General features: G+C 38.1%; 4 protein-coding genes across 4 annotated transcripts; all 4 read right to left on the reverse strand.

Moving 5' to 3' along the window:
* Positions 1–1,361: 1,361 nt before the first annotated feature.
* LOC146164008 (cytochrome P450 26A1-like) lies at positions 1,362–21,746 on the reverse strand. Its single transcript, XM_083380652.1, has 9 exons — positions 21,636–21,746; positions 9,919–10,320; positions 7,071–7,178; positions 6,460–6,651; positions 5,203–5,403; positions 4,956–5,131; positions 4,174–4,600; positions 2,348–2,481; positions 1,362–1,911 (listed from the first exon to the last, which is right to left on the reverse strand). Exons 2-9 carry the CDS (start codon positions 10,099–10,101, stop codon positions 1,698–1,700), a joined length of 1,635 nt encoding a protein of 544 aa, XP_083236778.1. The 5' UTR covers positions 10,102–10,320; positions 21,636–21,746; the 3' UTR covers positions 1,362–1,697.
* A 7,600-nt stretch (positions 21,747–29,346) lies between these two features.
* Positions 29,347–55,216, reverse strand: LOC146164009 (uncharacterized). The gene is made up of 26 exons (XM_083380653.1): positions 54,585–55,216; positions 54,006–54,042; positions 53,771–53,943; positions 53,525–53,615; positions 53,196–53,381; positions 52,377–52,508; positions 51,665–51,787; positions 51,277–51,465; positions 50,629–50,703; positions 50,082–50,299; positions 49,769–49,847; positions 49,559–49,595; positions 49,250–49,323; positions 48,896–48,947; positions 48,454–48,665; positions 47,518–47,699; positions 46,388–46,485; positions 45,916–45,978; positions 45,152–45,412; positions 44,054–44,237; positions 42,976–43,327; positions 42,062–42,495; positions 39,077–39,132; positions 30,456–30,600; positions 29,974–30,016; positions 29,347–29,424 (listed from the first exon to the last, which is right to left on the reverse strand). The coding sequence occupies exons 1-26, from the start codon at positions 54,716–54,718 to the stop codon at positions 29,347–29,349; spliced, it is 3,708 nt and encodes a 1,235-aa protein (XP_083236779.1). The 5' UTR covers positions 54,719–55,216.
* Positions 55,217–74,134: 18,918 nt separating this feature from the next.
* On the reverse strand, positions 74,135–99,049 carry LOC146164010 (exocyst complex component 6-like). Its single transcript, XM_083380654.1, has 21 exons — positions 98,690–99,049; positions 96,313–96,368; positions 95,061–95,268; positions 94,647–94,827; positions 90,530–90,695; positions 88,908–89,092; positions 88,595–88,799; positions 87,391–87,915; positions 85,789–86,793; positions 84,667–84,866; positions 84,110–84,230; positions 83,903–83,974; positions 83,473–83,659; positions 82,740–82,866; positions 81,379–81,490; positions 80,821–80,982; positions 80,312–80,464; positions 79,821–79,962; positions 79,223–79,409; positions 78,439–78,551; positions 74,135–74,713 (listed from the first exon to the last, which is right to left on the reverse strand). Exons 1-21 carry the CDS (start codon positions 98,919–98,921, stop codon positions 74,649–74,651), a joined length of 4,404 nt encoding a protein of 1,467 aa, XP_083236780.1. The 5' UTR covers positions 98,922–99,049; the 3' UTR covers positions 74,135–74,648.
* Positions 99,050–101,943: 2,894 nt separating this feature from the next.
* Positions 101,944–107,662, reverse strand: LOC146164011 (cytochrome P450 2C4-like). Its single transcript, XM_083382594.1, has 9 exons — positions 107,347–107,662; positions 107,053–107,201; positions 106,761–106,845; positions 106,529–106,632; positions 106,263–106,378; positions 105,777–105,889; positions 103,936–104,080; positions 103,083–103,240; positions 101,944–102,652 (listed from the first exon to the last, which is right to left on the reverse strand). Exons 1-9 carry the CDS (start codon positions 107,635–107,637, stop codon positions 102,341–102,343), a joined length of 1,473 nt encoding a protein of 490 aa, XP_083238720.1. The 5' UTR covers positions 107,638–107,662; the 3' UTR covers positions 101,944–102,340.
* Positions 107,663–108,402: the final 740 nt, after the last annotated feature.

Consider the following 108,402-nt stretch of genomic DNA (forward strand, 5'->3'; position numbering starts at 1 on the left):
GTATAAAAGGTTTTACGTCATACATCAAAAATTTAAAATTAACTATAAAGTCCCGACTCAGGCAACGTCCCATCTAGGGCAACCTTCTCCTAAGAAAGATAAAGTTCAGTTAAAATGTTATCGAATGCATTTCAAAACGACATCTTTAACTGTAGCCTACGACGATTTTTGATAATGCCCACTACAGTTGTTATTGCATAGTTATTTATATTTCCCTCGTAGGCCCTAACAATAATTAAGTTAAAAAATTTCGACAAATTGTATTTATCCGACCCGCGATTGCAAATCCCAACAGTTATCCGGTCCGCGATGGACACTCCTTTCAGTTATTCGGCCTAAAACAAAATCAAACAAAGCAAACATCTCAAAAAAGCACGTTTCTATAATATAAGCAAATTAGTTTTTTTAAGACGCTGTACTCAAAAATGAGCACAAACCGTAGAAATAGGCAATAAATGGTAACCCTGCCTATAAAGGACCAAGGTTTTTCCTTAAAGTATCGTTTTCCAACGTGGGCGGTACCACCCCCATGTGGACGTTAAAGAGTTTTTTCCAACTATGTTTTTTTTACTTTTTATGCCGCCTCGCAATCCAGCATCTTAAATCGATCCCCGGGTTTGCTGTAACGGGCGATCAAAGAATCTGTCGAGCTAAACGAGGGCTAGTACAAAAAAGGTTGTGAAACACTGCCATAAAGAGAGCGGGAACCTACGGACACGGTGTTAGCGTATGACCAGGGACGGGTCCAGTAGTTTAGGGGGAAGGACGTCATGTCAAAACATGACGTCTCTAAGTGAGGTCAAAACGAGGCGCAAAAACTTCCTTGACCTAGTTCAAATTGGCCAAAATAAGTTCTTTGGGTCTTGTATTTTACAGACTACACTGTTCCTGATAACGCTTTTACCACAGTAAACGGTTTGAAATAAATCCCCTAGGAGGGAAACTTCTATATTTAAATATTTCACAAATTGTTTCCAGTAAGCTCGCAAATGACCTTTTTTAACCATCCAAATGCCCTTTAAGAACAAAAACATTTAATATTGTTAACCTGTTAGCCGTTTAAAGATAGTTATTTTGTTTAAAAAAAACAGTAACAATTAAATCCAAGTCCAAAACCAACTTTTTGTTAGTGCGGCTTTTATTATCTACAAACAACACATTTAAACAAGAGCAGAAAACTTACAAAATAACGGAACAAAATACGACACACCTTTGCGCATTGGAAGGGACTTAAACGTATAGGTAGACTTTAAAAAGGCAAAAATGCCAACAATCGACGGGTGATAGTTTTATGAAGCTGCAGCAGTTCGTCAAAACTGACGAATGGCTTCCATTGATGTATACCCATGAGTACGATAAATACTTGCCGGTAGTTTCACGTTGTTTCGTTATTTTTTCTATGCACTGACGAGCATTTCAAAAGCAACAGTAGAAAAGTATTGGCAAGAAGGGGCAAATGTTGCGTAGATCTCTTTGCAAGGAGAATGGTAGTGGGACTGGAAGAATGCCAAAAAGTTGACACAAACGGGATAAACGATAGTCCAAACATGCGTGAGGAAATGAGTTAACGAGTAAGAATGGTGGTCACTTGGCGCAAGCTTGCGGTTACTAAAGCATCGTCAGCTCTTCCGTTAGGTGGCGTCGCGGAACTGGCTTTCTGAAGGATTATAGTTGGAACATGCGCGAGAGACAATGATTTACAAAACCCCAGGCACTTCACGCGCGTCGAGTCGGGCCGGAAGACCGTCGGATGGCCGTATCGTTGGAATCACGCTCATTTTTGGTGGGTTGGCGCCGGTGAGTTGGCAGCGTCGGAAGTGCCGGACGAACTCGATCAGGCTGAGTTTGATGACGAGTCGCGCAAACTCCTGGCCGAGGCAGACGCGCGGACCGCAGCCGAACGGAAGAAACCTGAGACGAAAATGGAGGCATGGTCAGATTTCTGGTTTGTATGATTTTAGAAACTGACCGAGTTTCCGAAGAGCAGCTCCTATACCATTTCTTTGGAGCATAATGGCTGGAGTTTGTAGTAAGACGTAATAAATATATCAAATCCCATACAGAAGTAGGTATCATTTTGAACGTTTCGAATAACTCTTTATTTATTTTCAACGTCGATGATTTTGTTATACCATTTCAGTGTTTCTAATTTTTGTTGAGCTTTTTTCTTCACATATAAACTCATTTCATCCCCGTTCCAAGATATTTCAATATTACCATTTGAATATAACACTAGCAAACATCGAAACAAATGAGTTCACCAGATGAATTCCAACGACCTCAAATGTCAGTACAAAGAATGACGTCACTTGCGGTTTGAGAACAATGATTGCAAAAAGCGTCGTACCTGTATTTGGTTTGCTTTCCGTCTGCTGTGCTGGCAAATCGGTCTGGGTCGAATTGGTTCATGTCGCCGTCCTCACATTCATGTGTGTCGAGAATGTTGTACAGCACCTTCCATCCTTTCGGAATGCGGTATTCCTGTAAAAATTAAAAAATATTTAACATTTGGGTTTGTGTTGGAAAATTTGTAAGTTAAAGGTCTATAATCGTGCGATAAAAACACTTGAGAAATGAAGAAGGTTTATCTTTAGATGAGGCAGTCCAATAAGCAGTTAATGTTCTTATAGTGATGTTTAACATAACGTTACAGCATCTTAATAAGCTCGAAATAACAAATAGTGTGCGGTGAAACCAGATCGAAGCCGACACGCAGTGATTTGAAAAGGGTTTTATCTGCCAGATTGATTGCGACAAATCGCATCCTCTTCCGCGCAATCACCATATTTCAATCGCAGCGTCGCGTTGGTGTTACGCGCGACAACCATCGACGCAAAAGAACTTCCTATTCCAGATTCTAACCTGACGAACCCTTAAGGCTGACGTGTTTGAATGTTTGTTTCAAGTCAACGAAAAGCGATGTTTTTGTTTTTTTAACACTAAGAAGACTATTTCTAGGTCATCCTTAACAAAAAACTTCATGTTTCAATGCTTTTTGACTTTTAACTCTTATATCAAACTTTATTCATACCATTGGCCATCGACGCTTAAGGCCTTATAAACGCATGTTAACCGCATCGGTTATCTTGTAAAGCGCCGAAAGCGAAGCAGGAACTGTTTCGATAAGATCTAAATAGGATTTTCTAGCAGCGTTTCGAACTTCAATCATAAACACATTTCGCATTCGTCTTGCCGTCGAAGAACAGCGAGCGCGTGGCAAGACGGTCTGCAAAACTTCTCGGTATGTCGCTTGCAGCGGGAGCGTGTCGCGCAGCTTCGGGCGCTTGGCAGCGACACGCGATCGCAAATAAGCGACAAGCGGATTACACCCGGCTCAATTCGCGGCGAACTATATAAAGCGCCCAGTTCCGATGCCGCACGTGTACCATTCGCTACCGCAAAACCTTACAAGGCGACAGCCGTTGTTGAAAGCGTATTAATTGATCGCGCAACTACGCACAACGAATGGCGCCAAACAAAAATGGCAAGGTCTTGGCCGCTTTGATTCAGTTAAAGGCAGACGTTCACAAGGTCATGCAATCAGTGTGTGGCAGAAGTTTACGTCGGTATAGGTATTAAGCGCTGCCACCATTTCCGGTTTTCTTCCGAAAATACCAAGTTCGAATTAACTTACTTGGGCACATTTTCAAATACATAACATTTTGCTAAAAATTCCAGCAAAATTCTAGACTATCAGTCAAGCTAAAGGGAAATCCGAGTAAGACGTTGACGAATAACAGTTACTGTATCACTGACACCCGCAATGTGACCTCAACCGAGTCCTCGCCCGGGTGCTTCGTCACTTTGGGCCGACCACACGAAGGCAACTTTAGCGTTGATCCAGTTGCGAAATTCAGGTTGCGGCCTCGTGTGTGATTTACATGTTGTTGCCAACAAAACGTTTTCGCCCCGGGTGAGATGTGAGCCCGTCACGACTTTTCACCGGAAAGTGTGGGTTGCGCGCAGCGGATTAGCACCGCTGATGGTGACAGAAATGCTTGTTTCCGGGCGGATAATAGTTTTGACGGAAGCGCCTGCGTTCTTTATCGCATAGGTTTAAAGTGTTTTTTTTTCGCTAAATAATAAACCAAGAGGCATAAAGTGTTGCTGTCACAACTTCATAGACTTCAAATTTAATAACTTCATAAAATTAAAATGAAGTATTTCTCTTACCCCGAGTTGAAAAGTTTTCTTTGCTCTTCTGTAGCCTCCAAGTACGGCCGGGCGTTTTCTCAGGGTCTCTTTGAGTACTTGGTCGAGGTAGGTGAGTTGGTGGATTTCGGAAAGTTCTAATTCTTCCTCGCTTGTAATGTCTTTGCTCGGCGAGTCGGACAAGAGTCCGTGCCGGAGCATTTCTTCCTCCATATTGCGGAACACTTCCGGGTGGTTGGAGACCTCCATGATGGCGGAGGTGAGGACACTTGAGGTGGTGGCGTGACCGGCGAACATCAGCTCCAGCACCATCTCCTTCATCGCGAGATCGTTAGACGCGGCCTGATAAAGAGCCTCCTCCGACACCGAACGCTTCGTCTCCTCCATATTGTTTTTATTTAAGTTATTGTTGTTATTGTTCATGTTGGAATTCGTCTCTTCTCCGAGTCTGTTAAAAAAGTATAGAAGTTTTACTTTTCACCGTTCTCTGTAATGAGGATTTAGTTTTGTTTGTTGCGTGTAAACTCGGACGCAGCGAAGGTAAGTCATGCTATGAACGCCGGATTAGTGGCAACGCCAGCAAGTTTAGCTTGCACTGAAAAAGGTGGTTAGCCACTTCGGAGGCTGAGATCTTGCTACAAGGTTGTTTACAGAATGGAGATCGTTCGACGAAACATGCAGGCGCACGTAAACATAACGGGGATTGGGAGCAAGTTTGTCGAGCGCATCCCGCGGTTGCTCGTCCATCAGCCTTACAACGAGTCACATCAAACAACCATGAGGTAGGTTAGTGTCGTGTTTACCTCGCCTGGCGCCTCCACACGTCGACGTGGATGTTGCTGAACGCATCTCGGATCTTTTCCGTCGTGCTTTCCTCGACCCCTTCTTTTTCTTGCCTCCACTGATGGGATAGCTGGGTACGCTTCTCAACCAGCAGTTCCTGGAGTATTTTGAAGAGCCTTTCGCGGCCCTTTAGCGCCTGCGAAAATACACAATTATTAATTGGTATAAATTTTAAACAAATCGCAAAATTTTGAAATTCAATTGTACCTTATTGAGTCCCAGACCGGGAATGTTAAAGGGAAGACTCAGCAAATTGTTGGTGATGGCAAGGAAGGCTTCGCGCAGTTCATTCCTCTTCTGAGTGTCACCCATTTGAAGACCCACGAGGACGCTGAGCGCGATGTTGAACGTCATCTTCTCAACGTGCTTTAGAATCTTCGGCTCCTCGCATTGCTTCAGGCCCTCCATCTGCGGATAGAAATCAGTTAAGAGAAAGTGCATCGTTCCGGAATACAGGTTATAATTATACAAAAAACTGTCGCATACATTTAAAGTGATTGGTTAATAAGTGTCTTGCAACACAAGTGTCGCATAAGTAGGAAAAATAGTTCGAAAGAAATACATTTAACTAAATAAGGGAAATTCTCCTACAAAGGTTTCACGAATTGTCACAGCGCTTTGTAATGTCAACTATAAATAAAACTATCATATCATATCGTAGTGGCAAACCGGTTGCCCAAGATAATGAACCGTATTTATAATAACGCCCCTTGGTTTGTATTCATAAAGTACACCTCTGTTTGTCTTAATTTACAAATGCATCACATAAGCCAAGTTTCCCACGATTTTCAAGGACGAGACGACTTTAAATCGTCGTGTGACCCAAACTGTCAATTGGGCGTATTACAAATTTACCGATAAACATTTAAATCTTGCGATGCTGATGCGTAGACGGAGTTCAACGATATACATATACACATCGTATGCACAAATCCTAGTTAGGCGATTTATGTTAGTTATTTAGAATTGCTGTTTATCTAATTTTAACCAATCACGCTGCTGTCGTAAAAATGTTTGAGGCCGATGTTTCTTGTCAATACGGCTTTAGTAATATAACGGCTTGGCGTATAGAGCGGCGGGACAAGTTTTCGCCATTAAAGACACGTTGGCGAAATTTATATCATTTTTTTCTAAAATAGAAATTACATTAATTTCCTATATTTGGCGGTCAACTACGTTAGAGAAAAAACGACTGAAAACTTCGACATACACCGCATCCGTCACTCTGCGTTTTTAGAGGCTGTTAAGTTTTAATTGTCGCTTAATGGTAATGTGGTAATTTTCAGAAATGTTTTTTTTAACATTTACCGAGGCTTTTAAAAGTGACTTAATGGCGTTTAATCCTATCTGAAGCAAGAAAAGTGAATGTTGCCCGGTTTTACTTGTTAATCAAAATGGCCACGGTAGCGGGTAAGGAATAAATCCACAGCCAAGTTTCTTTCAGCACACCCCTCACAAGCTCACCATGTTCTGACATTCCTTGCGTATGACGGGCGCGTAGTTGTTGAGCGCCTCCCGCGTGAACGCTTTCGTGGCAATCTTGCGTCTGTGGTAGTGCATCTGACCAGTGCTGTTCGCCACCGTAAGCTCGCCGAGACTTTTCCGAATCGTGTAAGGCCAGTCGGTGGTCACCTTGTCATGTTCGCTGCTCAGCACCTATGGCAAAACATGAGGTTGTTTGTCTTGCAGGAGACATTGTAAAACGGTTCGAGGAAAACAAATGGATTGCTAATAAAGTGTCTCCATTTACTTCACTCCATCTTGTATGCCTTACAATGTATATATTGATAACTTAAAATTAGTAAATACGATTGGGGACAAGTTTATAGTATAGGTATACATCTAAATATTTAGGTTGTGTATTTTGCAGCGTTTTCCTCAAAACCAAACGAGTTTACATCTCTAACGACTCCGAAAAATAAATAAAGGCTTACAGAAGCCTATACAAAGCGTAATAAATTTGAAAACCGTCGATATTACGGGGCCGCCCAGGCGCTCTGTGGGGCGGGGGCATTCGGGTTTGCAACAACAAAATATGTTAGTCATGTAATCTGGGATTTTCCGAGGCGAATTACCTCCTTGACGAAGTCGTGTCCCGAAACTTTCACCATTGGATCAAAAAGAACGTTGGTCTTGAACACTTTCCCGTACTTCTTGCGACGGTTGGAGTTAAATGCAGTGCCCTGAAAGGAATGTCAGGCGTTTAAAGGCTTACTTATAAATCAGACGTCACAAAACCGGTAAATTAAAATTTCTTTGTACCACTTGAAGTATAGGCAGTCGGTAAGGATGCATGCCTGACAAACCATCGCTAATAAAAACAAACAGAGCCAGGCGGCGCCACAGCATGACCCTTAACCTTGCAATTACACTGATAAGTGGGAAAGGAACAAAGGACCGTAAAAGTTTAACGAGGGTCGCCGCAAAGGACACCAGCAGCAAAAGAAGCAGGAGCGTCGCTGTAACGCGCAGTTAAGGGAGTCGTTAAAAGGAGCAGCTTTGTTTTGCTAATTTGGTCCCGACCAGATTCGAAGACAGTTTCCATTGTGACGTAATCATGACGCATCGCGATCGCAAGTAGGGGGATGTGCGCGGTGAAACATGGATCGGTGTCGAGGGGACTCGTAAAGACCGGCGCAAGGTCGCGCTCGCGAGGTTGACCCCGACGACGAGGTCACGGAAGCAAGGGGCGCGAGCGAGCAAACAAAAACAATCGGCGCTGCAGTCGCAGGTGCTGGGGCGAATAGATTGGACAAAACAACCGCAGCAGAGGTGAAGTGGGAACGTAACCGATAATGATGACGCAGCACTACGGACAGAAACCTCCATTGTGCGTGCTTACGTCAACAGCAGAGGGGTCACAAGTTTAACGAGGGCAAGGCGAAACGTCTTAAATTTAAGCAGACAAATATATTTTTTAATTGTTGTAATTCAGAAATCGTTTTGTAAAAGGCAAGCCGTATTAAAATGTCAACTCATTTTGATCAGACAGTTTCGTGTAGCACTTATAGCCGTGGTGGGAAATTCCTACAAACGCTTGAAACACTATGTAATCAGCAATCACGTCAAAACCGAAAATTCCCTTCAGCTAAAACGGACGCAGTTTGTCGCAGCCCGATTTGTCGATGACAATCAAGTCACGCAGCAAAGAGGCTAGGGTTGGGCTTAAAACGTTGCCTGTGCAGCCGCAGACCTCTAGAGAAACGTTTGACTATGACAACTGCAATAGTCGATCCCTCCCACGGGCGCAACGTGCAAACTCCCCCATCCAACGCTTCGATCGCCGAAATGTCGCCGTTCCGCCTTTCGAGGAGCGCGGGCTTCGAAGGCGCGCAGGACAAAACAAAGGGCGAGAACGGAAATATCATGCACATAATCCCATTCCATTTCCGCGTTGAGTAAATAGTAACTATGGGGTCAGGCGCCGGTCAAACAGGTGCCCGCGAAAGAGCGCGCGGCGCCGCCGAATTCTGCTGGCGGCCGACGAATGAATCGATCATGATTTTCGCGTCCCGTGTTGTAACCCGGGCTGTAGTCGCTGTTCAACGCGCAGTGTGTGGAAGTTCGCGACGGGGTTAGAGCGAGACACTTGATTTGCATTAAACGGATGAGTGTAAATCGCAATGAGGCCTTTTCGGAGTCTTGGCCGGTCAATGAACTCTATCGGATGAGTTAGAAGCGCCCTTTAAATTTACTGCTATTAAATCGCTACCCGACAGTGCGCCTTTAAATCGCTCACGTGGTAGATAATAATTAATTGTTTATAATAGTTTAAATAAGTTTTAATTTGTTCAATCTGCAACGGGGAGAGTGCCAACTTTTGTGAAATGACCGTTTAGACAAAACCTAAGGCGAGGTTTCGAACCGGCAGAAAAATTCCGATCGGGTGAGAACGCGACCGCCGCTATCGCCACGTTTCTTTGTACGAGAGTGGACCGGAGCTGCCTTATGATGGGTTGGCTTTGTTCTGCGTCGAGTTGCGCCGCCGCAGAGACCTGCAATTAGCCGACCGTTCGGGTCACGACTCTGTACTTTTACCGCCGCGAGTCGCACTTGCTCGAAAGCTTACCGAGAAACGGTGGCCTAATCCGCTCACACTTACACACTGACCCGTTCAACCACCGAATCAGATACAGGTCACGGGCATTCATATAAAAATCATTTTCTCCTGACGTACTATCCTAAATACGTCGTTTGTTTCATATTTTTGCCTCGCTAATCGAGTTTCTTTAAACGCTGACGTAGCTTTTTCTGGGTTTAGGTGGGCCAAATTTAGAACAAATATGCAAAGTGGTCAATGCTTGAAATACTTAAGAGTCCAACCAAAAAAGGAGAATATCTACTAACGAATACAGGAGAATATCTGCTTACGAATATAGCGAATATTTGCTAATATGCGCAGTTCTGTCTCCAAAAGCAGCTACAATCTTAGAGTTACCGAGCGATATTTTACATAACACGGCCCATGAAAAGGAAACTGATTTACGTCAAAATCGCTCTTGGCTCTGAGGACCCGTTGTACATGTGCAACTGACGTCATTTGCGCCATGGAATACACGGGCGTGAAAGGCGCGCAACAATTGAAAGGTCTTTCAAACCGAGCGGTATGCTAATTCCGCCATGCCGATAGACAATGGTAATGACACTTGAGATTCCGACTACGCGCGTCACCGGTCCCATGCATCACACTCTCGCTTCCACTGCCGGGAAATCGGCGCCGGGCGTCGTACACAGAACGTAGGACTAATTACGTTTCGTTGGCTCGTTCATCTCGATTAAAGTGAAACTATTTAACTGGCGGTTTACGGCCAAAATCGATTGCTGTGATTTAAATACAACTGGCATTTCATAACAAAGCGCCCTCTAAGAGGATTGTATAAAACATTTTTTCAACCGAAAAGTATATTTGTTATCCACGCTTACCTCCATAAACCAAGCCCAGGTTTCGCCAAACATTGGGTATCCAAGATCTCCAGGAGGAAGGGGAAGATGCGCCAGGGGTGATGACGGGTCCTCCGCCGAGCGCAAAATACGACGTCGCCACCAGATGCAGAGGAGTTGCCAGAGAATGGTCAAAATCAGGACACCGGTGAGGCTCCACAACATCACAGAGAAGAACCAAGAAGCGGCCGCTTCGAGGAAGGAGGAGTCCTCCGGAAGATTTACCGATCCCCCATTGACACCCAGTGGCGTCGAGTTGAGTAGAGCGTCAGAGGATGAGTCAGATGATGCCGTAATCTCCTGTTGCTGCTTCGAGATGATCACCGACTTTTCAGTGGCTCCACTCGCCGACAGAAGATGCCATTCTTTGGAGTCGTTTTTCTCCTACAAAAACATTCGGTTTAGCATTTTGGGATTAATTTAATTCTGCCTTCTACTATTTCTTTAAGCTATTTTAAGGTGGATACTTAAGAGCCTTTAGTGTACACGCAATAAACGTGGTAAATGCTTCAAGCAGCAAACTGCTAAACAACGTTTCAAGACAAAAGTTTTTTAAAAAATAGCTAGACATTTCCTTCACACAATAACTCATTGTTCCAGCACAATTGCTAATCAATAATCTCTCAAAAAACGCTTGAAGACGCCACATCAAACACATTTCTTTTCGAGCCATGGGCAAAAGTAACCACCAAATCAAGAGCTTGGTCACCCCATCACTCGAGATCAACCGGGAGGCACATTCACACGTCAAATCAACGACTCGGCGGGTATGATAATTACAAAAGAGAAACTGCTTTTGGCCGTACCAAGTAGGCTTGTGAGGAGCCGGACCACATCGATGATTGCGCTGTTACGCTCATGGGCACTTCGGCTGAAACATTCACTCCTGTATCAACTTGTATGTCGAAGTAGGAAGACGCAAGCTTGGGCACAGCTGAAGCGACGCTCTGTAAATCCGAATTGACTTGCGGATACATCTGTATGTTTCGCTGCTACTGGCTGTTAATAGTTGAAAGCAACCCGAACGGAGGCTTTTTATTGGCTCTAATCACGAGCGCTTTTTTTCTTTTTACTTCGCTGCACCTTTGACCCTGTTTCGTTCTGTTGCTGAGTCGCGATCGTTAAAGACCTCGTTTCTGACCGCCGAGAGAGGTGAAGCTAACGCTGTGAGAAACAACTGAGGTGCGACGATGAGAAAACTGCAGCACGTTTAATATTTCGCGATTAAGAATACGGCGGCGAAAAAGCCTTCGCACTTTTCTTTTTCCCAGGACTACAGCGAGGTGCGTCTTCACAGGCAACTGGCGAATTTAATCTGCGCGAGAGAGCCCGCGGGTCCTATTATAATGACGCAAGAAAAAATCGCTGCACGGCGTTGTCCGAACCGACGAGGCTTGGCACACGTGCGTTTTCATTGCTAGAACGGCGAGAGAGAGAGGGTTGCACTTTTTCCTTCGCGAATCTGCTCATTAACCGCTTTTGTTTCGCTCGATTTGTAGCCGTTATTGCTCACAACTGTTTCATTGCGCTCGGTCACAACCTTTCGGTGAACCCGCGCTCGCGCCCTGCTCGCCAGAAAATCGCCCTTTTGTGGCCAACAAAAACAAAGGGCGCTTAGGCACGGTAGTGGTCAGCCTTTGATCTCCTGCGGAAAGCAACTGACCGATGGCGACGATTTGGCGTACGGCGCGAAGTTCGTAACAAACGTAAATCGCGACCTTGCCTGTCCTGTCTTTTGTCGTAAATCACTTGGCTTTGAATGGTATTAACAAGCGACCGCTGGTCGGCAAGCCATAAATTCTCGCGACAGTCACAGGGGCTCGTAACAGCAGCTGTATACGTTAGCGTTTGACACGGTGAAGCGCGCTCTTTAACAAATATTTGATTTCGGTCATCTTGAACCCTGATTCACCCCGCCACCGGAACTGTACGCAATGTAATGTCAAACAATGTCGAAAAGCAAATAATTGATATCGGTAACAAGTCGTTTAACCCAATATGAACTCTCGAAGATTAAAATACGAATGCGCTTTGTTTGCTTTGAAAAAGTTACACTGTACTGGCGCTATCACAACTCGCTTGCTGGGATGGCTGGCGTGGCCTTTCTGTGACCTCGATTGCTGGTTTTTGCGCAAGGGACGCGCCCCACCTGACGGCGTCACGTGATCACAGATAAGGGTGGAGACAAGGCGCACTCGGCCTTCGTGTTATCAAAATGTACACAAACAGATTCCGCTGGATGTTCTGAAGGGAAAACAAATAGCAGAAAAAGTATGGACAAAAACACGAAACAAGGCTGAATGGCAATGGACACCAAGACTATATTGAGAAAAGAGAGAAGTGTAACCCAGCTGCTGTAACAAAATGAAGAAGCATCGTTATCAGGCGCGCCTCGGCCAACATCAGGTTCTAATCGGGATCGATCACCCGCAGAAAGCCGCGATTGGGGAATCTATCATCAATGCGAGCAAAGGTCGTCGGGCGACTAGTCGGGGCACGGCCTCACGCTGACCCCACCTTTGGCCGACGCGTTTATTTAGTTTTCACTAAGCATCGCAAAGAATAATATTTAATAACTGGCTCGTGAAAATGTTTGCATTGCTGTTGTCGACGTCGGCGTTTTTTCGCAAATGCGCTATCGTCGACAAGAAGGAAACACGCATTAAGTTTCCCCTGCCGCCGCTGCGGTCGTTCGAGCTTCACTAGTAAACAAGCGGCTTTTTAACGGTAGGCAATGAACCATCGTTAACCCTGGATTGACCGCCGATGCTCGCGTTTTGTGATTGCGGTTTTGTTCGGTGCCAGAAAGTAAGATGGCGGAAGAAGCGAGAGCGTCGCGTTATTTTTGTGGCATTTCGCGGCGATCGAATGCGAGCGCGACCTGACCGGGTGAGATCGACGCAGCGAAAGACGAGCTGCGAAAGCAACGAGGCAAAGTGGGGTGAAGGCGCGGTCAGCGGCTGAGAACCTTCATCCACGATCGACCGGAACATGAGAGCGGACGCCGCTTTCGATTCTTATCGTCGCCGGGCCCGACAATCACTTGCGACCTCGGCCATTTCCCATCGAACACCTTATGGGTTTATCGGCAGCCTCGCAAAATGTAGACGCGACGACGGAAGAAATTGAACCACAGGGTTTAAAAGGACGCGCGAAACAACTCCCGTCGTATTGCCCGACCTTCTTTTTCCCAAAGATTAGGCGCAACAAATCTAGGAACGCATTTGATGAGAGTGTGGAGTAGGCTCGGAATACACGGTGGTTACGGAGCACTCGATGCAATACATTACAATTGTTTTTTATACAAATAAAATATTAAAGAAACTTTATTTTCTTAACTATGTAATCCTTATATATTTGATCAAGCGCTTTCTTTAATTACAGTAACAGGTTTACAGAAACAACAAGACTTATCAAATGAAAAGTTTTAAATGCAGTCCAACCGTATCGCAAAGGTTTAAGCCATTAAGAGCTTGATCAGGGGTACCATGTACGGTACATACTCGAAAACATGTCAGGTCAGGTTTCAAAATGCAAGCAAACCATACAAAGGCATTGTATTCGCATCGCAGAACGGTCTCGCAACTGTGGGAGTATGTCTGGAACCGGTCGTCAGCACAATGCATATCAGGTTCGGCGTCGGATTATCGAAATGGTTGGCGTGAGACAGCAATTACGCCGATTCATGCTGTTTCAGGGACCTCGTCCTTTTCTGACGTCACGTAATCCGATCATCACTTAAAAAACTGAAATAATGAGGCGTTTGAAAAACAAGAGGTCGGTGATCAAACGTGGTTATAGATCGCACCAAAAATGTGCTGCAGTAAGGTGTGGTGGGGAGAAGCGATTTCGCTTCAAGAGTCAAACCGGCACTTCAGTTCTACAATCCGAGCGTATTTTGCTGACATGTCAACAAGCGCAGTTCCACTGCCTCAGCTCGTCTTCTGTGCCGAAGTAAATAGTTCTGTGAATTATGTTTTCGTGGGTTGTGAACTTTTGGACTGCGCGAGGTCGCTGAACGTGTACGTACACGATTTCCAGTTCAAACAAAACGCGTGGCAGCTTTAACGTCAAAATTTCCTCGCTCTTAACCGAAAGCGTCCAAGTTAAAATATTTCAAATTGTTTTTTTACGCATTAGTTAGTGCCGAAGTTTTCCGTTAACGCACAACGCGTCTTGTGTGAACCAGGATTAAGAGAATAAGATACTTGGACCGCAGCACACATATTCCAGCTTTACGGGTTATTCGATCTATTTTTCTGTTATGTTTAATGTATTTTGTTTTCTAGTTTTTTTCGCGTAAAGCTACGGCTTTCCAGTTCTTCTATAATTCCGATGCCGCGGGAGCTTGTATACGTTTTCAGCAACAGCGAATACGTTGGAAACTTGAGAGCGCCAACATTAGTAAGCACATTCCTGGGGCAAGAAGTTATGCTCTCGACCTGGGAGAGTTTATCCAGCTCGGTTTGTTTACTGAGCTTCGCGTGTGCACGGAGTCACATACACGTCACGTGACGTATCCAAGTTCTACAAGGCAAACTTTGCATGACCCGGTGGCTTCTCCGCGCCCACAAGCTTTACACGGGTTTCGAGTCCAAAGATGTTATCCCCACCACATCACTGACCGCAATCTCTTTGGCCGTTGCGTAATCCACGCCAGCGCGAACTTTATAGCTCTGTCACGAGAGCGATTAAGTTGGAACTTTTTCGATTGCGCAAAGTGGGGATGAGATGCGATTTGGGAATAATAAAACTTTCCTATAAGCCGACGAGACGCAGTATAGCATAACGGGGTTACATTAGTTTGAGGAATTAGGATCAACGTAAGGTCACGGAAAGTTTGGAGTTCATTTCCTAAGCAATCAACATATGAAGATGGATTTGTTTGGACGGCGATTTTGGCGTTTTCCCGAAAGATGAAAACACTTGGCCTTTCGGTTACACTAATTTCCGTCTTTTAAATGGTAATCAAAAAAATATTGAAAACACAAATAGTTCTTACGTCAACCAACTAACGACAAAAGTGCACAGAAGGGGCCGATAAAACTACATTGGTATAGGATGGATTACGCTATTTACTCTGTGGCGCGTTCCACTAGAAATAAAGATAAGTGCAGACCAATCGTCCCCCGAAATAACTTCCGGTGAGGTGAAAAGTTTAATCGCGATTTTGCGGCCTTTCGTCGCTGCCATAAGCATCTCTCGCGTTAAGATTGAAATTCGATAATAGGTCGCCACCGCGTTTCGCGCTTCGCCTGACAATTTCCGAGAAATATTTTGCGAAAGTCGGAGAGAGACGATATTCCGACCGTGTCACAGCTGTGTTGGTAATTAAATAACTTCTGGCATGTGGACAAACAAGCCAAACCTTCTATAGGTGCAATGGCGGATGGGAGCGGCATTGATTAACGTTCGCTGTTTCTGCTGCGCCGAAGGTTTATTATCATTCACCTAGGCCTCGGCTGTCTACTGGGTTGCTAATCGTTTTCGGCGAGCGCTTTTTGCAAACTCCGTCGGGGGCAAATTCTGTTGAACTTTAGGTGGCCCGATGCAGCTTGCTGAAAATTGTTTACATTAGCAAGCAGACAGTCGAGCGGCCGGGGCAAAAAAGGTGGAGACTGCAAGTTTACACAATATTCAATCTAATGCACGCTTGGCCACGAGTGCAGACCTTGGTTGTTTTGCAGCACTCGATCGATACGTGGGGGTAATTGGCGGATTTTATAGAGATTTTGGTTTTAAAACCTACAACGTCCCTGTATTTACTGATGAACAAAACAGCGAATATCAGAATGTGTTAGAAATAGTTTCAATTTGCCCGTGTCCACCAAACTTTACTATTCAACCAAAAAAATCACACAATCTAGGCCTAATATTAAGTGTCTTTTGGGAAGAGCGCTAAACATAGCTCAAAATTCGTCATCATAATTAACTCAAACAACAACAATAGTCAAGGCATGCGCAAAAACCTGCAGTTGACGGTCGCAAAAAAACGGCTGTTGCGACGAGCCGTGTTTCAACTCAATCGCAGAGAAAATACTTGAATCTGAGCCGTAGAATAAGACAAATCTACCACTCACAGACTTTCGCTGAGTGAAAACCTAATTTCTGTATTTTTTTTGTTAACTAGCTAACATTACCGCATTGGATCAATTGAAAAATATAACAAACCAACAAAAGGCCACCTCATGTGAACTGTTATTTGCAAATATATACAGAGTATAAACAGAAAATCCCAGTCGCGGTATCAACAAGATGTAGATAAGATTACTACTCGACCTTCAAAAAGACTTAAGGAGTGGAGGCCCAAAATAACTTTGCGTTAGTTGTTAATATATCTTAACGTTATAAGCAGATTTACGCAGTCTGATTAAGGCTTGTCAGGTAGCTACTTTACATATACATAACAGATCAAAATAGTGACCATTTGGCCTACACAAGAATGCAGGTGGTGTGACTAACCTATAAACAAATATTGTTATCATCGAACGCGCGCCCGTAACAAATTGCATTTAAGATTGTGAAATATAAACAAATGTCGTAGGCCTAGTAAAAGACCGAGTATATTTAAAATACAAAATTATATAAAATAATAATACTAATTTGTACGCGAAAACAAATAATAGACTATAGCCAGAGGACACCAAATTAAATTTTAAAAGTGAATTTACAAGGAATTTTATTTTGTTAAAAATTCACTTACAGTATAATATATAATTAGCATACTAAGTAGATTTAATATGCTTTTGAATGGCCAGGTGCGCCAATATAACCACACTAAGCGATGTTTTTGAAAGTAAAATTGTTCCTTAGGAACCAACTGTATATGGCCTCCAATAATGCGGTGACCGTTATTTCAAAAAAACAAAATTACACACTAGTTAGTTTTCAGGCGCTTTAAAAAAAACAATAAATGAGGTTTGGCTGATTGGGCTGTTTTATTGCGCATGTCTGGTGGTCTTATACCGCCGCAAAATGGCACTTTCATATAAGTTCACGCGGCCTCTAGATCAGGTGGCCGTCCAGCATACGTGCCAGACAACATACCGAGCAAGACGGATGTCGGTCTGAGTCTTTCCGGGAAAACAGCTTCAAGAAAGCGTCGCACCAAAGCCGGTATAGGCGCTTCGATCGGCCCAAGCGCGTGAAATTAACTCATTAGCTTGAGCTAATGGGCGCGAAATTGCAGGTTCCGCGGAATCGCTCGCAAAAGGCGGCACGCGCCTATGAGTTCGCCGCGACCGGGTCAATTCGTTTTTATCTGCTTACAATTCCAAACACGCGCTGCGAGGCGAATCCAGGGTCAATGTTGGAATTAGTTTTCTCCCGTGTCAGGAGCCGCAAACGCTTTTCGATAACATCGCCGCGTCTTCTTAAGTACAAGGTTCAACCCAGGGTTAAAGGATGAGCCAGTGTGGTGGTACGCTTAACATCGTCATCTGTTTTTACCTCGTAACCGACCTCAGAACGTGTGTTTAAGATCGAGTTATGCAAATAAAATTCAAATATAGCGATTCTTCTGCCAATTTTAAATTCTGTGTTTTAAGACAAATAAAGTAAAAAGTGGCCAGGAACGCCTGACTTAACCACCTGTACCATTATGCAAATCCAAACTTGAATTAAAAACGCAAGCGTTTGCAAAAAGTTACATTAGGTGTTGTACTTTTAATTCTAAAGCATCCTGGAATATTTCCGACACTAGTGATTTGCAACCACAAGATGACGTGCGGGAGCAAGCCAGATATCCAGTGACTGTGCGACTTAGTCGCGTCTCGAAAAACCGTCACGTAATTGTGAAAATACAATAGGCTCCGTTGGCCTATAAGTGAAGGCAGTGGAAAGGCTATCTGCAGCGTAACCGTGACCTCAGCACAACAGCACTGCAATGCACGTCACTACAGGGCACAACAAATGTGCATGCGACAGGTTTCCTAAAACTTTTCATTGACTGACCGCAAGCAAGACTGGTCAGCGACCCGACGACGAAAGTTCAACGCACTAGACTCGTGATCTGTAGAGGTCAGCCAAAGGAAAGACTGAACCGGCGATATTTTTGTTGCCAACCGCAGATATTAGCGGCGACGAGAGCCAAAACGTGTTCGATTTAAAGCAGTTGCGCTAATTGGTTCCACTTAAAATCGACTGCAGTACGATTAAAATCCCCAGCGTCAATTTGAAGACAATCTGTCAATTTATTATTCATATGACTGTTTGACCCGAAAAAAGGGTCATGACCTTCTGTATATCCTAAAACGAATTAACACCCTTCTATATAAACGACATCCCACTGTTACCCTTAATATATTTTTAAAAAAATGTTTTAAAGCTCTTAAAATCCTAACAAATATTGGCAGTAGGTGGTTCTATATATCGCTTATCAGCTTTAATCGATCGAAAGTATAACGGCTACCAAACTTGTTCAGTCTAACCTGTTAACTTGAAAACGGAAGCATTCAATCAATATTATATGAAATCGATTCTAAAATCGATTACAAAACCTCGTGGCAATGTTTTATCGCTTAACTATCGATCAAACGACAAAGCGAACACACAAAGGCGGAACGGGAATGCCTGGCATCAATGGATAAAGGTAAATTTAATGCTGAAGCAATATTTAATTTCTTAAAATGTTTGTTGCTTGCTTGGATGTGTCACTTATTTTGATGCAATCATACGATAATTAAACAAACAATTAATGTATAGTGCTACTTGTAAATATATATAGGATGTATTTTTCATTTTTATGTTAGTGTTTTAAATTATTAAAAACACAATAAAACATTGCACGATGCCAATAAAATATAGTATCAGAACCGAAAACAGATACGAAGTTTTGCCTAAAATTACCACTCCGTCGTATAGTAGAAATTTAGCAATGTCATATAGTAAGCATTTCAATTTATATTTTAAAGTCACCGTAAGTGAAACCGTCCCGTGTTTTTTATGATTTATCAAATAATATTAATTAAGGTCAACTTAATAATGTAAGTTTTTGTATCGGATTAAGGTGATAAATTTTACCAAGTTATCGGATTTTAATATCGGAATAAAAATAACTACTGGATGTCCTTTCCGACAACAGCTGTGCAGCCCACTATACGTATCCGGTTAATCATCCAAAATAATTAAAACATTATTTTAAAATATAAACAAAGGTTATTAAGTATATAATTGCGCCGTTTTAAAAGAATAAAAATATGCAGATACATTTTAGTATTAGCAGCTAGAGAGTTTACAAGGCATTTGCTCGAAGTTCGACATAACAACCTTTGTTCAGCCGCATTTAGACACGACATATTACTGCTCGAAACAGCGCTTCACCATGTTTAACGAGGCCACACTTTTCGAGCCAAGCAAGGACAAATCGACCGGCGCTCACCTGGTTAAACAAGAATTCCATTACTCGAGTTTCACGTTAAACGCGCCTGCTGAAGACCGTGCTTGCTTTCACGGGCAATACACATCCACTTGTGCGGTGTCGATACCATAAGCTCTAGCGATGAGACCGGTACAGCGTTTACGGCGTATACTACGAAAAGGGCGCGACAAGGCCTGCGCTGACGAGCGAGGTTTCAGAGAAAATCGGAAGGAATTCGTTCGCAGGGGGGATGCATATATCGTCGCAAGCCCAGCTAATACGGGAAGCCTGGGTTAACGCAGAGTGCAGGCGGCGGCGTTGACAGTGCGCGGTCGGGGATAATATACGTCCAATGTGCCGAGGCCACGGTTGTTATCGAATAATCGATGGGAGACGACGGTGCGCTTCATCACGGCAGGATGCTCAATTGTTTCGCGTCGCGTGGTTGCCACCGCGCGCGCGCGGATGCGACAAGACCCTCTGTGAAACTCGCGTCAATAACCAAGTAAAACTGAGCGGCTTGTTAGAGTAAGAGACGCTTGTGACAAACTCGAAGTCTCGCAAGTCAGCGGAGCCTTTGTTGCGTGCTTTAGCTATACGCCACTCGACTTGCTAGTTTATATACCGTTGTGTATGTGATATCAAAGCGTCTGCAACGCATCTGCTGGACGGCCACCTGAAATCGATTAAACCCAAAGATTTCCGTTGAAAAACTTTTGTTTGGTCTTTGTAATATGGTACAAGATTACATCCAACTTAAACGCCTGGTGCAAAATATATAATAGGGTTATGCAAAGATTCGGGATATAGCGGATCAGTTAAGTGCTAAACCACACTGGTTTTGTGAATCGTGGGACACTTGAGCATGTAAGCCTCAACTTCTTGGCGCGCGCAAGTCGGCGGGGCAGCGAAGCGCAGAGGGTGAATTTGCTTGTTCAGCGATGACGCACTGGACACGATTGATTACGACAGCGGACGCGAGCTCCTGGTTGGTTTGAACAAAGCGAAATCCGAAGATGCCGTGTCAAGTTTTGTTGGGAAAGGGGCGTGCGGCTTGTCAATGGTATTCGGCTGGTTGAGTAGCACGTGAGAGATTGCTCGTTGACTGCCGGCCTTTTATTAGGAAGGAAATGAACACAGCGATCCCCCGTAACGGTATCTGGTTGCGAGGTATAGGTGAGATGTTGTGTGTACTTTAAGCGTTCACCGATATATAATGCGGACCGTGACAAAATACCACCGAAACACAAAAGGACCCGCCGAAAGAGCGCGCAACCACAAGAGAGCACTTTTCCGGATTAATGTCAGGCGGGCGATTTATTTGGACCGGCTTATGTCGGTTTCGTTACGACGAGCCGCAAATATCACAAAACGAACGTAGGAAGCAAAGCTATCCGGCGGTTAACGCGCGAACAAAGTATAAAACCCCAATGAATGGCGCATTAAGACATATTGCCGGGCAGCGCGTCTGCACACTCCATCGTAAATTCGCGAATGAGACACGCGTGACATCCCTGGCCTTTATCTGACCTACAACATCGGATTATGTTCTTTATTAACATTCTTTTAGTGAAAATATCCAAAGCGATTGACTTTTGACAGATTTATTGTCGCAGTACAGTAAAAAACAGCCACACCCCCTTGCTTTACAAGTCCACAAAAACCTTTCCAAAATATAACAGTTGGAACAGGAACAGAAACACATTACACTTTTAGTAAGGGACAATAAATTTGAGAAAAGGACAGCTTTCACGCACCATCAAGAAACAATGATGTCACAAACCTTCATGTTTACCCAATGCCACAGGGCGCATCCGCCATGAAAAGTCTAATAGGAAACGCTGGTTGTGGGTAAGGTGTCCTTTGGGTGAACCTTTCAGCAATGTATCGGGTCGTCGGTTATTGAGAAAACTTTACACAGGATTTAGGTCAAAGGGGCTTCGCGCTCCCAACCAAGAGAGGATGGAGGGTGTGCCCTTTCTTTGTAATAGAGAGAAGCTTCCCAATTTACCGTACTCTCGGCTTGCGTGCGAAGGGGGTGCGACTGTTGTACGACAACCCACTGCTTTCGGTATTACCTTTCGACCCCCTATTCGCAAAAGAGCACTTTAGCGACCCAAAACGTAGGGAGACAAAATGCTGAAAAAACAAAACAGTCAACCTCTGCGGCGTGCCAATGGTCTGACAACGACGGCTAACTGGTCCGTAAAAAGTGGTTTGCCAAAATAACAGGGTGTTGCTGCTTTTTGCACCTTCAGCAAGCAAGTAACGGAAACTCAACACAGTCTCACCGGTGTTATTACAGTAACCAGCCTTTGTTGCCCACAAATCGGTTCCATACCTTGTTGCAGCTGAAGCAGGAAACGGCTTCTTTTCTTTTTAGGCGGCGGGCACACGGACCAAAAAGTCATATAAAGGCAATCGCAATATGTTTAATTAAATAACGATCTTGGCCTGAAAAATAACGGTTTTCGCTTATCAACTTTTTTTTTGTAGCTTTTTGAGTTTGTAGCTGTTTAAGGCTGTATGTTTAAAACAATGCAACATTCTTTTGAAGCCCACACAGTGTGCACACAGACAGAATGACAGGCCTGATAAAAATATTTGTTAAACGAGGTTACCGCTCAACACAAAATTGTGCCTGTAACAAGAGCATTTTTGAACAACACCTACCTACGCTGTATTGTAGCTTTTGAACCTAATATTTACTTTCAACATCCTAATAGATTCTTAGCTTTTATAATTATTTCCAGTCTTATGTGACCTCTTTTTTTGAAATCTGAAATTTTGCTCTCTGGCCACATTGCTATTATCACTGGCTATAATAGGGACTAGGATCTTGTACGCTTTATTCTTGATTTGGTTCTCGCGTTAGTTCAGCTTCGAAAACTCGAATGAGCGACAGGTTCGAAATGTCACGAACCCACTCCACACGGCTCCCAACCTCTAAAAACCCTTACTGCGAAACCGCAACTACATAAATTGCCAGATGGATAAAGGAAGTAGATTTGTTATGCCAGACGCAAGTGTTAAAAACGGATTGCTTTTCGCCCTCGAACAAGCTAACGTCTCTGCGCAATGCCACCATGTATTAAAGGTCGTAGCCCACAAAACGCACGAGGTCAGCGTCCAATGGATTATGAACAAGTACTTCCGAGTTTTGTGCCTCGGCATCGAGACTGTACGACGCCGAGTTGCAAATTGAACTCGTAGAAGATGTAAGGTCGGGCCGTAAGTTCAACATCACGTATATTTGTGCACTCACAGAGCCAGGAATGGTGTCCGTCTGTTGACCGATTGAAAATTACCTACGTTACATGTAGGTAAATAGTAGCCGGGGAGTTTAACCGCTCCTTCTACACCTGTGTCTTAAAGTGACAAACTACCGACAACTGCAATTTAAAAACCCAGGGCCGAACGAATCTAGAATTTGTTTTAAAAATGGAGTTTCACAATTTGTTTACCAATTTTACTAATGTTATGGCGCAATTTTGTGTTTGATCTCTTTCGTTGCAATAACATTTAACAACATTATAACACAACGCCCAAATATTTGCAGTACTTTCCCTCGTTAAAATGATAGATTATCTAGTATATTTACGGAATAGTGCCGTCATTTATAATAATATCTAATCACATATATATAAAAATATACGTGTCGTGATAATAATCAGCGACAGTTGTAGGCAAAATACGCCGTGGAAATGACGCACATTGCTTTGCACGCGGCTACTTTTTTTCTAACAGCCAATAAATCGAACCAATCGGAAATCATGTAATGTATCACTAAATAGTCGTAGACAGCTTGGCATTAATTTTTCATTATCTTCATCCGTTGGTCGCTGCTGCAAGAATATAAAGGCGTGAACGACCTATCTTTTATTTAATCCACTCGTAATCTAAAATTTAAATAAAGGGCTACCCAGGATCCCAGTAACAACATTTTATAGAGCATAGGTCTGACTTTCCCCATAGGTACACAGAATATTATCGATTTACCACTAGAACCTAAGATATTGTCTTTCTTTTGTATAAAGCTGACATGCTCTCGTTCTAATTTTCAAATCAAAAAATCGTTTTCCTGTCAACTAAAACGTTATAGGTTACAATGCAGTAAAATACTACCAAATGATATCATTGCGAACACTAATGGGACTATTTACGTGCCACCTTTAGTAAGTATTTAACGTGTTTTCACCGACCGATTAATGTTTACCAAAAACAACCGCACAAATAACTGCAAAGTCGGAATGTAGGGGTGGTTCAGATAAGCATCAGGAAAGCAGCCATTAAAGTCAACAAAGGATTCGCTGAGGCCTAACCTCGTCGATCAATTGCCGACTAGTTCAAAGCTCACCGACACCCGTCTTTGTACACAACCAGCGCAAAATAGAAGGGTTATAACGTGAAAATGCTTTCTGAAATCACAGCACTGCTTTTGAAATCATTTAGCAGATGGTGTTGGAGATAAAGTGATTTAAATTTTGTTTTTTAAGCGAAGGCGATTTGAGTGTGGTCCAGCGTAACGTCGTTGACTTGTAACACGTGACCAGCGAGCGCTAACAATGACAGATGGACGGACCCCAAACACCCGACGGCTCAAGGCGCGACGGGAAAATGGCCGCCCACCGTCGGCTGTGGCGATTTCGTTGGAGGCGGCACAAAACAACCGGCACGAAGCGCCCGTAATTGTTGCTTGGTGGAATTTTTCTTTATCGGCTGATGCTACTGGTTGACAATACGGTAACAGACAAAAACATGTAGTGGTAAACGACGAATTACTCGATAAATCATTGAGTACTATAGCATTGAAGGTCAACTTATGTATATTTATCAATTTTACCGCCATTTTTCGACGTCCTTTAATGATCTTAGACTAGATATGTTTAAAACATCTTAAATATCCTAAAATCATTTGGAACGTCCACTAGCCAAGTTGCTGTCAGCGCAAATTTATGTCCGTATAGGCAGTACGTTACAAATATAAGTTTAAAAAAAAAACCCTAGTTGTCAACATTACAAAAACATTTAAACTTTTGAAATACAACTAATAAACAATCCTGTTAGCAATTTAAATCAATCGCCTAAAAAATCGCTTTTTTCATAATTTTGCATCTTTTAATAGAGTTTTAGCACAATTCGAACAAACTTAGTATATATTAAAGAAGTGGTTTAAACGAACAAACTAAAACAACATTTCATAGCTCAGATTATTGACCCCTTCAAAATTAAAGCTGTTATAATGCATTCTTGCCATCAGCAAAGGCTGCGAGTTTTCGACTAGCACCTGACAAGGGCCATTGGCGGTTGAAGGGCCAGGACAAGTGTGTCCGGAACGGTCAAGTGTGATGTCACCCCTGTGCCAACATTGTTGGCCGCAGGCCACGAGGGCTCAACCATGGTCGGGACAAGTGATAGAAAGGGGTTTTCAGAGGAGCGAAACAAAAAGGGTTATCCTTAATCACAGGCGGCGACACGCATATGTCAAATTTGTTTCATAGGGCATTTTGTTGTACCTAGAATTAATTTCGTTTATCTTGATACCGTCTGCTTAGTTAGTGAATTAAAAATGCTACATCTTTTGCAATGAACTTCCTCTCTCTAAATTTACCACAGAAAGTTAAAGGCACGCATTTACCACAAAAAGTCGTACGCCGTACGCAGTTGTATTCCAAGCCGATGGTGAGAAAACGCACGGTAGTCTTTCGGTTGTTTTAGTGCGCCTTTGATGTAGAAGCTAATCCGCTATTAACCTGATCGCTTTGAATGAATGAACCAGACCACGTTCTCTTTTGCAAAAGCCGCAAGCGACAAAGACTTTTAGCTGTCTAACTCATCGAGACCCGAGATGTGGCATACAACGGCAACACCACGGGTGGCCCTGTTAGTACATCCAAATATCTCGAAAAAACTCCTTACAAAATCGCTTGGCATCCCTATGATTCGTTATATTTCGTCCCCAAATTTTGGCAAACGTTTCAAAGTCTCTCCAGAAGTAACTTTCAACATTGGTATTTTGACTTGATGCTGCGATCAATGACCGATGCGGCTTTCGGGCCAAACAGCTCTTAAATCTGCTTTGATAGATGTAAATGCACAACTGACCTCTCTTGAACCGCAAGTCATGTCTACAGAAGAGCAAGGCGTTCGTTAGTTTTCTCGGAAGGAGTGCATTAAAAACAAATCAAAGCGTGTTTGAGGACTCCAAAGAGGAATGCTTAGCTTGCTGTACGCGTTCAGGCAAAAAGTACATGTAGCGCGTCTATTAAATATACTTCAGAACATAGCACAAGCGAACCTGGGTAAGTTAAAGATTCTAACTGCTGTTTTGTATTGCCTTTACTAAATTGAACAAATGTTGGAATTACTTCAACTAAATTTGAATAAATGTTGGATCTACTGTAATTCAAAACTTATGAGTTATGATATTTTAAATAATCCAAAAAATGTAGTGTCAAAGTAACAAAAACATGGCACATAAAAGCTATATATAAGGTTTTTGAACTATTTTTAATTTATCAGTAAAAAAAGCAGTGTACATATATATCCCGTACAACCAAAGTGGTGTTCGTACACATGTTGATAAATTATTGAGTAGAAAAATAATTTTCGTCTTATAGTACTGCGATTGCAAATTAAATCGCAACAACTTCCTGTACCTAAATATTCTTTTTCTAACGGCGGCATTAAAAATCGTGAGATTTTTTGTTACTATTTCTATATCACATCTTGATTTGGTAACTTTCACCTGGCTAATGTTAAAAGCAAGTGTGAATCGTTGTTAATGGAATTTGTGTTAAACGCATGGGAGCCCAAGTGTTTCGAGAAATGTCTGCAGAACATTGAGTCATTATCGCATTCAGTGATTGACGCCAAAGAAAAGTAAATACAGGCCACATATAACACGCCATTATATTGCGATTTGATATGCGGTATTACGAGAAAGCCAGCAGTTTATTTATTTATAGTTGGAATAAAATGGAAATTGCAGAAATTTTTTAGCGTAACAAAACGTGGACTAATTACCGATTATAAAACCGTACACTTTCGTACACTTGCTGACAGAATATTATTTTCAAGTTGAAACCAGAAAAAAAATTGTATAAGCCGGGTTTAATCGGGCGTACATTAAGTTTTTTAGAAGAATATTAACATTTACCGTAACCAAATATATATAACCAAACACTGTTTATGCGTTACTATAGACAAATTTTGTCATTGACCTCAAATAAAAATAGATTTTGCTGACGTTTAATGACAAAAATTAAATACTTCAGTAGCTTAAAATTGATAGCTTATCTGTGTGTAGCTGTGAACTAATTCAACCCCTCACCAGAACAATATGCTATTTTTATTTCTTTAAAAACTAACTGCTATATATGCAAAAAGTATTTAAAACAATGATGTTGAACATTTCCTCTGGCCGAACGTATTAATTGTTGCGGTTCATGTTTTAAACTGTTTATTTAGTTTTTTTGACGAATAATTTCTCAATTTGAAGTATTTTTTAACACGAAAAAAATATTGCAAACAGTATAGTTAAACACTCGTTGACATCGTGACAGCGGATTTTGCAAAACGTGACTTTTTTATTTGCCAAACGCAATCGGTGCGTAATTAGCTTTACTTTACCATATACGGCATATATAAAAAGCTGATAAATAACTCTAATACAACACAAATAAAAACTATAATTAGAAGTTTACTGTTTTTAATATAAAAGAAAAAACAGTTTGGGCAAATAGTACGCGGTTTCTAAATCTTAAAATCGACATAGCAAATCTATATTATTTTGTCGTCGATATTGGAATGACGTTGTATGCTTAAGCATTTTAATACTCTTTGCACAAAATTGTTTTAACCCCGCTTAAGTCTTTTCAGGCGGTAGCACTCCTATTTTTTAATTTCGTTGATCGTTTTAATTTTGCTGTGTTTCTGAATGTAATGATTCTGCTTGGCAGCAATCCACCTAATTTGAAGTGTCATCAACGCGCAGTCAAACAAATATAATACGAACTCAAATTAAAACCAGAAGAATTCAGTTTCGATTGTAGTTTAATTGTCACATACATTTAACTTATAAACACAATTTGTCCTTACGTTTACTTGGCATATGTCACTCCCCAATTGTTGGCGATTGGTGCAAACTTGTTGATTGAAAAGCATCGTCCGCCACATTTTACCTGAAAATAAAATTAATTAAATCTTTAAATATGGTTGGTCACCGATAAAGATCGCGGACGAACAATGCAAATTTGTGAGCAAAAAATTTCTTAGGCCGATTTAAAAGAGTTTTGCAATAAATCTATCCACCAAATAAAAGCGTTAAAATGAGATTGAAAAAACTTTTTCCTATTTTTATTCTCCAGCGGTTTATAAATATACAATTTAGGTAATTAACTATAAAATAAAAAATCATAGTTAACATATTGTTACCCAATAGGTCGCAATTTAACGTGCGTCCACGATTCGACAAATACATGACCGATACCTAGTTTGCATTTTAGGGAAAAAAATTAAATCACTTGCTGTGATATTTTTAGTAAATCATTATTTGGCATAAAAAAAGTATTTGCTTTACATTATCTTGCAAAATATAAACTTTTAAAAATAATATCATTACATAAGTAAAATGATATTTCACAAAACTATGGACAAAAAAATGCTTTTTACGAATTCATTCCTTAAAGAACACTAAAATGTTTAATAACTCACTTTATTGTGCTATCTATACCGTGATAATTCTTGATTTGTTGTTCTATCTTCGTTGCGCTTCCGACAGCGAATGATCAATTCCTCCGTCAGATCGTCTCTTATGTACGCTGAACCGTGGTAGGCAGTCACGAAAGCAGCATTGTTCGACTACTAACCTCCAACTGACCCTAAGCTAACTCCAAAGCGCTGCGGATCAAAAGTACCTAATTGTTGTTCGACGAAACTGCAGAGATACCAACTCCGAATTTTCGGGATGCCCCAAATGCTCGGGGTTAGTTTTGCGGTTTTGTTCATTTTTACGCGCAAGGTTTTCCGTCTGGCCCGCGGAGATTTGCATTGTCGGGCGCATATCCTACGTGGACCGACAAAGCACGCGGACACCGGGCAAGCGTTAAGTTGCCGCAATCCGATTAAGCCGCCGTCGTTACCGCTACCGCGTTTGCTCTTATAATCCTTTTGGTGGCTTTTCGGCGCGACCACCAACACGACAAATACCGGCTTAACATCAATGCAACAAGTTTTTGTTGTTGTCAAGTTGCGTCGCCGGTTGTTTAGTAGCTACATACCGCAGCAACGTCGCGGCGGGACCATCGGTTTAGTGCAACTCGCAGACTATGACCTACCCATTGCTGTCACAGTTGTCGGGCGATGATTTAGCGACATATACGTCCAGTCGTCCATTGCTGTGACGCCGTTGGTTTGCTCGCAACGACCCGCCTTCGAAGCTAATTTTACAAGGCTATCCAAATCGTGTCAAATAGCCACGCAGGCTGAACGATCACACAGCGGCTTAACTCCACTGGTGCTGATCAGCATGTGAAACAGGAAAGATTTTTGTTAAACATGATAAATTCTGCTACAACAAAACTGTATGCCGGTCCCAAAAGGCGACGCCACATCGTTGTTGCATGAATATATGCGGAAGGTTGCCGATGTTTTGCTGTGTTAGAATACATATCTTTATCGCGCAGAACGAACGGTAAACAAATACCAGTGTCAACATTAGTCACTCAGCATAGCGGGCATGAACCTGCAAGGCAACATTTGCACTCTAAATGACACTCTTCAAAACGTAGGATTAAGAAATAAGCCGTAAAACCTAAAGGGTGTGCTTATAGGACACCCATACTTGGAGGGTGGGACATTTATTCCTGGACTGTTATACAAAATAGTCACTGTTATCGTCCGATTACTCAACTGTTTAAAATTTTGTTAAAAAAGTCAGTTGGTGTGCCGGCAATCGATGCGCTGTTACAGTCGGTGGGCAAATTTCGCCGGTTCAGGTTCATTTGTGAGATCATGAAACGCATTTCCGACATGTGGCAAATTTAAATGGCTTAAAGAGTCACCTGGATGACCGCGAGACGTGCCAGGGAGAAAGTGGTGGTGACACCCAACACGCCGCCAAACACGACCTGCAAATGACGAACCAAAAAACTTTTTAACGACTTCAAAGCCGTGGGGGGCATCCTCGGGATTGTTGAGACAAGAATCTGGGGTCTGTGGCGTGGGAACAGGGAGATAATCCGCTTTAGGCACCCCTTGATCGCCGATACCCAGTGTACAGCCGGATAAATACGACGCTGTAATGGCGCTGCGCCTTTTCAGCTATACACTAAACGGCAACGCGGCTCTTGAATCAATCCGATTTAGGGGATTGAAATTTTAGTTTCCTTGTTTTGGCGATGCGGCGGGTGGTCCTTCCCCTTCTTTTATATTAAGCTCAATTATGGGCGCGATGTTGCGCAATTTGCGCCTGTAATGTAGTTAGCGATCGTAGGCGCGAACAAGAAGTCGTACAACTATTGCTGTCGAAGCTCAAAATGCAGTGCACAGTTGCCGATTCTCGGGGCACATTAGACACGCTACGGTGGACAGCTTGATTGCGCGCGCCCATACCACTGAACGAAAGGCAACAGATGCGCGGGAGATAATTATTGTAATCGGCTCGGTGCACTTTTTACCCCAAAGTTGTTTTCGTCGAAGTTCGGGCGGCCCCCGACTGATCTGTTGGAAAACAACACAAAAAAGGCAACCGGCCGCGTAAGCCAGCCTATTCTTCAAAACAGCACCTCTCCAGTGCGGGATGCCTGGAAGGGTCGGGAACCCTAATGAATCCGAAAGGGTAAGTTTAGTCGTACTAAAAAAACAAACGCAAAAAAAGATTGCTGGAAACAGCAGAAAAAGCAAAGGCGCTTGACTGGGGCGGCACTCACGCTCGGCGTTGATACATCAATAGACTTCGGCGACCCGCGGCAGCGACAAAGGCGGCAAGCTGAGCAAAGGCGCGACCAGGGGTGGCCCGGCACCGACACCGCTAATTTTACGCTCATCGGATGACAGTCGGACGAGCGTCGGCCAACGCTAATGAGCGTTTGATTGACGCGTCGCTTGACGAGTGCGCGCAGTTCGCAAGGGCGAGGAAAAGTCCGGCCGTTAAACAAACCCGACCGACACGTACGCAACCTGGCTTGGCCGCGAGCGAACAGCCACTGATCGGCGACTTTTACGACCACCGATGGTTTGTCCATTGATCTCATTTACAGAAATTCTTGAAAGGACCGGAAAGCGAATTATGCTGCCAGGAAACCCTAAAATAATTATGAACATATATACTTACGTTTAGATTGTTTGAGGATACGCTTACTTAATTTTTTTTTCCGAAATGCTTCTGCTGTTTCGTTGCTCGATTAGTTGATAGTATAAATTACAAACAAGGCCCCAAAAAGCCGCAAGGCAGTTAATAGGACGGTGCCCCTTGGATACCGCATTCATAAAAAAAATTATCAACCCTGAATTACAACCAAATGAACAACATGTTTAACAAGGCTCAGTTCGCGGGTGTGTGGTGAAATTGCAATAAGTCTGCCGCGGTTTAAATTTAATCCGAAATATATTTTCAACAAAAAAAACTTTTTGTTTTGATTTCAAAAGGCACCAGCTTAAAAAGGTAATATTCAAAACCGTCAAGATGCCGATTTTAAAAATTGAACCTTTTTACGTAAAATAAATTATTTCACGTAAAGTTTAGGTAAAATGGAGTATTTTTCCCAAAATTAATAAACCTATGACAAATAAAATGAGAACAAGTTGTAGCCCATTGCCGACATTGAGTGTAGCGAAGCACAAAAGGAAAATTAGTTTATAATTTGTTTTAATATAATGTTGCGTCATTATACCATTTGGTAAAAATAGCTTCCGGAATGAATGGACAACTAAATAAAAATTTATATAGTTTTGCCAATAGCCTAAGCGTACTAGTTTAAGCGTACTAGTTAAATCATCTAAAAAAATTCTTTGTTTAATCAATATATAATTGTTAGTGAAAGAAAAAACAGGTTTAAGAATTGAGAGCGGCGGACAGAAATAACAATCCTCGAAAGCATATTATTTATATAGTTATAAATGAAAAATTACAAAGCCTAAATCTCGCTAATTGAAAATCCATGAAGACAGAGGCAAAACGGTAACTGGGTCAAACATTTGTCTTTGTCAATTAAAAAGCTGCTGGCGCCAAATTTACCGCGCTGGCAGGTTGACCGCAGGCCGCAAAGTGACAACGGCGGCCTTGCTTTGCTTGTTGCCACTCCAATTAAGTTTTTTCGTTGGGCTTTATACAAACCCATAAAGCCGAAAACATGAGTTCGGTGGTATTTCTTAATTTTAAATTCGCTCACGACTGTATAACCTAAAAACACAGCTATGGTTAGCATTATCCAGAAACCAATATCTTTTAAGTTAGTAACGGCTTTTAAGTTAGTAACGACCCATAAAAAAATATATATAGGAATAAATTTAACTTCGATCGTTCAAATATGGTTGCACTCTTTCGGTCGGTTGCATTTCTTAAAAAATTAGTTATTACTATGAAAATGGCGTTTGCAAATTTTGGCTATAACAGTTCTTTAATCCGTGATTTTAATATTGGAAAATAATTTCCTTTTAAAACCAGTAGCAAGTTTGCAGCTGCAATCCTTCCAAAATAATACCATTAAACGAGCCAAAGCATCAAGAGCACTTTCGGACATACCATGCCCTGTCAATAGGGTTTGATGGCGAAATAAAATCGCGCTGTTGAGAGCTGCGGGGATTAACCCGGGGTCCCAGGGACAGGGTGACGATTGAAGCTCCTGGGGTGGTTTACTGGGGTCAGGGCTCGGCCACGACCCTGAAGCGGAATTCACAGCCTGGTAAACGCAATTTCGCCCCGTCAACAGCCGCTCAGCATTAAAGGGCGCGATTTCGTGCTAAGAAGCAGGTTGGGACGTTGTACGGTGGTAAATTTGATTTTTTATTTCAGTTTTTAATATAAACCAAACTAAAAACGTTTCTATCTTCCGACTTATTTAATCTGAAATTTACGATTACCATGTTTTGATCGCAACTTAATTTTTAGTCTATACCATTGGGTTCATAAAAAAAATTACCGCACAACTTACTTGAAAATTAAAATAATCGCAAATTTCTATTCGCTCTGATTGGGTTCGGGTACAGGTCTGCTGAATGTTTACCGTGGCTAGGAAAACATCGTCAGCACATTTTGGCAAGTAATTTTCGCCTGTAAAGTGGCCCTCACCTGCAAAGTGGCAACGCGTGGTTTGCGATGTTACAAAAATATCCATAAAAAACAGATGCCGCAACGACCCCTGTACTTAAGACTTCGTTCAAGCGTAAAAAGGTGAACGACGGGTTATGGCCTGGATTGCGCAAAGTAGGCTAGAGGCTCGATTTCGCAGCGGTCGCGACTTCAACAAAGCAAATTTGCCCAGCAATACGCTTGGATGGCTTTGGCTGCCACAAAATGGAGTTATTTTATTAAACTGGAGCACCACAGCTGCTGCGAACTTCGCCTGACCCTCGTCGGTTGAGACGATATGTGAGGGGATAAAAGCAGGAAGAATGCGCACAATTGCCGTTGCCTTAGCAGTGGGCGACGACACCGTGCTTCCCAGAACTTTGGCGATGGGGACAGCAACACAAACAAGCCCGACATGAATGCTGACGATTCTATGTGCGATGAACTTTCGTCGAACTTTGCGGCAAGGACGGAAAACCATATCCGCGCGGTTAAGCGCGAGTTCACGTGCTTACCTGCCTTAAGCCGTCGGGTCATCAAAAGGTCAGCGCCAGTAATTGGACTCGAAGTCGGCGTTGGATGCAAATTTCGACTTTTGTAGGCAAAACACGCTGCACACGATTCTACATAAAATCATAGGTAACTTTAGGAATTCTTTAAACTCTAAAAACGTGAAACTTTAGGCCGCCCATTGTAAAGAGAAGCCACTTAAAAATCGTTGCAATTCCTAGTTTTTGAGTGAACAATATTATTAATTTCCAAAACACCTGAGTCTTTTTCATGCGTTGTTTCGACCTTATTTACCATTGATTTCTAACTTTTCGCATCTGATTTTACTTGGACCACCCAACCGGCTACTTAGTTTATTCCTTATTCTTTGCTTGAATGTGTACGTTTGGCACCTGCACCATTTTTTTTTCGCCCGCAGTGTTGGAAAAGATTGCGGGGATTCGGAAGTTAAATTTAGAAAAGGCTCAAATCATCAAATTATCCCAACTATACGTCAAGCCACTTTGCTGGCCCCTTGTTTAAAGTCCCTTTTTTGGTTTTGTCTAAATTAGGGCTATTTTAGGACGATTTGTCCCCTTTTCTCAAGAAAAGTGAATGGTCCTTCGAGGACGCTCAAAAATGCCCAAATGTCCTCTTTTTTCGCTTCGAGTTGGTTGCTTATACTTTTAAAAAGACTGTTAGGCGAGACGTTGTATTGTTTTCCAAAACATTACTGTAACCACGAATACATGTTGAATTGCTGGTTTAAAAATGTTTTTCAACGAATCGCCCTACCAGCCCTACCGAACCTAACATGTAAAAAGGCCCAATAATAAAGCAAAGGTGTGTGCTTATTTACTTTAAAACGCAGGATTTTAAATCGTTACTTATAACTCTCTTCGTAGCAGCCAATAGCAGAACCGTCGCCCTCGAAACAAATAGATCAATATTTGCGCTCGAGTCGACCAGCAACACCAAATTTCCTATTAAAAATTTCCTACTCAAACGTAGCAATTCTACCTTCGTTTAACTTGCCGGAAAAACATGTCCTCTTTTTGGGTGCTAAAAATATGGTAGCCCTAGTGTAAATGAAATTTACATCCTTTCGATCTGTCTTATTTTAACTTTATTAGGCACACGACATGCCGTTAACCTAGGCTCAATATTTATTACGTAACAACGAAATATAAGAAATACGTATAAAAGGTAACTGCACGATTTAATATACGCTAAATAATTACAAATAAATATGTAAATGCACAAAAGGGTCTATAAAAGGTACGATGAATTGTTTCTGTCTTCCACAGGCGTTCAATGACGACAATACAAAAATGTTGCACTCGTTCCATGAACAAACTGAAGACTTTTTTCAATTAAACAAGCCATATAAAACAGTTTACAACGTATTATGTCCGAAACAGGTAAATGCTGTTTAACATTTGGCGAAAAAGTTTCATAAACTATATAGGAAAGAAAGGACATCCCAGTTAGTAAAAGATATATTTACAAAAAAGTATTTGTACAAAATAATTTGCTTAAGATTAGTTTAATATATACGATTAGACTGAATAACATTACATTAGTACGAGGATTTTCATTTTAGGGTAGAAAAATGTCTTCGATGTAGAAGTTGTTATGGGTTGTCCAGCATGTACGCAGGAATTCTGCAGAGGCAAACCTTTGTTGCTGATTAAGAGTGATTCGGCATGTAAATTGCGGAAAATTGTTTGCTTCGTCTAAAGAGGGAAAACTAGAATGAGCTCAATCGGCGTTCCTTCGATCAAGACTAATCCGCCTAAAAACTCGTTCATCATCTCCCCCCAAACAATGTTGATCACTGAAAGCATATGGAATCTGTTTCCAGCAACAAACGAAGGGCAATTAGTCATAATTTTGCGCGCCGTTGCACCGGGGCAAACAGGTTTCAGGCAATTGAACTAAGCTTTGGATACAGATGCAACCAACGCTATACTGCAAGACAAATCGTCCCACTCGTAGTCAAAATCCAAATTTCTAAGGCGGGTTTTTTTTTGCGTAACTAATCTTGGTTTGGTTCATATACCGCCACGTACAATAAACACTTTGTTGCAAAGAGGTTGTTAAGTTTACGTGACCTGAAGTCCTACTAGACCAGCCTTTCTTAACCTGGGGTAAATTTACCCCTGGGGGTAAATTTCCTCACTTTAGGGGGTAAATTAGCTATAAATCAAAATATCCACATCAGCTGACGAGACAAAAAATAGTGCCAGCTGTAGGTATTGGTAGCATAGTTTCCTGAACTGCTTTTTTGAAGCTAGCCTGGCCTAACCTATTGATTTTTTATCGCCTTGTGTCGACAACGTTATGCTTCGCTAATTGATCATTTTTTCAGTTTCTTGACATTATCCTTATCTTTCAGTTACTTCATTAATACGTCATTTACTGTTTGAATAAATCAGGTTCTTCGGCAGTCACGGCATAGATTAAGGCAGTGGTCTCCAACCTGTGGGTCTCGACCCCAAGTGAGGTCGCCTAACATTTTTGTGGGGTCGCCATAACTCACCATATTCGTAATGTTTTAGTACGATTTGTGTATTTAGTTTTCTTTACAATGAGGTATAAAAATTGCTGTTTTTAGCTCTTAAAGACCTGCTATATCAGTTAACATACATATGACAAAATTTGTGTTTTTTGATTTAGCGTATCAAATGTCGCACTTTTTCTAAAACCACACCAAGTTACATGTACAAGTGTTTCAAATGTAAACAGTAGACGGAGATGTTTAAAATCGTCCCTCATTTGTAACATCATAACAAATGCTGTTGATTTCTAGTAAAACATCTGCGTTTTCTGAAGTTGCATTCCACTGGCCAAATTGGAAAGCATATTCACTTAGAAACACAAACAGGCGAAGAGGCTTATCGCTAAAAACATTTTTTACTTGTCATTATGAATACATTCCCCGGCGAAGTAGGTGCCCGTTCTGCTGCATTCTATAGCACTTGTTTTAACATTGCCTATAATTGTCACCAAAATGGGGTCGCAATGTAAATTCTAATTACATCTTATTTAAATTGGGGTCGCTTATTTCAAAGATTGGAGACCACTGGAGAACGTGTCTGCGAGCAGTTTTGAAAGTTCCGATACACTTTTTGACATTTTAGTGCTGGTTATACATGTGATTGCCTAATTTTGTCACTGGGTACGGCTTAACTGGCCAAGTTAGTTTATTGTTGATCTTTTTAGTCCAATGATTAAGGCTTTAAAGAACTCATTGACTGATTATTATAGTCTGTAAAAGTAACAAAAAATGTAATCTTAAAAATGGCGTGTCCCAAAAGAAGAGAAAGTACCAGAAAAATTATTTTAATTTTAGATTTACATATTTTATTGAGAATGGTCTTTAAGTTCCTCAGTGTGTCTCGAACTGGAATGTTTTGACAACAACTCGTTGCCAAACGCAAGGGAACCCGTCGCATTGATTATACCTGATGTAATTTGTTACTTTCCTTTTTCTAATAGATGAGAACTATTTTATATAATGGGGGGTAAATCTGATATTTATCTTTGTTAAAGGGGTAAAACATACAAAAAAGGTTAAGAACCCCTGTACTAGACAGATAGTTTTGGTAAATTTTTTTTATTTAATTCCCTGCATAAAGTTTTGTTTATGCATCTTAGTATATTCAGGTTTATCAACTAATTGTCCATTAAAATAAATGCAAGTGGAAGGACAAACTATGGCTATCAGTCAGCCTGTTTTACGGCAAAATTCATAGACAGGATTCCAACCTGTTTCCTAAACCTACAACAGATTCTCTGTTGTTATTAACGGGTCGGTACTAATGTTTGACAAAATTCAGATTTACGTATTTTGAATAATCTTGGACGTTAAACACTAATCATGTTTCCTATAATTTTAAAGTATTTTCGGTTCTATTCTGCGAAATTTTCATTTAGACAAATAATCAGGAAATGTCATGGGGTCAACCTAATTATGAACCAGTTATAGTTTACTAAAAGAGGTCATTAGAGCGCTTTGAACGGCACGAATGGCCAATTATGCTGATTCAGTGCGAAATACCAGACACACCATGTTTAAACTTAATTAGCATAAGATCATTGCGTCAGAATCACGAGACATATATTTCGTCATGTTTCTGCATAAAGGCGAATGAAACAGGACAAGGTCGATTGTCTCTCGTGTATAGGCGATTGTTCGAAATCGTATCGCTTTTTTACACGTCGAAGAAATAACATTTAAAAAAGCTCAACGCAGGCATCAACTTATGTTTTAAACAAATAAGCTGCAAATCCGGCACACTGATATAAAGTGCACAATTTGCTATATATTTTCAATATTATATTGTTCTTCCATTGTAAGGCATAAACACTGAAGGAAATTGTCTGTATTTAGATTTTCGACTTGAAATTTATACTTGTTGGTATTAGGAAAGTTGGAAGATATGATGCGACTAAATGTTCCCCACCAAATAGGGTAGATTCAGGATTAACGTAAAGGACATGAACATTTTCAGAGATGACAAATTTACGTCGCAACTTTACGTCATAAAACAAAGTAACCTACCGTGTCCAGACGGACTCATGTGCAAATATGTATCTAAAAGCGTATACAAACCCTCATAAGACCAAGAATATATTTATATTAGACGAGAATGCGTTAAAGAATTTTTATAATTGCTTTATTTATTTTGGAAAACCGAACTTTGCGCAAAATAATGGCATTTAGTTTATGTTTTTCCAAACGAGTTTGGGTGGCTGTTGAGCCCCAAAGAGGACCAAGTCATTGTCGATGCAATAACACATTCACACTGTAAAGTTATTGGAGATTCGGTCAAAACGGCAACATTTACTGCATAATTCGCTTTATTATATCGTGATCTTAACATTATGATATTATAGATAACCCGGCTTTAGATGTTGTTACTTCATAGGTCTTAGTTTCCATCCATATGATGTCATCATGAAGTTGAAAGATCGGACAGGAAAAGTTGTGGAGGTATAGGAAAAAGTTTTTTAAATCTCAAATGTTTGTTGACTATTGCCGGCAAAATATTTGTGTGCTTTTATTCAAAATCCGAAATGTTTAAGCGGCACTAGATTAAATCTCTGTTTGTATTCTATACAAATGCCGATAATAAAGAGAACAACCCCAAATAAGAAATAAGCAAACAAACACTTGGTTGTTGAGTTGACAAAAAGTGGGAAATTCCACGAGTTGATGTTGCAGAAGGAGTCACTCCGAGTCCGAGTTCATTGTTTGTAAGCTATACAGGGCTGATAAGCCGATAAGTTTTTCAGTCCTTGGTGTAGGTCAAAACATGTCAATTCGAATATGCTACAATGGCAAACTGGAGGACATCACCAACCAAGCAATTTGTAACGAACCTTGTTGCGTTCATTTTGATATCCATCTGTTTATGAGAAGATGCGAAACAACAAATGAATCATCGGGAACACACGTTAGGAAATTGTTTAGTGTATATTTCGAACAAATATTTTAGAAACACATATTTCGAACAAATATCTAGATTCTAGAAACACACACTCACATTTGTAGATAGTGATTTCGCTAACGAGCAATTTATTTTCGTTTAAAATTGACTTTTTGTTTTTAACTACAGTTTATAATAGCGTAGGGAAGTATAGCTATATAGACCTAAGCTGGTAATACGTTTAGTAATTATGGTCAAATGTCAAGAGTTTGCCAGGTCATGTTCTTCACGACTCCGTACAATTATTTGATAAAAAACGTTAAAAATCGCGAAACCAAGATATAACTAGAAGATCTCTTCAGATAATGCGAAATGTTTAGTTTAAATAAAATTGAAAACAAACATTTGTGGAGTCAGACGCCTTAGCCTGATCGAGTTTTACAGGTGCAGCTTTTCACAATGATTTAAAAAAATTTGAGTTACATTAGTTAGTTCCGACTGTACGTCGTACAGTCGACTAACTAAATGTTTTAGAGGAATTTTGACTTAAACTTGAAATGTATATACTTTTTGACGTTTTAATCGTTTTTATGTTGAGAAGTTTTGCTTTTAATTCGCTTACACTAGAAAACGCTGCGCTGTATCCCGAACCATGATTTGTTACACAGCGAAGACTGCTGATAAATATATACCAGCGGTCCATCGTTCACATTATATCTGTGGCTAAAATTAAGATTCATGACTTTCTCTGTAATGAGATATTGTTAATTTTTTAAATAAACAGAACATTCAGCACGCATATATTTTATTGTGGCGTATGGTTGATACCAGGTGCGTCGCGGGCAAAAGGAAAAAATAATTTTAATATATAAACATATATTTTTTTACTTTAATTTTCGTCTTAGCAATTTAGGAGAAATAAACCTACTGGCCAAAAAAGCAAAAAATGTTAAGCACTGCTCTAGTGTAATATAGGCCAAAATACATGTTTGCTGCTCGTTTTTAACAAGTCGAATATAACGACCAGTAGTTATAGCCAGATCCAGTTATTGCCCCTTATTTGTTGATGATACTTCGTGAAGTGATTTGAAATAAACTACCTATATGCAGTTCAGTTAAGTATTTAAAATACTAAAACTCTTTTTGTGTGGCTAATGTGTTATAAGAACCACTGCTTCTCCTTGAATTTAATGTTTTGACGACAGCGATTGCAGATATGAGCTGACTGATAGAAGTTATTTTTGTTCGTATCGAGTTTGAAATGTCGTATTATTTGTAACCAGTAAGTTATATGAATTATATTCTCGCTGACCAATTGTCTTCCTAGAAACCAAAAAACTATCACCTACATGTAAAAAAACATTGGATTTCATAAAATAAAATTTACGTAGTGAATGTAGCCTAAAACGGAAGAACTCCACCGACCACGGTTCAACAAACGTTTAAACATTGACCTCATAAACCAATATAGTTTCTCTGGGATTGCTTTAACCAGCCTTGAATTGAGATACAAGTAAGCGAACAAATATATAAAAAGTCCACCATTGTTTGCTAAATAAAAGCCGAAGAAGTTATTTACCGAGCTTCGTTGAACTACGGTAACCGTGCGGTTCATCGTAAGTTCACGTGCGCGCGCAGCTCGTACCTAAGGTAGGTTCGGGTCAATCGAAGGTCACCGGCAGTAATTGGACACGGAGCCGGGATTAAGCCTGACATTTTCAAAGGACTGGCCGGTCAAAAGTTCAACGAAAAACAACCTCCTTCGCCACGGAACCTTACATGAAAGACAATGATAAGTGGCCTTAATCAGAAGTAGGTGCGTTCTGTAAATCACTACAAACAAAAAAACGCTTAGCTCACGTAGTTTTGGGTGCAACAGTAAATTTGGCAGCTTGCGTAAGTAAAATGCTGACGGGAAGAGGGCGGGTTTAGAAGAAGCCATGGTATCCAATCAACACCACAAAATATGGTTATAATCAACGACACAAATTACACAATTTTATATGACCTGATATTGTCATTTATTGTGGATAACTTTTTGGAGCTGATTCCAAAAATGTAAGCACGTTTTTTCTATCGTCGATCGTTTGCTGGCAGTAAGTAGATTTGGCCTAAACGGGTTATGCGTTTAGCTAACCAGCTAATAATGCACATACACAACATGTAGAACATTAAAATTTATTAATCTTCCAAGATTATTTATATGTATAGGGCGATTATTTTTTTACTTTAGAAATAGGAAATTTTGACCTATTGGAATACATTGATTTAATCAAAGCGTTGTTGTATGAATTAGCCTACTGCAATGATGTCTTGGCGTCGTCAGTCACTTGTTTATAAATACTGACGAGTGACGACCGGTGGAACACAAATCAATTATTGTCGGGTTTATGCAAAACTCTTTTGAAATGCCAAGTTAGTATTTTTGGTACATTAAAAAGACAAACAACTTTTAAAATGCCACAAGAAGGGCAAGACGCTGGTAATTTAGGACATTGCTGAGTAAACATTTTGATTGAATTGCAAGTAAATAGATGGCAAAATGAAATATATGTCGGTTCTGCAGTGATATTTCATAAATTACACAGTGCTTTTTTGGTTTACTACACTATAAATGCCATTATATCATTCTTTATTCTAGTTTCTTTATGTGCATTATGTATGCCTAACTTTTTTGACCACCCCTGCTTATTACACAGCCTACTGCGATGTCAGAAAAAAAAAGCTTGCTCTTTTTACCAAGAAAATAGGACGTTTCGGATTAAATGGGAAGAGCAGCATTTTTAAAATGAAATGGACAAAACTATGCTCTATTTGCTTTAGATTTTACACTTGTTAAATTGCATGATCTATCTACGCCCTACGGGTCGGGCTCCCTTTTAAAATCGACCGTTTAAATTTGGCTAGGATGCTAACAAAGGTTAAGAACCACTGGTCCATGCCCTTGTAGTTCTTCTTAACCACAACGGACAGCAATAGTTTAAATTGAAACAAAAATCCGCACTCGATATACATATAAACAAACCTTCCCCTTTTGCAAGAAACTGTTTCTGCCAACAGCGATTTATTTTCATGGTAAACAAACAAAACGCAAAAGAATGTGTCAGCGATATGGCAGTTCAAAGGTTATACAGCACATAGAACGCCTGGATATTTTAAATAGATTTTGGATTTAGAATATCGAATTTTCTTATGTGTAGTATTTATGCTAAATATCGAAAAATACTTGGCGTATCATATGGCCAAAACAAATAGGTAATAACTACAAAGCATAATTGTTCGTTTTTAGAAACAGATAACGTCGAGTTGGACAAAACAAAAACTTTTGTATGATGTTTGTTTATTTTCGTTTTGTTGGTATTCTTGATCGAAACTGCTGAGAGAAAGCGCACACTTTCAAATTTCAATTTTCGCGGTCACAGTAGGGGCATTATTTTTAAACCTCATTTAAGTCATCTTCAGAAGATGTTTTACCAAATGTTCGTCGTATCCTATTTCGGCTTTTTTGAGACAGAGCCGGTCTTCGCGTCGCCGGGCGAAAACTTGGTGAACAGCAGCGACGGAATGCGAACCTTTGTCTGGTCAGAGTTGGAGAGGGTGCGGGAAACGGGGGTGAGGGGTCTAGCCCCAGTTTCGGTCCCGGCGGAGGCGCTCCTGTTCTGCCCGGCGATTCTCAGCAGTTTGCCGCCGGCAGCGACGGCCGCCTCTCCCCTTCTTGCAAGGAGAGCAGCGTTACTAAGATTGGCCTTCCTGGAATTGTTATCTCCCGAGGAGGAGTTGTTGGTAGGGAGGAAGACGACACTCGCCTCACTTTGCGGTTTTCCTCCAGTCGCCGGCCGCGAAATGGTCACCGTGTGCTTTCTGTTGGTGGACAGGTTTGCTGAACTTCCTATGTTGTCAAGCTTGATAACCGCACGGGACGAGGGTCCGGGCAATATGCTTGTTGCTGTGCCGATTGAACCACCACCGGAAGGAGATGGGGTAACCTGAAACGATAGATATCTTTAACAACAGCATTTAACAATATTCACCGCTATTTTTTTAATGATCTTCTAGTTTTTTAAATTTTTTACTCTTTTATTTGTTGTTTTGTAATTTGCTTTCCTAAAACCACAAACAATGCAACTTGATTTTCGGTATACGGTTTATACGTCATTTTTTTAAATCTTTTAACATTTTAGCACACTCTACTGAACAAAGGGTAGCAACAAAAATTGACAATGTGGTACAACTGAATTAAAACAAAATGTGTTACAACTAAATTACAATAAAATGTGTTACAACTAAATTACAATAAAATGTGTTACAACTAAATTAAAACAAAATGTGGTACAACTAAATTAAAACAAAATGGGGTACAACTAAACAAAATGTGGTACAACTAAATTAAAACAAAATGTGGTACAACTAAATAAAACAAAATGGGGTACAACAGAATTAAACAAGCTAAATCAAAATTCATTCACTTTCGTGTTTAGTCGCTTTCCGTCGGATTGAAAAGCGGATCCCAAAACCAGGTCAACGAGGGGAGTGGGTGTGGAGGACGAACTGGCAACTTTGGTGCCAGGGCCAAGGCTAGAACCGATCTTATTCGAGGTGACGAACCTCACGGAAGCGCTCGGTTGGTTCGTCATATTTTTCCTGCCGCCAGGCGCCAGGACAAGCGGAATGGTGCGCGGTTTGCTGCCCGAGGATAATTGTTGCGAACTGAAAGCGGTGGGTCGGTTGGTGTAGGAGATTGGCAGGGAGCCCTTCTTGGAGGGCACAGCGGTTCCGGACGACAGGATCCCGGTAAGTCCGGATGACGTCAAGATGTACCTTGTAAATAAAAACGAAAAATGTACACTATGCAGTATGTCTTAAAAAATGCCCGAATAAGGTGCACGTGTTAACTTTACTTTTCCCTTAATTATGGCAGCATGCTTGCCATTTATGTAGTTTAGTTGGGGCTGTACTTATGTTACCCGGTGTTAGCCTTTATATTGCCTATTTATTTTTAGGTTACCTATGCTTATAATTAACAACATGTTATTGATTCATTCGAATTAAGGATGCTTTCATGTTAATAATAATTTACCCTAAGTAGTATAATATTTAACTCTGTGCACTTGTATGTCACAAGCTGAGTCATCACATCACTGGTGGCTTCATGAAGATAAGTTTACAGCACGGACGAAAAAAAAGCCAACAAAAAGTATACTCAATATGGTATTGCTCAGCGAAAATAATTTGATCAAATAGAGGCAGCACAAGCGAAAACAGAAGCCTATGGAATTCTAACATACCCCAAATCCCTAAGATAGAAAATCTAAAAAGAAGTGATCCAGAAAAATAACAAACCCATCAAGATCAAAACTCACGGGTCGGTGCATATTGATTGCGACACGGTGTGCGGCACGCACGACAACATAGTATGAGCAAAATTGTTCATTGTGCAATGAACTTTTCACAATGTCACAAATGCATATGCTCCACATTATCATTGAACGGGCGACGACCGAAAAGGAATTCCAACCGGCGTTGATGTACAATTTAACACCTCACCTCACAACCGATGGTTTCGTTTTGACACCAGACGTCGATCCTGTAGCCGCGTTCTGATTGGTCGCCGCCAACGTCGCGGTTCGTTTCTGCTTGTAAACTCTCGAGCGCCCCTTTGCGGCGTTCGAGGCGACGCCTCTTGAGCCGATTGTGTCCAAGCTGTGGCGACGTGCGTTGGCGGCCAGACCTGAAAAGCGATACATCCAGATTTTCAGTTACGGGCAAAATGCCGTGTAAAGCTCACAAAGTGATAAACATGCAGGGATTAACAACCAGTCAAAGACGAAGAGGCTCGTTTACCCTCGATCTTACTGTGTTAAACGCAAAGAGCCAAATTATACATACTAGTATAAACCTGTGTTTCTCGACCACCTCTGCCTAGAAAAGGTTCAGTGAAAATTTGGTTGCCAAAATATTTGCTGCTATAGAAAGATAAATAAGATTAGTCGGCCGACAAATAGTTATGTAAAACAAAGTAATGTAAAAAAGAAAAAAAAGCAATGTTTACGACCTTGGCAATAGCAGGGCCGCCAGTCTAACAACGAAAATACAATGGCAGGTTAGCTTCGCTTGCCAGAAAAAAAGTGACTGTTAACTACTTTTTGACATGAAATTTTCGTTGGCTAACGTGACTTTAGAAGTGAATGAATAATAGCATTCTACGCGGGTTCGTTTTTATGCAAGACACATCATTCCAACCGAAATCAGTTAGAAAAGTGTCTACAAAGCATAGAAAAGGCATGTTAAACGCAAAGAGTCAAATTATACATAATAGTATAAACTTTTTTGATCGCCGCTCTAACAACGAAAATACGATGGCTTGGTAGTTTCGCTTACCAGAATAAAAAGTGACTGTTAACTACTTTTCTGGTATAACAGTGTCGTTGGCTAATGTGACTTTAGAAGTGACTAATTAATACCATTCTACGCTGTTTCTTTTTTATGCCAGACACATCATTCTAACCGAAATCAGTTGGAAAAGTGTGCGAAGCATAGAAAAGGCACGTCGGCACTTACGAGATATGAAAAATCACACAGAATATCATGGTGTCAGAATACTAAAAAAGAAAAATCCACTGACAATATAAAACGAGGCTTCACCTTGCAGCTTTTTGCCGGCGGCGGAAGTGTTGAACTCGGGTGACGGCGACCTGCCGTCGTTGCCGGAGTCCAGCGAACTGGTCAGCTGTTCCAAAATGGCGGTGGCCTGCTGTGTTTCGCGGTCCTCCCGTCTGCTCCTGGAGGCGAGGAAGGAACGCGATTGGTCGACGCTGAAAGAGTGGGAGCGCGCGAAACCAGAGGTGGGGAGCGGATGGCTGGCGGGAGCAGGTGTCGTTTTGTGTGAAGCAAGCAGTTTGGTCACTGTTGACGATGATTGGCAGGTTAAGGTTGATTTGGGGTATATGCAGGTTTTTTTTAAGGTTTGGTTTGGGTGACCGCTAAGTAGTAAGTTTGTGGAAGAGTTTTACAAAAAACAACGACACCCATACGCCGAGCTAGCTGCAAAACATTGGTAAAGCATTTTGATGCAGCGATGTCAGTTAGTTAAGTTTTTGAGGTTACAAACCACAGGCAAAAGATAATATTTCATCAAACATTTACGATTCGAAGCAAAATAGGACACCTCATTAAACCAAAATACAACAATAAATACTACTGAAAATAAATAGCTGTTCGCATTTGCTTCGTCGCATAAACTTGTTTTATATAATATTTAAAAAGCTACAATAATTATATGTAGTAATGGATTAGAAAACTGCACCATACACCAAACGCTTATAAATAGTAGTTCTACTGCGGATTTTACTATCAGATGAGATACTTGGGGAGTAAATATAAAGTAATAAGTTAACATTCTGACAAACCAGCTGGCGAATACATCGATGGTGTAGAAATGCTGAATGCGGACGAAGATGTGTTGATATCACCTGTGGTCAACACGAAAGTGGTAATAATGGAAAGCGTTTGTTAAGCCACGAAATATCACTAACATAAAGTTATTACTTTTTTATAGCAGCCTAAGTAAATTGTAGATCAAACGCAATAAATTCTAATATAACTGAGTTCATCGAAGGGCAAGTTATATAATTTCTCTGGTAGTTTAATTACTATAAAATACTAACATTGGTATAATTTTTTGGCGAAAATTGCTATCGATTAACAACGCCATTAGTATAACCTGGACGTTGGCGTTAAACTTGACAAAGTCGGAAGTCCACTAATATAAATAGCCCCCGAGAGATGTGTTTTGATGTTAACTACTCCCTTAATGTAAGTAGGCTACAGCATTTCTTCAAAAAGAATAAACAACGTTGTAAGACCATAAAAGCCTTTTACCCAAGTTTACTGTTAAGGAAGATTCCATATTAACTTTCGGTGGTAAGCTCGTGGAAACGCTTGCGGTCACTTCCGGTTCGGTTGTCGGTTTCGGAAATCTGCACAAACCACAAATGTCATTTTAAGCTTGCCAAGCCAGGGAAATCAGTTAGGAGAATGTAACAAATAACGCCGATACCCGTGCCGCTTTGAAAAATCAGTTCACTTTGCTCGGGGCTACAAAACCTTAATGCAATTCTATTCTTGCGACAAGTTAAAATTGAAAATATAAATAAGTAACTATTTTTTAGTTTTCCTTAACTATCTCAATTTTTTTCCGCTGTTTTTACGCCAAAAACACTACCTAACTCTAAATCGGGGTGGTCTAAGCTAAAAAAAGCTTTTCAGAGAAAATCACAATTATCTCCATTTTTCGAGTTATGTGTAAATCTTTTTTGTATGCCCAATACGCCACGCCGGATATTAAAACTTCTGCAAAGAATAGTGTGACCCCAGAAGATTTTCAGCCATGACGTTATAGCTATGAAAACAAAGAAATCACTATTCAATTAGCAAACGGGCTGTTTTTTCTTTCATAGTGTACCTGTTTAATGTATTTGTAATAAATTTTGTCTTTTTATTTTAGAAGAGTGATGATAATGTATAGATTGTTAAGTGCATATTTTTGAGATCCAGTGACCTAAATCGCATGTTAAATAATATGTTACAGATAATATTAAAACAAAGGCGATACCCGATTAATAATATCACGACTCGTAATTTAGTAGTATCGGTGCTGATCCAATATCAAATATATTTAGGCAGTTAAGCCTTTTACAATCTAACGTGGAGTTACATTAATAAGATAAATTTCATCCACGTTAAATTATAAATTTCTCAGAAAATATTACAGTAAGATCAATGGTAAAAGGGAAAAAAAAACATTCGGCCTCGTAAGCTGAAAAGCATTACCACTGCAGTTCAATACGATCGATTTTGCCAACTAGAAGATAGCAATGACGTGTCGTAATTTAGTATTGGACGGCCGCTCGTTTTGCCAAAACAACGCTTATCGGTATCGAATTCAAACAACAAGACGTCTCTCCTAAAGTCACGCCGCTTACCGGTACAGCATGCAGATTTTTACGCACCTGAGGTTGGAAGAAGGCGACATAACGGCAGTAGCCGGGAGCTGCTGGGCGCCCACATCCTCCGCCTTGTCGCTGTCACTTCCCAAGATGGCTGCGATCGCGTCTTCCGTCTGCTTCTCGGTGGGCTGAAGCAACTGCGACTTGCGTTTGGAGAGGGCCGACGACAGCTGGGCGTTGGGGTCCTGTGTGTGGAAGAGAATTCGTGCGTCGGAATGCGCTTCGTGTAAGCATGATGTCGTGCCCAGGCGCTCATACGATAGTGAGTTTTTTGGCACGACCTAAGGACCAATCAATGTAGCACAACCCAGTTAAGAAACACTCGGGCTAAGCTAGAAATGCATTAATGCTAACCAGCTCCCTAGAAGTTACCCAGTTACCAACTTCAGAATAAAAATGAATTTCCTAACATAAACATTTTTAAATTTTTTTAACTTTGTGTACTATTTTAGTTTTGAGAGGTAAGAGGACGTTTGGTCTCGAAAGACACTGATTTCGAAAAACAACGTTTGTGTGGTTTCCATGGTACTGTTTGTGCTTAAAAGTAAATAGATGTCACGGTTGGCAAAGCTTTTCATGTACTCTTCAGATCGGTGTTTTGTCACGTTTCCCATCAATCAATGTTGGCAAACCAGCGATCAGTAACAAAAATAATTACTGTCAGTAAACACTTTAGTTTAAAGTTGGTGGATGCAGTTCTATTCTTGTGATAAGTTAAAATTGAAAATATGAGTAACTAAATTTAATTTTCGGTAACTATCTCTATTTTTTTCTAGCTGACTTTTAACGCCGGAAACACTACATGTTTAAATGTGTCACGTGTAACGTTCAGAAATCACAATAAAAATGGCAAATTAATAAAATATACTACAAAATAAGCGTACAATTTGTTCGCCAATGTTAAGCAGCACTATTGAGGACATTATTACACGCGCAAACCTTCGTAAGATCGATTGTAATGCTGCGTGAGCCGCCGTTCAAGTCCTGACTGCCGATCCTTGACCTCGGAGCGAACTCTTGACCCCTGGAGGACGACCTTGACCTCCGGCTGTCGTGGTCAGTACGTGACGCAGAAAGACTGGTCAGTCCGCTGATGGACCCTGTTTGTAGGTTGAATGAGAGTCCGTGGAGCTGTGAGTTGTTGACTGAGCCTGGTGCATAAATACGAAGTTTGCTAATCATAGAACGAAGTTTGCTTAACATCGAAGGCTACAGTTTTTTTTATGATATTCATTCGAGAGTGGCCACTTGTTATTTGTATTTTATGCACTAATTGTTGGACAAAACAAGTTTTCATTACTGAATTCGTTGCGTCAGACAATTTTTCAATTCAACAAGGTTTTTAAAGTTAAACATGAAGTGCAGTAAGGTATTTAAATACCTGAAACATCGGTGAGGTCGCCGTAGCTGTGAGGATGGTGTCGTTTCATTGGCTGCAAAAGCAAAAAAAGCTTAAAACAATAACACGGAAACTAAATGGTACCTATGTCCGTTTTAGATGCCTAAATCCACAGCAAAGTTTTGACTAATATTATTTATTTTAATTGCTTGTCTTACGCCATTGGCTAAAACTGACCAACCTTGGCGAGTTATTACAATCGTAATCGTTTTACTGATATCCGGTTCCGGTAGATAACTTGGTGGCTATTACTGGCTTAAACAAACCAAGGAGTTAGATAGACACGTTACACACCACTTGGCAAAGGGAAATAAATCTACATCCGATAAGCGTTACCTCGGGAGATCCGCCGTCTCTATATTTCATTTTCTTTGACGTGGAAAGCGAATCATCAATCGAGTACGTTCTACCTACAAATGAACGTAAACACAGATAAATATGGCTTATCGCAAAACATTTTCTGTTTTGGCAAACTACCAATTTCAAATAATCTCAAAATATGTAAAAACATTTTTACATTCTTAAAACCTAATTACGCACAATTTAAAATCTCAAAGACATAATAATGTCCACATCAAGGTTGCAAAATACACCACGGGTAATTCTTAAATATTTTTTAGGTTTATTATAATACAATTAACTTACCGGCACTATTATGGGCACGTTTTCTTGTGTTAGAGGTCTGCAAGAAATGGTTGTTCAATTAATAATAGACGACGAAACGAAACCAAAAATAAAAAGTATACTTTTGGCCAAATGGTAAAAGTGAAACAATGTTATCCTCATATCATATCTAAGAAATAAGATGTTTTATAATAATTTACGAGTGATATATTTACAAGATAAAATCGTAACCTCCACGTTGGATGAGAAATTATCGTTTGCAGATGCAAAGATCATGCGAAGAAATTCGCAAATAGACTCGAGAATCTGCCTGGAAAGAATATAAAAAACTGCATTAAAAAGGATTTTTAAAGTGTAATGGATAAAATTTTAAATGCAGAAAACTTTGAGTTGGTCAATTTGGTCTTGTAGATAGCCAAATACAAGGCAAAAGCAGTTTGGGAACAAAATCGGTCAGTCAATTAGGATAAACAATAAAAACTGGGAAGATCGCAATGTACCATTGAGTAATCCCATTTATTTAAAAATCTATGTTAATCGGTACCGGTCAGCCATCGATTGTGTGAAAGCTCCCTGTCTCTTGACCTGGTGGGAGACTCGCAGCCAGTCGTCGGCCCCTTTCACCACCACCAGCGAGGTCACGCTATCGGCAAAGGTGCTTTCCCTGGCGTCCTCGAGGTCATTGACCCGACACGTCATCGCCCGGTCACCAATCACGAAGTGGATCGGTGTGCTGATGTCGCATAAGACGTCGTCGATCGTCTAAAATAGTTATATATATTATACCAGTGTTTCTCAACCTTTTATGACTAGCGGCACACCTCAGAAATAACTAATAGATTGCGGCACCCCCGCAAGATTTTCCTTAGGTTATTCACTAGAATGTCACAATAAACGGAAAAGGAACAAAGGAACAACACACATCAACTCTACACAACATAGGAAGTTATAATTGGAGTTGTTTCACTCTAATCTTCACACAAAAAGTTGTAAACCCCGGTTGAGAACCACTGCATCATACCATTGTAAAAACTTTGGTAAAACATTCAAACTTAGCGACAAATCGTGATAACTTTCCGGATTTTACTTACCCCGCGTTCTCCAAACATGCTGTAAAGTGGAAAACCCAAACATATGACTCCTGAAACGTCTTCTTTTAAACAAGCCTGTAACAAAATACGTAATTTTTTATTCTGGTAAGAAAATATAACAATAAGATGATCGACACTATTTGCTTTGAAACATAGTAGTTTAAAATACAGATGGTGGCATTGGAATTTTTTTTAAGTTGCAGGTTACAATCGTCTCTTAAAAATTACTGTAATTATTTGTAAAAAAAAGTACAGTTCAAGAAAAACGACTAAAGATATGCTTATTATAACAGTTTATCGTTTATACTAAATATCAAACCTGTCCCACTGTTAAACAAAATACCACTTTTGGAGTAGTGGTAAAGCCACGAAGACAACATTCCTTAGAAACGCTGTTTATTATCAGATATGACAATGCGCGATACTTAAAAAACTATACTTTAAAGATCATTAGCGAGGGAGCAGCAATTAAGTCAATAGCTCTACTTTGTAGAGTCTACAAGCAACGTTTATACGAGTAAACTGGACATAACACTTTTTTATATATTTATTTACTAAAAGTTAGTTGAATCATATTTCCAAGTACACATTTGTGAGTTGTGATGGTCGTACGACACTATCAGCCCAAAACGTTAAACACATACTTACATGGCAGTTTATAAGGCTGGCGGTGTGCCATCCTAAAAGTATGATCTTTCGGTTAGGGTGCTTGGCGCTCATTTCACGGATGCACTTGCGGACATTGAACAAGGATCGTTCAGTAAGGTCATGAACAGTCCACGGATGTTTTTCTCCAAGCCGATCAACTTCTTCAGTGGAGGAGCTTGCTTGGACAACCTTTCAAGTAAATATTAAATTGCTTTTATCGGCTAATTTACCAATGTGTTGATGCATACTTAATATTAAATAAGCAAGTAGTATTTTTTTTTAATTTTTGCAATTTTAAATAGATAAATAAATTTTAAAATAACGTTCTTTCATTTTCAAATTTAACATAGATTATTTTTGTACAAAACTCTTGTACTGTGTAAGGTACCTTTCCTATCTGACTGAGTAATGTGTTCCAAAAGCGTAGACGCCGTGAAGTCACAGGCATAGAAGATTGCATCACTGAACATTGGACCACTATAAACAGGACAGAGTGGCTCAGGTTCATTTGCTGCAAGAAAAAGAAAAGTTGTTTTTATTACATTACAGATCATTGAATGAAAAGTCGTTACTTGTTAATTCTAATGGATATAGTTAATAGGGGAATATGAGACCTAAAACCAACAATACCGAAGGCAGAAAAATCTACCAACAACATAATACAGCCAAATAAGCAGTAATATCCAGTACAGGATAAGATCGCAATCATCTGATTAAGACCTAAATCGGTCAGAATAGATCCTACGCTACATTCATCAAAATAAGGCCTAAATAACGCCTAAAACTGTAGGTAGAGGGTATGGGACAATCGGGGCCGTCTGTCTGGCACCGGTCGTTATTGTGACAACGTTTGGACACCCTAGCTTGACCGGCGCCCTTTGGCATCAAATTTTTTGTCCTTTCTGGGGTTATTGGTGGGTAATGGGTTAGGTTAGAAAATGGGTTAGGGTTGAAATTTATTAGGGAAATTAGCGATGTACTTAGAGGTGGGGGTTTGCGGTTAGGTAAAATGTTGTTTGGGCATGTGTTACAAATGATTTCAACAATTTTTTCCAAAATTACAAATAAAAATATAGTATTGGTTTTAATAATGAAATCACCTGTTTCATGTTTGAAACCACTGCTGTTACAGCTGGGTCCCATGGTCGCTTGAGAATTATACCAAGTCTTTCAGAAGCAGTAGTGCCGGCATCACGTGATGGCATTATCATTCTTTCAACCAGAGCTGGTACCTACAAGAGCAATATAATGCACCTTTTTATATAATTATCTTAAATGACAAAATACAAATTTTTAAAAACACTTGCACTTTCCCAGTTGGGTGTGAATAAATGATGTTCAGAAAATTATTAAATAGCTCATTGCCAGATGTTATATTCTTGAATAAGGTTAACATTTTACCATTGGATGAGTGTAAAACAACACACAAATATTTCACTATGCTCTTGTGCAGTGTTTCTCAAACTTTTGAGCTAGGCCTCACTTGTTTTTGAAAGAAACGTCAGCCCCATGACAGGAAGGGAACCAGGATTTTAGTGTGATTGAGCAATTTCAGGGATGAAGTCACAAAGTTATGCCAAAAAACGACTAAAAGTTTATGTAGATTATTTACATATTTAAAGTTGGTAAAAATAAACTTTGGGGGAGCCATAACCTAATGGCCATGAACCGCCCCTGTAACCAGACCTACTACATGTCATAAGAATATGTGTTTGGTCTGTAAACTACAATAATATCCGAGCTCCACCAAAATTTTGGCAGGCCCCCCTTTGAGAACCACTGATCTAGTGTTTCAGTTCACTTTATACGGTTCCATAAGTAAAATATTTACTTTAAGAGTTATTACATTCTTGTGTGCTAAAACATAAGCTCTATTTCAAAATTTAGTCTATATTAAAATCAATAAAATACTAAATTACCATCGAACGAAGGGTCTGTACAATGTCAAGGTAACATGCAAGTAAGCTGACTGGTAATTTCTCAACAAGCAGCAAGTGAAGCCATTGTGAAAGTTTTAGAGGCCATCCAACACTGGAAAGGGCACTTCGGAGTCTTGAAGCAGAACGATCAATTGATAGTCTTCGCAACACTAGCTCATCACCATTCTGCAGTATTTCAATTTTCTTTATTGAATTTTTTGACAAATTAAAAATCTTAAGGTTTACATCCTTGCAAAAATCAATTTATTATATACTTGATTTTTTTTTAGATTTAGAAAAGCTGTAAAACTGATATTAAAACAACCTACCCCTTTGTAAACCATTCTGGACAATTTTTCATCTTGCAAAATTTTTATAGCACGGTTGAATAACTTCAGTTGTATAACACTCCACTGTGACCTAAATCAGGCGTTGCACAATTATATCGGTATATTTAAATAATGTAAACCATTACACAAAACACAGGTTCGCCAATAGAATAATATTTACACAAAAGAACTTGTTATGCAACATTTTTACACTAGTAAATTGGGTTCAATCATAAAAAATATTACTTGTTAGGAATTAAATCTTCCCAAATCAACTCATGATCCATTGTGGGACATTTACTTGACACTGTCACATGCCTTTCACATTCATTCATCTGCATTCTGGCTTTTTGGTCAACACAATACCAAGAAGATGAACTTATTGTTTTTGTTGTTTCATCAAAGCTGTCAACATCAATCTATAAACATTATAGAACAGTTGGTACAAATATATCTGACCCACAAAAAGCAGATTTAATACCTCAATGTCGCTGTCATTCTCTTCTTCCTCTTTATACCTAAGGATATTATTTATTTATAATGTTTTGAACATAGAATTATATTTAACTATTAGATATGTAATGGCTGGTCTAGAATATATTACCATAGATCAGGGGTGTCCAACATGATGCACGTGTGCCAAATGTGGCACGCGACCTAATTAAAAATAGCTCGCAAGCCCTCAAAAGACAGCCAATTGTCAAAAAGCTAAATTTGTTATATAGCCAATTGTCATAGTTTATTCACAATACAAAACAATTCAAGCAATTACGACAACAAACAATTACTTCTGATATTATAACATTATACTGTTTTTATTTTTTGTATAAAAGCGCTTTAATATTAGAAAAAATATAGTTGCTAAACTTTAGCACAGAAAGAAGTTGTAAGATAAAAATTGGCATGTCGGCATGTTTGAGTTGGACACCCACACCCCTGCCATAGATAGATTACAATATGTAGGTATTAGTGTTGAAACAACATAACATTTGAACAGTAAGCTATTTCCAATTCCAAACGGTAACAATACTGTTTTTAACTTAAAAAATAAATTTGTTACCTGGTTTGGTTTGTTTGATTTAATAGATGACACTGGTTTAAAATTCTTTTGATTGGTATAATGTGAGATTGATCCTGGACATTTTGTTCTGACCAATGTTTAGTGTAACAGTGATCTCCTTCAAACCAGGTCATATTGTTCAATACTGTTCTGATTAAGTGTAAATAATGAAAGTAGTAATGCTAAAAAGTTTAATTAAAGCATTTTATTGACCTATATTTAGAACATTAACCTAATACAATCAAAGACAAATAATAAAAAAAAGAAATGCAATGCTTTTACTTATTTTATTTTGAGCAAAATATTAAGGTGTGCAATCTATTAATTCAGGTGTGCACACAAATTGCTTTAAAAATCTCTGGTGTTCACCTTCCACAAAATGCAGACTGGTATGGTAGCCAAGTCAGTCCGACGGGATGAAGTGTCTTGTGTTAAACTCGATATGAGCAAATAATGAAATGTTTCAGTTTACCTCAAATCATGCATATTTAAACAAAATCAGTTCATGACAAGAAATAAATAAGGGCCATTCCGTGTCAATTCACACAGTCAAGAAATTCAACCTCTCCGATTTTCCTTAAATTTTACACACCTTTTCACTATCCTATATAATGAACACCTGCAAATGCTGTTTTTTTACAGGTGATGGTACTTCTACCAAATATTGAAAAAACAATATGGTTTACATTGTCACTCTAAAAGGTCAAAGGTCATAGATATACAAAATTGGCCTTTCCAAGCAGTCGGCAAAAATTTCCCCTAATTTTATAACCTCGCCAAGAGCCCATTTTTGATAGGATTTGGCTAAAAATGGGTTGAAATGTTGCGAAAATTGCAGTACAAAATATTAAAGGGGTTGGGAGATATTTATTGTGAAACATTGTATGAAATGGAAAAAAGCAAAAAGTGGGGTCCTTTTAATATCCCGGTTACCCATGACCCCAGTGAAAATTTGCACTGAAATTTTGTCCACATATTTACTAAGATATGAAAAGTCTACCATGAAAAATTAATTTGTGGTTCTAAATGTTTTCTTATAGAAATTATGTGTCAAATTTGGACAAAAACGCGAAAAATTACAAAAAAAAAAATTAAAATATATTTATTTTTAGTTTAACAATATATTGTTTAATGGTGAAAATAACGGCCCAAATAGACGTTAAAAGCGTCTTGCTTTATTTTCAAACGTTTTTCCGTATATAGTGTTCCAAAATATATTGTTTAATGTTATAAACAGTTAGATGAAGACATCAGAGTTATACCTTTCATAATAAGGTTCAAGCAATAGGCTCATAGTGATAGAACGAACTTAACTGAGCATCTAAAAAGCCTGGATGATTTTATTGAGTCATTGTGTGACACCTTTCTTGCTTCGAAGACTCATCACTTCATCAGTTAATCACAATCAAGTTACTTGAAACAAATTAAACGTAACTTAGCTGATGATGAAGTCGTAATATTACTTGATATTGCTGAGAACCACTCATTTATTGTCCAATATGCCATGTAGGCAGTGTTTTTTTTAAGGTGTTTTGGGGGACCATTTCGGTCTTTTCTCCAGCGGTTTCCCAAATTTTGGACTTGCAACTTTTTGGTATTTAAATGAAACACTTGCGGTCTCTCAAAACTACTTAGCGGTCACCCAAACTAAACCTTAAAAAAAAAACCTGCATGTAGGGGTTCGATAGTAATCACTCACCAACCCTTCACCCTTTTGTAATATGCTAAAAAATATGGGATGTGGTAACCAAAGGTTTTCAGTCATTTTGCAGAACTATAGTATCTTTAGTTTAGAAATATGACAGATAAACAAGGGCAAAAAAGGCAATTTAAGGCATATAGTTGAATGACCGACGAACAACATCTAAAACGCTGCTAAAAGTTGTCATGCCAAAAGCAAATAAAAGTGTTTTACGACCGTGAAACACAAATTTACCCTAAAAAATATGTAAAATGTTGTCACTTATTCTTTACATGCACTTAATAAATACCTTTTTGGAAGTCGTCTAGAATCCTACAACAACGCTATATTATGCACAATGTATGGGTTAGGGTGCAGGTTAGCGTTTGAGTTGGGGTAGGTCTAGTATTATTATTAATCATTAAATATAATATTACTTCACCCACCCACATCAAAACGCTGACCAGCACCTTAACCCAAATATTGTGTGTTAATTTAATTGTTTCGACGCTGAGGTAGGATTCTAGACCAGCGCCCAATCGAGTGTGGGTTAGGGTGCGAGTTAGCGCAATATAAACCTCGGAAACAAAATGCGATAGGATTCTAGACCAGCACCACCACACAAATTAACATCCATCACTGTAACAAATTAACTTAAATGCAATTAACGCTCGAAGTGTTTATTAAGTGTTCTTGTGATTTTTTTGCTGAACCAGTCGATCGCGAGTCTCTAAAAAATATTTCAGTCAATTCCAATCAAACAAAAGTTAGCTACACATGCCCTAGATTATCTCCAAAAACATTTTTAGATGGAAAACCAACTTATGGCATCCGTGCACTAAATATGCAATTAATGTGCATCTCACGTGAATTTGATGTGCTCTTAATGTACATGTGCGCCGAAAGTGGGTAACACTAAAAATGTGCACACTTTGTTTTCCGTGATCACTTTTTCGCCGCTTATGATGGTAAAGCGCTATTCATTCCGCAGCCGATTATTTTTTATCGAACTTAAAAAAACAGACAGACAGATGTAGGATTTGCACGTGCTAATTTCTTACCAGAAGATATGCAGTTATCTTTCTGTAGCATTTTTCTACGTTCGTTTTCAATTTCCCTTCAGTGTAATTGTTTTTTAGACTTTTTTATTTCGATATTCTTTCATTTTTCGTTCATATTTAATTTATTTTTTACTATAGTTCCTTTTTCTTTGTCATTTGAAACTGTATTTAAGTTTATTTTTCTATATCTGTTGCATTTTCATATTACCTATCTATTGATAGTATTTCGTAATCTTGCTTAAAGTATTTCGCAAATATTGATGCTGCAGTTTACGTCCCGCTTTCCGTAAATAAATTGTCTATTCAACCATTGCAACTTCTTATTATATGGGCCGAAAATTTATTTTCGGACATATCTTGTTATATGGGCCGAAAATTTATTTTCGGGACATATCTTGTTTTTGCCGCTATTGTTTTTTGGTTTTTATGGTTTTTATGGTTTGCTTGGTATGTTTCAGACCGATTTTTGTCCAGAGCATTATAGAAAAAGTATACATCGTAGAACTTTCAAATTTTCAGACATGGCTTAGAGTGGTATGAAGGTGCTATGTAGAGGTTTATGAGGCTGCACCCCAAGGCACCTCCAATTGGGGGACAAAAAAATAAAGGGTTACGTCATCGTTTTAGTTCATAACAGCTATCTACTCCTATCTAGCGGCAGAAAAACTTCAATACAGAATGCTTTCATATCACTTGCTTTATTCAGCTCGCGTCGCGACGAGGCGGCTGCTGGCATCCCTGCTGTGCCTTATTGTCCTGTACGTGCAACGTTTTTGTTCGAAGTGGCTTGCCTAGTAAAACTAGGCGCATGCGACTTGCCTGTTATAAAGAGGCCTCTTTAAGTAAAAAAACCTATTGCTCTTAGAACACAAAATATTATACCACCGCAAATTTAAATGCGAGTCCTGGAGGCAGTGTACACCTCTCTGTTAGGACCTGGTGTAATTGTTGCACTATTCAAACATATCAACACCAGGCCTAAACAAATATAATTATACAAGGGCCGCAACAACAAAAAGCTTAAGTTTAACGCATTCTTAGTGACGACGTTACAGAGCTACGTCATAACATGGCGTCATAAATAAATAAATATTGCGTTTATTGGATTTAAATTGGCAAAACTTTCAATATAAAAGGTGGCTTATTAGGCACATAAACGTGTTTGCATATTGCTCAAAACTACAGACTTAAACTCTGTTTCAACAGTGATTGCTCAGACCAAGGCATGGTAAAAATTTACCCAATAAAAGTTGGAAAAAGTATAGCAACCCATAGACGTTAAATAATTTAGAGAGAATGAAAATATTTGCTTTTTAAACATGTTAGCTGGCCAAAGTGTAATAACATGCTTGTACGCATTATCTACGCAAATTCTATTTATCTAATATATGTTTCGATTATTTCACAAATACTACGACGCCATATTTGAACCCCTTTCGCAACATAGCCAGAAGTTTAGTCGAGAAGTTTTCGGCCCATATCTGTTTTTGCTTGCAGAAACAAGTTAAAAAAATATAAAATATATAAAGTTAAAAAATATAAAATATATAATATAAAATATACAATACAAAATACAAAATACAAAATATCAAAAAAAAAAAAAAAAAAAAAAATAAAAAAATTTAAAATTAAAAAAACAAACAAAAAACACCAAGCCCTGAAAATATACCCCCTGACAAAATATACAACAACCGCACCCCCGTCTAGTTTTTGCCCGAAAATGTTTCAGACCGATTTTTGTCCGAAGCTTTATAGAAAAAGTATATATCGTAGAACCTTCAAATTTTCAGACATGGCGTAGAGTAGTATGTAGGTGCTTTGTAGAAGTTTATGAGACTGCACCCCCAGTGGCCTTTGCTTGAGGGGCATAAACCTGAAATATTGCGTTTTAGCTCTCTGTAGCTAACGACTGCCATCTAGCAGCAGAAAAACTTTCATACAGAATTCGTTTATATTCGCTTGCTTTGTTCGCCTTGTGAAGTGACGAAGCGACTTGACGCCTGCTGCGCTTTATTGTCCCGCGGGTGAGACTTTCATTGTACGAAGTGGCTCATCCAAAACTGGGCGCGTGCGACTTGCATTTTAAAAAGAGGCTTCTCTTTAGTAAAATTACTTAATGCTCCAAGAAACAACATATTTTACCGCCGCAAATTTAAATGCGAAATCGTAAGGCAGTGTACGCCTCTCTGTTAGCACCTGTTGTGCATGTTGCTTCAACCAACCTACCAACATCAGGCCTAAACAACTAGCAAAACTTTCGATTTAATAGTTTGCGTATTAGGCACATAATAGTGTGTTTCATATTGTTTGAAACTACAGATTTAAAGTGTGTTTTAACAGTGATTGCTCGGACCAAGCCATGGTAAAAATTTACCGAGTAAAAGTTTGCAAAAGTATTGCAAGCGTTAAACCATTTTGGGAATCTTTAGGAGAATGATAGTATTTGCTTTTCAAACACGTAAGCTGGCCAAAATGCAATAAAATGGCCATAGACATTATCTACGTAAATTCTATTTATCAAATATATGTTTCGATCATTCCCCAAATACTACGCCATATTTGAGCCCCTTTCGCATCAAAGTGGGGAAGTTTTGGGCCCATATCTGTTTTTGCTTGCAGAAACAAGTTAAGGAAAATGAAAAACAAAATATGAAATATATAATATAAAATACACAATACAAAATACAAAATATTAAAAAATAAAAAGTATAAAATAAAAAATAAAAAGTATAAAATACAAAATAAAAACTAAAAATTAAAAAATAAATATGAAAAAAAAATTGAAAAACAAAATAATAAATAAAATCAATTTAAAAAAAAAATTAAAACAAAATTAAAATAAACACTAAGCCCTGAAAATATACCCCCTGACAAAATATACAACAACCGCACCCCCGTCTAGTCTTACGATTGGTTTTCGCCCGGTAGTGAGTATTTTTTTTGTTACCTCAATTGTTTTTGTTCTATATGGGTGCATAAAGGCGCCTTCAATTTTCTGGTTTTGTAAAATCAACTTTTGTGCTAAAGTTCTTTAAATTTACGGAATTATAGGCTGACTTAACGTTTAACAATCAATCATTTTAAATGTATTTTATGATAAAGAACAATGCTTGTATTTTTTTACATGCAGTGAACCAGAGAGGTCGATCGAGCCTTTAATTATAAAACTTATTTTAATTAGTCATTGATCATTTAAATTTTAAAAAGAATGTAAGCTGACGTATCGTTATTCAATGTTCAACTAATTCTAACTAATTTTTTGCTAAGATAACAAAATAAAATGTAATATTGCAGTCGAATTAGATTAACAATGGTCAAACATAAATCTTTAAATACAAGAAGTGTTGCCTTACGTTTAAAAAGTCAACATGTAATTGGGTAGGGACCAGGGCCGGATTAAGGGTACTGTGGGCCTAAGGCTATTTACCAGGGAAGGGCCTAATTTTGCAAACGAGGCTACAAAAAGTAGTAAAAATACATACCGGTACATGAAAAATTGAAATTATTTAGGCTACTGCAAAATAACACAAACATAATATAAAAACATGTAATAAATGTAATTAAGTGTCATAGACTCATTTTAGAGGATCTGTGGGACCAGTGGGTCACTTTTGACGTTTTTGCATCTGCAGGTATTTTATTTACCTCGTAAAATAGGATTTTGAGGTCGTAACGCGAAGTTTAATCTACCCTTCAACATACCGCAGCATTTAACTCAAAATGTAAGAAGAGAAAAGTTGAAAAGTGCACCTTCATTTCTAATTATTTAACAAATCAGTCGTTTTAAATTAAACTAACTTAGTTAGTCATTGCCAGGCTTGGTTTTGGACTCCGACGAGTTTTTTGTGTATATTTGACTAAAGTTTTTGTCACTACATTCGCCGAGATGATTCCTAGATTTTTATTTTAATAATGCGTTACTATTGTTTGGCAAATGCGCTGTGCATAAGCTAGCTCAGGGGCGGCAACCTAATTCTAGTCGCGGGCCAAAACCAAACTCAGAAAGTCCTCCGCGGGCCGCACAAAATGTTAACTAAGAATTGTGTTATTAAAATGTTAGAACAACTGTAAATCAAGCGGGTCTCGGATCTTTTTTGCACCTAAAGATGTGTTTAATTACGTTTAGGGAGGAAGTAAAGTGTTGGCGCAATTAAAATTCAAGTCCCAACCTCGTTATCCATACTACTTATGAAAAATGTGAGAAAACTATTTTCAGGAAAGGCCCTAACCTTAATAGTTAATCTATTCAGCGTTTGTTAACCTTTTTTAAGCGCAGATCATCTGAAAAGACAGCATCAAAACGTAAACAAACCGGACGTATAAAGAACATTCGCGCGAAGCGCGAAAATTTTTCGCACTTACGTAGCCTATAGTCAAAAAGTAAAAAAATAGGCCTATTTGAAATTAACTCGTGTCTAGTTTGTCGAAGAGGCGGCGGGCCGGATGAATTACATTGGCGGGCCGTAGGTTGCCGACCCATGACCTCGCTGAATATTGGCATAAAAATTGACATTGAGTAACCCCGTAGCATACCTTGCGCGTTTCACGATGGAATGTTCTTTTGCAAACTCTATAAGGAAATTGGGAAATCTCTGCACCAGGCATTACAAGTTAGTTGCTTGCCCAACAGCATTTGACGGAAACTTAAAGATTAGGCGAAGGTTACAAGTAATTGGCTGCCCGAAAAAACGCTGACACATGGCTACATATAAAGCAGCACAGTAATGGACAGACCTTTATCCCCCAATCTTGCCACTCGCAAACGTACGATTAGGCGTGAAACTTAAAAAAAATGGGAAAAAACTGTAATAAAAGGGTACAACATTCTACTTTGAACATCCCTACTTGCAAGTAAATCAAAGAACATGTCAGAAAAATGAGTAACAATACGTTGCAAGAAAGGTCATAACTAAAATCACAAATTTAACTTCACAGGCAAATTTTATAAACACACTTGTGTAGTTGGGTTTTGCAAACTACGATCTAGCTAGAGAGTTATGCCCGTGCCCCCCCCCAAGGGGACCGAGGGCCACGGTTGAGAAAGCCTGTTCTAGATTCTAGATCAAAATACCAATTCTATTAGATGACATAATTTTACTTTTTTGCCTCAAAAATCGTTTAATTGTCTCAAATCCTCAAAAACTATTTTAAATGGAAAGAGGAAAACAGCTCTCGGGTCACTGGTCCCACATCTCCCTTATTACGATGTAGCTTATATGGAAAATTACATTTTCCTTGCCTTATAGCTAGCATACGTATAGGTTGGTTCACACTAAATGCGTTTTGCTTCTAGCGTTAGCGTCTGTCGCAAAACGCTAGCGTTTTCCAGATCACACTTGAACGGTTGCCAGCGTTAACGGCAAATTTCCTCGTTCCGAAATAAAAGCGTCAAAGTTGAACTGTTTCAACTTCCGAAAACGAAATTTTAAAACGTTAACGCCAGACGCGTCTAGTGTGAACCAACCTTATGAATGATGTCATCGCCATTCAAACCTCTAAGAACATCACAATCTATGCTTAAAAGGGACTTCAGCCTTTACCTATCCTCAAACCTCACCCCAGTAAATCACTAAATCCCCTAATAATTTTAACCCCTATCCATTTTATAACCCCAACCATTACCCACCAATAACCCCAAACAGGGTCAAAAATCCAATGCATAAACAGCGGCGCCCTAATGGCGCAGGTCAAACTAGGGCGTCCGAACGTCGACACCAAAACGACCAATGCCCGACAAAACACAGCGCCCGATCGACCCATACCCTCTCCCGACAGATTCAGGTGTTATTTTGCCCATTTAAGGCAATATTACGATGAATTTAGGACGTATTTTGACAGATTTAGGTCTTATTCAGACGATTTTTATCTCATTCTGTACTGGGCAGTAATCTGCGTATTTAAGCTTTATGTTATTGGTCTTTATTCTACGGGTTTATAATTTTCTGCTTTAGGTATTGTTGCTTTTTAGGTTTTATTGTGTGTTCCTCTTAAAAGTGATAGCACTGAACGTGAATAGTTCTTAACTCGTTTGCAGCATAAATAAAATGATTTATTTACCTACTCACACACAAGGCTAAGTAAAAACTGTACTGTACTTTAAGCAAAAACTGTACTGTACTGATACTGGATCTGTATCACTAACAGCCTTACAAAAATTTAACCTTACAAAATTGAGGGCCGAATTTTTCCAGGGCCTAAGCTATAGCCTTATTAGCCTATTGGTTAATCCGACCCTGGTAGGGACTAGGGGTGCTCAAAACTTGACATTTTATTCCGATAATCAATATCGTGGACAAACAGTATCACAACCAGTGACGTGCAGTGAGGTTCCTAGATGGTGATGCACAATTTTTTTCGAGTCACGTTTTTCTTTTAACAACCACAAAAACGGTATCGTAAGAATAAAAATAAAAATAAAGTTTGAACTATTTTTGTTTAGCTTTTGCCATTGTATGAACTGCGTATCGAACACAAAAAAATATGCTATCAAACCGTTTCGAGCAGCAATTGACTGAGTTTTAGCGCAATACTAAAAAATTATTCAGAGAGCAAAAACAAAATAACCAAAAAGTACAGTAGTAAAACCACATTAATATAGCAAACGTAATAATGACTACATCTTTTATGGCGTAACAGTGCATGACATTTGATGGCGTGGCACGCCTGTTATCGACTGTTGTGGTACTGCTCATAAAAGCTACAAAACAAATTATTATTAAGAGCACAATATTTATAAATTTTTGGGTTGCAATGGCCACCCTGGCTACGCCTGTGACAGCCACACATCCAGTCCTTTTTTTACCAATCTCTTTGAAAGCGTGTTATTTTTTTTTGTCCAGTCGTCTGATGCAAAACTTTTAAATTTGCAACAGGTCTGCCTTTATTTATGACTTCAACTCTAGAGCTTTACACTACGAGAAGTCAATGTACACGCACTATGCGGGCATTTAAGCTGGACAAAGAAAGGCTTCATAGCGTGGACGTCATAATTGAGGCATGCCTCAAATCATAGCTAAATCGTTCATCATGTTTTCCGAGAGAATTAGCGAAAGAAAATAGCACGCAAAATGCAGTGCATGGCACTTTTGTGATCTGAAGAGAGGCACGGCTTGGCACTGCCTCACTTCGCGTATTCAATGATTTTACCGCTTGAACGCTGGATATTAATAACGCAGTAAAATTAGAAGAAAAAATAAAGCACGCTTTAGGTATAGAAACGTAAAATTTGCGGTAGAGATTAACTAATATAGATTTTTCTTGATATATCTTCTGCTTTGCCAGATGTTGGTAGGTGAGGCAGTGCCTCACATGCCCTCCCTGACTGCACGTCCATGATCACAACCCAATACCAAATGACGTCATAACCATGCAGACATAGGCAGAATAGATGAAAATTAAAACAATCCATACAAATTAGGACACTATTAAAAAAATATCATAATAGCCTAAAAAAATAAAACATATGTAATATGTATACACATATGTGTGTTAACAACTGAGATCTCGTCCTTCTGAAGCTGCTTTTTGATCAACGATTACCCGTACGGCTTACGTATCATTAGTACACCGAAAGCCATTGCAGACTCACCGAATCTGTCGATCAATGATGCAAGCAGTGCAGGCTAGAAAAACACCTAGCCTGCAGTGAGGTTCGAACTCACGACCTCGTAAAAAATATCATAATAAAAAGAATAAAACATATGTGTGTTAACAACTGAGATCTAGCCCTTCTGAAGCTGATTTTTGACCAATGGTTACGGTTTTAACCAGGCTAAAAACAATCCAGAAAATGACGATGCACCGCAGGAAAATGTATTTTTAGATCTAACTAACTGTTGTTATTGAGTGTATATATTTATCACATCGTCTACAATAGTGCTCTTCCAAATCATGCATGAGGTGCACGAGTACGAAAGGGTATAGGCCTACAAGGGTGCATCACAAACTTATCGCATTTGCCAGTAGCCTAATTAACGATTTCTATGCGACAATAGTGCCGTGACTGTCGCGGTGCAAGTTGTATTCCTGTTTTTAAGTTTAAATGCTGTTTTATGACATACAATAGTACTCGCAAGCAACCTGCAGCGGGGATCGAACTCTCACCAACAGTGTGTAAATTTCACTGCCCTACAACACTTATCATTTCCAAATGCGATGTCCGACCAAGCGCAAATCTCACATTTGTTATGTTTAAATGTTTGAAAGCGAAAGTGTGTGGCATTTCTAAATAGCCTAATATTGTTCTGTGTTATTCAGACGGTAGGCCTATGCTTTTAGTTATGTTTACTGGTATGTTTAATTTTCTCAAATTTAGATCCAATTTGTTTGAATAATAGGCTCTTTTAATCGGTGCTTTAACTTTTTTTAATTTATTGCAATAATAACGGTTTAATTTTTTATATTTGTTTTTATGGTATATTTAGGTCAACTGGTTTTAAAGCCAAGAGGCCTATACAAAATGTCAAACTATTGACTATTATACACATATGTTTGTGTGTGTCTTTCATTTATTGACGAGAAATGCTGCTATAGCCCAATAATTTGCTTTTCGCGCCACCATATTTTTAGACGTCTAATTTTATGATCACTAAGTGCTTTAAAAGGAATTTTTGAGCTCACTTACTAAGATCACACAAATAAGACGTTTTGGCGAGTATCATTGAAGTACAGTACCGGTATTGCAAATTCAGTTGCTTGTCCTGTGCGCTTCGTCAAAAATTAAATATGGTACCGGGCGGTATGGCATAAAACTGTGACGCAGCAATGCTTAAGTTAAGAGCTTCTTTAGCAGATTCGAGGTCGCTAGGTTTTATTTAATTTTAAATAATTGTTTCAATTGCAGTTCAGCTCACAAAAGCGGGGTAAGGTCACGATTTGGACAGAAGCAGGCAAAAACCAGTTCATAAATATCCGGTTGTTGTTTAGTTCGACTCCGAGTTTCCAAATAAAAATCACAAAGATAAAAAACTCAATAACGCGCAAAAATGTATTTCGCAAAATAGTTTTAACTGTGGCAAATAAACTTTCGTAAAAATAAGAATTCAGTTTTTATTATTGGGTCTTGTGCTAAGAATAGTAAACCAGTCTAGCCTATAAATCACTTTCAAATCACAGTCTTTTATGTCTCCCATACCGAAGGAATGTTTAAGATCAAGCGAAAACAGTTCCAGTGGATCTGATTTCTTAACGGCTTCCACATTTACTGTTCCGTCAGTTGCTGTACACAATTCAACAATTTCTTTGTACTTACGACGATATCCAGAAATAGTAGTCAAATGATTCCTATATTCTTCTAGAGTAGTTAACTGTTCTGTTGAAAACTCATGTCTTTCTTTGTAATCACTTAATATCATTGGATCGACATCACGATAATGGCTTGCTGGTATATTGAAATCAAGAATAAATTTGCACGAATTCAGGAACTTGCAAAAGGGTTGGTTTATAAATTTGCAATCACCAGCTGCTGGCTTTATATATTCGCTAAAATACCCATGGATTGCCAAACACCCGTTAGGTTTTAGCACACGATTGCATTCAACTAAAAACTTTTGAATGTCAAACCAATGAATAGGAGCACTTGTCAGAACTACGTCGATGCTTTCACTTTCAAAAGGCATTTCCTCTGCAGTTCCAATCTTGTATTGGACATTGCAGGATGAGCCTTGAATGTCGTCTATCAAAACTGCACTTGGATCTACTCCGTAAAGCTTTTTGAAATACGGAGAAAATTGTTCCGTAGAGCTGCCGTTTCCACATCCAATATCAACCACAATGGCATCGCTAATAGAACCCGAGTGTTTGTTGACATACGCGACTGTGAGATCCACTAATCTTGGATCTAGCTTTGGACGTACTTGTGCGTATTGCTTGGCGTGCAGGTTATCTATTTCGACGGAACGATAAGACATTACAACATTTGTTGGTAATTGTTTTCGCAATGCTAGAAATATAAAGATCCCAACATTAGACAAACATAAAATATTTGCCGAAAGTTTTCGTGGCTAGTGTTTAGTTAATATATTTGTAAATCGAAATATGGAAAAAAACTAGGTAATAGTTGTCATTTGTGTAGTAGACAATATGGCTTTACTAAGGATCGACTTAGGAAAACCGCATAGCGAAATACGTCACGTAAAATTGTTTATCGACACGTTTGATATAGCCTCAACATCTATATAGGCACTAACATGCTGCGATTTTAGAACATCCTTCACAGAGTCGCCGAATGGACCAGTTTAAAGCTACACTAGTAATAACTGTTCTTTCTGGTTATGTGCTACTGTCAGGGTTACCATCTGCTCAGACCAAAAAATAAGCACGCTCCCCCCCCAAAATAAGCACGCTACTAAAGACCAGGGGCAGATCCAGGATTCCGCGGGTGAAATCCAAGCTTTCAGGAACAACGTTATAAAATAAGATAAAAAATTAAAAACAGCTATTTTTGTATGCGTAAAAAAGCCCGAAAAAATGCGTTTACTTGGTTGAAATTGGCAAGTTAACCACCTCTATTTAATGCAAGCTTTGTCTTTTTTTTACTTTTTTGCGCCAGAACACACCTCTACACCTTTATAGTCGCGGGCCAAACCAAACTTAGCAAGTTTTCGACGGGCCTTAATATATTTCCATTGCGATATAGCTACCAAGCGCACGTCGCCTTTGGTCTGAGAAGCCCTCTCAAAAACGAAAATATACCAAGGGCGAGGAAATACAACTCACGCGAAGCGCAAATTTTTTTTGCATTTTTCTATTTAAAATAGTTGAAGACATGAGGCATGGCCGATTGGCCGTGTTCACTGTACAGCTTGTTAAACAGGTTGCGGGTCGGATGAAGTTTACTGGCGGACCGGATCCGGCCCGCGAACGGTAGGTTGCCGACCCCTGTTTTAAACCGTGGTGCATGGCAGCATGAAACGCCTGAAGCTGACCCTGTCTGGTAGTTAAGTTTAGTTCACTTGGCGGAGTTTGGCTTGTAATAAAATGATTTATTGAATGATTTAATGTAATGCTTTTAACAATTTTTTTGTAGTATCATATAGTGTTTTCATAGCCTCTGGGCTGGTTTCACAATCACAATAACAGCAATGATCGCAGCGGTTTTCCTTTTGACTTCGTTTGACATTAAACATTCATTTTCATGTTTATCACAAAAAACGTGCTTATGCTGACTCATTCCCCCAGTAGCATTTTGTCTGTACTGTCACAAAAATGTCAGTCCTCACGTCAAGCCGAAAGTTTACTTAATTGCTAAAGCAAGCTACCACAATTCTATAGGCTACATTGTAGCCGCTACAATGTACTTTTTTGATTTAAAATAAACAATCACAACTCATTGTTATTATGTAATTTAATGCATTGCCGTTATAATCTGAGTTAAAGAACTTGGTAAATATAAATAAATGAAGTCTCTCACTCCTCGTTTTGTTAAAATAATTGATAAAAAACACCTTTGGAAACTAAAATAAGACAAACTAAGCACACAACTCTAAAATAAGCACGTTTCTTAGAAATAAGCACATTTGTGTTTTGTAAGACACTGCACCCAAAAATAAGCACAAATCTTAGAAATAAGCACGGTATGGCAACCCTGGCTACTGTCGATTGACAAATAACCCTTCATCAGTCGTAACGAACAAAGAAAACATTACGAATAAGTTCGTGACTATAGCAAACTGACAAGAAATAGGATCGATTTAAGCCTTGTTCGATGCATTGCCTACATTGCCTTTTTTCTTTTCATCGTTGGACTAACGAACTTATTTTACCTCGCTGAGAATGAACTGTTACATCGCGTCTTGTAAATATTTATTAGCTTCAGAGGGGCACAATGTCCAGCAGAAAATAGGTTATGGTATGAGACTGTGCTTAATCCAGTCTATTTAGTTTTAACTTATCTGTTCACTGCGGTTAGTGAGAGATTGTTGTCGCCATATCCGCTATCATTTATCACTCTTTTAAACTAATACTCTCCAATTGTTATTGAAAAAGAAATTGCTAAAATGCAGAAGTGTATGAGTCGTCACGTATGATAGTACAGCAGCTTATAGATCTGCTGTTTTTCATTTTATATAGGCTAGCTTTTCACGACGTCGTAAAATGATATTTATGTGATATAAATAGCAACATAAAAAACGCCACCGCTAAAAATAATTTCCGATTTCCTGCTTGAGGATGCAAAATATATTTAAGGCGCCAAACCAAAAAAACAGCGACGATATGAGTCCGGAAACAAACCAGGCCTGTAAAATTTCTTACTATATGCAACAAAGGTTCCTTAACCAAAAACAGCCGATTTGACGTGACATTTTTTTTGCTAACTAAAAGAAAGCAAGGAAAGTAAAAAGTAAGGGGTAGTGGCTTCATCTTCCCATTGGTCAAAAAGGAGGCCGGGAATGTCTGAAATGTCAGTAATGGTGAAGGCCCTCCTCCGGACAACCATTCCCAAAGGGAGATGGTGCCGCCACAGGGAGGTAGGGCCCGAGTTATAACTGCGCATTGGCAGAAGGTCAACTTTTTGCCTTTTTGTTTTGGTGTAGGTAACAAGTAAGTGTCAGTATTAGTAATAATTTTAGTTTTTATACTGGCCAAAAAAAAACACGGTTTTACCCGGGGAAAAAAATGCCAGGACACAAACCCCACAGTGATCCGGTTAAAGACCACCGTCAGGTAAGTATTATTTGACGTGACATCGCTACACTGGTAGACGAAAAATAAACGATAAAAATTAAGGGGGAAAAAGATGAAATATTTGAACTGTGAACAAACCAGGTTTAAACAGTTAAGTTTATCAGTGCTTCTAAACTAAACCCATGGGTCGCCAACTGTAGTAGTTGATGTGGCTTGATTAATTGTGATTGGCTTTAACCAAAATTGCTACAAATTTGACGAAAATGTAGATACATAAAAGTTAAGGGGTCGCTGCAAAAAACGTTAAGGATAGGCTGGCCATACGTCCCGGTTTTAAGGCCTTGTCCCGGTGTCCCGCCCGGTTAACCAATTTGTCCCGGATTTTTCCATTTGAGATTTACAAAAAAAATTAAAAAATGTAAAACTCTGGTGTTAGCCATTTAGCAATTCTTTTTCAAAACTAAGTTATACTTTTTACTTTTACTTTTTGGTTGGTTAGGCTGTCAAGCAAATTTTTTTAACCTAAATTAATTATTTTAGAAAAATATTTTTTGGGGGTGAAGTTGCTGGGGCTAGTTCCTTTTTTGTGTGTGGTGAGTAAAAAAAGGAAATGGATATTATCCGGTGGGTGCTGGGAGATATAAAGTCTAAAAAATTCCTGTTACAACTTAAAGTTTAACGTTTGTTAGTAATTCTGGATCGTTAAGATCGCGGGTTTTCAGCATTACAAATCAAATTGAAGTCATAACATACTGATGGCCTTAATAGAAATAAGTTTTAATATTTCCAACATAACATTTTTTTCTTTTCCAACAGACTTTTTTACATGTTTAAAAACTTCTTGATGTCTGTTACCGCGCAAAATTTATGTGGAGTTAGCCAAAATATCGCATTTAATGCGGCGGTTTTAATAGTAACCAATTTTCAGTTTTCAACGAGATTTTAGTTACGTTCGACGCAATATGGTATACCAGGATTACGTATCTGCTTGAAGGTTTTACGTTTGTGAGTGGTTCCAAAATTGCTTTTCGGTTACACACTTTGTTGCATTGCATAAAAAGCTTTAATAGCTATTATTTGCGTGGAAATTAAGATCAAATTACCTATATTTCCTTAATTAAAATTAATTACTTTTAGGTTTATGAGCTTCTTGAAGTATGTTACCGCGCAAAATTAGGCAGAGTTCGCGAAACATCGCATTTAATGCGTCGGTTCTAATCATAACCAATTTTCAGTTTCATACGAGATTTTACTTACGTTGGACGCAGTATGGTACTACGATTACGTATTTGCTGAATATCACGCAATGCGAACAACGGCTGCTATAGCCTACAACTTAAGGTTTTACGTTAGTGAGTGGTTCCTAATTGATATAAGTCACTGGTTTTCATTACGTAAAAGATGTTTGACGTGCTAAGCCGTTGGGTATTTATAGTCGTTTCATGGGCTTGCCCCCATTGCCCCCAGGGGCGTATCCAGGGGGCGGGAGTTCTTACCCTCTTTTTGTAAGTGATATTATCGTTTTTTTTCGTTTTTGTCATGGTTTAAAAAACTGTTCGAAGCGGCGTGCTTTTAAAGTAATTGGGTCACGCGTCTTAATCTAATGCGAAACCAAAATCGAGTGCAAAACGCCGTTTTTCGTATTTTGTTTGGTCGACGGTAAACGCTGGAAGTTGTTCTTTTTCGTTATTTGTTTAGATTGACTGATTAGCAAGTGTGTATTGTACAATTTGTTTTTTTTTGCCTGAAGTTACCGTGTTTCGCAGCTGGCGCCTGACAGGATTGTTGACGACGCACGTGGTCGCTTTTGCTGGACGTATTTGGCTGTTTCTGATTAGTTTTTTTATCACGTCTTGCAATCACCATTCTATGACGCCATACTGTCACTGTTTTATGACGTCATTATTCATTAAGTCAGACGAAAAATAGGGGAATGCCCTAAGTTGAAAATTCAGGACCCCCTTTTTGATTTTCCCCTGATTGTCCCCCCCTGGAAAATTTTCTGCGGGCGCCCCTGAGATGTTTCACTTCAAATTAACACGTATTATTTGCAATTTTGTTTCAACAAAATGTAAAGTTTAGTTTGCGAAGACGAACAATTAGATGTTTCGCAGGCACGCAGATAAACGCGTTAATTTATAACACGCCATCAGATTAAATGCTGCTTCCACACAGGCTAAAGCAGGGGTCGGCAACCTTTCGTATACAGTGTGCCAGTTTATGAACAATTTCAAAATATCAAGAACTCGCGTGCCAAACATTTTTCTTTGTTTGGTTTGGCACTGGCAATCAGGGCTGCGGAGTCGGTTAAAAACAACCCGAGTCCTACTCAGACTCTACAGCCTGTATTTCACCGATTCACGTAACTAAAATAAAACGGATAATCCGCAATCCTTCGTAGGGCTCATGGTAAATATGCCGCCATATGCTATTCCACCGTAACAACTTACTGTTTGCTGCCTTATCAAAGTTTCGAAATTTTGTTATGCGAATGCGTACCAGTCGGACTCTGGTAGTTTTACCTAGTCTTACTCGAGTCCCGAGTCGGACTCCGCAGCCCTGCTGCGATTTAACATATAATTTACGAATGATCTGAAACATAATTTACGTACCTTGGAAGACGCCATTAAACCTAATTTCGTAAGTAAAATTCTGAATACGAACCGTCAGTCGTAGGCTATAGACAACAAGTATAACGCCCACAAAAAATAATGTCAAATACATCAGTCAAGACACTAATTTGTGACACGAACACTGCAGATCGAACTGCAAATGTGTGCAACAGTTTAGTTAGCGCTAGTATAAGTGATGTAATAATAATGTGGTAGTGATGTAATGGTTGCACTTCCTTAAGGTGATATAAAGTGCTCGTTAAATAATTTAGCGTGTCCTGAAAAATTATCTCGCGTGCCTCTTTTGGCACGCGTGCCAGGGGTTGCCGACCCCTCGGCTAACGAATGTGACTCCATTTGTGGGGAAGCATTTAGTCAAGCCATTTTAGGCACAATAAGCAAAAAAAAAATAGTCAAGGGCGACCAACATATATTCTGTATAACAATTAACGATTAGGGAAATTAAAATGTTTTATTTAGAAAAAATGAAAATGTTTACCACTTTACACACCATTTAGCACTTAAGCCAGGATATTACGCTATCCGTAACATTAGTTTTTAGTACCATGGCAAATTACCTTTTTAAATCATCGGCAATAACACGCGGTTCAAGGAAATGACGCAAAGTACAATATAATATGTAATAGTTATAAGGGGACAGCTTGATGGAATCTTATATTTTGTTTAACCTATGCTTGGGAATGATTTGGTCCGGGGAATACGAATTTGTCATGGACACCTTTGCCAACATTTTTTGTATTAGGTCTATAGTAGGTTTATTTGCAGTTTTCAATATGGGTCCCGGATTTACGTTTCTAAAAAATAAAAAAGTTTTTCATTACTTAAAATTGCCTATAGGTAGGCCTACAATAAACGTGGAAATAAACACGTGTGACTGGACGCCGCACATATAGTTTTCAGATAGATAATTTGGCTGTTTTAACGACTTTTTCTTGTTTAGAATTTAAAAATAATACACAGATATTATAAAACGCAAATACTATATTTCCTAAAGAAACCTTCAAAATATTGTACAAAAACACGTTCGCATAGTTTATTGCACGATATAGGATAATGTGTGCAATCAGTTTTTTTACAAGGCAATCATAGATCATGTAAAGTAGGAAAAAGTCAGCACAATGCGATTGGACAATTAAAGTGTTTAAAAAATGATTAACAACATGTAGGCAAACATTGGCAATACACGTGATACATTACTGTTGAAACTAGTAAATGTTTAGATCAGCTTTAACAAGCATGTTGCAACCAACAATTACAACCTGAGAAAATACCATACAGAGGAGTACACGATGACTGCAAGTTCTCTAAATAACAGAATTTACTCAAAATCGATACAGTACGGGGACGTTTTGCAAAGTGGATTGAGTGAAACCTACACCTGGTTAAGTGCCATACTTATTTGCTCAAATGGAAATGATAGCAATTCGAAGTGGGAAATGTGCTTTATTGACGACAGCAGAATACTGAAGTCGCAGTTATGGATGCCAATTATGCGAGCGCCTTGGTATATACCGGAAGCTGTAATCAACTGTGTAATTCTCACTTCCTATTGGGTGCGCAGCGTAAAATAAGGTACCCCCTATAAAGTTACATATTTTTTTCCTAAAATGAGTGGATCAAGAGATAATAAAGTACAGTAATAACATAATACATTTAACCATTTTTTTCAACACTTACGTTGGTACAATGACCATGACCAGGTACGACTTAAAACATTGGATTTATTAAGCATAGCTTTTGTACAATCAGTTGGTAACGCAAAGCAGCTGAAGTGCATATCAAGCTTGTGTATTTTACCATGTTAAATAAGTAAACAAAAGCTATTCTAAAACCAGTCTGCTCGCATTTAATTGGCTGATTTAGACATAAAAGTTAGAACAAGTATGGCCATTGGCTATGCAAAGAAAGGTAACCAGTTTTAGGCGATCATACAAACACGCCAGTCGCCATGCGTAAAACAGGGCTTTGAAGTGAAAAAACAGCCCTAATTACTTTAAGCTGCCATGCAAGCTATTTGAACTATATCGTATTATTTAATTAACATTTGCACCGTGATCCTCTTACACTAGGCTCGCTTGATCACGGGACCACGGATTCCCTTTCGGCGGGGAACACACAGCAGGCTCCAGTCTGCAACAAGGTAAAACGTCAACATGCAGTTTAAGATCATGATTGAAACAAAATATGACGATCGAAGTTGCCTGACCGGAGTCTTCTGCAAAGCCGCGCGCCGCATCGCGAAGATTCACAACGCTTGATCTGTTAGAGATATAGATTTATTTTTGTTGCGCAAAGCGTTCGACGGAAACAGTGCTATAAACGACACGAGAAGAAATAAAGAATCAATAAGAAGGTTAAGATGTCGGAAAACGTATCTTGTAGATAGACTATAGGAAGGCGAGCGATTTGGGTAAAATGCGGGAGGGACGTAAAAAGAACGATAGAAGCACCCGCAAAGTTCGGCATCAACAAATATTTAATCAGTATATAGAAGGCTATGCAGCACTTTTGAGTACAGTACACAGTATCCGCGCTTACCTGATTTCGCACGAAATAGAGTTTACAACCAATGATTAATAAAAGTAAATAACGGTGAAAGTACAACCTTAAGGCAAATTTGAAATGCGAGATTTGTCTCACTAACTCCTACATCAAAACAGGTAAAACACGGATACACAGTGTATTCTCGTTGTACCAGTATACGCACCTAATCGATTTAGTAGTTAGCGATTGCGTTGCATGGTCTTGAAATTTATAATGTTTTGCATTAAAATGTGTTGTAATTATTTAACAATACAAAAATAAATGCTTTGTTTAAATGCCAAAAATTCAACTTATGCTTCACATTGATTTTGTAAAAGCGGTGGTACGACCTCGTAAAGTAAAGTACGAAGGACAATGTATTGCTGATGCGTTGAACTAATATCAGCCTAATAACCTGTATATTATTGCAGCTAGATACAGGCGAAACTCCGGCAGTTTACATTTGTAAGATGGCCTCAGGGCAGCTCAAGTATTACAAGTTTATAGAAACGTTCACTCAAGAGGAAAAAGCATAGAAATTAGTTAAACAACGCACTAATTTTACTAACGTCGAAATTTTCTTGAAATGACAAAAAAAATAATTCTAGTCATTTTTTTATTGAAGTGTAAAATTTAGTTAAAGTGCTTAACAGACGAAATATTCAGACAGAAAAAACAGCTTGACAATAAAACACAAAACCGTACAAAGCAATAGCCTCTCTCACAATCATACTACTTAGCGCGCATTGGGAACGAAAGCCTTGCTTCGATTGTGTGAAGCAAATACGACATACTTTATATTGACGTGAGAATGCCAAATACTCGTGAAAGTGCAACTTGATGTTTCGAGCGCAAACGACATAACGAGAACGAAAGAAGGCCGGCTATTGGCGCGGTAAGCATTACTTTCTGCTCGAGCTGAAGAATCGCTTTCTGTTACGAGGAGTGTTGGGCACATCAAGACCTGGGAATAAAATTAAAAAATGAATGTAAATGTACCGCAGGAGCTTTTGGGAGGATTACATCGACTTCAGAGGAATAAGACACGAATTTCATATATATACATAAAAAGTGTCTAAATTGCTTTTATATTGAAAAGTACAGAACACAATGTGTATTTTGTGATCAAGGTTTGGATAACGGCAAGTCGGCAAGAACAGATAAATGTCACCAGCCGAAATGCACTTTCAACTAAGCTTTGCCAAAAATAAGATCCTAAAAAACAAATCCAACATTTGTTTCCACTAATGGGAACCCGATAACTTGGCGTCACCTTTAATTTAAGATGTGGTAGGGAGTTGCCATATACCGTACAAGTAATCCACGTATACCGGACTCGACGTATTAATTTTGCAATAAAGCAAACAATCACATTTATCTCAACCAAACAAAAACCAAATTTTATCTACCCGCACAGTTCCAGAGCAATCCGCTTGGCGAAGTTCCAAATCATGCTGCACGTTCCAATCGGCAGAAAAACAAAAGAAAGCAAAAGTAAAAACATAATATAAAAATCACAGTAATCAACTAAGCCACGCCTCTGAGCATTTCAATTAACAATCTGAATAGCTATATTGCAGGGGTGGTCAAACCGCGGTTGTTCAACCCGTTTGATGCGGATTTTACGTAGAAATTGTGTTTGAGGTATTTTTTTTTAAGTGATTCATTTGTTAAGTGATTCATTTCCAATATGTTAAGTGATTCATTTCAAATATTCATTTCAAATATTCATTTAACGAAATACGTAAGAAATAAGGCTCTTGGCCGTTTTGACTGGTTGGCTGCCCCTGATATACTGTATTATACTTCATTTAATGGCCGTTTTTTTAATTGTCAAAAACACAGCCCAAGCTATACACGATTTCCAGACTGTGTGTTCATAAAGGCAAAACAGTGACACTGCAAAATAGCTAAAAAATAGCAAAGTAAAAAACAATAAAATAAATAAAATAGGAATAATTATTGCAGCTCTCCGGTCAGGCAACATCACACACCGAATCCGTATGCTGAGATTAGTAAAATTTGTTGTAACATTTTACTTTGCATGCACGTTATAGCCTATATTTATTCATTTCTCAGGCAAACTTAAACAATCAGTTTATCAAAAAGAGATGGAATTTAATATATGTCAGCGATGTTCAATTAGGACTCATTTCCTAATGATAAAGTCATGTTACATCTTAAGCGTTCCATACTGTGTTAAAATGCCTCGTTTGTCTTTGCAACTTACATTTTAACTACAACGTTTATCGTTTGTATTTATTTATTTTCTGAACTATAAAACATATTATAGTTGCAAAAAGCGTGGGGAAAGAAAACTCGTTAAATTAGAATACATTCCATGCAAACATTTATCAGTAAGAGTAGATGTGTGCAGACCAGGCTTTTGTTTCAACGGAAGATGTAATTACAAACTTTATTATGGTTAATTTCTAAAACGACACAAGCTCTCAAACAAGTGGAAAAATCAAATCAGTTAGACGGCCATTACACGGTCTGCGTTCGTTATGTTCCAGTTTTGTTAGGTTTATGTAATTCAGTTGCTTTTCCATACCTACTGCTGTAGTCAACGGGAATAGGGATGGTGTCACCTAATGTCGCTTTGGGTTGCGTCCAACTTTAAATATGTTGCTACTAGGTCAAAACTAATTTTTTTTGCAATAGTAAGAATTTTAAACAAATCGACAAAAACAGGTGGGCGAAATTATACCAAACAATATCATTGGGGCAACTGTTATTTGTCGTCAAAATAAGAAATACTTTCAAAGGCAAAACCGTTATCAATTATTATGATAGGCAAAACAACGCCTGACATAAAATCGCTATTTAAACACAATCGACTTGAGTAAAAGTAAGACTCGTTGTGTTATATCAATATTGTAACTGCGCGTTCCCGTTTTTTGCTTGCACCATACAGCACGAATATCAATTTTTGCTTAACCAAACAGGCCTAGATATCGTACTTTGACAACTGAAATAAATTAATTTGGTGTTGTTTATTTTAATGGATTATTAAAAACTTTAGTTAGCTGTTCCGCAACTATTTTTTTAAGAAAAAGTTCCGTGGCTTAATAAGGTTGAAAAACACAGCTGTCGATTAATTGCTACCAAGCAAATTTAACCAGGACACGACACACGTGTGTCTCTCGTAAACAGAATTATAAAACTGCTGATTTGAAACGTTGTATATATAAAAAAAAAACTACGGCCACGTTCGGCAGACATTCTTCATTGGGGTGCGAAATGGATTGTAACTAACTGTAAAATTGAAGGCGGGTATGGGAAATTTTTGCAGCAGGCGTTTTAACGTAAACTCTTGTTTGGCCACAAACCGTTGACGATGCCTCTTAGCTGACGAAGAACAGTCTCGTGGAGTTTTTTCTTCTCTCGCTCCTGTTTGCTGAGCGATGTGAAGATGTTGCGATGGCCTCGGTCCTCCTTGATTCTACAAAACAGGTTTAACTTACATCACAAAAAGGCAACAACAAAAGCTGCAGACGAAACGCACAAGGCCCTTTACGAGGTGAGGTAAACTATTTTATATCTGTGCGGTTTCTTCGGTTTGACTTTCAGGCTATTGTCATGTTTTTAAAAAAACTATATTTTCGACCAGGGTTAATCACAAATATGTGTTGTGTAAAGGAAATGGTAAAAGAATAAAAGTTAATGACAAAGCCGCACACCTTGTGGCAGTAATCTTGCTTGTTAAAAAAGATTTATTGTAAAAAAAAGGTAAACGGCACACAGCTATTTAGTTCGCGACAACAAAAGGCAATAATTTAAAAGTGTTTACGACGAATATACAAAAAACAGCACCAAAACGTAAACAAACGGAACCAACTGCCAATTATCCTATAAATTAGCCTTAGTATCGCATAGTGTCTTTGGGCTTGAATGATTTAATAAAGTATAGGTTTTTAGGGGCTGTATAGCACGGTGGCCGTATGATACAACAATAAGCAAAACAGCATTTTTAAAATACAGTGTATTGGCCAGTACAGACGTCTATCGTTAAAAATGATGAATTCGACTCCTAAAATTCGCACTATAAAAAACGCAAAGCAAAAGAAGATTTCAGGCCAATCCTTGGGCTTACGACCCAACCGAGTAACTCACTTTTCGAGTAGGTTAAGTGCGGTGCCGGGGTTGACGCGCAGGTATTTGCTCGACCCGCTGCCGTAGTCGGCCAGGTAGGAGGACCAGTCCCATGAGAGGAAGAGATCGAGCAGCTGCCTCAGCTCGACAAAGCTCATCTGAAGTGCGCCGTCCTGAAAGCCGGGCACCGGCTCCGAGTTCGAGAATACTGCGTCGAAGTTAGTAAAACAAATTGAAATTGTTAAAAAAATCTCATAAAAAATTGTCAATTCTTTTTTTTTTTGTTTAGTCGCCATTTCGACGGATGGAGTGGGTCATTGCATACAGTTCGCTTGTATTGATTAACGTAGGTATAGTCTTTTCAAATTGATGGTTAGGACCAATCTCAACATGCAGGTGTCCGTCAGATTGATTATTGTTTGAAAAGGGTCCGTGTGACTAAAAAAAAGGTTGGAAACTACTTTCTCCAAAACGTGATTTTATCATATAGTGTTTTTAAATTGATAGTAAGGACCAGTCTTAAAAATGCAGTCAGATTGATTATTTGAAAAAGCTGCGTGACTAAAAAAAGGTTACAAAACGTTTTTTATTTATTATATATGGTATCCATTGTACTTACGTTCACACTGCATTACGTCGAGGTTGAATTGCTGCAGGGCGGCCATAGTTATTCCCTTCGTTTCACGGTCCATGAGCATTTCCATGAGGCTTGCACTAATGTGACGACACGCCGACATGCAAGCCGTCTGCGCCACTTTCGACTGGACAATCAAAAAATCACTTTTGAAATCGCTGTTTTCAAAACCAATATTAGCACTTTTAGGGGCCTCCGATTATTATAAACAAATTGTTTTTATCCGTTGTGGTATATTTGATCGTTAAGATTATGCGATTGACATTTATTTATGCTACTTTTTAACTGTATTTTTAAACAATCTAGAACAAAATTACACTAGAGACCCCTCGGGATTGGTTTATAATACCGCAAGGCAATCAAGTACTTGGCAGAAAGTAACCACAATGCTTAAGAGAGGAAAGAAATCGAGAAGGTTATATTGAAATAAAGATTAGTGTAATGCTATCTGTTAAGCTAAAACTGCGTCAACTTACTGGAAGATTGGTAAATACTTCGAAGTTATGACGCAGAAAGGCGATGAGGTCGAGTAAATAGCGACTCGCTCTTCCACTGGGTTCCTTCATGCCCCAATCGTAATCCGCCAACTCGAAGAACTCGTCGATTTTGCTATTTAGCTTGTGATAGATCTGGCGTAAAAGAAGAACAGTTTAAAAGTAAAGGTAAAAATTGATTTGTCGTGGAAAATACCGTCATAATTTATGGAAGTTTAATGTTTTGCTGGAAAAAATAAATTAACAGCATGCAGCTCACTACATTTTTTGGATTCCATGTCAAGCCACTGACTTTACTTAAAACATCCAATAAATAAAATAGATTGTAAACATTCATAAGGCAATGTTAATAGAAACAAAACGATAATGCCATACAATATTGAATACATCCTTTTCCTTATCAGGTCCTTAAGTAAAAGGTTCGCAATCAAGGTAGAGGCATTTGTTACTTGTTGTTCATTAATTTCATTTATACCAAGTACTATTCGCACCTGTGACTCGGTTTCGTTGCGCGCATCTTTAAACGTCGAAACTCCGACGAGTTTGGCCGTGTGGGCGCTCCCTACTCGTACGCCGGTGATCGAGTGCACGAACTCTTCGACATGTCGACACGAGTTCTCCAGGTGAGTCGTGTTCACGATGATTTGCACCAGCTGCGAGTAAAAAAAAGCTGCAGTTTGTCAAAACGATTTAAGAAATGTGAATAGAGATGCGTGTACTCGTCCGATACTATGGCGTTGTGAAGATCCTAAACCATTTTGGTTGTGGGTCGCGCTTAAATCAGCAATTTCTACCATTTAACAAATAAAGTAATCCTACACCTGACCATTATTTATTCAATTTTTTGTATTTTGATTATTGAGCCATAATAATGACGTCATTGGGTATCGGATAGCTGTTATTTTGTGCAAATTGTCCGACAAAATAAAATGTCACATATCGAACATCCTTATATAGTTGTGGCGGTAGAAACTTTTTAAATCCTTTGCGACGTATTATAGCATTTCTTTTCCTGAACAACAAGTGTTCACTCTATTTAGGCGCCCCACCTCAGTGAGGCCCAGCGATGGCTTTTGCACAAGGGTTTGCAGGCCGGAAGCGAGGGTTCGTGTGAGCAGTAGATTGGTGGATTTTCGGATCATGTCATCCACTTCCGTCGAGCTGCGGGAAAAGAGAAAGGTTTTAAACGAACAGGTGTAATTGTGTGCGGAAAATTACGTGCTGTTTGTTGCTACTATATCGATAAGATGAAATCTTTAAAGCCTGTCTTTGGCAAAATATTTTGTTACTTGGAACAACAACGTTTGGTTTAGTAGGTAAAAAAGTCGAAGAATTATATTTAGCAATTTCGGGCAGTACGTCCTGGAAATTGAAGAAATAGATTTTGACAAATCGTATTTCACCCTTGTCATGAGTGAATTTTTGTTGTGAACGGTTGTTGAGATTTGGCCATTACTTTCTCTCTGGAAAACATTTTTTGTGTAAACCGATGCTTTCTAGTACAACTTCCGAGCCACGGCAAAACGCAAAATCAACTTAAATTTAATTCGGTTGGTTTTAAAAGGGCCAATTGACGTCTCCTTTTTATAGCATTAGAAAGCCATTTTATAGCATTAGAAGAGTTAGGATGTTGCACACTGCACAGCAATATGCTTTACATAGCAGAGAGTACAGGCGTAAAACAAACGACTTACGCACACGCCACGTGTTGCATATTTATTATTCATATAAACCACACCGGACGGTTGGAAGTGGCGGCACTCAATTATTCTTTTAAGCAAGGAAAACAGAAAATAAAGATTGTTTAATGCAAGGACTCAGAAAACAACAGGCTAATAAAGGTTGTGAACTGTCCCTTCGAAAGGTAAATCTGGCTAAATTGTTAAAAAGAAGGAGAGTTATTTAAGCTTTGTGTTTTGTTGGAAAAGCATTCAACCGCCATTAATAAGGGTCTTGTTCAAACTGAAAATACATATTAATGGATACACAAAGTACGACCAGTTTTAAACAGAAGTATTAAGGCTATCTTTAGATATATCCAAAAGGATAGAAGTTACACTTGGATTTGAAATCATGCCAGCATCGCGTCAAGCAGTAACACGTTGGATTTACGCTTACAGTTTTTTGCCCGTCGGCAAAATTTTAGTTTCAAACTGCAAATCGGCGTTGAAAACATAAAACACCAATTCGGGCTACTGGTTATGGAAAAGGGCAAATTGAAAAAATTAACTACTTTCTTGATCAGTGCAACTTTAAATCGGTATTTGTTGATGTAAGAATAATACACCCAAACGGACTTCATTCGTAATCATATGATATGAGCCACAAACATAATAAGTGTTTGTTTTTCTCCAGTTTTTCTCTAGTAAGCGAACTGTCGCCGCCTGTCCTAAAATTCGCTAAAAAACACCTTAAATGCAGGTCTTCGCAGTATTCGAGGCAGGCAAGAATGAACTGCTTGATCTCATTGAAGATGCGAGGCACGAAACGCGAGAAGGGAAGTTTCTTGGGGTAAACAGCGTGCTCGAAGTTGTCCTCTGAAATTTAACACTTCGTAAAAAGTTTGTTGATCATGCATGAGTGGTGCCTAAAGATAAATCATGTTCTGCTTGTGTGTGCAAGGTTCTACAGAAACAATTAATTTCATGAACAACATTGAAGAACAATAAATATCATATTGTAACTGTCATTTTTTTCTGTTAATAATTTAGTGTTTTGGGTCACGGTAGTCTTTACAAAAGATATGCTGTATTTGTATATAAATGCAACAAACATAAAAAACTATTACATATTAACTGTACACAAATCCTATTACCTGGCCCAATTTCGTTGGTTAACAAGTAGTTTTCCAAAAGCGACAGACAACAAAAATTACTACAGCAAGTCTAATTAGCAACACTAAGCTGTAAGGATACAGGAAGCCATCTATTTAGACGGCAATGGTAAGGAGAGTTCAGGAGAAGTCTTATTGTTTTGCCTGTAAGGGAACTTCCTTAATATGATAGAGCAACGAGGTGTAACGTTTCATTAAACACGGTGAAACGTTAATGTGTTTTTTAGGTGTGTACCAATCTATAAGGTTTAAACAGATGAATGATTTTTTAATCATTTTAGTGTTACAAATTTAGTATCAAAACACCCACCTTCATATGGAAACGAGCTCAAAACTACTTGTTCTTCACTTTCGCTTTGTAGCAACATAGGTGTGTAGTTGTCCTCATTGAATACGTCACTGAACTTATTGGCCCAGCGCTTAAGCAAGATCTCACCATACTGGTCTCGCATCTCCATCAAAAGTGTGAAGAGCCGGTTTACAGCAAACCCATATGCCTGGGCAATCAAAGCAGAATTGACAATTTGTGGTCACACAATAAACTTTAGAGGAACAGTTAAAATTGAAGCAAAGTAACAAATAACTGCATATTGCTTATAAACAGAGCGAGATATACCAGAAAATATTCCTTTATAAAAAATTAATTCCTAAAAGTTTGTATGTTTAGAAATTATTGTACATTAGCTTTGGAAATATGGTAACGGTAAACTTATAGAAGATTTATCAGGAAAATTTCCAACCTTCAAGGTGTCTGCAAAAATGACAATTAGGTTCTTGACATTCATCATCAGACTTGCGTCACTGCAATAACCCTGTAATATAAAAAGAAACTAAGAAATTGTATAATGAAAATTAGGTATATATTGTATACTTTAGTTACAGCTATTTCGTAGTAGAACAACTCTAAGTATACTTTTCAAAATTGGTTTTTATTTTAAGCCACCTACCGAATCTGCCTGAAGCACAGCAACAAGTTTGGATATGGCTAAATCCCATAAATCATCTATAAACTGTCTGGTTATAAGGTTCGGGGCTGTGTGTAGTATGTGATCTTCAACGACAAAAAACCTGCAGAAAAATGTAAACACAAAACAAATTAAGATTATGGGTTTCATTTCTTAGTCGCCCCTTAGACACTCTCAAATCAGTTGCAAGTCCCTGCCAAGGTTCAACTCAACAAATTATTACCACTCCATTTCAACGATAGACTAACTTTAGAGGTAAAGTACCCAATTGAGAGTTGAGACACTACTTTAGAATGTAATATAATTAAGTACTTGGGTTCTACATTCAAAGGTTTTTCCAGGTAATTACCTAAAAGCGAAATATAAACCAATGTGACAGAAGATCCATTCCAGTGCCAATTTTCAACAAAACACAAGAGGATTTAAAGTGAGTTAAAATGTGCCCTTTAGTGTCAATGAAAATGAATGTAATTTAATCTCCAAAATAACATATTTAATTGGTTGTTAACAAGGTATAGAGAAGAAATTTGCCTGCTTACCCCACAATCCGACAAAAATACTGAGCATATGTTTCAGTGTTATCGGTCATCACAGCAGGGGGTTGCAGCACCAATCTGGCCTGGTTCTTTCGTTGTGTCCGGTAGTAGTTTTCAAACTGGGCTCTTGCACTCACCAGGCTGAATATATGCAAACACTTGTACACAGGGGAAAAGTCCACCAAATCAGATGCTGATAAGTCCTGAAGAAAATGACAGTATGTAAACTTTTTATACAGGTCATTTTCACAAATTTTTACACAAGTGTTCAAAACAAATAATTACTGCAATTAATGCAAACTCTGTATATACTTTTTTTGAGTCGGCACAACATTTTAAAGGCAGCAAAACATTTATTTTGAATCGTATTTTAGGGGTCTTCATTTTTGTAGTTTTATATTGAGCTGTAAAATAAATTTCTATTTGGAAGTATTACCTGTAAAAAATGCTCTGCAGTTTGATGTACATTTCAAAATTAGTGATGTTTATTTGAAAATTACCAAAAAATTACAGTTCAATAACTTTATTGTTTGTTATTAATATATTTTTAACAGGTTCTGTCAATATTTTGCAATTTGTACTGCATATTGCAGTAAATCATCAATAGATAGAATTACCAGAGAGGAATAACATTATCCCCTTAAATGACAACAATAACACAAAACAAATCAATGTTCTATGATTGAGCGATTACCAAAAAAAATAAGTCTGCTTGATACAGCAAGACTCACAAAATCGCTGTATAAATTATGAATAAATATTCAAAAATGAATAAAACATTAATTGTTTGGTATATGTTGGCTAATCAAATACCAACATAATATGTTGGAACATAATGTGATTTAACAATTACAAAAAGGTTAATACTTCTTGAAAGATCAAAAACCTAAAGATTAAAAATCAATAGTTAAAAGAATACAGATTCTGTTTCTCAGAAAATATTATTGCATTAATAAAGTCTTTTCAATTGTGAATTAACAAAATCCAAGTTTATTGCATTGGTAGAGCTAACCAAGATGAATGGATTACAACAACATGGAACATTCAATCCGGAAGTATTTTCAACTGTGAATTAACTTGAATTTGAAGATTTGGGGCTGATTGCATTAATAGAGTCCAACCTACATAATATATTCGAGGCATCTGCCAATCCCTGGCTTTTTGCCACTTTGATGAGACCATTTCTTCCACCAGAGACACACGGCGCATGTGAAAAGTTTCATTAGAAATAGGGCGATCTTTTGGATTAATGTAGGGAAAAGCATTGCTGGTGGGTAATGATTTGCCACTTGCTTTTCTCTTTGAGGATAAGTTGTTAGAACCTTTAGTTTTAGGAATTGAAGCAGTTGATTTTAACTGGGGCGAGGAAACTTCTATTTTATTCGTTGATTGCTTTTCAGCTAGAGACACATCACTTTTAACTGTGGAGGTTGAAGTACTTTGAATGGATACTGGTGTAGATGTTGCATCCGCTTGTTGTGCTACTTCAATACCAGTTGTTGGTTTTAAAGATGGTTCACTTTTTGAAATGCTGGTAGCAGCCTTTTTCTTTTTTCGCCTTGGAGGTGCTTTAACTGGAATTTCACTGGACTTCTCATTGATTTCCTGACTTACATTTAGTGCATGTTTGATTACACTGCTGTGGTTGTTTTCCGATTTAGTGATAATATCCTGTTGGGAGCTGATTGTATATTTCTCTGTAGTTTCATCACAGGATGCTGTGTTTTTCTCATTACCTAAGGCAACCTTGTCATCATTGGGAAATGACCTACCTGTGTCAAGGCATTGGTTCACTTCCTCCAAATTTACTTCATTTAAAAATGGATTAAGTGTTTCGTCTTCAATAGGGGAAAGTTGGGTAATTTTTTCAACCTTGTTATCTAAGTTTGGTTTTTCCACAGTCTGTCCAGTAGAAGGTGGATAAGGATTTTCGTCATTTTTGTTATGGGTAGATTGATTTAGATCATGATTACTTTTATCGCAAATAAATGGATTAGATTCTTCTGTTTCATCGTCAAGAATAAATGGATTTGTTTCTTGTTTAATGGTAGTCATTACAGTTTCTGTTTGGACTTTTTTAGATTTTTCTTCCTTTAAATGTGAATCTGGATACACAGCTTCCTGCTGCACCTTATGGATATTAGGAGTTTAAATAAAGAGAAAATTGTGGACCTCTTAAATTCGTTCTTGTTTTCTGGCCCATTTTATTATTAATGGTTTCTTGAAAAATTTTATTGAAGTGCCAACGTTTTGATTACCGGTGCCTATTGGGACAATTTTCTTCAAGGCAATATAATTGCAACTATAGGCGAAAATATATATATATATTAGACAAATAATAAAAGAAAAACAAGAATGGACCACGTTCTAAAGTCTAAACCCATATAGGTAATCAAAGCACTTTAATAAAAGTTTCCTAAAGAGCAATTTTACAATTGACAGAAATATATATTTGAGGTATTAAACAGGAATCTTCTTTTTCAGATTTGAAATAAACAAACAAGCCTGTCTAACATAAAATATGTCTGTAACTGAAATGATTACCTCTTTTTCCTGACATTTTACACATTAGGCAGTTTAAAGGTTTATCTTAACAGTTCCGACTCTTTTTGTTAAATTTTATTGTCTGTGGGAGATGCCTTACATATTAAGTTTTTATTGAAGTAAAATTAAAAGATTAAATTAAAAACAGTTATATATTCGATTTAACAATTTAAGACTACTTACTTCAAAATTTGTGTCTTTTAAAACAGCAGATGTGTCTATAAGAATTGACTTTGTTTCCTTTTGTTTTACTTCCACAAAAGGATTAATCTCGCTTACAGCAAAAGGATTGGAACCATTTTGATCTACAGCTGATTCCTCCTCGCCAAACGGATTTCCAAAATCTTCTTCAGCGCCATTTATTCCATTTGAAAAGGGATTGGTATCTTCTTCAAAGGGATTTCTATGGTCTAAAGCAGGCTGCTCTTCTTCATCAGAAATGTCATCAAAAGGGTTTATTCTGGCTCGATGTTGTGGTGAAGCAGACTGATTGGTGTTCGCAGATTCCTTTTTCAACTTTTTTATAGGTTTAGCTTTTCTTGTTGTAACCGGACTACTCCTTTGATTAATGCCGGTATTTACAAGCCTGGGCTTAACAGTCCTTTCTGCTTCCGCTACACTCTCTTCGCCAAGCGAGATTTTGTCGCTTGATAGGACACTTTTAACAGTGGTACTTGTGATTCGGTCGAGATTGTGTTCTTTCTCAACCTAAAGAGTTTGAAAAGTATATAAACACATGCATGAATTGCCAAAAAAAAATGTAAATAAAAGACTGTATTTATGTTCGGCTCGGGCCACACTACAATTTTACTCAGTGTAAATTGGCCAAATAGCACATGCGTAAGATTTATACATACATGAGGGTTGTCATTTTGCACTTGCCTAAACTTGCCAGTACAAGGGCGATTCAATTTCAGACGGTTCTGATTTTACACCTTACCTGACTGGTGATTGCCCTTAAGCAAAGATTAGTTTTGCTATCAGACCTACTGGATTATCTTACCAAAATACTAAAAGAAAATTATTGTTTTATTACCAATACACGTTTGTGCAATAAATAAACAAGTCCATCAAAATGGTAAAAGTCCTATGCATTTAATAACCCAGTAAAGAATTGAGCCCTAATAAAAGTTATTTTGTAAAAAAAAAACTATAAGGTAAGATGAAAACTTGCAGACAATGTGAAAACATTTTATGGGTTATTCTGCCCAGAAAAGTGCTGATTGATAGACCCTCGCCTGACTGGCAAGTGCAAATTTTTATTTAATATCAACCCTGCACTGAAAAGGTATGTTATGTAATATCTCAAAATTTCAACAACCATTATCAGTATTATTTTTATTAAATAAAATACAAAACAGCAAAAATATATAATTTTAAGTTAAACCTGTTTCATCGCGACCATTCCTATTTTGTGAGAGTTTAACCTAACATTTTCCAAGAAATCTTTCAATTCTTTCATTGACACTTCCTTTATTTGATCTCGGATTTTGGGAATATTAGTCAACATAATTTCACAGAATCGGTAGGAGTAGACTCTCGGCAAATAGGTATGTTCCAACTGCTCGAGGGTCTTTAATGCTGAATAATACCTGAAATAAAATGATCCATATCAAATATAATTCAAGTTTAAAAATCTTCAGAAATAATATCTTGACAAAAATATGCAGTCATGAAAAAAGTCCAATAGATCAATATACCTTCCAGAGTTCATTTGCTCGCACATTTTGGCATACATTTGCAGAACGGGTAAGCAAACTGTGAGTTTCTCAATAGCAGAAGCAACATTGCGCTGTTGCAGTCGACACTGGATAAGATCCTCACTTTTCCTGGCAACCTCTTTGCCAGACTCTTGCAACTCTTTGTTGATAACAGTGGTTTGCGTCTACAACAACACAAACACTTTTTAGATTTTGTTTTGACCACTAGTTTACTTTATTTTACACTAATTAAGGGAAATTTCATATTGAAGAAGTTAGCTTTTTTAAAGCAGTATATAGTGGTAACCATTTCACAGTTACCAGGTTGGAAAGTTTGGCCTGCGCGGGGGACTTTCAGCCGCGGTCACAGGCGCATTTTGTAGAAAATGTGTTCAGCCGCGCAAATCTGACTCGGGCAAATGCGCAAAACTTCAGCCGCGCAAACTTCTGTATGAAACTAAATTACCTAAAAATAATACTGCTAAAATATAAATACGGGCTTTAACAAACTTTACTATTTACGAAAAGTATATAAACATAATAGAAACGTTAGTGTGGCTTCTGTAAAACTGACGTCACATTTATTCACTCATCACTCGTGTATGACCGAAAATGTGTCAACTTAAATCAGGCCTGCACGACTAAAATGGTACAAGGGCCACAACAAGCACAAAAAAAAATTGGCGGGCTGCATACTGAAGTTGCATAACATTTTTGAATGCTAGTCTATGACGCATATAATATAATGCATCATATAAAATCCCCTGCGAAATGCTAAAACTGCACAGTTCGGTGTTTTGGTCACGTGTCAGTGGACAATGGTCACGTGTATATAGTGACGTCAAATTAGGCAATTTCGAGTAATATTGCATATTAAATGCTACACTATCCAAGTTTTCAAATATTTACCAGCGCCCGCACACCAAACAAAAATTGCGCAGTGCTTCAAGTATTCTTAAACGCTGTAAACCTGTAAGTTTATTATAATGTGGCAACTTACAACTTTCGGTAGCCTGGTGTGGTGGTTTATTTTCAGCCGCGTAAGTTCAAGTCAAAATGTTATTTTCAGCCGCGCATTTTTTCAGCTGCAAAACATCTCCCCCGCGCAATATCCAAAGTTTCCAATCTGGCACAGTTATATGCCTGTCTAGTATTTATTTTGGTTTCTTACAATGCGTTTTATCATGGATGCAATTAGTGGTAGTACATTGCCCTTCTACATAATGTTTCCAGTTAAGGTTATGAAAAACAGCCGAAAAACAGGGCTGATTATTTTCTCCCATATTAAAAAGAAAGTAACTTTCGACTAGGAGAGTAACTAATTTTTTTATGTCTGTGTAGCCTTATTTTAACTTTTATGTCTTCTTAACCCAGCGCACTGGGAGGTATCCAGATATTTCATTTTCATTACTTAAAATGAACAACTCTGTAAATAACCAAGTTTTCTCAATAATTTTTTCTCTCAGTTTTTTAAAGTTGATATGCTAGCGGCTTAAAACCCAAAATTCTCAGCATAATAGTCAATGGCACTTAGAGTAGCATGCATTTTAGAAGAGAGTCCAATTCTACAAAAATAAACAAGTTTTATGCTATGTATTTAAAATCTATTAAACAAATTAAACCTTTAATCTTTCTGCATCACTTCGGACGTTTATTAATTCTGTTATCGATTCTATGAACCCTTGATAGTGAAAATTGCACATTCGTTCGATATCACGATCATGTTGCTTAATTCTGCTTTCCAGTCGTTCTAAGAATTTTTCATGGTCATTCCCTTCATAGACAGCCCTAGAACATCAACAGGGATACAATTAGAAACAGTGCAATATTTCAATATTAGTTTTAGGTTTTGTAAAATCAAGCAAATAATATCTATTATTTTTGGACTACATAACTACTTAAGCAACCATAAAACAAAGAGAGGGTTTGCTTAATGGCTACACTGTAGCAAACCTGACATCACTACAGTCAGGTTACACCCAGTTTGCAGACACATGAATTGCAAAAAAAAAATCTAGTATAAGTGATTGAGTTATATATTTTAACCTCCAGTGTAGATAAGGTTGGTGGCACAGCTGAGACTTGGGGCAATATACCCAAGATCTCAGAAATAAAAATAACAAATACAGACTGCACTTACAATGTTATTGTTAGCTAAATTTTTCGTTAAAAAATATAAATGCCTGACAATGTCAGTCCTGATTGCATTCTAGTGCCTTTCCGCCAAACATCGTTGGTATGGAATGCTTGCCCAAAATCACACTAAGTATGGGTGAAAAATTTTGTCAGGTTGAAAAAAAAATATTCTACAAATTATGGAAAGCAGCACCAAATCTGTTTTCTATGTCAGGTATAAAACTTACGGTAATTTTGAATTATTTTTACAAAAACATTTTTTTTCTAAAATTTAACCTTAGCGAAGCCCCAATAAAGGCAGTGTCTGTGGTTTCGATCTCATTTAAAATCCTGTCATGTTCGCGGTCAGTCTTTGTTTCTTGTTCGGTTGCTGAAGATTCAACAGACTTCTCTCTATCCGCTGTCTCAGTCATGGCATTTAATATAGTACTAAAAGCTTTGATTGTTCAGGTTACTTTACTTTCATTTCAATGGATTGTACAACGCATTACCCATAAAGCGAGAGTTGGGGCGTACGTTTATTTATCAACCAGCGTTTTGACTGAGTTTTCAACTGTGAAGAAGGTTTAACTTAACACATAAAATTGAATGCAGAAGAGATAATCACGTGATATTTATGATTATTTGGACACAAGGAAATCGTTGCCCTTTTCAAATAAAAATGTCTAAAATTAGGCCTTTAATCAAATTAAATTAACTACCGTTTGTATTACACAGAAATTGCCCTACTTGAATGGAATACGAATTGTTCACCAACTTTTTCAGGTCGTAATCACTATTTATAAAAAGTAGTATATTTTAAGGTTTCTATGTTCATTCGAAGTAATCAAGCGTTTTACATTTTATCGTTCAGAAGATTTTTTATGTAATAAGTTAATAACATGTTGTGTCATTACTTATAAGTAAATGAATCAAATTAGCTTTTCAAAATAAAAAAAACGTACTTTACAGATGTTAGTGCCGTTAAAAACTAACTATGAAAAACATACTAAAATTTACGTTTGATTTCTGTGCCGTACAAAAATTCGTTATTTTGGGGAAATTCCCTAACATGATATATCTCAAAGATTGTTTTGGTGCTCCTAAAATACCGAAATACAGGGTCAGGGATTAGTTAGAGCAGTGGTCTCCAACCTGTGGGTCGCGACCCCAAGTGGGGTCGCCTAGAATTTTTCTGGGGTCGCCATTACTCATCATATTTCTGCTGTTTTAGGACGATTTATGCATTTAATTCTCTTTACCAGACGTCATACTAATAAACGCGACTGAGTACATAGAAAAGATAAGCCTATATTTATTTTTAGCTCTCAAGAGCTGCTTTAGCAGCGAGAGGGGCGCCAAGCAATTCTTAGGGGGGAGCGAGCTCTACTTCATTATTTACATTTTTTGCAGTGATTCTATTGGTTTTGTTTGGGTTCGGGCACCACTCCTACAGCTGTACAAACTCTGGTTTTTGCCAACTATAACATTGAAACTGCAAAAAATTGTCTTCTGCCTTTTACTTTTGTTGATTTTTTAGCACAAAGTTTCTTTGAGTGCCAATGCTTGTTTTCATATCATCGAAAGTATAACGGCCCTATTTAATTACAATTTTGAAAACTTATAGATAAACGATAAAAGTTGCTAACTTATAGATAAACGAAATCCCGTCTTCGAACTATTTTTTATCCATATTTACCAGCTAGCAACCGGGGGAACTCTGCGCAAATCTATATTGTTTTTGCAATATTGCCGTTGTATTGTGTGTCGTCTCATCTTAAACAACGCAATGTTTAAATTTTGCTCTCGACATCACAGCCTTACAAGTGTGGAATGCCCTCACAACACGAGTGTCAAAATCAGCTCGATAAAAATCAATGTGTCGAGCACGAGCAATTTGTGGTGTGCCCAATGCGAAAAAGTCTCCTAAATTACAGTTCAGTCAATTCAACCAAATAAAACCCCATTTATTTCGCGCTTCGCGCGACCAACAGTACCCTTAAGTATTTTCATGTTGTCTCAATGATATTTAATAGAAAAATGCCGAACTGTTTTTCATAGGGGGGCGCGAGGCACAGGAAAATTCCCAAGGGGGCGCGGCTAAAAAAAGTTTAAGAACCAGCTTTAGGTTACAAAGATTTCAGCAAATAAATATTTACTTTTGGACTTCGATGCAATTAATTTATCCGAGTTTGTCCAATTTTGTGAGTTAACTACTCTTTCCGTTTTTAACCAAATGGCTTTGTCTAATGAAATTCAGCGCAATGAGCATATTAAAAATGAAACATCTTAAATCGCTTGTAGAGCATTACACGGAAATATAGTATTACAACTATTACATAAGTGGAGCTGAGTTTTCCAGAACTATATGCAGGCGTAACCATCACACTAAATTCAATTTAGTGTTGAAACAAATTGAAATTTTGTATATTCGTTCTTGTGCTAAATTCAAATTCATAATTTAAATAAAACTTTTTTAAATAAATCATTTTGGTGCACATATGTAGCCACAGTTCTTTGGAAATGTGTATAATTTACGGATATTATCTTGTGTTACTTGAAAACAAAAATGGGGTCGCAATTTTAATTCTGATTTCAATTTATTTAAATTGGGGTCGCTTATTAAAAAGGTTGGAGACCACTGAGTTAGAGGTTTGCTGTAAGGGGTTGGTGGTTAGAGTTCCCGGTTTACGTTACGATCCGTCTTTGTGATTGATTCAAACTTTTTCTGGATTCGTGCGATCCTGTGTATTTTATATGCACTCCTTGTTTTAGCATAAAAGGGTCGCTAATATTTGACAATGGGTTAGCCCTAACGCAAATAAATCTTGTGGTGCATTTAGCAATGGCAATTGGCCTCCGGTAAACGCTAGTTTTTTCCACAATCTAATGTATTCACAAAGTCATCAACAAACATTTTTACCACGTGATAGACTATAAAGGTACCAACTAACTCTTTCTGCGACCTTACAGTAAGTTGATTTAAATTTTCGCAACTCTTAAGGTTTAATGGTGATAGACAAAACATTTATTGTTTCTGCTTCGAAACGTTATTATGAAGTAATATGTAAGTCGACTTGAACAAGCACCACACGTTCTACATAACATCCTAAAATCGTTGCCCACGTTTTACAAATCTCTTAAATAGGCAAATACTGAGATTAACGCAAAATTGCGCAGACATGCAATACAAAAACAAAAAGTTCCCAACTTAAACGTAGGACCAAAGGTCGTACTGTTTTTGCCAATGGCGATAAAGTAACAGAAATATTTTGCAAATACTTTCACACAAAGCCAATAAGCAACACTCTTATCGTACCATTTCTGCAACTTAAACCTGCATGTTCAATTGAATAAATGAGCTGCACATTCTGTAGAATCGACGAGTTTTGCATTTGTATTATTAAAACTGTTATAAAATCGACATTTCGCTTCAACATTCAAGGAAAATATTACATTGGTTAAATTAATTATTATTTCAAGCAAGACCTAATATGAAAATAATATTCTTCCATTGAAAAACAACCATTCAAACCGAATATAGTTTTATGCTAGCGTTTAATCTTAACATATTTCTAATCAGCATAACGTTTTCTATAATTCGGTTTTAAAATGTAAACATACCTAAGGACTGGGCCGAGGAAAAATCCAGTTTCTATTTCTTGGATGATCATGTCGTGGCCATATTCCACAGAGTCAATTTCGGCTTTACCGTATTCGACGGTTAGCTTTGATGAAGTTCGCGTTCTATCGCCAACGTTGTACTCTTTTGCGGCTTCTTTGCGTTGCGTTTCTTCTAACACCTCTGTGCGACAATGGTAATCGAAACTTACTTAAAATATTAGAAATAAAACGGCTGACACAAAATGAGAAGATGAGTGAAGAGAATGCATACCATTTTAACTCAAGAGGGCCCTAAACGGCTATAAGGACATGCGTCATAAGCTGTATAAGTTTGTTCAGTATAAAACTAAATAAACTCAGTCGAACAAACGAGGATGAATCGATTATGTGATGCCAAAGGTTATGCATACTCACCAAGGTAGTCAAACTCAGGTTGATCCGGGGAACTGACCACAAGTTCTAATTGTTGCGTTGACTCTGTGGTGCCAATTTCGATTGGTGTGGCCAGCGGTGTCTTCCGTTCGGGAGTTTTCTTTAAGTTAGTCGAACTCAAAACACGCAGGAAACGCGGGCGCTTTGGTGTTGTCGTAGGCGTGGTGCCACGGTCGGGGGTAGGAAAATTCTGAAACATTGTGTTTTTGAAGAATTTGCTATGCTTATTCAATTGCAATTGAATAAAAGCTAAAACTACTAAAAATCAGCGAGTTGTGACGTAGGAGTTTTAAACGACCAAAGGTCATCTAGATGATTTTGTCATATTTTAGTTTGACCTTAATATCGTGTCAGCCGAGTAAGTTCAAAGTCTATTAAGATTGTACGAAACAAACAACATCACATCTATTGAAACTAGCACTTAAGCCTAATTGAGCATCATTTATTTACATGGCTCATTAGTTTCTTTCTACAGCTTTCTGACCGTATGTAGCAGCAAAATGTCATTACCATCGAATTTTGTTTTGTTGCTTATAGTACCGTAACGGATATTTTACTTAGGTCTTTGAATTTATATGGTTATTTTGATCCAGAGGTTTTCCCGTGGTTCTCGGTTATAATATATAACACACAACACATATATTTGACAATAGTCAGCAATTTAGATTTTTAATTTGAATAAATGTTTCTAGTTTAATGACAGCTTTTATTTAGCTTTAAAATCATATAATTACTATGGCGCCATCGACGGGAAAATGTCAACGGACCATTCAACTGTGGTGTATTTAAATAACACTACTTAAAGCCAACGAGAAAAAAATAGATATGTTTAAATTCTTAAATTTTAGGTTTACAGACAAAACGCGCTTGTTAACCAATCGATTCTGAGCTTATTTTCGTTTACCTGAATTTTTTTTTCGTAATTGGTGTCAAGGCATTAGAGTTATTCGATCAATAGCTTATCCTCGCTTTTGGTAATATAATACAACAACCCAATGAAGGACATTTACAGATTTCCGCTCAAATCTTTGTTTTGTGACTGAGTGCTACTTTTGAGTCCTTTTTTGCGCTTTGGCATAGGCCAACGAAACTAACTGGGCAGGTATTTATAAGTTGAATCTAATTTTGTATTATTTCTGATGTGAGTATGGCTTCACTAAAAATATTAGCAGACTTTGCGTCTATACTGTATTATATAAATTTCTTCATGTACTGTTTACAGACATGAAATTACCTTTGGGGACTTTCCTTTATTTTTTCTTCTTCCATCTTCAGTTTCGAAGTAGAGGTCTGACAACAACAGTAAAATAAATCACAATTACCAACAAATACTGTCGCAAATTTAGTAGAGGAAGATTTTGTAGTTCCCTTAATTTTCAACCTGTAATAGATAACCATAACACACAAAAAACAAATTCGCCATTCGATTCTATATGGCTCGTATATACCTTTGCATTAAACATAATATTTTGGACCGTGCTAAACGTGGCACTTTTTCATCCTCAATTAGGAGCAGATACAGTACACGGAAAGATCGGAGGCATAAGTTATGCACCACTTAATCATTTTGTGGCTTTTATATATTCCATAAATTTATTTTATTATATTTCAAAATACATATTTTTATTAAATATTGAAGATCTAATCTATATATAAAATCTCTCATATTTTCTGTGTTGTAATCAGGGCCGGATTTAGTTCATGAGAGGCCCTAGGCTATTCCATTTGTGAGGCCCCTCCCTATTTTTGAGCTCAGAATTACTCTCTTAACAGCATCACATGGCATTGCTTAATGTTAAAAATATGAGTGCATTAAACTCTTCGTTCTTTTCATTTTCCACATCCATGGGTGAAAATTTTTAATTAAAAGGCTAAAACTTTAGTGGAGGATTTGCTTTTAATTTTAATTTCTTTGATCAAACAACCGTTACAATAATTGTAAAGTTTATTTACGAGGACATTTAGGGTTCAAAAAATTATGAAATAAGATTATTGCTTCTAGACCAGGGGGTCGGCAACCTTTTTCTAGTCGCGGAATAAAACCAAACTCAGAAAGGTCTCTGCGGGCCGCACGTAAGTGTAATAAAGAAACGTGTTATTAAAATGCTAACTCTTAATCAGACGCCCTCGGATTTAGGCAGTAAACTGTTGGCGCAGAGCTCGAAAAAAGGCGTTTGTTTGGTTTAAAATTCGAGTCAACACGTCGTCATCCATACTGTAATAAAATTGTAATAAAACTACTTTGAAGAAACGCCATAACTTTATTGGTTAATCTAGTTCGAAAGCATTTTTTAACCTTTGTAAGTCCGGGCGTTCCACCAAGACGTCTAATAAATAAGATAAGTCGATAACATTAGTAAATTTCAATTGATAAAACGTATAATTTACCACATTAACAGTAAGCAACATTGTCTATTAGTTATTTCAGCAACATGTCAACTACCGATACTTGTTTTTGCAGAGAAGACTACGGTACTTTAACATAGAAGCTTCAGCAGAATGCGCGTAATAATTGCCTCTATTTGATGCAAAGACGTAATAATGACTGTTTACAACGTGGTTGAAACCAGTTGTGTATAGCAGTGGTTCTCAAACTTTTGTTAAAAAATTACGCAACGGTCCCCCAGCATTTTTTTAATTGTTCACGGTCCTTAAAAATATACACAAATAAACTCAAAATAACACGTTGTTTTTTATTGTATCAATGGGACGGGTGCACTTGCTTCTTTGCTCTCAGCTATTTTAACCTCTAATTAACGAGTCACTTTATTTGAGTCAAGCAATCACGAACAGTTTTAAAACCGTACTGTGACCGTACAGCCCTAGCCCTACAGTGTCAGCGCAGCAAGCTGTAAAAACGTAATTCTCACTAGCACAACGCAACACTATGACGTCACAAGGGACATTCAACTTCAAGCGTACAATAACGTTAATGAACAACTAATGAGCTTGGTTTGAAAAATTAAGTTGCCTGAAAATTTTATTGCACAAAAAATTATCTTTTTTAGGAGAGTCGTGTTGATTTTTTTGTTAGGTGCTTCGCGGTCCCAGAAAATTGTCTCGCGGACCCTAAAAGGACCGCGGACCCCAGTTTGAGAACCACTGGTGTATAGAATTTTCTTCTCTGAAAAGCTTGATATATACATACTTCAGGTAGGGTTTAAATTTGACAAGTTTTTAAAAGAATTACAAACTTGAAACCCAATTTCAAGGCCTCTGGACGTTGAGGCCCTAGGCTTCAGCCTGCCTAGCCTATTGGTAAATCCGGACCTGGTTGCAATAGATCGGAGTGTCAAATGAGGTTGGCACATACAATAGCAGTTTAGGTTTCTCCGAATTACTTATTATCCATGTCATCTTACGACGGTATTTTGCAATGCCAACTTTAAAATATAAACCTCATATGGAAACACATTCTTTAGTTCTTTCCAGCTGATTTGATGAAATAAAGCATGAACAAAGTTGCTCATAGTACATTTTTGTATCTCCCATCAATATCAGAACAAAAACGTTTAAATATCTAATTTTGAGCCCCAATTGTATGTTTAAATTATCCTCTTTGTGAGCCACAAGTACTACTTTCCAAATAAAATCGGTATAGCAATGTATACCTTCCGGGTTTGCGGGCCGTTCTTCTGTTGCGCTTGGCGATCGTTGCTTATGTAGATTCGCCGTACTCGCCCTTCGAATGGCCTTAGACATGGATTTAAAAGTGCTACTTCGGCGTCGTGGAGTCTTCGGAATCGGAAGATTGCTTGCGAAGGCATCTTCCTCTGGTATATGACTATTTTTATTAGTTTCCGATATGCCCGCCGGCCTTGCATTGTCGACGGTGTTCTCCATTTTGATATTTTGTACAGAAAAAGTGGTTTATAATTAAAAAAATGTAACACTGGCATAGGACAAAACAGCCAATAAGTGACCTGTTCGATTAAGCATCGTGCAATTGCTCAACATCCACTGAGCCACGATGTTTCTCATCCACTGCAAGCAAAAAATAATACATCATTGGTTTTTAAGAGGTAGAATGTGTGACACGCCATCACACTTCTATTAATGGAAACATCGTGTGCTAGAGTAGACTAACTGTTCGACGAAACAGAATCTATATGGCCGCGCAATTCGTTGAAACTGCTCAGTGCTCGTGTTCTTTACTTGTTAAAATACAAGTAGGCCTATGTCGGACATGTATGTATATATGCGTTGCTGAACTTTCGCAGTTGGGAAACATAACTATATAAACATTCATTCAAGGTGAAACATGTTGTTATCTTAATAACTAAAGCAGTGATTCTTCGCGAGTTTCTCAAGTGTCGGCGCAACATTTTAGTAATTTTAAAGTGGAATTGTATTACAAAAATGCATGCCAGCACTCAAGACTAAAATTCACAGATCTATTCTAAATCTGACAATAAAAATATATTTTTCTATTACCATGCTGTCTGGGCGATTTTCAACTTGTAATTTTATTGTTTTTAGTAAGTGTGCTGCACATTTAGTTAAGTCTTAATTCTGGCTGACATACAACACAAAGCACGGTTTGACCAACAGAAAACACGCGTCAGCAGTCAGTCGTACACAGCGCGCTTCCTTTAGTTTCGTCTCAAAAAGCACAAACTGTCACTACCCTGGCAACTTGACGATTTGTCAATTGACTGTCAACGAGGAAAGCCTACCCAAAGCCACAAATCATAGCTGGCACAATCCGTGGCGAATGCTTCTGTTGTGGATGGGCACGCGTAATCAGGAAGCAATGTTTAGCTGCGCGCTCGGCAAATTTGCAATCACGATTTTGCTGAAAATGAACAACGGCTGCCTGAATTTGACAGACTGAGAGCACCACCGTCGTAATATGCTGCCGATGCATTACAGGGTTGCGTCATAGGCTAGCTCGCATGGATTGACCAGATTTTTATTAGCTCGACCCTCGCCTGGGACCGATGTCAATAGTTTATTCTGCTAAACGGCACTGCCTGGATCGAATTTGTTTACCGACGATCGTTACTGATTAAGCGCCGACTCTTGTTGCGACAACCCTTCAGGTTTGCTGTTTAGGAAAAGCAGTAAAATGTCCGTAACGTAAACATATAACGCAATTCGTCTATAGCTAAAACCATGCACATGACACAACTATTACGAAGTAGGCAGCACAAATGGTCCTAACGTTCAATTCACTAAAAAATCGTGCTTGATCAACAAAACTCAAAGTTCAAACGGATATCAAATTTGCAACTATCGTAGCAGTAGAAATTAGAGCTTTTAAAGGTTGCCTTTTCGATAAGACAGATTTGCGGATTACAACCAGCTCCAAACACATTACAACTAGCTCCAAACTCAAATACTCGAATAAGTGAGTTGAACTTTTGCGCAAAGACACGCCGCTGACGACGTTAAAACACCACGCGTATTGGCTATCGATGACCTCCGTCAATTCTTTCTTGTATTTGTGACAAAAACCTGAAAATAACATCGATCAAAATATCATTTAATATACTAAAAGCATTATTGGCGTATTTCAAATAATATTACGTCACACCGTTTATGCCAGAAAGCTAAGTGACGAATATCAATGTTTTTATGTATCGTAATTGCGTCGATGCGACATTTTTGCGTCCTTTATTGACTTTTAAGTCCGTTTTATGTCGCTTCGAGCGTTTTTAGCCTTCACTTCGTGACAATAGCACAGTATGCGATCGTACGTGGCACTTTTTAAAAAAAATACACAAAAGCTTATACAAAAGCACATATTTTGCTTCTTTTTTAATATTTATTTGTTTTTTTCGATGTGACTAAAACAATGTGGGGCCCAGGCTAACACACCTGTTAGGGGCCAGTGTTTGATTGGGTTGAAGACTGGTTTGGTGCAGCCCCCTCCGGTAGGTCGGAGTCATTGCCCAGCTGATTTTTTATTAAAATAGACGCGGTGCATTTTTGCATATGACATAAACGGGCATAAAAACTTAGAGACTCCGATGACACAGAACAGCGTTTTACCCCTTCACCACGGAGTACTATATTCTTCTTAAGCTGAAAAAAATTGGTAAAGTATTTTGACGCGCTAATCTTTTACTCTACAATATGGTAATACATCTTTGACAAGACTGTACAGACGTATACACTGCCGGGCGCAAAAATCTGGAATATAAAAAAGGGTTTTCCTATTCGCAGTTGTTCTCGGCCGTATCTGCAAAAAGCGCAAAAAATACGTTGCTTTTTAACCTATATAATAATTGCAAAAATATTTTTCTTATTATATGTAAAGCTAGTTTACAATATAACTTAGATTTTGAAAAGGTGGTTGATCCCTCGACATTTATTTTGCAAATCGGCTAAAAAAATTGAGTAGCCTATAAAACTAAAAACAATTCGGCTGCATACGTACAAAACTCTTTAAAAAGAACGTCATTTTTGTTACGCCAGTGCCTTTTACAATGCAACATTATAAAAGAAGTTCAGTAAGTGTAAAAAAAGTAACTTTATTACCTTTTTTAAGTAAACACAATTTATTTGTTAGTATATGTTATTTAAACCTAACGTCTTAAATGGGAACGCTTAATACATTTGTATTGTTGACATTCGAAAAGAAATATGAGGCAAACTATCCACAAAAACATTTTATTTATGAAACGCAAGATTTCTGATGTTATGAATTTAAAATATTTTTTGCACATATTGCTTGTTTATTCCAAACACTTGAAGCAATTTTGTGGGCAAGATAATACATTTGAAGAAAACGAAATTCTTGATAAAACTTGAGCAATGCGCATGGCAGAAACCGTATGTAAGGCTTGGACATCATCAAATTAGATAAAAAAAAACAGCGTAAAACGAATCACAAACATCAAAAATCAAAGAGTCCCCAAATTTTAGAAAACCTAGTATTGTAATTTGTAGCCATTGTGTCTGTATGGTAAAGCATTCGAAAAATGAGTTTTCACAAACCGGGTACAAAACCAATACCGCGTCACTCAGGTAGTTCATGGAGCCCGTGGTGCAAGCGTAGGAGCGGTGCAACACAACTTTCTCATGGCTGTTGGGTATACGACGTATAGTCAATAGCGACATAGATTTTTTTCACAAGTTATGTTTAAAATGCTGTACAGAACGGTTCCACCTGATTTGTTAAGTGTGAAAGTTTGAAGGGAACAAAGCATTGTTTTCTCATGCAAATGCAAGTATATACAGTTTCACTGTTCGCCATCAAAGCAAACGTTGGAGAGAACAATAATTAAAGAATTACTTAAATTAATGACGAAAAAGAATCAGCGTTCATTTAAAACTATCAAATATTCTTTCGGGCCCACGCTAAGGCCCGGCTGTCCTTCCATACAAGGTAGGGGTTGGTCAGGGTTTGGACAAACCCTAAACCGTTGTAAGACAGAAACAAGAACGATGAATATTTCCATTCTTGCTATCTTCTCACCCAAACAATTGCGAGGCCCAATCAAAAAAGTGAGGCTTTTCGAGGTTTTCTGAAATACGCCGTCGCTGTCCAGAAAACGTTCTGGGTCGAACGTAAACGGTTTTTCCCAAATCTCTGGATCGCGATTGGCGGCCCATATGTTTGCAAATACCTAAAACAAGCATCACAATACAATAAATTGAAACATTTAAAAAGGGTGTTTTGCCTTACAAAATGTATGGTAGATGCCTATATAGTTAAAGATAGGGAAGTCACATTACTTCGTGCTCAAAATATCGGGTATCAGACATATCGGGTATCCCAACTGAGATGGAAAACATTATACGTAATGTTTAGTTTAGTCGTTCTTTTTTCGCGGATACAGGCTAATTTAGCACAAGGATTTCAGTTTAATTTTTACTTAAAGTTGTCAATAAAACACAATTTTTATTTTATCGTTGACTTTTATTTCCGGTTCTCAGGCGAATCTCAGAGAAGCACCCGTTTGTTTTTATTGTACCCTCGTTTATTTTTATTTTTATGGGGAAACTTCGCCAAGAGGTGAAATGTACGAGATGACTGTAAAGGCAAACTTTTATCACCTGTGTGTTTTTGGGAATTACATAACCCATGAAATCTACATCTTCAGTGGTGCAATGGGGAATTCCCAACGGAGCGACAGGGCGTACTCGGAAGGTCTCTTCAATGAATGCCCTCGTGAAGGGAAGATTGCAATCTGCGCGAACTGTTCCATCGCTTCCTATGACAAAGTTTTTTTCCGTAACGATTGTTTTTTAGCTAATACTAATCTCCTGATTTCTACTTTAAGAAGCCTATGTTGGTATTTTCTAACTTGGTGTTTTAAGAAATAATTTCCACTGCGTTAAAAGTGTTTTGCTTAGCAATTCGTACCCAGAATAAATTTAATCTCTTCAGTGTATAAAAGATAACCCAAAATTCTGTTCTCGCGACATTAAAACGTTATTATTAGCCCAAGTAGCGGATAACAAACAGACGTGTATTCGTAAAATAGAGTCCGCCAAAAAGTCGCCTTTATTTGTGCCGTTGGCCAACTATGTTTTTTGACCAAAATTACCCGCTTACCTGCAAAAATATTTTTACTTTCCTTTTTAATGTGTTAAGCCAGATTTCGCAGGGTGTGTTGAACACAAAAATGCCGTAAGTACTCGCTCTAAATTCAAATTTATGCCAACTTAAATACTTTCCATTAAATTTCTATACCAGGTACGGTAGGTACCCGGTCTTAAAAAAAATGTCAGAATTTTATACTAATAACTTCGTAAACCTTTACTTTTCGTACAAAATATCGCGTATCGAAGTATCGGTCGGGCATCCCTACTGGTAACCCTGAGTATATTTTCCCTTTTTATTGACCCGTGTCTAAAGGTTACGAACCACTGGGGTGCAAAAAATGTCTTTAAATAAAAGGTTTACCTATAAGAGAATTGATTTCCTTGTACATTCTTTCCTGCATTTCTGGATAACAGATGAGATACCTAAAAATCCACCTCAATGTGGTTGTAGATGTGTCTGTACCAGCTCCAAACAGATCAACCAGCAGTACACGAAGCTGTGTTCGCTGCATGACAAGTAAAGGTTGTTAGAATTACGACCAACGACTTAAATTGCTAAACGCAAAAACGTCCAATTCAAAAACGCCTAAAACACCTCATCCGTCAGAAATCAGTGCAGTTCTAAGCAAAAAGGTCTACGACAATCAGTGCATTCAAAGGATCTAAAAGTCCGACTTTTAGACTTTGAGGTCTTGGACAATGCACTAATTTGCATTAACAAATGTGCATAAGAAGATTAAGTTTAACAATACTTGACCCAACCAAACCCAAACGCTAACCAGCGCCCTAACCCAAATAATGTGCGATAATTTGATAATTATAACGCTTCAGGCCCCAATACCTCAATTTGTGACGTAATAATCTTAAATACAATGGACGAGAAACCATCCGAGTTTGGGCTTTTTTCCTCAGCATTTAAAGAATTATTAAAATAACGCACATTATTTGGGTTAGGATTCGGGTTAGCGTTATGGTTTAGGTTGGTCAAGTGTTATTAATCCTATCTCATATTTTTTGTTATCTTTTCTGAACTTTTAATGAATATTTTTAATTTATCTACGCGGGAGTTTACCTAAAGGTCCAAATCAGTGCATTGCCAGGACCTCAAGGTCTAAAAGTCTAGACTTTTCTGCCATTGGATGCCCTAATTGTCGTAGACCTTTTTGCTTAGAAATGCACTGATTTCTAACGGATCGGGTGCCTAAAACCAACACTGCAAAAATCGCAATTAACCAAATGTAAAAACTGCCATATATGCCAACTATATTTTAGATTCATATAGGGGCATACTTGGGTTAATGGATGTGAATAGCGTTATACTATTCAGGCTTTATAGTGTAATTCACTCGATAAAAAATACCAAAATTACTAAGTAAAACTCAATTGAATTTTATCATGTATTTATATTAAAGCGAATCGTATTTTTATGACTGAACCAAAATTTTTTGCGAACTCGAATTTGTTAATGATTTGTAGCAACCAGTATGTTTTATAAACTTTGTTGCAATCGTCATTGATAGAGATTTTAAGGAGTCGAATAGTAGTTGAACAAAATCCTTTAAATTAAACTAAATCTTTATGGAGCCCTAAGGGTAGAAAATAGGGTTCATTCTGGCGTTGTTCCAAAACTTATCCTCTAGATTTCTAGAAAGTAATTTTACCTGTTTGAACTTAGAACTGTCTACCCAATATTATTATACATTGTGACATAAAAATTCAACTGCTTTTTTTATGGATCAAACAAAACGTCAAACTGAGCATAAAATGCTAAAGGTAAATAAATCAAATACCTGCAAAACAACTCGTTTTTGAAATGAGACTTGTAGTGTTGGATAATGAGTAATTGCTGGGACGACTAGGTACTGTTATTTTAAGTTTCCAAAACTAAAGTTGTACATTTTATTACTAAAGCAAGCATTCTGCAAAATTACTATTTCCATATAGAACGCTTTCGTTTTGGGCATTTTTGTCCTGGAAGTATTTTCGTTATTATGAAAAAACTATTTTATGAAAAAAACAATAACTGGATCTTAACTTCTCAATCTAATGACTAAAACTTTTGACTATGTCATCTGTTTATATAATATATATATATAGGACATAGTTTACTAAAGACGTGACTAAGAGAATAAAAAAATGGGGATTGACTTAAGAAGGAATTTGGTATATAAAAATTTAACTGAAATAGTTGGACCAACTTACAGTAAACATTGGATTTCTTTTGTTCATTTCTATGACAAACAGATCAATAAAGTCTCGAGGATGATTGGGATTGAGTGTAGTTCCATGAGAATCAATAGTGTTGTACAACATATCTAAAAAACATGTACCATGTAAAACACTCATTCTGATTATAACATATATACATTCCAAAAGTATATACACATAGACATGGGTTAAAATGTTTTTAAATTTGCTTAAACAATTATTTAAACATTCAAAATGCCCTAAAAAAATACCATTTAATATAATTTAATTAGGATAGTTATTTTTTATATTTGTCACATCAGTAATTTTGACTCAAGTTGTCTGTCTAATAACATACCTGAAATAAGTAAAATTTGTTGTTTGGCAGTGTTTTATCGGACAATATTGCCGATGCACACTCTTTGTTTGAGTTAATTTTGAACAACTTGTATTTTGTGATGTAAAACATTACAGGAAATAAAGTATTTAGGATAAAACTACCTGAAGAAGTTTTTATTTGCATGAGAAGATCCTTCCAGAGTGCTCTAACTGGAGGGAAAAAACGCATCCATGGAGCGATTGATAACACATAAAAGTATATTCCATGCTTCTGAACTCTTAAATATTTAAGAATAATATTAAAACTGGAAAATATATTGATAAAATGCATATTCAATATACAACACATTAGCTTTTAAAAGTCGTAATAAAGTTAGTTGATTGTTAATACCAACATTATTTCAGGCATAAAAAAACTTGTTTCCTACACATTAAGTACATCATAGCAAAAGTTATCCATTTCTTCTGGCTCATATTGTTCATGAATTGTCATTCTGCGGATTACATTAAATGCAACTGATCCGATGATATGCTGCAAAACACAGCCCGTTTTAACATTAATTAAGTAGAATCTACAATATATTTTTTATATTATGTTTTTTTGAAAAAACTATTGCAAAATTGTGTTCTAGATGTATTATTTACAGGACTGTATCATACTTTCAAATTTGTTGCCTTTCCATTGAGACTTTTAAAAGTATTGCACAAGCATTCTGCTTCCTGCAAGATTCTGTGTTCCAAATTCCTGCCATGTTATACAGTATATATATTATTTATCACAAAAAAAACAAACATATTTTTATGGCTAATTGATTTATTAAATACCTACCTACGACAACTATTTTAAATAATTTTCAACAACTATTTTGAATAATTATTATTACTAAATAGCTAATCATTGATATCCAAATTTGTCAAAAGGACAAATACATTCTAAAATTGATATACTAACCCAGTTAGGGATCTTTGAATAAATTTTCTTTGCATTTTCCATCGTTCATCTCCCTTTGTAAATATCACTCCATGTCCATTTAATGAAACAAAGTTGTTGAAAAATGAGCTTGGTCGGTTAATAAACTGGTGACTTTGCACAACAAAAGCCTGTACAGAAATATGTGATAAAAATCCAAAAAAGACTATGTTTTTTTCAAAGAGTATAATGTATTCACAGTAATTATTTGTATTTAAATGCTAATTGCTATAATTTAAGCAACAAATGCACCAGAAAGGTTTGCTTAAATATAACCTGGTGAATAGCATCATAGTTGTTAAGGACTACAGTGTTGCTCCAACCAATTTGTGCACATAGAACAGGACCATAGGTCTTTGACCATTTCTCAAAGGTTTTCTCAATATTTTGGTCAGCATAGGGTATTATCCCTATGATTGGAAATCCAATTGGGCCAGGAGGTAACTCAGAAGTTATTCCTTCTATTAACTTGTGCAGAAACCACAAAACAAAAACGGTGCAAATGACATGCCAATATGAAATGTTTATGACACTTTTGGAAAACAAAAGTTCGAGATTTGTTTCCATTTTGAAGTATCTAGTAAAACAACATTATAAAATACCAACTAATTCTTTAATACCAAAAATGTTTGCTTACAAATTATTTTTAAAGCCAATAGAATAATACCAAAAGAAATTTGGTTATACAACCATTTATTAAGTGCATAGCCATACACACACACATAACTAAAATATAAAAAACACACAACATGTATGCTCTTTGTGACAGGCCGGTTGTGTTTAGGTAGGAGGTGATAGCCATATTTTAAACCGCATGTGGAGTTTGGCCAGGGTAAAGTGCACAAATGCAACGCAAACAAAACCTCTTTCAGCCATCGCGCTTACATAGACGCAATGTTCTGTTGTGGCAAAGGCAATATATACATTGTTCAGAAAAGTAAACTTTACAAATAAAACCTTGTTTGTTAGAAAATGCTGAACCAAACACGTAATTATAATTTCGCAGCACAAACATGTTATGCGATAAAAACACAACATTTTAAGACTTTTTTAGATAACTTAATTTTATGTCTGATGTAATAAGTTTTCTATGAATCACCAGAGCGACAATATATAAGATCTAAACAGGGACTTCCCGCATTTTGCATTTCAAATAAAATTTGAAAGTAAAATTTCACATTTTTCAACAAGCGTTTATGAATCGCGCTATCCTCGCAAGAATAAATCATGCAGCATGGAACCTTTATGTATTTACCATCAATCTGCAAATATTTTTACGTCTTGGTCTCTTTTTAACACTTTTAACATTGCCTTTAAATTTATATATTTTTA

Source organism: Ascidiella aspersa, chromosome 2, assembly GCF_963924565.1.
Source record: "Ascidiella aspersa chromosome 2, kaAscAspe10.2, whole genome shotgun sequence".
NCBI lineage: Eukaryota > Metazoa > Chordata > Ascidiacea > Phlebobranchia > Ascidiidae > Ascidiella > Ascidiella aspersa.

Excerpts from the sequence above, each read along its gene's own strand:
- LOC146164008 (XM_083380652.1), bottom strand. The coding sequence starts at position 10,101 with ATGTTGTGGAGCCTCACCGGTGTCCTGATTTTGACCATTCTCTGGCAA. Across the intron at positions 5,404-6,459 it reads GCAAGGAATGTCAGAACATG|ATGGAGGGCCTGAAGCAATG; the intron begins GTGAGCTTGTGA and ends TTCTATCCGCAG. Across the intron at positions 4,601-4,955 it reads GTGTGGAGGCGCCAGGCGAG|ACTCGGAGAAGAGACGAATT; the intron begins GTAAACACGACA and ends CTTTTTTAACAG.
- LOC146164009 (XM_083380653.1), bottom strand. The coding sequence starts at position 54,718 with ATGACCTGGTTTGAAGGAGATCACTGTTACACTAAACATTGGTCAGAA. Across the intron at positions 50,704-51,276 it reads CCAGCCTTATAAACTGCCAT|GCTTGTTTAAAAGAAGACGT; the intron begins GTAAGTATGTGT and ends ATTTTGTTACAG. Across the intron at positions 49,596-49,768 it reads ATTTCTCATCCAACGTGGAG|ACCTCTAACACAAGAAAACG; the intron begins GTTACGATTTTA and ends CATTTCTTGCAG.
- LOC146164010 (XM_083380654.1), bottom strand. The coding sequence starts at position 98,921 with ATGGAGAACACCGTCGACAATGCAAGGCCGGCGGGCATATCGGAAACT. Across the intron at positions 89,093-90,529 it reads GTGATGCAGAAAGATTAAAG|ACGCAAACCACTGTTATCAA; the intron begins GTTTAATTTGTT and ends GTGTTGTTGTAG. Across the intron at positions 84,867-85,788 it reads AGATGCCTCGAATATATTAT|GACTTATCAGCATCTGATTT; the intron begins GTAGGTTGGACT and ends CATTTTCTTCAG.
- LOC146164011 (XM_083382594.1), bottom strand. The coding sequence starts at position 107,637 with ATGGAAACAAATCTCGAACTTTTGTTTTCCAAAAGTGTCATAAACATT. Across the intron at positions 106,846-107,052 it reads ATTCAAAGATCCCTAACTGG|GAATTTGGAACACAGAATCT; the intron begins GTTAGTATATCA and ends ATAACATGGCAG. Across the intron at positions 104,081-105,776 it reads AAAGAAATCCAATGTTTACT|CGAACACAGCTTCGTGTACT; the intron begins GTAAGTTGGTCC and ends CTTGTCATGCAG.